Source organism: Rattus norvegicus, chromosome 17 (genome assembly GCF_021556685.1).
Source record: "Rattus norvegicus strain SHRSP/BbbUtx chromosome 17, alternate assembly SHRSP_T2T, whole genome shotgun sequence".
NCBI classification, from domain to species: Eukaryota; Metazoa; Chordata; class Mammalia; order Rodentia; family Muridae; genus Rattus; species Rattus norvegicus.
The window spans coordinates 74,937,012-75,081,190 of NC_141550.1; the positions used below are offsets into that span (position 1 = coordinate 74,937,012).

Sequence of the window (144,179 nt, forward strand, 5' to 3'; positions counted from 1 at the left end):
TAGCCCGCCGCTCGTGGTAGGCTCCTTTTCCCGCCCACTACGTGACACCCTCCCTCCGCCCCCCCCCCGCTCCGGCATAGGTAGACACCTCCCCCAGCGAGCACAGACCTCGCCACGCGGACCCCCTGGGGCGGGTTCTTTTCCCTCCCTTCCTTCAACTCCCTCCATAAGTGATCCGTAGAAAGTTCACACCGCGTGGGTAACCCGAGCCCCCATTTACCCCGACAACTGGGCTAACGCCCCAATTTCTCTACTGTTGTTTGTTTTCTGGGTTTGCAATCCCCCTGGTCTACCTAGTGTACAAACTTGCGCTTTACCGGGCCAAGAGCTTGTGAAGTGGGGAGAATGGGAGACCCCCCCCAAAACAAAATCGAAGGTCCCACCCGGTCTACCCCACCCTTATGCTTTAATTGTGCATGTCTACGAAGGTTCTCAAAATTCTCCTACCCTTGGGGGAGAGCAGAAGAGTTTTTCTTTGGCCCCGTACCACGCCCAAAAAGATGGGAGTTAAGTTTGGACTGATGGAGTTCTACCAGCAGCACTCTACAGGAATGCGAGTGACGAAGCTCGCCATGCTTCTCGTGGGACACCTGGCCAGGACAGGCTCCCGTAGGGTGGGGTTTCCCTGGCCCGGATCAAGAAAAACCAGGTCCTTCATGATCTATAGGAATGGAGCGGAAGATCCGCCCAGGATCTGCGGGGTCGGCCCGCACTTTTTCAGAGGCGTGGCGCGAGGGCTAAAGAGCTTCCCGGCCTTGGGCGTAATGGCTGGACGGAACACAAACGAAAAGTCCCCTATACAGAAAAGCTGGCGATGCCCAGGTAGACAAAACCCACAGTTTATGAAGCTCGGAAGCAGTGGGGAGGTGCGAGTATAGAAATGGTTCTACGGGCTAGGAGACAGAATAGACACCAACTGCTCAAGGTCTTTGCCTTTGCAACTCCAAGTTTAAAAAAAAAAAATCCTTCCGCTCCGTAGTCTTCTACTACCCGTCTCTATCCCTAACACCATTCTCCGAAAAACAACTACATCCCGGGATTTTTGGTCACTCTCCCTGATCCTAACATCCCAGCGATATTCTCACACGTGTTTCCCTAGGGAGTGGTGAGGGTTAGGCACCGCCAATAGAGCGAAGGGGCTAGAGGCTAACTTTGAGGGGGAGAGATCTACCAACTATGAGGCTTTAGGTCATCTGGAAGAATCTAGAAGGGATGCGCCCAGAAATGGCTCTCGCCATAATTGCGCCTCGGGCGTGGGGGGGGGAGGGCGGGAGGAAAGGGCGCGGAATGGTGGAAGAAGGTCCGAGATTCGGAACGCGTGGTGGAAATTACTGGGCCCTTCCTAGTCTGGGAATCTTCTATTTCCTTAACATTTTAGAGAACTCTTTAGATCTAAAGCGTCTCGCCTTGCCCCTACGCCTCCGTTTAGCACAAGAGGCATCTAAGACCCTGAAGGCCCCAGTCACTCGCTTATCAGTTCTCTCCGAGATTTACACTTTTATCGCCCGCCCGGGTTTGCCACTCCCGAAGCTTCCCCGTGTCCAACTCTTAGGAACACCAACGTAATTTTAAGCTCATGCTCCTTAAAGTCGGAGACGCCCTTGACGGCAGTGACTCCCCAAAATAACTGAATCCGGCCCCCCGAAAATTACCCATCCCACCTACACCCGCAACTGTCTCTTTTATCCACCCGAGGTGGTCCCAGGAGAAGAATCCGAGGATTCCAGGGTGTATTCCCTAGTTTAGGTCCCAAAATCCCGACTTACCTCTTCTCCCTCCTCAACGCGCTGTAGAGCCTTCAGGAAGAGGTGGGAAAGAGAGTCAAAGTCACCTTTAGAGACTTAGACCTGCTAGACCCAACCTGCGCTTCCGTCCAGGGGAGTGGTCAGGGTCCTGTCCATCCCCTTCCCTCCCTCCTCCCCCCCCCCCCCCCGATAACCTAGCGCGCAGCACTCTTACACCGGAATGGCTCGCCGCCTGCACAGGGTTGTCCAACCCAACTTTCCAAAGCCTCGGTTGTCGCTGCGCTGGGCGCCCAAGGCAGCCGGACTCTTTTGTGCGTTCTAGACCGCCCACCTAGCTCCCAACTTCCCCACAGGACTTCCGGGCAGCTCTCCTTTGGAAGGAAATCGAATTTTATCAGTCCACCAGCCACGAGGCTTGAGTTGTAACCAACCAACGCGGTAAGGGTTGCGGGTCTATTTCCTGGTTTTCAGTTACGGTTGCCCACCGAACGTTTTTCCATCCAAATTTTAAAACACACACCTGTTACGACAAGGTAATTGAGCAATCTCTTCATATGGTCGATATTCAGCCCCACATTATATAATTCTGCCCATGGATCAAAAATAAATGGCGCGGCGTTCCATTCATTCACTCCTCTGTTTATTTATCTATCTACCTGTTATGACTAAGAAGTAGAAACACTGCGCCGCCATAGCACACAGTGGCCGTAGTGTTTATACAAATAACTCCAATGATAATCTACAGCAAAGTGTCTCAAAAGTTTAATTTCCTTTACTTTGAATTCATCCTTTGCACATGACTTTTCTAAGGTCTTTTGGCTTTTCTTTGTTGTTGCTGTTGTAGTTGCTTTGGGGTTTTGTTTCCTCTTAAACCACCTCCCACTAGTCCCTTTTATCCCAGGGCACCCAAAAGGCAATGAAAAGTGGCTAGCAGGTTCCCTCCAGCAATTAAGGGACCCCTTCATCCCACTCCAATACCTTCTAATTTCCACTTTCATTTCACAACCAGACCCTTTAGGAATGTGGGAATCCAAAGGCGGGATCCACCCCAAATCAATAAAACAGTAACAATTGCCAAGAATAAAAAAGTAGGGAAAACAGGGACTGCTTTTCCAAAGTAAAGGCAAGTTGCACTCCAACTCAGAAGAAGTCATGTTAAGTCTCGTGATTAACACTACTAATTGATTTATTAATAAACAATTAACCCTTACTGAAAAGTCTCCCTTCAAACAAGTCTCTGACAGCACAGACTACAGATGCTTTTGTATTCCTAAGTTCTGGCTAAGCCATGCGTTTCATCGCCCTGTTAAAGTAATGAAATTAGCTTTAACTGTAAAATGCGTACCTGCTCTTCCATTTCTCTGATGACACGGGGGAAAAAATTAGAAAAGTTCACAGACGAAAAGTTTCTCCTTCGTGAATTCTGTGAATTCCTAAGAGTCGCATCATGAGAACTTGAGTGAAAAGGAAAACTGTGTTTGTGGTTATATTGGAGGCATGTGGTGGTTTGAATCTTTTTGCTCTATAAATAAATAAATAAATAAATAAATAAATGTTGCTTATTTCCTGAGCCACATGCAGTCTTTACATGATCATTCCCTTCAAAGGAAAAAAGAAATCCACTTACTAGAGACTGTATGTAAACATATTACATATGTATACATATATACATAAACATATATATATTAAGATGCAGGTCATAGAAGCTCACGCACAAGCAGGACAGAACTAACAACCAAAACTAATACTAATGTTCGACAAATGTGTGCAATCTTCTCTTTCCTAGAACCTTTACCCCAAAACTTATTTCCTCTTAGACCACATAAGAGAATCTCTCTCTCTCTCTCTCTCTCTCTCTCTCTCTCTCTCTCTCTCTCTCTCTCCCTCCCTCCCTCCCTCCATCTCCCTCTCCCCCTCTTCCCCTCTCTCTCTCCCTCTCTCCTTTTTAAATCCTTTATTAGCATTAAAGTACTTGGTTAAGGACCAGGAATCAAGTGACCTTGGTCCCTGCTTTATCATTAATTATCTGTGTTACCTCTTGGAGTCCAGCAGTTTCCCTCTCCTGCATTTCCCCCAGTAGTTAAAATAAACGCACTGGTTGGATGTTTCGTAAAAGCCTTTTATGACTCCAAAGATTATCTAGTGATCTGCTTTACCCCATAGGCACAAATTTCTTTCTGTAATATTCTGACACTATCTCCACCAGTTCCACACAGGGCAAACCATAAACTCCGGGGTCACGGAGAGAAGAGAAAAATCAAGTCCACAGATGCCTCTTCACCTGACTGTCCAGGGAAGGTATTCTTTGGCTCTCATTTCTTCCTTTCTGGACTTCCCTCCTATCATTACCATTACAGTGTGAGTTTTATCTTGCCTATAGCAATGTCCAAGGCTGAGGTGAGATTACCAGCCATGAAGGAGATTTTGAAAAAATACCTGGAGAAAGAGAGCATCCTCACATAGATAAAGAATTATTAATGTGTGCGTTATAGTGATGTCCACAGAATATAACTAACCTCTCATTGTATTTGTAGTGATTTTAGAGGTTCCTTATTCCTATGGCCACTTGTGTAATTTCAAGACATTTCTGTTTCCTTTGACAAAAGTCAAAGAAGAAGAAGAAGGAGAAGGAGAAGGAGAAGGAGAAGGAGAAGGAGAAGGAGAAGGAGAAGGAGAAGAAGAAGAAGAAGAAGAAGAAGAAGAAGAAGAAGAAGAAGAAGAAGAAGAAGAAGAAGAAGAAGAAGAAGAAGAAGAAGAAGAAGAAGAAGAAGAAGAAGAAAACAGAATGTTTTTAAAGTGCATGGTTCCTGGACAGTCATGGGACATTTGCTGAAAGAGCTAAGAGCTGGCTTACAGAGTGTCAGTCTGAATTAACAGCTGCTTTCTCCACTGAGGAAAATCCTTCAGACAAAGATCACTAAGAACTTTCACAGCTATTGGCTTGAACACCCAGGGAAGACAGTGACACATGCATTATACTTCACAATGCTTTCTTTTGGAAAACCTGGTTGCTGTCCCGAAGCCCCAGGTCCAGCCATTTTGAGAGCTGGAATCCAGAAAGGTTATTAAAATTACTTGGTAAATGCCATTAAGTGAGTGGAGTTGTAGAATAGACACTTGAATTCTCCGTCCGGCCCTTCGTATTCCTCTACACTCAGAAAAGAAAGGGGGGGTTGTATTGCTTTGTGATGGGATTTCTTGTAGCCCAGGCTAGCCTTAAATTCACATACACACTAGAGGATGATCAGTGCCAGCAAGCATCACCATATCTGCTTTCAATGAGGTCTTTGGGATCAAACCTAGGGCCTTCTGCATCTTAGGCAAGCGCACTACCAACTAAGCTACATCCCCAGTTCCAACCTAATTCACCTCGGACACTCTTCCAGGTATGTTTTTATATATGATAGCATTTAATAACTACTAGCCGATATCATGCACAACATCCCCTTTAAATGGTTTTAAGAAACATTGTTAACATATTCCTTGACACACAATCTGAATCCTACTCAGCGTCACTGTACCTGAAACACCGTGTGTGTGTGTGTGTGTGTGTGTGTGTGTGTGTGTGTGTGTGTGCGCGTAATTGAGACATGGCATTTTCTGGGACCACTAGAATTTTTTAACCCAACATTTTAATGGTCAAAAGTCTTGGGTACATGAACACCCACACCCACCCACACATCACCACACACACACACACACACACACACACACACACACACACACACACACACGTCAGGGATATGGCTTCTGACTCCAGAACAATCCTTCCCCTGCGTGTGTTAAATGGCCTGAATGAGGTCAAATTTGGCACCATGAAGATGTATACAGTCCCACTGAACATATAACATAAAATAAACTAAGCAAATTAAAATGGGCAGGCAAAACCCAGCATCAAAACGTGGTTCCATGCATATTCATGGTGGGTCACTTCAGCGACAGGAAGCACCTATATTAGCGAGTGCCCAGTTATAGTGTACACATGAGATGTCGGTGACAGAATACAGCACGAAGTCCCTTACATGTTTGCTGTCACTGTGTCAGTCTCTTGATGTGACCTCATAACAATAAATAATGATTTCCATGATCAAAGGGACGAGTTACTAGATCTACAAAGGCTTGCTCTGCGGTGCCATCTACTGGAAGCAGACACTGACTTGCCTTGGGAATTTCTAAAGGTAGTCTTTGTGTGTGTGTGTGTGTGTGTGTGTGTTTGTTTGTAATTTAAAGGACATTGGCAAATACAGGCATCAGTAGTAAGGGAAGACATGGGTCCTGACTAGGTTTAATGTAACACAGTGGGTCAACAGTTCTGTGTATACAGAAGCTGAAATAATCCTATCAAATCATGTATCCTTTTCAGTGTTAAGCGTTTAAAGGACTCGGATGTTCTTTGAAAATTAAAAATTGCTTCCAAATTTCACGATGAATCATTTAAACTAGTTCTTTGAGAGAGTACTATTTTATCATCCACTTAAGAGGTTTTTTTTTTTCTTTTCTTTCTTTTCTTTTTTTTTTTTTCTTTTTTGGAGCTGGGGACCGAACCCAGGGCCTTGTGCTTGCTAGGCAAGCGCTCTACCACTGAGCTAAATCCCCAACCCCGGTTTTTATTTTTTAATATTTATAAATGACCACGAATTGATTATCATGTTGAGTTCTTAGTGGTGCCAACCTTATTTTCATAAGGCAAAGGAACCTTATGTTGAGGGGAAAGAACTCTTCCAAAGTTTTCCTAAGCCAGTTTAATGAAGAGGTAAATGTTTACAGTGAGGTCTAGAAAACGCGAAGTAATGAAAACTAAAACCAAGGCTATGGTTGTGACTCTGCCATAGGATAGTCACCTAGCATCAACCAGGCCCAGGGGTCGGGTCCCAGTACCACAAACAGCCAGCAACAGCCCGCACTCACATCTACTCGGTCAACAGCATTTACTGAAGACCGCCAATGTCCTAGACATTGTTCCGTGTCTGCTTACATTCCATTAAGGAGAAATCAAAGGTAAGCAATCCCACAAGGTGCCACTTGGAGGTTCACAAAATGGAAAAGAGAAAAGCAAAGAAAGCGACAATGACAGAAAGGGACATGAGATTTCATATGGGAGAAGGTTCCGGAACTGAAATTTAGGACAAAGTGCGGTAGGAGCCGTGGCCAGAGATGCCCTGGGGCTGCCCTAACTGTTTTTGAAAGGAAGAATCATAAAAGTTGGATGGTGTTTGGCGGGCATGTGAGCATAAACTGTTAACTTTACCTGCTGAGTTAAATAATGTTGAGGTTTAGTCTATTACTATGTATTCTAATGCTAAAATTTTAATCGGGAAGGTTTGGCGCAACAAAGGACTTCTTGCGGTTAAAAGCTTTTGTTGTGCAAACCTTGTTCTTTGGTTTAAAGCTATTGGTTAAATAAAATTGGCTACGGCCAATCAGCCAATCACCGGAGGGATTAGAGGTAGGTGGGTTTGGAGTGACCTGATTGGAGGAGGAAAGATCGGGAGAGAAGGCGGGAGAACATGGGGAAGAGGAGGAGGAAGCCGCCATTAGGGAGAGGAACCATAAGCACATGGCCAGGAGAAACAGCAAGTATCTGGGGTATACCGCTGGGGAGGCAGCCAGGCCAGCAGTTAAAAAGAATAGATTAGAGGTGACCCCCCCAGTAGTTGTCAAAGCCAAATAAAGTAACTATAATCTGAATCTCATTTATTTGTAAGCTAGTCTGCGATAACCTTAGACTGTACTACCAAGCACCGTGTTCAGAATCCAGATGACAAAGCACATATTTTGCTCCTGTCTTCCTCCCTTCCTTCTCCTTCATCCCTTCCTCCCTCCATGTTTTGTTTGTTTGTTTGTTTGTTTGTTTGTTTGTTGTTATATTTGTTTTTGAGCCTGGGTCTTAACGCAGCCCAAGATGTGAACGTATTTTATAGCCAGAGACATCCTCGACCTCCCGAACCTTACAAATGCTAGGATTACAGATGTGGAACCTAAGATCACATTAGGCAAGCACTCTACCAACTGAAATGCTCTCCCTTAACTAAATTATCAAGAATCTCAGACGTGGAAGAGTCTCATTAAAAGCCCCCAAATTAAAATTTAATATTGAGTCCTATAAATGGGAGCAAACCACCTATTTTTCCCTTAGCTGGTCCTTGGGAGAAATGACACCAAGAGATAGATATCCCCACCCTTTCTTACCTCAGGAGCATTGTAAAGTTTGCTCTAACTTAAATGAGTTCTTTTCACACTATTCAAAGTATTTAATTTGACCCCACTTGTTTTCGTATTTCTACTCCTATTTCAAACTGCCTTGGGCTCTTAGAAGCGTACAAACGTTTTAGCATAAATGATACTTTTAATTTTTATTTTACATGTGCGTGTGCGTGTGTGTGTGTGTGTGTGTGTGTGTGTGTGTGTGTGAGAAAGAGAGGGGGGGAGGGAGGGAGGGGGAGGGAGAGACCGAGAAAGAGAGAGGAGAGAAAGGAGAGTGAGCTTTCTCCTTCCACTGTGAGAACTGAGCTTAGACAACAAGTTGTACAGCACTGTCACTGTTAGAGCCGACTCTCCAACCTATAGGTGACTTTTGCAGGCGTACCCTTCACTGGGATAGCAGGAGAAGAGGAAAACAAGAAGGAAAATTTGTAAAATCAAAAAGTTCTGTGTGACAGAAGTACCCCCTCCTCTTTTTATAACCAAGCTGTGTGACCCAGACTGTCCACATTTAAAACTCATCAGGTAGTTTCTATTCTTCCTGTCTAGTAATTGAGGAAAATCACTCAGCTTGTGGGCATGTGTGCATGTGTAGAGACCAGAAGCAGGCTTGAGCTTTTGCTCTCCCCTTATTCCCTTGAGTCAGAGTCTCTCACAGGGTAGGTTGTTAATAAGTAAACCCCGGAGAGAGATCATCCGGTCTCCTCCCCCCACTTCGCTCAGTGCTGGGATCACAGAGTCTTGAGGTGGGTGCTAGAGATTCGAACTCAGGTTGTCATGCTTGTCCCTGCTGAACCGCAGCCGCACTGCCCACCTAACATTTCCCGCGGTGAAAACCCACAAGTCTAATCCCAGCTTGACCCCGCTGTTTACCTGGGTAATTTGTACCTCAAAGAGACTCAGTAAGTGTAAGACTTTGAAGTGTAAAGTGAAGGCTTTGGCCTTGACCTGAGTGTGATCCAGAGACTGATCCCTCCTCCCGTCTGTAAACAAGGGTAGTGTTGTCACTGCCGAGGTGACTCTTCGGTCTGGAGACTGTTCCTTTTCTGTTGCTCCTTGGAAGAGGAGTACAGATCAGTTTGGCGATTCTGAAAGCAAAGTTTATTTACACAGCTTCCGACTGACGAGTGGGCCCTTTGAATGCAGGGTTTAGGCTTGGAGTGGCTTGCCTTAGTGTGGTGTCATTGAAGGAGGGTGGACCCTACCGGCGGGGAGGTGGCAGCTGTGGGGTGCTGGTGCCTTTCTTAAGAATGCTGATTTAGGGGCTGGAGAGATGGCTCAGTGGTTAAGGGCACCGACTGCTCTTCCCGAGGTCCTGAGTTCAAATCCCAGCAACCACATGGTGGCTCACAACCATCTGTAATGAGATCTGATGCCCTCTTCTGGTGTGTCTGAAGACAGCTACAGTGTACTCATATATATAATAAATAAATAAAATATTAAAAAAAAAAAAGAATGCTGATTTATCAGCCAGCAGCGAACATAGCAATCTGGGGAGTGCAGAGGCTTTGGTGAGACTGTTAGGATAGTACAAGGTGTGGAAGTAAAGGTCACAGGTCTTTCTCAGGGCGGCTTCCCTCTCAGCTACAAAGAGCAATACAGTTTGGCACCATTGTTGTTGTTGTCGTTGTTATATACATACTATTGCTATTCTGGAAATTGAATCTTTTGTAAGCTTTCTACCACCAAAGTATATCCCCTGGCCCCTTTATTTTACTTTTTACTGTTTTGTTTTCCTTGAGACAGGGTCTCTTTGTGCAGACCAGGCTAGCTTCAGACTCCAAGCTCTGCCTGGTTCTGTTTATCCTGGTGGTCGGGATAACCGTATGTGCCACCATATCTGGGTTCACATAGTGCCAGGGATGGAACCCAGGGCTTCCTGCATGGTAGGCAGGCATCTTATCCACTAAGCCTCGTACCTGAGCCTTACTTTTTTTAGTCTTGAGATCAGTCTCACTGAGTTGCTCAGAATGGCCTAGAACTTAGAATCACCCTGCCTCAGGCTCCTGCACAACTGGGATTAGCGGCCTGTGGTTCCTGCCCCACCATGAGCCACTCTGAACCGTATCCTTGTTAATTTTGTCTTCAGCCGTGGTCCTGGAAGCCTGTTGAAAGGACTCTGCTGCCTCAGCGGCAGTTCCATCTCAAAACAACCTTGACAGTGACATCGTAAGATGGCACGTCGTCGTCGGAAATCCAGTGGAGGGACCAGGCCCACTAAACAGAAAAACCATTCCAAGGTGGAGGCTCTCCTCCCCAAAACCAGGACCTTACTTGGTCCGTGAGTAGCATTTTTCACTCCCCATTTTCATAGCGTTTATTGGGGACTCTTTACTTTTGACCTGTCTCCTGCTCCCAGCATTTTCATGTAGAAAGTCATCCATTCAATGCCACAGTAAGAAGAGAGAACTTGTCGTTTCTCCCAGGAGACAGCCACCTGGGTATAGGTTCACGTCACTGACTTGGGGTGTGTCCTAATTTCATTTCAATTGCTGTGATAAAACCCCTGATAAAAAGCAACTTGCTGGAGAAAGGGCTCCTTTTAGCACCAAGTCATAGTGCCTTCCCGCAGAAGAATCACAAAGGCAGGGTTCTGTGACCGATCATCACATCACAACCACAAGGAAGGGCAGAGAAGGAACAAACGCATGCACACTTACTGTTCAGCTTTTTCTCTCACACAGTTCCGGCCCCAAACCCAGGGAATAGGGCTGCCTTTTCAGGCTGAGTCTTCTCACATAATTAAGCTAGTTAAGAGAATTCCTCATGCACACATCCACCAGCCAACCTGATCTAGACCATCTCTCTTCAGGAGAATCTAGGTTGCATCACGCAAACTGACCATGGCAGGATACACTCAGGGAGCAAATAACGAGCAACATTAACTGCCCTGTGTCTTTTGCCTTCTTCTGTCTTTGCAAACTCGTGAGAGCACACAGCCCTTAGGTGATGAGCATTCTCATGGTAACCTGTGTGTCAACTAGAGCACATCCCTGTCTCGGGGCCTCTGCATCTCCTGACTTCTCTCTCTGGAATACTGTCCTCAGAGAGATATCAGCACTTTTCTTCCCTTAGTTCTCCCCAGTGTCTTGCCCTTATATCACTCTGATGATAAAGCACTGTGTCTCCCAGAGCCCCCACAGGGCACCGCTTTCCCTCACAGTCCTCAGCCACCATTACTGTGGTATTTCTTGTGGGCTATTTCTCACGGGCTCTGCTCACACTGAGAGAGTAGAAAGTTTGTCATCATTATAGCTGTAGCCTCATCAACCAGAACACGATGGACGTGCGCAGTCCCTACCCTCACACACAGCCCTAGAACGTGGCTGGCAGGTGCTTAATAAATACTTAGCAAATGAAAGCGCCCCGAGCTCAGCCAAGGGGAACACATTTCCCATCATTTGTACAGACCGTGAGGATCCGCACCGTGCATAAAGCAGGATCAAATCTAAGCTCGACCACCCTCTGGGGTCCTGAACCCAGGTGCATAGGAAATGAACCATTGGGCTTATGAAGCAAAGAAAAAGCACTTAGGTTTGAGTTCTAGAGTTGAGACTAGAGTTTCAGACTGCTTTTTGTTGTTTCTGGAAGCTTCCATACTCCCAAAAAGTTCTTTAAAGTTCTTTGTGTTCATACATCTTTCCCTCCCTCCCTTTCTCCCTCCCTCCTCTCTCTCTCCCCTCTCTACCCCTCCCTCCCTCAGCCTCCCTCTCCCTCCCTTTTTCCCTCTCTCCTCCTCTCCTCTCCTCCCTCTCCTTTCCCCTCTCCTCTCTCTTCTCTTCCTCCTCCTCCTGTTCCTCTTCCTCCTCCTGTTCCTCCTCCTCCTCCTCCTCTCTCTCTCTCTCTCTCTCTCTCTCTCTCTCTGATTTCCAGTTATACTGTAGGTAGCCTTCAAGCTTGCATATCTATTACCTCCCATATTATAATGCTGCACTTAGTGGCTGTCACTTGTAGAGAGCAGATCTTTAAGAGGCTACTGGGCTCCATTAGGACTGCCAGAAGCAGCAGGGGCTTGGAGAAGAGCTGAGTGCCTGTGTGCTAACACAAATCTCCCATGGGCTCCGATGGCTGTGTTAGAGGACACACCACAGCAGGCATTCCTGCCACTTGCAGACCGAATGAGCCAGAAACCTGCCTCCCATTTGGTTCAGATGTAAATATCTCAGTGTACATCTCCTTGCCAAACGCCTAGCCAATGCTGTCCCAGCCAAACTCTGCTCCTCTTGTTTTGTAGGGGAGCCTAAGCAGAGGAAAAATGGGAGCGATGACTTCCAGTGACTGTCTGAACCCCTAAATACATGAGTTAAGAAGTCGCGGAGCAAAACCTCTGCCAGCTAGCTCCCAGCCTTTAGAAATTCCTCCCCATCAGACACCTGGGCCTTCGTGATGCAAATAACCCCAGACCACAGTTTAGCCCCGAGTCCACAATATGCTTCCATCCTGGACAGACGATTTGCCGCTTTCAGTCTGAATATCCCCCAGTTGATGTATTATTTATGTATGTGAGTACACTGTAGCTGTCAGACACCAGAAGAGGGCATCAGATCCCATTACAGATGGTTGTGAGCCACCGTGTGGTTGGGGGGAATTGAACTCAGGACCTCTGGAAGAGCAGTCGAACCTCTTAACCCCTGAGCCATCTCTTCAGTCCTATCTTCCAGTTGAAAAGGGGAAAAAGACCAAACTTGCCCTCAGGTCTTGTCTACACTTAACCTACCCATTTCTCTCCCCTGCTTGGCTTGGTGCTTGTTGTCTAGACTGAGAGATTGTAAGGGCTGTTCTGATCCCTGCAAATTCTCCCTCTTGTCCTTAAGTCCACAGTAACTACTATCCCAGGAATTCCTCACGAAACCGTAAGCAAAGATAGCTCCAAACTGCTTCAAAGATTAAACGTTGGATTTCCTTATGGAAAGCAGGAGAACAGAAAGCAAAATCCAACCAAGATTGTCCAATATCCAGTGTTGCCCCTAGCATTTTCCTGCCTGGCATGCAGGCACACTCTGTCCAACCATGGGAGGAAGAACAGGTCGATTCCCTCTGCTCCTGTCCTTGAGCCACAATGCGTCTCTTCCATTTTGGAAGAAAAAGAACTGCAGGAGAGCTAAATTCAGCCAATTCTTTACCCTGCTATCAGTTTAAATCTCAACCTTAAGCAGAGTGGTGGTGGCGCACACCTTTAATTCCAGCGCTGGGGAGGCAGAGGCTTGTGATCTGATTCTGAGGCCACCCTGGTCTACAGAGTTCCTTGACAGCGAGGACTGTTACACGAAGAAACAAGAAACTCTGTGTGTGTCTCAAAGGAAAAAAAAAATAAAAAAAAACTCAACTTTAAAAAAAAAGCAGTTTAATTGAATTTATTAATTTAGTGTATATGCAGGCATGTATGTGTGGGCATGCACGAGCCAAGACGTGCTTGTGAAGGTCAGAGAACAGCTCACAGGAGTTTATTCTCGCCTGCCATCCTGTGACCCCTCACCCTCTTCCACACAGGAGTCAGGGATTGAACTAACGCAGGTTGTCAGGCTTAGCGGCAGTCACGTGCTTTTACCTGCTATTTGGGCTCAAAAAAGGCTCAACCTCACACTTGTAACTGCCTATCTGTCCGGCTCCTAGGAAGCTAGTCTAAGAAGGCAGGCCAAGCACGCATGTATTGATCACATAGCTCCTGAAAATACTCAAGACGGACCGAATCAACTGAAGTCCAGGCAAAACAGACTTTAACAACTGTGTTCTCAATTTATATAGTTTGACATGAAAAAATATTTAAATAGCATGTGTACTATGTTCTCAGTTTTTAAAAATTACACTTCTGCCTGCAGTTGAAGATGATTCTCCCAGAAATTGGAAATATGCGACAATACTAATTGAACGATAGTACAATGAATAATCACACTCTCTGTCCTTTACATGTTCTAATTCTCTACTCTGCAGTGTATATTACAAGACACCCCTCGTCTGTAGAGTACGCAATTCGGTAAATAATACTTGCACTCATTCAAAGTGTAAAGGAGACAAGAGAATAAAGTCAACAGCGAAGGGGCCCTCCTTCCACAGTCTATTCTAGAAGGTGATTGGCTCCCTCCCGAATGACAGACCTGTGTGCCCTGATCTCCCTGAGGAGAGATCTGCCTCTCCACACTACTGTTGCAATCAGAAAAACAATAACACTAGGCTACTTTGAAAAGAACGACTTTGGTGAGATTAAAATTCAGTCTCCAGGAGTTAAAGAAAAGGAATGAACAAAAGCAGTAATTCCCCGACTTGGATTTGCGTTTTAGCCTACAGTAGGGGAAAGTATATGATATTAATTCTATGATGATTATTAGCCTCTAATTATTAAATTCTTCCCGCTCATCACATGTTCGTTTGTTTGTTTCGAAAATAGCCCTACCTAGGTATCCTAGCCTGAACCGCAACTTGGTATGTAGCCCAGGGTAGCCTCGAACTCATGATGCTTCAGTCTACGCCTCCCGAGTGCTGGGAGCATGAGCCATGAAGGAAAGCACACACTTATATAAAAACAAATCCTTTCTCCCCTCTGCCTGGCCTGCCTCAGCCTGGCCTGCCTCAGCCTGGCCTGCCTCAGCCTGGCCTGCCTCAGCCTGGCCTGCCTCAGCCTGGCCTGCCTCAGCCTGGCTTTGCACTTCCTCCTGATTGTCCTGACTAATTTCCAAGGGCTGGAATTACAGGCATGTGCTACTATGCCAAAGTGTCCTCCTCCTCCAACTCCTCCTCCCCTCTCTCTCTCCTCCACCCTTTCAAAGCCGGGGATGAAACTTAGGGCCTTGAATATCCTGAGAAGACCCTACCACAGAGCTCTAGCTCAGCCTTAGACAATATATTTTTGATGACACAATAGATTCAACACAATCTTGTGTTCTCCATAGTGGCTTCAGGCTTTACAATTAAAAAAAATTAATATGTGTAAGTTACCAAGATTTTATAAAAAATAAGTTTTTATTGATGTTAGGGGTTATGACTCAAAATACACTTTCTATACAGCAAGCAGGGAGTATGTGTACGTTTCATAGACAAACAAATGCAGACACAATCTGAGACGAGATCTAGAAGCCGTCGCTTTAACAGCGATGCAAGCGGGTCCTCACATGCTACTCACTCCCCATGCACCAGGTGTCTCAGCCGTTGACTGGAACGAGGCCACTTAATCTCCTTGACGGGCAGGGAAACCAGAGCACAGACAGGACAAGTAACTTGAAGACCAAGGGGTTGCCTGGTCTTTGAACTTAAGTATTTTGGGGTGGATGAGTGAGAACAAACGTAGCACTTTACTCTTTCTCTGAGGCCGTACCTCAGTTATCTCAACATCTCCCGATGAGCTAACAGTGCCAGATCTCCGCCTTTTCTCTGACCATCTAGCAGTCCAGGAGGCTGGAAGGAAATACAGTGAATATTCTCATTAATGGAGTGTTAACAAAATATTTAAGACAATTAAAAAGCAGGGAGACTGAAGAGGTACCTCAGTCAGTAAAGTACTTGCCTTGCAAGCATAAGGTCCTGAGTATAATCCCTAGAATCTATGATTCCTATGATATATATACATACATGCAAATATGTATATTTGGGGGGAGGTGGTATTTGTTTAATGTAATTCCAACCAGATAGCCTGCTCCTTTGAATCTCGGGAAAGAGACACATTCGGTCTCTAAAAAAATGTAATGAATTTGCAAGTTTTTTTTAAAAGGGTTTGGAAGAATTATATCTAAAGTTGTCCTTTGGCATTCCCACAAACACACATAGAGAAAGACGACAGACAGACAGAATGCATCACAGAACCGTGGCTGGAGAGAAATCCAGGAAAAAAAGGCCTGAGAATATCACTTATTTATTCGTTATCTGTTTGTTCCTTCATCCCTTTCTTTTATTTTTCACTCCCTATTCCTGTGCGCATGCACATGATGCATTGGAGGGCAGGCTAGGGAATATCATACACGTGGAGGTCAGAAGATAACTTCTTGGAGTCACCCCTCTTCCTTCTGCCTTTATGTGAATTCCAGGGATCAAACTCAGGCCTGTATGACAAATTTCGTTACCCACTGACCTATCTCACTCCTTTTCCAAGCCTGTAGCTTTTCTCGAAACTTGATGGTGCCGTCTGTTAGCCGGAACTTCACTATAGAGAAGCTTTTAAAAACAAAACCTAAGCCGGACTCTTTCCGGGGAGAGGAGAAGAGGCATGATGGGGAGTAACACCTCAGCTCCTGGAACAACTCAAGCAATGCAGTATGGGAACAGGAATCCCTGGGTCATCCGAAGATGTTTCTTAGAGAGATTAAAGGAAATATACAACCAGCCATTGCCCCAAACGCCTCACTTCAGCACCCCAAGCATCACTTTAGAAAGTGGGAAAACTGACCTCACAGACACCCCGAACTCTGACTTGCAGCTAAACAAGATCCCAGGGCAGCACATATGCAAGCTACAGCTTAGGAAACCCGTGTTCCACTTCAGTCCCTCTGTTTTATAGGTGGGAATAAAACCTAGTGTTTTTGAAAGAACCAAACATACAGGTTTGTTAAAATTTGTAAAAAGCACAAAGGTGGGGTCTGTTTGTTTGTTTGTTTGTTTGTTTTTTAATTACAGACAGTAATACAAAGTCTGAGCAGAAGGCTAGGAATGGACCAATGTGACAATGTTTCAGACTATGAGCATTGACTATGGGACACTGGCAGCTGAACATGCTTGCTCTGTGGTTGTTAGTAAAAGCTAAGGCTGCTGCTGAAATGAAGTTAGTTCGATTTCCATGTAAGCGGCTCCTATGTCCTGACCCCTAAAAACACTTAGCCTCTCTTGGGCAGCATGTAAAGTCCCTCACTGGGGATAATTCTCCCAGCATCAGGGTTCCCCTCCCCTGAAGTCCTCAGGTGCAACCTCGATTAAAAAAATATATAGGCTGTCTCCTCTATGATACGATAATTATTGCCATATTTAAAATGCAATCCTCTTCTAAAAATATGAATGTTAATGTAACATCTTAACTCCACAGTGTGATTATCCGTCATTTTAATTCCTCAATTGATTTTGCCAAACACTTCAAATCAGCCAGATATTTATTAGGGATTCTTTTTGCTTTTGGCGGGATAAAGCATTTGTGTTTGAATCTGGAGGGGGGGGTGCTTAGCAACCACGGATTCTATAAACTTTTCTGACCTCAATTGTAAGGTCTTGGGAGGGGCTAATGATTAATTAGTATTTAGATTAACAGATTAAAGATGGAAATCATTTCTTGAATAGCAAAAGGCAGTTCAAGCACACAATAGCTGAACTAACTAAAAACTGGGGCATTTATTCATTTAAGCGAAGGAAGAGTTTGAAGACAACACCTAATTCCAATAGCCTGAATTTATAGGAGGATTTCGATGGAGAGTCTTAGCTTTCCCACTGAGTACGACAACAAGTATGAGTCTCTTTCTTAACATAGTCCTGTGCAAAAGATATAACTAGTGCTCTTGGAGCGCTTCTCCTCACACTCTCTCACCAACTCCTCTGTCCCTGTTTACCTGCCGAATTGACTGCGAGTTTTAAATTTCTAATGCAATGATTTAAAAACAACCTGGGGCAGGGGTTGGGGGTGGGGAGGCTGGAAAGTTAGCTCAGCAGTTAAGAGCACTTGCGGCTCTGGTTCGGTTCCCAGCAGCCACACACTGTAACTGAGGTTCCGGGAATCTGACACCTTCTTCGAGGTATTCGTGATGCCCATACAGTCATTCAGGCAAAACACTCATAGATATAAAAAAGATGATTGTTTTTTAAAAATTAAAACAGAGTCAGAAAAAGCTCGAGGACAGTTTTATTAGGGCTGGCGAGAAAAACACACGGCATGAAAGCATAACCTCAAAAAAGCTGTCTGGAGGAGGAGGATGGAGGGAAAACCTTGCTGGTCCAGGTAGGCTGGCATATTTCTCAATGGAGAGCAGCAAGCAGTCACATGATAAAAGTGGAGTAGCTTTAAAAAGAGAACGAGAAAGCCCGAAGCGCCAGAGAAAACACACTGGAGCTTTGAGAAGTAAGTAGCCAAAAGAAAAAGACGGAAAAGGTGCAAAAGGAAAATGGCGCTTCTATAAGTCAGGACCCAGAGAGGTGGCATCAGTTCATAATCCACAGCACCAAGTGAAGGATTGCCTAGAAGGAAAAGCATTATGTAATTAAGGGCATAATTATTCCTCCCCTCTCTTTAGTGTGGCGTGAGGTGATGAATCAGTTTTCCAGGGGATGGTCAAGTGATTGACAGACCCAGAGAAAGTAACCCTTAAGAGAGAGGACAGTGGAGTGATATGTTCCAATCTTTAGGGCAGATCAGAATCTCCTAGCTCTTTTGACACCAAGCCTTTTCCGTCAGACATTTTATCACAGAGATGAGGAACAGACCGAGTCAGCCGCTTGCTTTGGTGATTTGTTCTTGTGTAGCGTGGAGCACAATATTGCCCAATACCTTCAGGGAGCTAGGTGCTTTCTTCACTAAGTGGGTTGTAAAAAAAAAATGTGGTTTTCTAAAAATGCCATGTCATTTCGTGAGCAAGACTTAACCAAACACAACTGATGTCAAGGAACTGAGGTTCCGTGGAAATCGAAGTTTCTCTGTAAGTGAAGCAGGTGGAGTAGCTCTCTGCTAACCAAAGATAGGGGGGGTCATGGAGAAAGGACTTCACAGACCTTACTCAACTGCCCGGCTGCTCAGTCCTATAAGGGAGGCCAGAACAGGGTACTCTGAATTGAGAATCAAGTAAGCATCAGAAACGAGATGTAGACGTGGCATCAGAGGCAAGGAGACAGTGTGAGTTTCCCCAAAAGTCGTAGTGATTGCCGGGGTCCTCACAATGTAGGCGACAACTTACCGGGGGCTACTCTTAATTGGTTTTCAGGATCTTACATGGCTTGGAGTTTGTATGGGGCTTTGCTGATGACCTAGGCCCCATCCTAGTTCGCTTCCCATTGCTGTGCTAAATACTATGAACAAAAGCAACTAGGGAAGGAGAAGGTTTATTTGGCTCACCCTTCCAGGTCACAGTCCATCACTGAGGGAACTCAGAACATGAACAAAAGCAGAAGCTTGAAGCAGAACCTGTGGAGGAGTGTTGCTGTTGGTTTGCTCTCTGGCTGACTTATAGGCTGATGCTTACCGTCTCTGACACAACCCAGGACCCCCGCCTAGGGATGGTACTGCCCACAGTAGGCCAGGACCTCTGGTCTAGGGATGGTACTGCCCACAGTAGGCTAGGACCCCCGCCTAGGGATGGTACTGCCCACAGTAGGCCAGGACCTCTGGCCTAGGGATGGTACTGCCCACAGTAGGCTAGGACCCCCGCCTAGGGATGGTACTGCCCACAGTAGGCTAGGACCTCCCGCCTAGGGATGGTACTGCCCACAGTAGGCTAGTACTCCCCGCCTAGGAATGGTACTGCCCACAGTGTGCTAGGACCTCCCCACCTAAGGATGGTACTGCCCACAGTAGGTTAGGACCCCCCCCCCGCCTAGGGATGGTACTGCCCACAGTAAGCTAGGACCCCCTGCCTAAGGATGGCACTGCCCACAGTAGGCTAGACCCTCTGACTTGAATGAATAATCAAGACAGTCTGCCACAGACATGCCCAAGGTCCGACACTTTCTAGGCAATTTCTCCATTAAGGCTCCTCTTCTCAACTGAACAATCAAAGCCAATGAAGCAGCCCTTAAGCCGCTACAGCTTCTCCCGGTGTCTTTTTACTACGTTTGCAAAGTTACTGCATTACAGTCTATCTGGTGATATGTGTCTCTCTGGAGATGTTTATAGCCCTTTGCTTTCTTTTTCTTTTTTTTTTTTTTTAAATTTTCAGTACCTTCTGTAGTATTTGAAATCTACAGTCTGCCCTTCCACCTACAAGGTATATATATCATTGCCTTTCACGAAGAGCTCTTTTAGTAGGAGATCTTAAAGTTCCTTCCAGATGTTAATTCTCTTCATGTTTCAGTTTGGGAAAACAACGCATCAGGCTCTGTGGCTGTGACAGTCACGCCAAAAAAACTTGGCGCCAGAAGTTGGATAATTGCACATTGCGTAAATTCTCAGTGTTCCACGTTCAAAAAGAAAGTGAAATAAGTGGTGTAATTTAAAAAAAAAAAATCTCAAATCGGGGCCAATGAGATGGCTCAACCAGAAAGGACACTTTGCTGACGAATTTGCTGAGCGTGGCAGAAACTGAACCGGCTCTACTTAGTTCTCTGACTTCCGCACATGTGCACATACTCATGCACATACATGAGCGCACACACAATAAATAAATGTCATTTTTAACATGGGTAGGGAGATAGGCATGGTACCATTTCCCTGTTATACCTACCTAAAGAACAAGTCCTTAATGACGATTTAACCACTAAGACACAATAAAATTCATACGGTCAAGGTTTTATTACTGCACACATAAATAGCACGCGGCAGACTCTTTTAGGATCCCCTACAAAGTGTTATTTGAATCATTAAAACTAAATGGCACCTGTCAAAATAAATCAGCCCGATACACTTCATGATTCAGAGCTCAATGTTTTATTGTTTGGACAAATTTGTTAGTTATGACATTTTTTTCCCTACAAAATGAGTGTATTAAGAGGAATTTGGATATTTAACATGCGCCTCTGCCTTTGGACGCGTCTGGAGTAAGCTTTGTCATTCAGTGAGAGTTTCCCAGACCCTAAACGGCTTGTCCCTCTTATAAAATGTTTTTGCAGCTTTATGCTGTAAAAGTCAATCCAGCTGACAGATCTCGGCTGTTGCTTGTGCGTACGTCTGTTTGAGTGAACATGTTTCTGATTAACAATGGAGTTTCCTGATGCTGTCAAAATAACCAAGGTATTAAATGCCTTTCTAGAAATGACTGTTTTTAAAAGAGAGATTAAGTAAACAAGCCGTTCCCCACCAGTGAAAATAATTGATTATGTTGTTGACTAGTTAAGGTTATGTTTAGTGGCTCTCCCAGGGGACAGGTTATTACATTAGCATAAACAAAGAGAAATCAGTGCACTCGGTGAGAGAAGCACGAGGGGGGATGCGTGCTGCGAGGAGACAGAAATGTGTGTTTGAGGAGAGGACAAATGCTTTCCCCGTTGAAAGTATCCAGCAGCCGGCATGGAAACCCCAGGGCCAAATGGAGTGTTGCAAGCTTAGTCTTGCTATGGTAGAAACAGGTCCCAAGTGTTTCACAAATAACTCTTCTCGTTCAAAAGTGAAACAAGCAATTCCTAAAATATTTTGGTTCCTGAATTTGAACACTCTAAATACAGCGGCTTTGTGATCTGGTTGTTTTTAGTTTCTTTTGATTTCCTATCCATTCTGTTTTGTTCCCACACCCCCGGCAATGCTCAAGTTAAAAAAAAAAAAAAAGCCAGTCTTCTCTTTTCCACGAGACCGCTTGGTTAGGACATCACAAAGAAAAACGGTTCATCTCCAAAGTTCCCTATTGAGTGAGCTAGTGTACTTACTGGCTGTGGATGGCTACACTTTGGTCTACAGGATGTTTTGGGACACCTCCAAAGATTGTATGGCATGTGTTTACATGCGGGGTCTAGTAAACATTTGTCTCTCTTCTGTTGGATTTCAAAAGAAGGAAGCCAAGCATGCTGAAAACCTACTACATTGTTCTTGTCTCTTCGTGGAGGCTACAGGGGCAACAACCATCCTAACTTTCTCCTCCAAAGCAGGAGAGATAGACGTTATCTGCATTTATATGGTTCTAGAAACACAGTGAGTGGGGGTTAACCATTTATCCAAAGCAGCACACCTCATCAAAGACTTATCTTCTTTTTTTTTTTTTCAGAGCTGGGGACCAAACCCAGGACCTTGCACTTCCTAGGCAAGCGCTCTACCACTGAGCCAAATCCCCAACCCCAAATACTCATCTTCTTGATGACCAAGGTCATGATATCTTCAAGTCCAACCATGAAGGGAGGGTGCACCATACATGGCCACCTATTCCCTTTCTCCAGCTATCGAAGTGGAGATGCTAACATCAAAGAAGCAAAGGGAGAAGCCGAGATATCCAGCAGTGACACGACATTAACCAGCTCAAGAACACGCACAAGCGCACGCATGCGCACGCGCGCGCACACACACACACACACACACACACACACACACACACACACACAATTTCAGTTTCTCAATGTTCTCCTAAGACTGTCATCTAGGGGCTGGAGAGATGGCTCAGCGGTTAAGAGCACTGACTGCTCTTCCAGAGGACCTGAGTTCAATTCCCAGCAACCACATGGTGGCTCACAACCATCTGTAATGAGATCTGATGCCCTCTTCTGGTGTGGCTGAAGACAGCTGCAGTGTACTCATATAAATAAAGTAAATAAGTATATATTTTAAAAAAAGACTGTCATCTAATATTTATTGGTCAGGCTAGTACCATCCTAATCCCTCCCATTTTCTCAGGAAGATAAGCTGGCTAAATAGAAGTGACAAGAAAATGACCTCCCTCAATTAAAGGATGACATTTGTTAACTTGGAAGCAAGTTCTTGAAGGTCAGATTCCTTTTTTCCAATTCTTGATTATTGGTATGTTTTGGGTTTATTATATATTTGTTCACAGAAGCATTTTCCCCCTAACTACAAGTCATAGCAACAGCAGTATAACCGCATCCCACACCCATGAGCTAGGTCGCTGGCATCGTCAAAACCCGACACACAGAGAGTTGATGAGGCGGGCACTTTGAGCAAAGGTCTAACCAGTATGTGTTTCTGTGCTGCGTGGAGTCTGGCTTTAAGACTCTGAATTTTTGATTTGGAAAGATTCTTGTGCATAGGTGTGCATCAAGCCGCTAACTAACAGAATACAAGAGTTTAAGAGTCAAATTCTAGCTCCTCACAAGGAAAAATGGAGTCATGTCATTTGTGTGGATTCAACTGGAGATAATCATATTAGGCAAACGAATGCAGTCTCAGTAAGAGAAATAACATGGCTTCTCTCCTTTGTGCACCCCAGGTTTTCTATGGAAACCTACAATAGTGGAAGTGAATGGAGTGGAAATGAATGGATGGCCTGAATGTTGAAGTGAAAGCGAGGGGCTGGCCGTGTAGAGAGAAGTAACATAGTAAGTTGGAAGGAGACAGCATAATATATACTTGAATGAAAATTAAACCAAATAACCTAGAAGTTAGAAAATTCTGGTCCCCAACTAGCTATGTAGTCTTGAGCAGCACTTAACAACTCCTCTGGGCTAGTTTGTCCTCACTAGGCTGAGCAGTTGCTACCCCAATCCTGTTCAAGATAAGAACAAGCAGGCCAAACTAGACCCTGCAGGTTCCCGTTAGGAGCAGACTGACTGGAATGCAGGCTAACTCGTGAGACTGAGGGATGGAACAGTAGAAGTTTGTTATCGTCTGGTTGGGCTGACCAGACAGTCATGGGGCAGGCAGGTTTCAAAAGACGGGTGGAGCAGAGAAACAAGAAGAGCGTGTAGTATTGCTAGGGTCCCGGGTGGCCTAGAGGGGCGTGAGCAGATTAGGTGGTCAGGAGAATGAATGAAGGCAGTGGGAGGAGTCTCACCTAGAGCACATGACCAACTTTCCCAACAATCACTCCTATCCCTTCTTCTTCCCTTTTCTGCTTTCCACAACAGTTGCTCTCAGGGCTGTTAAAACATCCACCAGACCCAACTGAATTGCTTTCAAAGTTGGCGATGTTTCTATAGGATGCTCAAAATCCTCACGCTCCCCGACGTCTATGCTGAGCCACTCGATGCTCATCTGTCCTCCTTTCTAGAAGCAGTTTCTTCCATGTCAATATATCCGAGGGTGAAAATCGGAGCTAGGGTAACTTTTTGACCCAGGAAACCAACTTTCGGAGGAAGTGGTGCCTCAATCATTTTAAATCCTGACCACATTTTTCTAAAGCTCAGCTCTCCTCACAAAACAAAATAAAACAAATTCATTTGAAAGACTGAGGTGAGGTGGACCCCAGAGATATTTCTTGTTCCATTTTTTTCTCAATTACATGTGATCATTTACAGAAATGCCATAGGAAGGGTTTTTTGATATTAATCTACCCCTTGACTACCTCTAGTATTAATAAATCACCCCGAATGGGACAGTGTTTCTCTTAGAACCAAACATTAAGTTTCTTATTCATTCAACCACCAACGATGGATGGGCTTTTTCCATAACACCCGGCAACAAAAAAGACAAAAGGGGGGGGGGTGCTGGAGAGATGGCTCAGTGGTTAAGAGCACTGGCTGCTCTTCCAGAGGTCCTGAGTTCAATTCCCAGCGTGGCTCACAACCATCTGTAACGGGATCCAATGCCCTCTTCTAGTGTGTCTGAAAATAGCTACAGTCTACTCATATAAATAAAATAAATCTTTAAAACGAAAAAGTAAGAATGAAAAAGTGCACATCATATGACAGTGAGTAGAGTCATAGAATCTGATCTGTATGAGTATCTAGTAGAGTCCTTTGGTGAGCTAGAAGCACACTCATTTATCCCACAGGGAAGTGGTGCCGCAAAGAACTTCCATGAGTTACTCAGGGATGGGGAGTTGTAGACGGGGGATTCCCCTTGTGCTTGGGCTAGGAGCATTACCAGCCGATGGGGACTGTGCAATTTATAAATAGCTTTCTGTTTCAGAGAGAAAACCCTGTGCTTCTTATAAATAAAATTTTAAATTCTTTGCTTATGAAGGGACATGAACTTAAACCATCAAGGCAGTGTTCTTTATTTCCTAAGACAACTTCTCTGGAATTCAAGGATGTTAGCTGTCATGTGCTACATCGAGGGATCAAGATATAATATTATAATGAGGGGGCTGCAATTTACCTGGAGGGAGTAATCTGTTGAAAGGCCACAATTCATGCAATAAATAGACATGGTTTGGAGCTGTCACCCACGTTTCTTTGGATTAGATTGTAACGTAACTATTGACAGCCGTCGAAAAACAATAGCGCCTGAACATAGCATCTGAAGGGAATCTCTAAGGGAGGTTTTTAGTGACTGTCCAGTGTTTCTAGCAATATTTTTTTCTTCTTTTTCTTTTTTCCTTTTTCTTTTTTTCCAGAGCTGGGGACCGAACCCAGGGCCTTGCGCTTGCTAGGCAAGCGCTCTACCACTGAGCTAAATCCCCAACCCCAGTTTCTAGCAATATTATACTTAGGTCCATAAACTCTCCCTTCCTCCTTAGCCACCCCCTATCCCCACACTTCCCAGTGTGTAGGGAAAAGTATTTAAAAGCTCGCTGAATAGGGCATTACAGAATGGGAGGGAGATGCTATGTGGAAGAGAAGAGAGGAAGTCCCCATTTTACAGGAGGAAATAAAATGGAGTTAGTGAGCAAGACTCAGCCCAGGTTAAGGGTCAGGGAAAAGCATTTCCAGGTCTGCATGCTTTAGAGTATTAAACATCATCATCAATTGCACTCAGTGAGGTTCTGGCTACTGGGGCCCAATGTCCACTGTCGGCAGTACCAAGAGCTAGAGCAAGTGGATGATAACAAGAGAAAAATGAGTAATGAACCCATTTTATTATATGCTGTAAAAGGCCTTCATCAAAACAGACTGTATTTAGCCTGGTAATAAAACTGAGTGAGGAAGGCAGGCGTTTAACATGGCAACTGGTTCAAGTAAAGAACGTATTTTCTCTTTAAGAAAAAAAAATCCCTGACAAATGGCATGGCTTATGGGGAAATTTCCTGCTTGGAAACTTTCTATGATTACTGTACAGTTTTTATAGAGCTTGGCAGGTGTGTATAATGTTCTGCCCTGCCCTGCTGCCCACCCCTCTCTCTCCCGTCCCCTCCTCCTCTTCCCCTTTTTCTTCTTCCTCTGCCCTTTATCCTCTCCTCCTCTTCCTCCTCCTCCTCCTTTAACTTGAAATACTGGCAAGAAGGAAGGAAGAGTTTATTTGTTAATTCACCTCTCTCTCTGCTGTGCTCACAGGAGAGCGGAGAAGGAAGATGTTCAGACAGGCCCATGCTTCCTGGGCTCCAAGAACCTTGCAGATGGACAGATCTGTTCTTCAAATCTTGCCATTGCAGCCCAGAGGAAGAGCCCGCACACTGGAGCAGCGCATGTTGTGAGAAGTTAATTTGGGTTTTTGGTTTTTGTTTTGGTTTTTTTGTTTTCGAGACAAAAGACTCTGTGTAGCTCTGGCTGTCCTGGAACCTGTAGACCAGGCTGGCCTCAAATTCATTGCCTCCCAGCCACACAGGACATTCTTAACAGTATTGTGATTCTAAGTCTGTTTACCTCTCATTTTCAAGTCAGCAACCAAAACTCTGAGACTCAGAAAAACCTCATGATTTGCCTGGACTGACAGCTCAATCCAGTGAATTCTGGAGGAATACTTGGCGGTCACCTAACCGGGAAAGGCTAAACAGCAATAACAACAAAGACAGGAGGATATAGAGCTAGGAGCTGGCTCCACAGGTAAAGTGTGAGAACCGAAGTTTAAATCCCCAGAGTCTGTGTAAAAGCCAAGTGCAGTAACCTAAGTCTCTCTAATCAGGTGCTCCTACAAGAACATGGGAGATGGAGATAGGAAAATTCTCAAAAGTTGGGGACCAGACACCCCAGTGTATAGCAGAAAGAGGTCTTTTAAACATGGAAGATGAAGACTAAGAGACCAAAGGCTATCCCTCTGACCTCCACACCCTTGTTGAGGTATGTGCATACCACATGCATGCACGTGCGCGTGCGCTCGCGCACACACACACATACAGACACATAGGTATACAGAGAGCTCATATGTACAGATATTCACCCAAAACTCTCCTCCTCTTCCTCTTTCTCCTTTTCTCCTCCTCTCTTTCCTTCTCCTCTTCTCCTTTCTCCCCCTCTTCTTCCTCTTCCTCTTCCTCCCCCTCTTCTCCTCCTCCTCCCCCTTTTCCTCCTCCTCCTCTTCCTCCTCCTCTCCCTCCTCCTCCTCCTTTTCCTCCTTCTTCCTTTAAAGAAATAAGTTATAAAACCCCCTAGGCAAACTTTCTGCAGTGAACTTAGAGACAGCTTACACAACCCTGGATCTGTCTTCACCCTGGAACAACTCTCAGACCTCTGTTACCCTCTAAAGATATTTTCTGCCCTGCTTTTTGGAAAAGCACTCCCTCCAAGTATAGAAAAACTTGGAGGTAGGAAGTGATGGGAGTGTTGTAAAATGAGGCAAACATAAAAATAGAATAGAATAGAATAGAATAGAATAGAATAGAATAGAATAGAATAGAATAGAATAGAATAGAATAGACTTGGGGTGCTCCCTCCACTGGCCCCTGATTCCGAGGTAATCCATCAGGTTTTACCAGTGCAGTTTACTGTCTCTGCCCTTAGCAGCATCCCCAGAAAGTGAAAGGACTGGCAGGAGAGGAAAAAAGGACAGCAAAAGCAATCCACATTATCCTTTTTTTGATTCCCACGGCTCACCCCCACATCTTGGAACACTTACACAAAATATGAGATCCACGGACAATGGTCTGTCCAAGGTCAACACCATTTGGGGAGGGAGAAGATAGAGTCTGGTTTAAATGGGTAACTTAAAAGTGAAATCCGGGGCTGGAACGTGGCTCAGCTAGTAAAGTGAGGAGGAGGAGGAGGAGTTGAGTTCAGATTCCCAGCATGCACATAAAAATTCAGGTGGCATGGTGTGCATCCGTAATCCCAGCACCAAGGAAGCAGAGACAGATGGCCCTGGGGCTCCTTTGGATAGCCAGCCTACAGTGAGCTCCAGATCCAGTGAGAGATCCTGTTTCCACAAATGAGATGGAGAGAGATTAGGGAAGATACCTGTTGCCAACCTTTGGCCTCCACATGCACACAGATATACCAACACTGAAGCACAAGCATATACAACACACATAGGCATATAAAACACACACACACACACACATGTATTTTCACCTCAAAGCAAATTCAAAGTCACAAAAATATTCTCTCCTCCAGGTGTCTGCATTTAATATTTTTTGACCCAGAATCTACAAAATACCCATCAAAACTCTCTTCAGATGTGTTAAATATTAATATGTCATAAACTGGGAATGAAATATGACTTCAACTGGGTACAATCCTTATCAGTCCCCTGTGTATAAATGATAGTCCCGCCAGCAGATCCATGGAGAAGGATTACAGTAAAAACGTAAGACATGGCCTGTAAGCTTAAATGGTTGATCTGGTCCCTGTCTGGTTAAGGGTCAAATGGCAGTCAACCCCTCTTTCTACTCTGTGGTATAGTAGGTGTGGTCTGGAGAAGAGCCAGGTGTCATGATCCCCAGGAGGACGAAATGGGAATGATCCCCGTGTGTCCCACCCCCGTGTGTGTTTATGTATGTGGGTGTACGCAGACGCCAGTCAACTTCCGGTCTTGTTCCTCGGGAGTTATCTATTTTTTTTTTTTTTGAGCTGAGGACCGAACCCTGCTAAGCAAGTGCTCTACCACTGAGCTAAATCCCCAACCCCCATCTATGTTATTTTTAAGACTGGTTCTTTCATTGCAGCCTAGGAGCTTGAAGACTGAAAGGCTGGCTAACCAATGAGTCCCAAGGATCCGCCAATCTCCATCCCCAATGCTAGAATTACACTTGGGCACCACCCTCTCTATTTCATTAAAACTCAGGGCCTTATGCTTGCACGGCAAACACCTAAGTCATGTCCCCAGCCCGCATGCGTCAACACTGGAAGCTTCGGAGAAATAGACTGTGCTGCTGAAACCAGGAGTCTACTAGGCGCATGCGCACAATGTAGGTCCTGTGGCTTCCATGTCGTCGATTCTTTGTTTTCTTCCACAGCCTGAGGGAAAATTCAGAAGACAAATACTCTCTTCAACAAACAAGTCAGGTGAGTTGTAAATGAGATGAATGCAAGGCTAACCTGGATCCAGGGGCTGGACAAACTCTTCACAAACCAAGCAACTGTGGACTCAACCCTCCAAGCGCTTCTCCCGTCATGTCGCAAGAATCAGAATTGTCAGTTTCAGGACCTTTCCATACTAAGGAGTAAGTAACATTTTTAAAACAATCTGTTTTTAATAGAAAGAAAACAAATTTATTTATCACGTTGCAAAGAGAACGGTGTCCACGACAGAAGCAGAAAAGTAATTTACAAATAATCAGCCCATTCAGTTACCTGGAATAGAAGGTAAGTTACCTTAAATCCTATGCTTACTTTAAATTTTATAGTGGCGATTTGTTTTAAATCTTTCTACTCTTCTACATTTCATGCTTCTGTACTTTTTAAAAAAAATGCCTTTTACTTAGTGTGTGTGTGTGTGTACACGGAAACCCATGCAAGGGGAAAGGTATGCATGCACAAAAGCAGAGTGTGGAGTTCAGAGGACAACTTGCAAGAGTCTGAGCTCTGCTTCCAACCACAAGGGTCCTAAGAACCGAGCTGAGGACCTCAGGGTTGGCAGTGCTTTACCCACTGACCCATCTCACCAGCTCTAAACTCTTACTTGGTTGTATCTACTTGTTGAGCTTTCCTGTGGAAACACTTCAGGGCATTTAACCAATCTATTGAGACACTTCATCAGAGTATCTGGGTTTCCTTGCCTCTCCACATCTCCCGATAAAATGAGAGCGCGGAAGAACCCACGATTTGGACACTAAAGTGGCGCGTTTCAGGGTTTTATATTGCATCATTGCTGAAGATATCATTGTGTGCATATTTCTCTACCTGTGGACTAGAACCACACGCTTTTGAACTGGCACATGATTAAATTATAAATGTTCCGAGAAAAGGGAGATGATGAAGAAACAGAGTAAGGTCAACTTGCTCAGAAACCACACACCCTGCTCTTTCATGGAATCAACAATCCCCTGATTAAAATACATGGATCCAGCACAGAGGAGAGGCGACTTCATAAAAACAGTGCTCAGGTCTCAAAGGGCAGCTCCCTCCTCACATACGTTGCCAGAGGAGCACACAACCCAATCAAGCAAACAGAACCAGAACCCCCACCCCAGCGAGCCTCATTTTCTCTGTCCCAAACATAATTCACCCTGCCGTGTAGCTGATAGATCCTCACCTACAGCGGAGGGATCTGTCCTGGCTAACTGGTTCTGTCCCTCCCTGTGTATCTGCAGGACAGGACTGGGGACAGCCAGGTGGAGTCTGAAGTGGCTTAGCCTTGTATATGTGTTTCTAAGGAGACGGTGCAGGACATTTTCACATCCTCTTCCTTCGTTTGTCTTGGCCCAGTTGAAGTCCTGTTGGCCCTGTGCCAGGGCAGCTGGGCTTCACCTGGTAACGAATGGTCTCTCTCCGCCCACTTCTCAGGCGACACTAACCCTTGGATGGGCCACTTGCTCTCCTAAACAGTGTTCCCAGCTCAGAGCTCTATGCTGCAAATAATTGATGTCTACCAAAACAAGTTAGTCATATCCAGGAGGTAAAAAAAACAGGAGCATCAGAGACACCAATATGCCGTGCCTTTTCTGACAAGGACACGGCCTCTCCCCACACTTACTTGTGAATGCTGTTGGAGATTTTAATAAGAATAGTCAGGCCATAGTGTAGCTTCTTGCTGAAGTTCAGTTTAAAGTTGGATATTTCTGGCGTCCCTGGGGTGACCATTGCTTTCTCCGTCTAAATGAATAAGATGAAATTTGTCATAAAATGAACACATACCTATTGTCTATCTAGAGATAGCGTGGTGAGCCAAAAACATATTGGATGCATTACTCGTGCATGTGTGTCTATGTGTGCAAGTATGTGCATGTGTGTGTATATATATGCACACGCTCACACATGTGAACATGTGGGCATGCCTGTGTGTGGCTACAAATAAACGTCATGGGTCTTCCTTAGTCCCATTCTATCTTGATTTTGAGGCAGGGGTTTTGCACTAACCTGGAGGTTCACCCATTAGGCTGGGATAGCTAGCCAGTAAGTCCTGGGGACTCAACCGCCTTATTCTTCCCCATGAGTGTATTCTAAGCGTGCACCACTGTGCCTGGTTTTTACAGTAGGTTCTGGGGCTTGAACTCAGGTCTGTCTGGTTGTGCCACAAGCCCTTTACCAGCTGAGCAATCTCTTTCCCCACACCTAGCAGGTGTTTCTGAACTCGTATAACACTGGTAACGGAAGAAGTCAAAGTTCAGAAAGCGAAGAATTTCCCAGATGATCAAAATCCAAGCCCAGAGAAGCCAAAGTCGCAGCCACTGCTGGCCAGGGCCTCTCTTGGCAGGTCACCCTTCACTGGAATAATTACTCAGAAGCAGATGTTAATGCATTTTTTTGATGTGGAAAGCTGTGCTCATTCTGTTTTCTTTTGCAGTTTCCTTTCTTCTAACTGCATGATTCTAAAAAGATTAAGTAGTCATCAGCCAGTATTTTACAGAGGAGGTCTAGAAAGAAAACGAAATAGATGTCTCCATGCTAAGCAGTAATAAGGCCAGAGCAACACTATCAGTTCCCAGAACAAAGTTCCTTCATTTCCCAAATGTCACAACTCATGCAAAACAAGACACCCATTTCCTCTGAAATATCTGCTCAGCTCTCCCCAAAGCAGAAGTCCACCCTCAAATCCGAAAAATCAGTTATTGTGTGGTCAGTGCTAGGAGCAGGGCTCGCTACGCTGACTAGCACTCGGATGTTATCAGAAAATTCTTCTACGTTGTATATCTCACCGAAGTGGCCAATAAGTTCACACTTTTAATTCTGTGAATTCATCCCCACATTGCTTTTTTCCATGTCGAGTTTTCTGACAGGCTCAAGGCTGTTCAACAAGAAGCATGCATTTCCCCCCCACCCCCCATAACCCTTATCAGGTCCTTTCTATAACGATTCTGATTACAGTGCTTAGAAAAATAAGTTGGTCTTTAATTTGAAAAAATATCAATAATGATATGATTTAAAAACAACAACAATAACAGCATCCCCTTCCCAGGCCAGACTCATAGTGGCATGCACCAGCAGTTTCTTGCATGCCTTCTAACTAGCGTCAGCCCTATGAATCCACCTACATGTTTTCATACAAGTGGACAGGTACGAATTATGTCATTCTGTGACCTGATTCTCCTAACTGGCAATAGTGCTCGGTAATGTTTCTTTTTCGTGAGTCTCTGTGTGCGTGAATACACATAATGGGGACCTTTGCCTATGCTGGTACTTACGGAGGTTAGAGGTCAACCTTGGGGAACTTCCTCCCATCACTGCCTGCCTTGTCTTTGAAATATGGTATTATCATGTGTGTGTGTGTGTGTGTGTGTGTGTGTGTGTGTGTGTGTGTGTGTGCTGGAGTGTGATTGTTGCGTGTGCCATGGCATGGATGTGGAGGTCAAAGGTCAGCTGTCAGGAATCGGTTCTCCTCTACTGTGTGTTCCCTGATTGAACTTGGGTGGTCAGGTTTGTGCATCAAGAACCTTTGCCCGGAGGGTTGGGAATTTAGCTCAGTGGTAGAGCACTTGCCTAACATGCGCAAGGCCCTGGGTTCGGTCCCCAGCTCCGGAAAAAAAGAAAAAGAAAAAAAAAAAAAGAACCTTTGCCCGATATGGGTGAGCCATGACATTTTATTTATTGGCTTGCTTGTTTTAGAGAAGGCCTGTTCCTGACCCGGGAGCTTGTCATTCTGCCTAGACTGTCCAGCCCATGAGCCTCCTGTATCCATCTGTGTCCATCTCCCTGGTGCTAGGGTCATAGACTTGGGGGTCATACCCGGCTTTGATGGGGGTTTCTGAGGATCAAACCCTAATCCTTCTGCTAACAAAACCAACACTTTCCCTCCTGAGGGATCTCACCAGCCCCCATCTTCCTATGTCTGCATGTATAGTCCCCCATTTTCTTCTGTAGCGTATCCACCAAGGAAATACCTTACACATCCTTAATCTAGCTGGCACTATGGCCGTTGGGATTATTTTCAGTTTTTGCCCTGGGAAATGATCGTTACGTGGTTGTGTGAATCTTTACACGCATTTCCAGTGCGCTCGTGGTACAAGTTTACAAAACAAAGCGTGCTCGGTAAAGCGTGCACTAACGGAGAGTTCTGACTGACATCACCTGTCAGTCAGCACTCTGAGGTGGCGTACCTGTCAGCACCGTGCAGGTGTGCACGTGACCTATGACCCGTGTGAGGGTGCTCCCCTCACAGCATCTCCCTTGCCTAGGGCATCAAATCTCCATAGGATTAGGCACATCCTCTCAGAGGCCAGACAAGGTGGTCTTCTGCTACATCTGTGCTGGGGGCCTTGGACACACCCACGCATGCTCTGGTTGGTGGCTTAGTTTCTAGGGGCTCCCAGGGGTCCTGGTTAGTTGACACTGTTCGTCTCCCTATGGGGTTGCCATCCCATTCAGCTCCTTCAGTCCTCCCCTTAACCTTCCACAGGGGCCCTGACCTGTGAATATCTGCATGTGTCTGTCAGCTGCTTGATGGTGGAGCCTCTCAGAGGACAGCCATGCTAGGCTCCTGTCTGCAAGCACAACATAGCATCAGTAATAGTGTCAGGGTTTGCACCCCTCCGCCCCCCCCGAGGGGTAGATCTCAAGTTGGGCCAGTCACTGGGTGAACTTTCCTTCAGTCTCTTCTCCATTTTTGTCCCTGCATTTCTTTTAGACAGGAACAATTCTGGCTCAAAAATGTGGGACCACCATTGACTTTAGCCTTCCCTGAGGGCCTTGTCTGTCTACGTGAGGCGGTTTCTTCAGGATTCACCCCCCTACTGTTGGGCATTCCAGCTACAGTCACCTCCCATTGACTTCTGGGAGCCTCTCACATCCCAGGTCTCTGGGACCTTCTAGAAGTTCCCCCCACCTCCCACCCCTGGCAGCTGCATATTTTCATTCATTCTCTTGTCAGGTCTCTCCCCTGTCTTCCCTTATACCTGATTTTGCTCCTCTTTTTCTCCTTCCCCTCCCCTCTTCCACCCAGGCCCAACCTTATTTCTGCCTCCCATGATTATTTTGTTCCCCTTCTAAGTGGGATTAAAGCGTCCTCACATGGGCCTTCCTTCTTGTTAAATGTCTTATGGCCTGTGGGTTGTATCCTGGGTATTCTGAGCTTTTAGGCTAATATCCACTTATCAGTGAGAACACACCATCCATGTTCTTTTGTGACTGGGTTACCTCACTCAGGATGACATTTTCTAGTTCCATCCATTTGCCTAAGAATTTCATGAAGTCATTGTTTTTAATAGCTGAATAGATTTCCACTGTGTAAATAAACCACATTTTCTGTGTCCATTTTTCAGTTGAGGGACATCTGAGTTGATTTGAGTTTCTGGATATTATGAAGAAGGCTGCTATGAACACAGTGGAGCACCAATGGACACATAATCTTTGACATAGAAGCCAAAATCATACAGTGGAAAAAAAGCATCTCCATCAAATCGTGCTGGTCTCACTGGTGCAAGTATAGAAGAATGCAAATTGATCCATATTTATCACCTTGCACAAAGCTCCAGTCCAAGCGGATCAAGGACCTCTGTATAAAACCAAATAGAAGAGAAAGTGGGAAATAACCTCCCTGCATTGGCAGAAAGGGAAATTTCCTGAATAGAACACCAGGTTCTAAAATCAACAACTGATAAATGGGACCTCCTGAAACTAAAAAGCTTCTTTAAGGCAAAGGATACTGTCAGTGTGATAACTATGATGCCCACCAGAAGAGGGCATCGGATCCCAATAAGTATGGTTTGTGGGCCACCATGTGGTTGTCAATCCTACAGATTTGGAAAAGATCTTCACTAACTCCACATCCAATAGGAGGATAATATTCAAAATGTATAAAGAACTCAAGAAGTTAGACTCCAAAAACCAAATAATTCAATTTTGAAAAGGGATACAGAGCTAAACAGAGAACCTCGACAGAGGAATCTCAAATGACTGAGAAGCACTTAAAGAAATGTATCCTTGGGGGCTGGGGATTTAGCTCAGTGGTAGAGCGCTTACCTAGGAAGCGCAAGGCCCTGGGTTCGGTCCCCAGCTCCGAAAAAAAGAACCCCCCCCCAAAAAAAAGAAATGTATCCTTGGTCATTAGGGAAACGCAAATCAAAACGACCCTGAGATTCCACCTTGCACCATTCAGAATGGCTAATATCAAAACCTCAGGTGATAGCAGATGCTGGCAAGAATGTGGAGAAAGGGGAACTTTCCTCCAGTGAAACTCTGTTTATAGTGGGTTTTGTTTTTGTTAACTGCCCAATTTTTGTTTTATTTCTTATAATATGTAGAATATCCCCATCCTTTTGATCTTCATACTAAATGTTAACAACCCCCCCCCCACTGTTTTTAAAGCTTTATTTTATATATGTAAGTACACTGTAGCTGTCTTCAGACACAGCAGAAGAGGGCATCGAATCCCATTAAGTATGGTTGGGATCCACCATATGGTTGCTGGGATTTGAACCCCAGACCTCTGGAAGAGCACTCAGTGCTCTTAACCTCTGAGCCATCTCTCCAGCAAAATCCCCCACTCTTATGCAATACAAGTATTTTCTTTGTTATTTGGTATAGTTCACAGTATTAATTTATGTATAGAAAATCTATAGAGACAAAAGGAGAAGGGAAACCAAAACATTTCCCAATAGTTTTTGAAGATCTAAGGTTGAGTCTTGTGTTGAAAAGAGTTCCTCTGATTCAAGATTTTGTAACAAATTCCCCATTACTTCTCCTAGTGACATTTTGAATTTTGAAAATTTAAATGATTGGCTCAAAACAGCACAAAAGGGTTTTGTTTCCCTTGAAAACACCAAAATATCAAGCAAACAGCATTTTCACAAACCGCAAACAAAGACAAAGAAATAGATGAAGACCCACTGAGTTGCATTTCATTAAAATGAGCCTTCTGTCGGGTGAAGGGACAATGGGGACAGATATTCTTTCCTGAGAAGAATTTCTGATCTAGGTATTGCGGGACTGTCCTCAACAGAACAATAATAGAAATCTTTTTTTTTTCTTTTTTTCGGCGGAGCTGGGGACCGAACCCAGGGCCTTGCGCCTCCTAGGCAAGCGCTCTACCACTGAGCTAAATCCCCAGCCCCAATAATAGAAATCTTAAGTCAATAGAAACAGACATCGTTAGGTCCAGTTATTAGAATCAGCGGCACTAATTTTAGAACAATTATAATGACAATTTCAAAGAATGCAAGGGAATTTTAGACATAATGGGAAGACAGAAGTATTTCAGAAGACAGAAGAAAGATTTCCGGACCTAAAATACAATATTTAAAGCATGCCGGATGCCATTAATTAACAGTCCCTTGAGTTTTAGATGAAAACATTTGTAAACTTGAACACAGGTTGACATGCCCAACTGGGACGGAGTGCAGGAAAAGATTTAACAATCCCAGGAGTCACGGGGTCAGCAATCAGAATGATAACGGACTCCTCCATTGATGCCAGCCAGAAGACCACAAAGTGGTAACTTCCAGTGGGGAAAGGAAAAAAAAATCACTCTCAACCCAGAATTCTACGACAGTAAAACCACCTCTCAGAGACACAGATGGACGGGGCAGATGCAAAAGGAACAGTTACAAGTAAGGAGTGGCAGATGTCCGACTCTGAAGGCACAAAAAGACTCTGGTCCCCAGAGCTCCTGTTGGGTGATGAAAATCAGTGCTGTGTCCCCCCTGATAAGAAGCCATTGTTCTTTTGTGTTCTCCAGCACTGGCTGTCCAGTCGCTGATACAGTTTCCCAAATCCTCTACTTTTCACTTTTCACTTTGCAACAACAAAACACCACAAGAAATTAGGGGGAAACCTCTGGGCTTTGCAACCAGAAAGAGAGCCACGGGTATAATTCCTCTAAGACAGAGGTTTTTCACTCACGTTATTTCCAGCATTGTATCTGTGACTACCGAAGGTCTAGATGCATTTTCTAAATGTTAGCTTGCGTTTTCATTGCTCACGTATGTACTGAAACCCAGAGAAGCTGACAAAAAGGACACCATGTCTCTTCCTAAGATTGCGGACATCTAGGTAAACCATTTCCTTCTTGCACATAGACTGACCTTCAGTTAAACTTTCGCACACGCCCTTCTGAAAGAATGACGTACTACCCCCTGGTTCATAAGCAATTCGAGAGGGCCGATGTTGCCTTTGACGAGATCATACCAATCTGTAATACAGACAGATGTAATGGAGGAGACAGGCCTATAACAAAGAGGAACGAGAAAGAATTGCTCGCCGCCTTGTGCATTCTAAGCCAAATGGGACTCTCTTCTAAATGGCTACAACTTTAATTAACTATCCACTGGGCAGTTAGCATTCATCTGTACATTCTTTCAACTGTAGGAGGTGTCACCTGCCCGCCACCCTGCAGTGGTGGCATGTCCCCACTTGTTGTGAAGGCGGTGTTTTTGCTTTTGCACCCCCCCCCACTTAAAAACATTAAGCTCAGCACTCTTTATTCACACACACAGTAGTTTAATGCACAATTATGATTGCTCTTCTCCGTTTCTCTTGACTCTTCCTCTGTTCTTCATCAGCTCTGTCCTCCAGGTGACTGACTGAAGGGAGATGACGCAGTCAAACATAATTTAAAAATAGGAAAGGCGGGTTGGGGATTTAGCTCAGTGGTAGAGCGCTTGCCTAGCAAGCGCAAGGCCCTGGGTTCGATCCCCAGCTCCGGAAAAAGAAATAGGAAAGGCAAGAGGGGGTGGGGAGAGGAGGATTCACATGGGAGGACCAGCGCTGGGGCACCAGCACACTGCGTCTGAAATACTATTACAGAGCCATAGTGACAAATACAGCCCTGACAGAAACATAAAAATAAAAATGTGCACCAATGGTGGAGAACGTTCCAGAAACAGAGCCACCCAGCTACTTCTGCCTAATTTTTGACAAAAATGAAAATAAAATAGAAAAAAGACAACTTCTTCAATAAATGATGCTTGGGGAATGTAGAGATTCCCATTGAGAAGAATGAAATTATGATGATGTCTTTTACCCCAGACAGAAGTAAGTTCAGAGTGGGTCAATGATATTAACATAAGGCATGAATCTTAGGGGGGAAAAGACAAGGGGCAAATATGTCAAGATCTAAGCACAGGCAAAGACAGCATAAGAAATAACCCTAAGAATCGGCACATGGGATTACCCAAAATCAAACAGCTCGCGCACAGGGGAAATCGATCACCAGCACGAAGAGGCAGCCTACATTAGGGTGTCACTTGCACTCGTGCATCCGGGAGGGATGGATATCTAGATGTTTAAAGAATGGTGAAAACTAAACACCAAAGCCAAAATCTTCCAACAAACAGAGGTGTCTAAGGAAGTAAAGAGACAGTTCTCAAAAGAAACACAAGAGACCAGTAATATCTGGGAAAACATTCATGTCCTTAGCGCCCCTGCGAAACACAAATTAAAACTACTCCGAGAGTGTTAAGAACAAAATCTTCTTTTTTCTTTTATTTTTCTTTTTTAAAAATTTATTTTATTTATATGAGTATACTGTGGCTGTCTTCAGACACACCAGAGGAGGGCATTGGATCCCATTATAGATAGTTATGAGCACCATGTGGTTGCTGGGAATTGAACTCAGAGCCTCTGTAAGAGCAGTCAGTGCTCTTTAACCCCTGAGCCGTCTATTCAGCCTGTGCTGTTGTTATTGATACTGGGTAGGTTTGTGTGCCCCTGTGTGGTTATGACTACATGAACAGGTTAGGAGCCCTCAGAGGCTGGAGAGATCAGATCTCACTTTCAGCTGAGTTCCAGGTAGTTGTTAGCTGTGGGAGCTGGGACTCGAACTCTGGTCTTCTGTAAGAGCAGTGGCAGCTGTTCTCCACTGACCTCCCTTTCCCTCGAGCTCCTATCCTTCTTATCTTGGCCAAAATGGCTGACATGAAGAAAACAAAGGACAACACGTGTTGATGAGGACGTGAGGAAAAGGAAACCTTTATGCGCTGCTGACTAGAATAAAGTTGATAGAGTCGCTATGGGCTCTTATTAATTTTTCCTACAAAGCTAAAAGTATAATTACCAGATGACCCAGCGCTAGCATCCTCAGGTGTTAACCCGGGGGGCTTTAAATCCTATCACAGAACCACTTACCCACCGGTGTTTATTGCTGCACTAGTCATACAGCTAAGACGTGAGCTAGCCTAGGTGTCCATCCGCAGATGAATGGGACACACACACACACGACAGAATTTCATTCGGTGCTAAGAAATGTTAGGCTTGACTTTTGCAGGAAAATGCGTGGTACTGGAAGTCTTCATGCTAAACGAAATAGATGAGACCCTGAAAAACAAACAGCACAGGTTTCCTCTCATAAACTGGGAGGGGGGAGGGGAATTTTGCGCGCATGCGCAGATGCACACATGGCTCGTAAAACCCTTCCAGGCACCATAACCGGAAAGATGAGGTCTTAAAGGAGTGGGAGCCAAGACAGAAGGTGATGTTATTCTGGTGCTATGACAGGCGCAGGGAGGCAGGAATGGAGCCATCATGAAGAGGGCAGTCAGGAGGAGGGAATGGAGTGGGGATGGGGGTGGGCTGGGGGTGGGGGATTAAACACACACACACACACACACACACACACACAAACTGTCATAATAAAATCCCTTTGTCTTATTGCTAACTCAAACTAATCTAAAATAAATTATTCCTTTAATTCAAATGTATCTTTGCAAGAATCAAGTTTAATTTAAGAGACTTCTTAGAGAAGTGTTTACAAATGTTTGCAAGACTAGGAACTAGGGGTTGGGGATTTAGCTCAGTGGTAGAGTGCTTGCCTAGGAAGCGCAAGGCCCTGGGTTCAGTCCCCAGCTCCGGAAAAAAAGAAAAAGGAAAAAAAAAAAGACTAGGAACTAAACACAGCATTGGCCAGGTTGCGGCGACACAGGGCTAAGAGCTACTCTCCTGTACATTAAATTAAAATGTTGGCATCGAGATACAGACTCTTCGGAGTTCAGGCCTCACTCTCTCACTGAGGTAACCCCAACTGATCCCTACTGCAGCTAGTTCCCTGCTCCAGTCCATCCACACACTCACTGCTCCCGAGGGATTTTCAGAGGCACGAATCTGATCACGTTACCTCCCTAGGAGTCTTGTGTGCACCTGTGTCCTGGCCTCCTCCGCCTGGACCCTTAGCCTCAGCTCTCATTCCAAGCCCCATTCTATTCTTCCTGGTCTTCAGCCTTTGTACACACTGCTCCCTCTTCTGGAATGTTCTCTTCCCCCTTAGCCTTCTATTAAAATCCCATTTAGCCTTCAAAATTCCAGCCAAATGCTTTATCCTTTGAAAAAGTCCATTGTCAACGAGGAGATGTTAGTTGACTGTATTTGAGGCAATATTAATAGTATTTATCATTGGGAGGATCTGAACCAAATTCCCATCTCAAGTTTTGATGGCACTGGACGACACATCACTCTAAGGTCCAAGGTAGAGGCAGCGAACTTCCTTATTTATGACAAGGACAGAATATACATCTCTCTCTCTCTCTTTCTCTCTCTCTCTCTCTCTCTCTCTCTCTCTCTCTCTCTCTCTCTCTGTGTGTGTGTGTGTGTGTGTGTGTGTGTGTGTGTGTGTGTGTGTGTGTGTGTGTTTAGAAGTTGCAGGAATGGGGCTGGGGATTTAGCTCAGTGGTAGAGCGCTTACCTAGGAAGCGCAAGGCCCTGGGTTCGGTCCCCAGCTCCGGAAAAAAAAGAACCAAAAAAAAAAAAAAAGAAGTTGCAGGAATTTATTCTTTCCTCCCACCATGTGGCACTTGGGGATGGAACCCGTGTTGTTAGGCTCGCTGGCTTCCCCCTGACCCTGCTGAGCCATCTCCCACACTCCTCCCTCTCACTCCCGTCCATAATCTTTTGGTGGAAAAAAAATCCATTTAGGTAAACCCCTTTTCTAACAGGATAACAATCCTGCTACCAACACAAGGAGATTCTGTGGTCCCTCCAGTCAGCATAAAGCCTCGTTTCTTCCTTTTAGACTGAGGTCTCACTCTGTAGCTCTGGCTGATCTAAAACTCTCCATGTAGACCAGTTGTCCTCAAACTCAGAGAGTCGCCTGCCTCTGTCTCCTCAGTGCAGCGATCTACACCAAGCTAAAGTCATCCTTCTCATTGGCTTCTACTCCTGTAAAACCGGAGGATGAAGGTGTGTCTACTTTATCGTCCTTTGGGGAGGGCTCAGTTGCTCGGGAGGGCACTGGGCCCACGCTGTAGATGTGCTAGCTACTTTTTCTTCCTCAGACCTCATGCCCTCTCAGCCAGCTAAAGGAAACAACTCTTAAGAACACTGCAGTTATTTAGCGCCGAAGGGAAAAGATAGGAGCCTATTTACCTCTACTACTGCTCTAATTCCAAAAGCAACGTGTCCTGGAACAAGCGTCCAGTGGTTCGATCCTCCAGCTGTGGCACAGGAAACAATCGGGTCAACACCAGTTCTGTCGAAGTTCGATGTGGAATGAGCCCCACGGGCCCGAGAGTTTGAGCATGTGGTCACCAGTTGGTGACAGGCCTCGAGGCAGAGCCTCAGTGGAGGAAGTTGGGTCACTAGGACTTGGGGTTCCCTTCCCCACCTCCACTTCCAATCAGTTCTCCACGTCCTGACTGTGGATATGATGTGACAAGCCACCCCATACACCCACGCACCCGCCTCCATGTTTTCCCCTTTCCGAAAGGCAGTAGCCACTCACGGTGTATGCTATAGCACACCTTCCCTCTTCAAATCGGATTTCAGTTCTTCCCAGGTGTTTATCACCCATAAGGAAAGTGTCTGGCACACTATGCTCGTGGGGTGCTCACATTTAACGAATCTTTGTCTACACGTCACCTAAGAGGAGATCTCAGTCTATAACAGGCACTTGATAAATCCCTGAAGAATTAAAAATAAATGAATGGTGAAATTTTCACTAAAACCATTTAGTACTCATGCTGGTTTGTGCACTTCATAGGAACTCATCACAATTCTATATAATATTCCTTTTATTTCTGTATAATTCTTTGAGCTGATTTTTACTGAACCTGTGGCCAGGGTTAACCTCAGGTGTCTTCCTTATTCTCTAGTTTCCTTGTTTTTAGGGATGGTCTCTCACTTGCTGATTGGATTGCCTGTGTGTCTAGCAAGCCCCAGGAATGTGCCTGTCTCCATCTTCCCAGAGAAGACATTACAAGGGTATACCCCTGCACCACACCCCTTTCTCTGGGTTCTAGGGATTGCCCTCAAGTTTAATCTGCCAACCACGTTCTAGTTCCAAGGCTCTGGACCAAGTTGTTTGACTATTTAAAAAAAAACTTACTGGAAAAAAAGGCTTCCCTATCCTTTACCCCCATGCCCTGTTTTGTGAGCTAGAAAACGGAGTCTTTAAATGGCATGTGCTTAACTGCCCTCTGGTGTGTAATAAATACCCAAAGCGTCTCTCGGCCCCAGAAACATTAGAATTGAGAAGTGCTCACGAGATTGACTACAGGGCTAGGCTTTCTCTGGATTTGGCAACAAGACCTGTGTTGTTTCTTCTCTGAGCCTACCTAGAATAGGGATTTAATTGAGGTGGCTTACGGCAATTGCTCAATTCTGGTGACATATGCCTGCCTGGCCAGCCAGTGAGACACAGCTTTTTTGTGCTTCTTTGAGGCACTACAAGATAAGAAGGTTGATAGATGGGGTGGTTTAACTAGAGAGCACTTATTAGTGGGAATTCCATGCAAATGGCCGTGTTATATGTGTAGAGCTTTTTACATACATATGTGTCTATAGACTATAATGACAGTATACAAAATATTCATAAAATATACAAAGAACAGTATGATCATACACACACACACACACACACACACACACACAAATACAGTAATTCTTTCTGCCTGTGGATTCAACCAACACAGCTTCCAAAGTATTAGGATGGAGACAGGAGGACAAGGTCACCCTGGGACACAGGAGACTGTCTCAAAAAAAAAAAAAAAAAGAAGTCAAGAGACAATTTTCTATAAAGTTCCTATAAGAACATTTTTGATTTGCCATGTGCTAAGTTCCACACTAGGTGAACCCGAGTAAAGATACTCACATTATGTTCGAGACTATAAGTAATCTGACTATTTGAAGTATACAGGAGGATGTGCTAAGAAGTCACCCACAGATACATCTGTAGGACTGGAGGAACTCTATGTTGATGTCTGGGTGGGAGGAAAGGATTCTCTAGAGTCAGAGTCAGATTTACATGGAGACGGAAAGATGAGTGTGTATTCTCCATTCAGCCAGATACTTAGCTTTGAACAATTGTAGAATAACATCAACTAAATGAAAATCTTTTCTTCCCCAGCTCCAGATGTTGCTACACCCAAAGTTACATCCAGCACTGGCTTTTAGCGCTCCATCGAAAGCACACTGAGGATTGTGGACATAATCATTTTATCTGCAAGTACCAGTAAATAATCATGAGAAATTATTTGCAAGTGTTGAATGCTGTTTTAAAAAATCCAAGCTGTCTATGTGTCTGTTTATATGTCTGTGTAAAGTTTTTAAAAATAAATCCCATTTGTATGTATGTGTCTATGTGTGTGCAAGTTACATGAGTGAGGATAACCAAGGAGAGCAGAAGAGGACATCAGAGTCCCCAGAGCTGACTGTACAGGAGACCAAGCTGTCCAGCATGGGTGTGTGGAGCAAAGCTTGGGTCCTCTGAGAGAGCAGTAAGCACTGGTAATGGCTGGGCCATCTCTCCGACCTGTGTGTATACAGTTTTAAAAGAATGTTTTCTGATTCCAAAACCACACTCAATATATAAAACTTGGACACCTCAGGAAATCCCAAGGAAGATGATGATACTCGGTGACTTTTCAATTTTAGCTTTACAGGTCTTCCTGGAGCATGCATGTGCATGTGTATGTGTGTGCGTACACCCGTGTGCACATTTATGTATACATATATATAGTTTTCTTAAATATTATTTAGGTTGGACCACTCTAATTCAGAGGTCTAAGTGCTAAGGCTACAGAATTACAGGGAGAGTTATAATTCTCAGTCTTTTTTTTTAAGATTTATTTATTTTATGTGTATGAGTACACTGTAACTGTCTTCAGACACACCAGAAGAGGGCGTCAGATCCCATTACAGATGGTTGTGAGGCACCATGTGGTTGATGGGAATTGAAATCAGGACCTCCAGAGGAGCAGTCAGTGCGCTTAACCACTGAGCTATCTCTCCAGCCCTATAATTCACAGTCTTAAAGGTGTTATCACACACACACACACACACACACACACACACACACACACACACTGTTTTGAGAAAGTAAGATTATATTATATAAATAACACTGTAACTCAGTTTCTCGTTCATCAAGAAATATAAGTATTGGGCTGGAGAGATGGCTCAACAGTTAAGGGCACTGACTATTCTTCCAGAGGTCCTAAGTTCAATTCATGTGGTGGCTCACAGCCATCTGTAATGAGATCTGATGCCCTCTTCGGGTGTGTCTGAAGACAACTACAGTGTACTCATATAATAAATAAATAAATATTTTAAGAAAAGAAATACATGTATTGTCTTGGTGGCACATCCTTGTAATCACAATATTCAAGAGGGACAGGCAGTGGGGGAGGTCTTGAGTTTAAGACCAGTAACTACATAGTAAGTTCTAGGCCAGTAACCATGTCCCAGTTAGCTTCAACTGTCAACTTAACACAACCTATAGTCACTTGAGAAGGCAGTCTCAGTTGAGGAATTTCCTAGATTAGTTTGGCTGTGAGCAAGACACTCTCTAGGGAGTGTCTTGATGTAAGAGGATGCAGCCTACTGTGGGGGACACCTAGGTAAAGAAAAGCATTTGAGCAAGCCAGCAAGCAGTGCTCCTCCATGGTTCTCTTGCAAGTTCCTGCTTGAGTTCTTGCCCCAATCTCCCTCACTGATGGACTTACTATAATTTGTAAGGTAAAATAAGCCCATTCCTCCCTTAAGTTATTATTTCTCAGAGCGTTCTAACATAGCTACAGAATAAAGGAAGAAACATGGGGCCTCCAAAAATTCTACAGACATTTTGTACTGAGTCTATACAGTCCCATCCATCTGTGCCATATAAATACTGGATCTATTCGTTCCCAGGCTCGCTTGATGTATTCATAGAAAAGTACTCCAAAGTCAGAAAGAATTCATGAACAATGCCTGACAAAATAAGCCTTCGATAAATATTTACTGGATAAATGCAGGGATAATCAAAGCATCTAACACTTTCTTCCTACCACTCAGCTTAAATCCAACATGCAGTACTAAGAAACCAGCGTGGAGGGCTTGGGGACAGAGTTCAGTCAGTGAAGTTCTTGTTGCAAAAGTGTGAGGAGCTGAGTTCATCCACAGTACCCATGAAAGGGCAGACTTCTGTGGTGTGCAACTGTGGGGAGTGGACGGTGTATCCCTGGAGCTCACAGGCCGGCCAGCCTAGCTGAACCAGTAAGCTCCAGGCTCAGTGAGAAACCTTGTCTCAAAGAATAAGGGGGAGAGCGGCTGAGGAAGACACCCAGTATTGACCTCTGCCCTCTGCGTGCATGTACACAGAACCTGCAACACAGATGGCCCCACACCCATACAAAACACACACACACACACACACACACACACACACACACACACACACACACACATCAATGCCGAGTGAGGACTTCTACGAGCAGCAGGTTTCTAAGGTATCGCTGGTTTCATTTTATCTACTTCCTTTTTTCATCCTCACATAAGACCCTCCTTACGCCCACAGCTACCACATCTACATCCTAGCCTGATGCCCCCAAACACCCAGCTTTCTATCAAAGCAGTGAGCTCTCTATTGCGACTCCTTTGTTCTTACGAATCATTCACACCAACGCACGTTTATCAACACGAATGAGTGCAAGTCACAATGCTAGAGCCTAGAATTATTCATGGAGACTTGTGGCCAATTCCAGTCTCCAAGCCACCATCCTGCCACTCAGCAGAGGCATGGTGAAGGGCTCGTGGCTCACGGTGTCACCAACCTTCCACATCTTTCCCTGCTCTGCTCCAGACTTTAAAAAAATGTTAAGGTCAGGCGTGGTGGTACACGTCTTTAATCCCAGCATTTGGGGAAGCAAAGGCAAGTGGGTTTCTGTGAGTCCATAGCCAACCTGGTCTACAAAGAGAGTTCCAGAACAGAGAACCCCTATCTCAAAGAGAGAGAGAGAGAAAGAGAGAGACAGAGAGAGAGAGAGAGAGAGAGAGAGAGAGAATGAATACTCATAACTGTTCCACATGAAGTACCATATAGAATATAAGTGAAGGGTCCACAATCTTATTCATGATAAATGTCAAAACTTGTGATTTTATTCACATATTTGCTTCAGAACGAAGGCAAGCGATTCTTAAAACTGTTTTTTCCTTGAGAATTTAATGAGTGCATGCAACATATATCAATTAGATTCTAACTCCTCCTATACATTCCTTTATATTCCCCTTCCAACTTAATATCATATATGTGTGTGTCTCTAGCTATACATGTATATCTGTCTGTATATCTGTCTGTCTGTCTGCTATTATTAGTACAATCATTGCTGTCCAGATAATAGTGTGGGGCCACCCCTGGAGCATGGTCAATCTACAAGGGACCCTTAAGAAAACCAACCCTCGGGCTGGAGAGATGGCTCAGTGGTTAAGAGCACTGACTGCTCTTCCAGAGGTCCTGAGTTCAATTCTCAGCAACCACATGGTGGCTCATGACCATCTGTATTGGGGTCTGATGCCCTCTTCTGGTGTGTCTGAAGACAGCTACAGTATATTCATAAATAAAATAAAATCTTTTTTAAAAAAAGAAAAGAAAAAAGAAAACCAACCCTCCCTTAACAGCCATCAACTTTCACTAGGTCCTCAGCTAGGAGTAGCGTCAAAGCTACTCATCCATAAGCAGCTTTCTCATCCATGACCCAACAAAAACCTTGTGATTTGTTTCTCTAACAGTTCCTGCCTTTTGAGGGCCAGCCCTTAGAACTTTGAGAAGCTAAGAGTCCCAAATCCATGGTCCCTTAGCAGCATTGTCACCATCTGGTGATGTCAGATGCCACCTGGCTGAACTGGCCCCACAGGGAAAATTTGACTCTGAAAGCTACTTTTAAGAGTTATATTTTAACTGGAGGATAAGTAGGGGAATGTATCTCTGGTAAACTTGTTTTCACAAGTGATGGCTACACACCTGGAGTACAGAACAAATGTTCCCCATGTCTTAGGGCTGTGTGGGCTCAGCTCCCAGGCAGGCCCACAATGTCCTGCCATGTCATTGGGTGTTATCTGCCATTTCCTTTCGAAACTAAAATTCAATGGTGTTTATGATGGGGAAAGACAAAGGGAGCCCCTGTGGAAAGAAACTAATCAGTTCCTTTGTCAACACCAGAATCCCCATGACGTGCATCTTTGAAGCTGTAAGGTCTATCCCGGGGCTCTGGAGAGGTGGCCCAGGAACCAAGAGTTCAGTGTTCTAGAATGCCTGAGTTCAATTCCCAGTACCATATCAGATGGCTCACAGCTGCCTGTAAATTCAGCATCAGGTGATCCAGTGTCCTCTTTCAGTTTGCAGGCACTTGCATAAACGTGTACAAACACATACACACAGACATAAACCTAAAGAAAAGTCATTTAAAGAAAGAAGCTGGGGTTGGGGATTTAGCTCAGTGGTAGAGCACTTGCCTAGCAAGTGCAACGCCCTGGGTTCGGTCCCCAGCTCCGGAAAAAAAAATGCAAGAAAGAAGCTGTGAGAGGGCTGTAGATGTAGTGGGCAGTCCCTCCAAGTGAACCCACACTGAACAAGAAAGAATGAGCCATAGATGGATGAACCTTCTCAGTTGGCTTTAATTTGGGGAAAATAAGTGTTCAAATCCAACACGACAACACTGAAGAAACAAGGGAGCAGCAATTACCTTGTTAAAATTATATGTGCTCCTAGGAGTAACAGGACCTCAGCCATGAGTTAGACATGATATTCCACGTGATCATAAGAAGACACGGCAACAGACCGTGGTGGCAAAGACTGAACAGGACACAGGTCACAGGTTTGTGGTTCCCCAGCCCTGAGGTTTCCAGGCCCTCCGTTTCTTCATACAGTAACATTAGATAGTTACAGGGGAAAATGTCTGGTTCAAATAATAGGAACCAAAGCAAAAGAATACACAAAACAGAGATGTCGGAAGACTAGAAAGGATCGAGAAGCCCGTTTAGTTGTTGGGAGAATCTTTTTGTGATGTGTTTCTCTGTCCTTCCTCACCTGCCTAAGACATTCTCTGATTGGTTTAATAAAGAGCGGAACAGCCAATAGCTGGGCAGGAAGTGGAAGGTGGGACTTCCTGGTAGAGAGAAAGAGACGATAGGGTGGGGAGATGAGAAGAGGGGATTCAGTGATTGGTTCCAGTTATGGAAGATGGTTGTGAACACGAGCTGACCTGGTTGTAGCAGGATGTAAGCAGAATTAGCGGTGTTAGAGGAGCTGGGAGGTAGCCCAAAATGAAAGGCCCAAGCCTTTAAAATATACAAGTCCTTATTTATACATATCCTTATTTATATAGCCGGCAGGTCTATAGAAGTTAGCAACATTTAGTAATCAATACATTCCACCAAAAATACTTTTCCCTTTACATCACGATTTGGATGAAATTGCTCACACGGATGGCATGCCAGGCAAGAACAACTTATTTCTACAGAGTCACAGAAAGAGGTTTTGTTCAACTGTCCAAGCTCTGGTGTGAGTGACCCTCCGTGTCAGCATGCAGCACGTGGACACCACACAGCTCGCCACTCCATGGGAAGAACGTGTCTGACATCCTTCTAATTCACCACCTAATCTGCTGCCAGCATCACCACGAGCTTTCCTCCTAGTCAAGGCCAAGACTAGGGCTTAAAAACCAACCCTCCAGCTCTCGGCTCCAAAAGACCAAGGAAAAATGAAGAAGCCTTTTCAAAGTGCACTCTTAACCCTTGCAAGTTCCTGGCAGACCGGAAGGGAGACGGACAGCAGGACACCTTCATCTGATCTGTCCATCAACGTATTCAGCATCTGTTGGCGCAGAGCAAAATGAGAAGACCCTGCCACACGAAACAAGGGAAGGAAGGAGCCTGTCTGCACGGAGTTCACAGCTCAGGGAATCACAGCTTGTGATGATTAATCTTCAATGCCAACTTGCCTGGATTTAGAATAACCACAGAAGCACATCTCTGGGTACGCCCATAAGGATACTCCCAGGAAGGTCTAACCAAAAGGGAAGACTCACCCGAAGAATATCTCAGTGGGCTACAGTCCCAGACTGAAGAAAAAGGAGGAGGCCATTCCTGGCTACAGATGCAATGGGACCGACAGACTCATGCTGGAAGTTACCCTAGCCCACGTGATCTCTAGTGCACCAGCATCAAGAAGGTCAGTGTCCCAGTGGATACTCCAGCAGGCACCTTCCTTCCTCGCCTTTTCTGTCTCTCTCTCTCCTTTCTTTCTCCATGTATATCACCTGCACATTTCTCACTATATGTTACCCGTGCACAGTAAGGGCATTGGAAGTTTCATTTGTGAGCTTCCATGCATATAAAGAATGGGCTTTGATCGCAGTCGCCCCTTGGGATGGCTAAACAACAACTATAGCCTCTATTAAGTTGTCAACGTCACAGACCTGGAAAGTTTTCTTTTCACATATTTTGGTTATTTGTCTCATTGGCTTTTATATGAAATTTAGGACCAACTTACTGACAGATGAAATTTTGATTGAGATTATGTTGCTACAGAACTACAATAATCAAGGCACCCTATAAAGGAAAAATCAGTTAAACTGAATTAAAAGTTAAAAACCAAATTCCTATGCTTATGGTCAGTTTAAGGTCAGCCAATTTGTTTTCCACAGGTGTGCCTATGCAATTCAGTGGGGGGAAGAATGATGTTTTCAACAAATGATTCTAACACGGATACCCCAATGCAGATTTATAAATACATAATAAAATGTGAACCCACACTTTGTACCCTTTAGAAAAATCAGCCCAGAGAGTGATATATAGATAGGTAGATAGATATAGATATCATATAGATATCTTATATATCTATATGAGATATATATATATATAAAGCTGTTTGGCCTGAGGGTTTTTTCTCCTCTGCAGCCAAACACTGTTAAGGTCCTTAAAAGATCTGCTTCAGTTCGCAAGCTATGCTTTGCAGCTTTACATTACTCTCCCTATGGGTGGTGTTCTAAAGGTCATCTCTGTGATGCAGGTGGTATACGGGTGCCTGGTTGGATGCTGTTTTACATGTACACACACACACACACACACACACACACACACACACACACACACATGATGGACACTCACAAAGCTTAACTCAATCTCATCCAGGATTACTAACAATACCCATCTCTCCCAGTAACTCCCAGTAACTCAACATGTAACAGTTTTACATATAACTGGAAGCATTTTAAACAGAAATGAAACCGAGTTTAACGAACTGTGAAAACCTCATGGTATACATGTTCTGATGGTCTCTTTGGAGACTGAAAGAAGAAAGAGAGAATCCTTCCCAAGAGAGCCTGTGCAGCTGCAGGACAACCGGGGAAGCCCGGGGGCTTTCCATGTGTGCTGTAGCCTACTCCAGCTATGTGGCAGACACTGGAGGACCAGTGCTTCAACTCACTCTCTGGGTATAATAGCAGTGAAGGGGGCCAGGCAACATCTCAGCATAACATCATCAACCCACTTCTCCGTCCTCCTCGACTGTTTGCTGAAATACTCATACACATATAAGAATGAACTACGATTATTGAGTACTTACTGAGCCTGGTGTAGCCCTGTTAGCTGTATGAACTCATATTTAATACTTAGACAATTTATGCTACATTGTGTAACATTTTCCTTCCTGCAGGAAGCTCTGGAAGCAGGAAATCAAACTCAATATAGCTTCAGGAAGTCCCTGAAACTGACCAGATTCACTAGGTCCCTCCCTTCCAGAGTAAGCAATAAAAGCTGAGTGTCCACGTCAAACAAGTTTGGGTGCTACCACAGCAGCTGACTGGCAGAATCAGAAGCCAGAGGAGCTGCCTAGAAGAAGTTTAGACAGACTGAGGCACCTGAAAAGCACACTCTACAACCTTTTGATCTGCCTGATGGCTGTGTGGTGTGCTCCAGTGTCCCCAGCTTTGTGAGGTGTCACCCATGCTAGGGTAGGCTTGGTGATGCAACTGTCTGAGTCGTTTCTCCTCCTATATATAACTCCTCACCCATGTTTCTGTAAGTAACCCCAAACAAACTCATTGAATCACCAAGGTTAACTTTGGTAGTATCCATACTTTGGTCTGTCTAGGGATCCCTGTTTGGTGTGAGAAGGTAAGTATGTTGTGTCTCCTCAGGGAAAGTTTTTGTTATGCAACAGCTACCAAAATGAAACTGATTAAAAACACAATAAACTAGGAGTACTGATAAACGAGGAGTTTGAAACTGGGAAAGAGAGGCCACAAAAGCAGAAAGGAAAAAAAAAAGATGGGATGTTAGAGCCCCCCCATCCCCCCTCACCCCCCCCCCAGGCCTGGCAAATTGCATGGAGGTTGGGCTCAGGTGACCGGAGCACTTCCCAGACCTCCTGATTGCTATTCACCGGCTGGAGGGATGCTGCAGTCCATACACACACTCCCCTTGAATCGGTTACTCTTCTGTTGCTTCAGTGAAATGCCATGGCCGAAAACAATTGCAGAAGAAAGGGTTTACTTGGGGTCATGGTCCCAGAGTGACAGAGTTTACAGTGGTAGACTCTTCTGCTGTGCCTCTTCATCCTCTCAGTTTCCTTCCTTTATGAAATGCTCTGAGCATCTCCTCTGCCCCCCCATCCCCATGCCCATCCCCCGCCCCTCATTTCCCTCACAGACAGTCATGCCCTGCTCTCTGAGTTTTTATCAGAAGTGTTCTCTCGTTAATAAATAGACTTTGCTCTTTTTTTTAAAAAGCCGAATTAGGTAGAAATACTTGAGGCTAGATACATGTCCCCACCTCCTTCTGTAGTCATTATCTACCATATACTTGGTAATGAAATACAAAGCAATCCACAGATTAAAACAGAAGAGCTGCGTTTTGTTGGTTTCTTCTGGTTTTGTTTTTGAGACACATTTTCTCTGTGTATCCCCGGCCGTCCAGGAACTCTCTCTGTAGACCAGGCTGGCCTCAAACTTACAGATAACTGTGGTTCCCAAGCACTGTGACCAAATGTTGTTGCTCCAATGAAATGCCATAACCAAGAACAACCACACATTTGATTCGCTGGCTCATGTCCTTTAAAGACTGTAGATTTGGGCTGGAGAGATGGCTCAGCGGTTAAGAGCACTGACTGCTCTTCCAGAGGTCCTGAGTTCAAATCCCAGCAACCACATGGTGGCTCACAACCATCTGTAATGAAATCTGATGCCCTCTTCTGGTGTGTTTGAAGACAACTACAGTGTACTCATAAGTGAATAAATCTTTAAAAAAAAAAAAAAAAAGACTGTAGATTTAAGCAAAGCAGCAAGTACCAAAGCCTAGCATCCCATGTCCGAGATGCAGCAAAGTCAGAGCAGTGTTTTCTAGAGCTGTGCGTTCATGAGGCAGCATTAGCAGGCTTTCCTCTGAGCCTTCTCAGTCAGAACTCAGCTGGGACTGAAGGCGCCGTGGCAAACGACTGTACCATCTATCTACACAGCGGTAGTTTAACATGGCTGATTTATGACTCTTGGCAGAAACGACTGGCCTCAGGCCAGGAGATACCACACTAGCCTGCCAAAGTCACCACTGACATCCTCAACCACATCTCCCCTGTTCCCTGCACTCTGAGGGCAGTGCTCCGGGTACCCTGGCTGCTTGGCTTTGCGAGGTAGTCAGAAACTACAGAATGTTCAGGTGAAGATTAGGGTCAGCTTTGGGAACAGCCAGAGCCAGCCAAAACTAAACCAACACTCCAACAGTTTGCTTCCAAACCTTCCCCCCCCCCCCCCGTCTCCTCCCCAGCTATTCCTGCCCAAGTTATCTGGTTCTTCCTGCTGACCCCAGCTGTGGGTTCTCCCCACCCCCAATGAGGCTTGGCAACCATTCAACTCTCAAGTTTCTTTTTTTAAAAGTGTATTTAGAGACCATTACTTAGAGAATGAGGATAGATCCCTAGGAACTGAAGTTACACACTGTTGTGAGCTACGGCCCCATACAAGTGCTGGGAATTGAACCTGGGTCATCCGGAAGAGCAGAGGTCTTTAACCACTGAGCAACTTCTCTAGCCTGAAATGTCTCATTTTAAATTCTGGCTTCTGGACGCTGCCTTCATGTGGAGAAATGAATCTCAAGTAGGGTATTTATTTTCTAGGAAGAATAGAGCAGAAGTGGAAGGTTTGGGTATCTCTTAAAATTTCTTTTCTGAAGTCGACTTTCTCATAAAGTCAGTCCATCCTTGCAAACTAAAAATGTGTGGTGGGAAAATGCTGACCTGCTTCCAATGGTCAGAATGGGGTAGATATTCACAGGCTCGAGAGCAAATGGGAAGGGAAAGGTTGAAGACCAAAACTCCTTAAATGATCGCAGAGAGACAGTCCCCAACCCAGAGACCTCACCCTCCAATCAGATTCCCTTTCCAGTACTTTTCAGTTGAGCTCTTGCTATTGACCTAGTGCTGAACCTTCCTATGTGAGATTACTATCCTTATAAGAAGAAGCAGGACAAACTGGAGGGGTGGCTCAGTAAAGTGTTTGGTTCACTAACATGAGCACCTGAATTTGATTTATGACCTGTGTTAGGGAAAAACAAACAAAACCAGACACAATGGTACTGACTTTTACCCTAGTAGTGGTGAGGCAGACACATGTGGTTTCCTGGTGTTTTAGTCACTTTTCCATTGCTGTGAGGAGACACAACGACCATGGCAACTCTTATAAGAGAAAGAATTTTGGCTAAGATCAAAAACTCAGGTGACAGCACATGTTGGCGAGAATGTGGAGAAAGAGGAACACTCCCACATTGCTGGTGGGATTGCAGACTGGTACGACCTCTATGGACATCAATCTGGAGGTTCCTCAGAAAACTGGAAATAGATCTACCAGAGGACCCACCTATATCACTTAAGCACATACCCAAAAGGTGCCTCGCCACGCCATAGGAGCGTTTGCTATGTTCATAGTGGCCTTATTTGTGACGCCAGTAGCTGGAAACAACTCAGACGTTCAACAACAGAAGAACGGGTACAGAAAATGTGGTCCATTTACACAGTGGAATACTATTCAGCTATTAAGAATGAGGACTTCATGAGTTTTGCAGGCAAATAAGTGGACTTAGAAAATATCATCCTCAGTGAGGTAACTCAGACCCAAAAGGACATGCATGATACGTACTCACTAATAAGCAAATATTAGCCAAAAAAAACCCAAAAAGTACAGAATACCCAGGATACAATCCACAGAACTCAAGAAAGTTAACAAGCCGAAGGGCCCAAGTGAGGATGCTCCTTACTTGGGAGGGAAAAGAAAGCAATCACGGGGTGGGAGTCTGGGGGGGTGTGGAGGAGTGGGGCAGAAGGAGAGAGGGATCTGGGTGGGAGAGAGGAGGGGGAAGGGAAAGGAGGAACACATCAAGTATTGGGGGACCAGGACTGAAGACCCGGAGAGCCAGCAAAAAGAATGTAAACAGGCGACTTTGGGGAGGTGTGGGGATCCTCTGGAATGTACCAGAGACCTGGGAGGTGAGAAGCTCTCAGGAATCAAAAGGAGAGACCTTAGATGAAATGCCCTACAGTGGGAAGAGGGAACTGGTAGAGTTTACCTCCAGGAAAAAGACAGGGCACCAACTAGAGGGATGTGATTGTTATCCCACAGTCAAAAACTCTGAGCCAGAATTATTCCTGTCTGAAAAACTGCAGGGACAAAAATGGAGACGAGACTGAGGAAAAGGAGTTCCAGTGACAGGCCCAACTTGGGATCCAGCTCAAGGGGAGGCTCCAAGGCTTGACATTATTACTGATGCTATGCTGTGTGCTCAACAAGCAGCTGACCAAGACAGACATAGATACTCACACCCAACCAATGGACTGAAGTTGGGGACCCCTGTGGATGAATTAGGGAAAGGTTGGAAGAACCTGAGGAGGAGAGCAACCCCACAGGAAGACCAGCAGTCTCAACTAGCCCTGACCCCTAAGATCTCTCAGACACTGAGCCACCAACCAGGCAGCATTCATTAGCTGAGGTCCCGGACATACACACCAGGGCTGCCTGGTCTAGCCTCAGTGAGAGAAGATGCACCCAAACCTTGAGAGACTGGAGGTCCCAGGGAGTGAGAAGATCTGGTGGGGTGGGGTGGGGGTGGGGGACATCCTCTTGGAGACATGGGAGGAGGAATGGAATGAGGAACTGTTGGAGGCCAAACCAGGAGGGGGATAATGGCTGGACTGTAAAAAAAAATTAAAGGTAATTTAAAAGAGAGAGAGAAAGATAGAATGTATTGGGGTTGACTTACAGTTTCAGAGGTTAGCCCATTATCATCGTGGTGGGAACCATGGCAGCATGCAGACAGACACAGTGCTGGAGAGGCAGGTGAGAGTTATCCATGCAGTTTTGTAGGCCACAGGAAGAGAGCAACACTGGAAACCTCGAAAGCCCACCCACAGTGACGTACTTCCTCCAACAAGGCCACACCTAATCCTTCTCAAGCTAGTGCCCTTCCTCTGTGACTAAGCATTAAAATATAAGAGCCAATGGGGGCCATTCTTATTCAGACTACCACACCTAGGGGAAAGCTGGCCAGCCAGCCTCGCCTACTTGATGAACTCCAGGCCACTGAGAAAGCCTCTCTGTCAGACAAAGATAGATCCCATCTGAGAACTAACACCAGAAGGAGTCTTTTGACTTCTACACATATACACACTTATGCACATGCACCCCACACACATAATATACTGGGAACACACACAGAGAGAGGGAGAGAAAAAGTGAGGGAGACAGACAACAGACATGCAGGCAGGCAGGCAAGGCAGGCAGGCAAGATAGGCAGGCAGGCAGGCAGGCAAGACAGGCAGGCAGAATGAGAAGAGTTTTCATTTTCCTAACAAGTGGGGGAATATAGCCAGAAGGTGATTGTCTTAGGGTTTTACTGTTGTGAACAGACACCATGACCAAGGCAAGTCTTATAAGGACAACATTTCATTGGGGCTGGCTTACAGGTGCAGAGGTTCAGTCCATTATGATCAAGGCGGGAACATGGCAGCATCCAGGCAGGCATGGTGCAGGAGGAGCTGAGAGTTCTACATCTTCATCTGAAGGCTGCTAGGAGAATATTGGCTTCCAGGCAGCTAGGGTGAGGGGTCTTAAGGCCACGCCCACAGTGACACGCCCACTCTACCAAGGCCACACCTCCTAATAGTGCCACTCCCTGGGCCAAGCATATACAAACCATCACAGTGATTATCTACAAATGAGGAAGGAGGCCCTCACCAGACGTTAAACACCTTGACTGTAGATATCCCAGCCTCCAGAACTAAGAGCAAGAAATTTCTGTCGCGTATGACCTAGTTTATGGTATTTTTCTCATAACAATCAAGGCCAACTGACAGCCAGACTGAGTCACCACAGCAGAGGCCTCCACACTGAAAAGTCATGTAGAGTGTGGACTAAGACTGTTAATAATCTGAAGAACATGTCGTCTGTAAATGGAACGTGAGAGGGTAGAGAGCCGTCATCTGTAGACCCAACAAGCTGATCTAAAACCGAAAGGAAAGTGTTGGAGCAGACTTAAGGGGAAGAGTTATGGCCTGGATCGGAGACAACACTCCAGACTATGCTGTTCATTGTTCTCAGGGTCCCTACTGAGCAAAATTCCTGAAGACGATAAGTTAATTGTTGGAGGCACACGAAGGTAGGCAGCCACTGATCACAGAATCATCTGTCATCCTGCTTCTCTGTTTGGAGGCTGCTTGAGGAACAGGGCTGAAGTGCAGGTTCCCTGAAGGCTCAGAAGTGAGGGAGCAGGGATGGGAGCCTGTGAAGGGAGTGGGAAATGCCAGTGAGAGGCCAGCAGTGCTACGCCAATACTGTGGACTAGTGTTGACCACAAGGTGTTTCCCGTGGTTTTAGATGAGGAAACAGAAGCTCAGGAGGCCCAGCCCCTTCTTATGACCATGGAGCTGGGTAGCACTTAGTATCTGAAATACATAATGTTCTCTCTTAGTTACTTTTTCATTGCTGTGATAAAAAAACACCATGACCAAGGCAACTTATAAAATAAAGTGAGTAATTTGACTTACAGTTTCGAAAGTTTAGAGTCCATGGTAGCAGCATGAATAGCTGAGAGCTCAGGAATCACATGAGTCTCAAAACCTCAAAGCCAACTGCTAGTGACCTCCTCTAATAAGGACATATCTCCTTATCCTTTCCAAACATTTCTCATTGTAACACACACAGCCAGAAATAACAAAAATCAGTGAAGGTGCCAAAAAGGGTCAAAATCCACCATGAACTAGACGCTAGGGATGGCTAACTGATTAACAACTGGTGTTATCTCCCCAGTCCTGATGGACAGTGTTCAGATCGTCAAGACTTTCTACTGGAGTGGAAAAATTCAAGCGCTATAGTTACAGTCCTAGGAGACAACAGGATGTAAGCATCAGCCGTTTACTTTAGTTAGAAGTGGTTGTTAATCTGTTTAGTATGAATTTCCACAAATATGTTGAAATGTTATAAGTGATTGTTGTACAAGACTTGTGCCCAGTTGAGATCTTTCCTTACTGAAGATGGAGAAATACTAGCTTTTTCAGTAAATTATGTCTGTAAGGGGTTATCCTCTCCCCTCTCCCCTCTCCCCTCTCCCCTCTCCCCTCTCCCCTCCCCCCTCCCCCCTCTCCCCTCTCCCCTCCCCCCTCCCCCCTCTCCCCTCTCCCCTCTCCCCTCTCCCCTCTCCCCTCTCCCCTCTCCCCTCTCCCCTCTCCCCTCTCCCCTCTCCCCTCTCCCCTCTCCCCTCTCCCCTCTCCCCTCTCCCCTCTCCCCTCGTAGAGCCTGGCAAATGCTCCCTGCAGACTCAGCTTATTGGCTTATTTCTATCTTACTAAATGTCTGCTTTGCTTTTCTAGAAGCACCCTGAGTGTCCCTTTGGTATGTGTGTATGCGTGTCTATGTGGTCATGCGTATGAATGAATATGTAGATGGAGGTGTACGTGTATACACATGGGGGACAGAGGTCACCCCTTGGGAGCTGTCTACCTTGTTGCTTTGTGGTTTTGTTAGTGGGTCTTTGAGATGAGAAGGGTTTACTCACCCATATGAGGGGTTCTCCAGTCAGGCTAGGCCAGCTAGCCATCAAGTCCCAGAAGTCCTCTTATTTCCAACATCCCAGTACTGGGATTATAAGCATTGCATGACCCTTTTTTTTTAAGTTCTCAAGGTCAAACACATAGCTTCACACGTGCATGGCAAGCACCTAATCAACTGAAGTGTCCCCCTCAGGCACACACACTCCTTCTTCGTGGGCTTTTTCCCTGTAGACTGAACATTGCTAGTGGATCAAGAGCATGTAGGTTTTCAGAATAAACTGTGATCCCTTGGATCCCTTGGATATGACATCTCCGTCAGGATCAAATGACGCCCTGAATTCTCAGCTTCCCATGTCTGCACTGCTTGTGGGCTCTGACCAAAGCAGCCCAGGCCATCGTCCACCCAGAGGAGGGGAAAACAGGTCCTTCTTTTTATAAAGTAGTGTAACTTCCTGTTTGATTTGTACTAATTAGTGGCCAAAATAGGATTGTGTGCTACTACGTGAGATCATTTTCACTGCTAAAGTAATTCTGTTTGGGCTGTTGCAGGCAGAACGTTTTTTGCTTGAATAAAACCTTCACAGGAAAGAGGGCATACAGCGACCTTCTCTCCGGTTATCTGAAGCTAGAATCTGTGTGGTATGTGTCCCCTCCCTCCACAGACAGCCTCAGAAGGCAGACCCACTTCAGTATTGTGGACTTACTTCACGCGGGCTAATGTGCACATACTCATATGCATTTCCTGCTCGGGTGCATATGAGTATCTGACCCTGTACATTGGGTAAAGAATTTGAATCATTGCGGAATACAGAGGGGAGTGGGAACAGAACAAATCCCCAAGCCTTAAACATTGGCATCCTGTCAGGTTTGCTCTTTTCTTCCAGTGTTCACCATAGCTAGTTGCCTGGCCACTCTTGAGTGAAGCGAAGGGGATGGAAAGGATGAGAAGGAAGAGGAAGGAGAGGGAGGAAGTGAAGAGGGATGGAGGAGAGACAGCAGGGAGCTCCCTCACACAGCCCTTGAGCTGGCTCGGTTCAGCTCTTTGCTTCCTCTGGGCTTGAAGCCACTCTCTTGCCCTGTGGCTGGCTGCTTTCCTCTTTTCCTGAAGCCTTGGAGCACCCCTGTCCCCGCTAAAAAGGTGTGCAGGTGAGAAGTCAGGTTCGGATCTGGAGAGTGGCTGGCTCTGTGGGTAAAAGGCTTTCTGTGCAAGCACCAGGACCCGAGCTTAGATCCCCAGCACGAACACAAAAGTGGAGCTTGTGCTTGTCACTTGTCACTGCAGCACTGGCATGAAGGCAAGGCGGGGAGGGGAGGCGCAGGAGGATTCCAGGGGCTGGCTGAGCAGTTGGTCTAGCTGAAACCACAAGGTCCAGACTCAGGGGCATACTGCGAAATATCAGTGGAGTAAGTAGAGATTGCTTAAGGAATACACTTGACCTTGACTTCTGACCTCCTCGTGTGTGTCTACACCCTACCCAAACTCACATACAAAACGGGTTATTTTCATTTATTTAATTTATTAAACACAGGGGACACCATGGTAAGGCAGAATGGCTGATCTTCCCCTTTCCCCTCTCCCTCTCCCTCTCCCTCTCCCTCCCTTTCCCTCCCCCTTGCTCCCCCTTCCACCCCATCCCCTCCCCCACGAGCACTCACAGTGAAAAAACAATGCCGGTCAGAGCAGGAAGGCCAGTCTTTGGACTCACTCAGCCTAGTGTCCCCTGTCTGTCACCACCGTGCTCACCCTTGTCTCTGCAACATCACCTGGCTTTAGTGACACCAGTCACACCATGCGGGGAGCATTCTTTTCATTTCTGAACGCATCGACACAGCTACCCACGAGACACAATGTCAAGGAAGTCTTGGTTGTCAGCACTCAGAGGAAGGTATGTGACTGACGTTCAGTGGCCAGAGGCCCAGCACAGTGCTCAACACCCTCCCAGGCCACAGGACAGCCCCCTCAGTAGAGATGGACCCGGGGGAGATACACCTCCACCCACACTGTTAGGCAGCCCAGGGCTACTGTGCTAAACCCAGAGCCAGCTGCGCTCCTGCGATCTGGTTTTGCCAGTTTTGCACATTGGAAAGACCACTCTAAGAGCCCGCCCCATGGCCAGTGGAGAGGGGCTACAAATATCTGGGCTGCAGTTCAGGCTCTAACGTCTGTCCAGTTGGGAAGCCACTGTCCGTCTCAGTTCCTAGATACCCCTGGAGGACATCACTGTCCACAGAAATAGCTTTGACTGTAGAAAACTGATGTGTCACTAGGATGTGCTTTCCAAATGCCTGAGTGGGGAGAGCTAGGTGAAAGCGTCTGGAGTGGGTGACTACCCCGCTCTTTAAGTCACCGACCCAGCCCAGAACACACACCCTGGAGGCAAGGACACCCTGACGCATTAGCATCTCTTCCCCTCCCCCTCATCACACTTTCCCAGATGGGGGGATGTAGTTCCCCACACCCCTATAGTCATATATATATTTTTCCCACAATGCTTATTTCTGGTTTTTTTCACATAATCTCTTTCTTTTCTTTTCTTTTTTATTTATTCCCTTACATCTCACTGTCATAAAAACCTTAGAGTTAGTGAGGAAAGCCTTTCCAGTCACCAAGCTTCTTTTTAAGAGAGAGATTTGCTTTTATTGATGTGTGTGTACATATATCTCTACGCCCTCGGAGGCAGAAGGAATATCAGATCCCTGAATCTGGAGTTGCTGTGAGCCACCAGATGTTGGTGCTGGGGACCTAACTGAGGTCTGATGGCAAGGGCAATAAGAGCTCTTAGCCGCCAAGCCATCTCTCAGGCTCTAAGGACTGTGCTTTTAAAGATTACTAGTCTCTACTCTGTGCTGTCCCTGGCTCTGGCCAGACCCCTGAGGACACTTGAGCTCATCCAGCGCCCACGCCCTTCCTTCTCCGCACACCCTCTGGCTAACAGAACTCTCTTTGCAGGATCCTCAAGAGTCTTTGAAAGAGCGGTTTCTAAAGTACTATACATGAGTGGCCGAGATACCTCACCCGCTTAACCGATGTTAGGGAACCCAGTGTGCTAACCAGCCTGGACTCCTGTGTCAGAGAAGCCTATAGCCCCTGCTCTAACCGGCTTACCTTCCACTCAGGCAGCAGCTTTCAGTTTCTTTTGTGAAGGCTGTCCCCTCCCCCTCCCCCTCCTCCCTCCGAGGAACTGTTAGTTTCTGACTGACACCAATCTGATTTGTCCATGTCATTCTGTCATTTTTCAAATGTCACCAAAGCCTTTAGGTTTGTTTTTTTTTTTCTCCCTCCTTTGCTGTTATTTATCCCTTTGGCACACACAGTTAAAAATGAAGCAAGAAGACATGTATCTCTCCTTTTGTGTAAGTTAAAATATACAAACAAGGCCAGGGAGTCACTAGTCTTTTGAACTCAGGGGGGAATGGGTGTCAGCGAACTGCTGGAAGTGTGCCACTAGGACTGAATGTGATAACATATGAAACCACACTTCTCTATCGGGCCTGTCCTGTCAGTAGGCAAATCTCCCTGAACAGAAATCACAGCATGCCAGGTCACAAGTGGCATGGGAGCACGGGGGACAGAAGGGGACTGGATCTATGTCATTTAGAAGTCACATCTCTGCTTTTTGATGATACTTGGATTTATCAGTCCTCAGTAGCAGTCACATTATCCTTCACTGGGGAGGGTGCATTTTGATTTTGCAGATCTTCTTTATTTATGGGCCTCGCTGTTTTTACACAGCACGCCTACTTCATGCCACAGGTGGGTATCTTTTACAATTTAAAAGGAGAGATCAGAACATTTAAAACGAGTCAGAATAATACAAACATGCATGCATTATACTTACATACATACATACATACATACATATGTACATATGTACATACATACTCAGGAAAGTATGTCCCTCAGCATAATTTCTTTCTAAGGCTACACATTGATGGAAGAATTGATTCTTCTAATCCTAGAAAGTAGGAAAGACTATGTTTTGGATTTCTTGGTAATCACCATTATCCCTATGAGGACAGAGACTGCCTTTTACCAAATGCCCAGTACTGACAGAAAGCCACATCATCATGGCTTCATATCGTTTCCTTGAGGCACAATTTAAACCAGGAATCTGTAGTCAGGACTGACAAGAAGGACCCCCTCGGGGAACAGCTGAAAAGCAAGGGGTTTTTGTATTCCGCACAATGAAATTAACAGAACACGGTCACTGATTATTCAACACTTGGCATTAAATGGCTCCGGGTATTTTGCTCATTAAAAACACGATTCCTGGCTGAGTTATTTTTGTAGGATTTATTCTGTCAGGTGCTGGGAGGAGGAACCAATAATGAGGAGGATGTCGGAGCATCCAGGTGGCAAAAGTCCTGAGGAAGCTAAAAAGACGAACCCAGGAAACCTTTGTCAGCAAGATCGCCTACAATGCTCTGGGTGTGCGGTATATGTGCGTGCCTCATGCCTGTGCACATGCTTTTGGGTGCACGTTAGCATATGTGAAAGCCAGAAGTCACTCCTGGGTACCTTCCTCCATGGCTCTCCACCTCGATTTCTAAGACAAGGTCTCTCACTAGCGGGGAGCTCACCACTTGGCTCATGAGCAACTCTCTGGCCAGTGAACCCCAGGGTTCCTCCTGATTTTACCTCTGCCATGCTGAGACTACAGATGTGAATCACTGCACCTGGCTCTGCGTGTGCGCGCGCGTGCGTGCGCATGCGTGTTTCGGTGCATGCATGCGTGTGCGTGCGTCTGTATACGTAAGTGCCTTGATAGAAACCTAACCTAAATGTAAGTCCCCACATTTACCCCACCAACTGAGCCCCAACCCTGCAGTGCTTGGTTTTTGTCCTTGCTTCTGGGTCCCACTGGTGAACAGAGGCCCATCGATTGTGGTGGGAAGTGGTAGCATTCACTCAATGTGGTAAGCGGGATTACAAAGTCTGCTGGAATTCTTGCGTGTGGAAAGAGCCACAAACAAAACTCCCCCCTCGGCCTCCTATTAATTTTCCGCAGAAATAACATTAACCAAGACTCATATGTGTTTTTTTTTTCTATTTCCAAAGTGAATTGTCAATTATTTCCTGCATCACCTTTTTTGTGTCTTTTAAAAGGGAGTCTGAACACCCTTGCATGGCATTTAATTTTAAATGCTCTTGCATGGTATTTAAAATAAATGCACATTCTTTAGTGTTCACAGAACACTTAGTGAGACCCAGAGGTGTGAGCACAGGCAATATCTTTATTTACCAAATGTGTTTTCTTTCTATTTCCATGGTTTTTATTCTCCCCCCACACACACTTCGCTTGGAATAACATCATCTCTTATCTATCTGGGGATAAAAGATGATTACCTTTTTGTTCAGAACCCACTAAACTAATACAGTTTTTCAGTTTGTTGCTAAGCAACTGAGCTGGGTTACCTAGAAGCAGCGGATTCCACTCGGTTCCTTGTTCCCTTTTTGATAATTGACCACAGTGAGTTTCCCTGGTATGGAGGAAGAGCTATAATCAAGAGACTTGCAGAACAACAACAACGAAAATTAACTGTCTTGGGTTGTTAAAAAAAATACTTTTATATTAAATTCTAATATATTCGTAGAGTGGGACCCAGAAGCAAGGACAAAAGCCAGGCACGGCAGAGTGCAGCCAGAAACAGACCAGGCATGGTGGCGGTGGCTTCTTTCTGTAAGTTCATCTCTCAGGAGGCTGAGGCAGGAGGACTGCCATGAGTCGGAGGCAAGTGTGGACCCAGACGTGAGTTTTAGGCCATACATGACTTCAGAGTGAGACACCAGGAGTTAAACAGTACAGATTATGTGTGTGCTGGTTACATTTCTGTTGCTGTGACCAAAATACCAAAATCAAAAGCAATTTACAGAAGAAGAAATTTACTTGGGCTTACAGTCCCAGAGAAACAAAAGCCAATCATGGCGGGGAGGCGTGGTAAGCTAGTGACAGGAACTGTGGCCCAAGCAATATGTTGAGAGACTCCATCTTCAGTTACAAAGCAGCCAGGGCAACTGAACGTGGACTGAGGCTATAGACTTTCAAACCTCACCCACCCAATGACACACTTCCTCCGGCGAGGCTCCGCCTCCAAAAGGTTCTGTACTGCCACCCCTCCCCCACCCCCACAGCACCAACTGGGAACCAAGTGTTCAAATACCTCAATTTTGGAGGACTTTGCTCAGTCCAAACCTCCTCAATCTGTTTCATTTTGTTATAAAACTCCAGAAGAGATAAGTCTAGGAGTAGAGGGGTGGCTCAGTAGTTAAGAGCTCCGGCTGCTCTTGCAGAAAGCCAGAGTTTGGGTCCCAGCATTTACATGGTTGCTTACAGCCCTCTGTAACTCCAGTGCCAAGGTATGTGATGGCCATTTTTGGTCTCCAAAGGCACAAAGTATGCACATGGTGCACATCCATGCGTGCAGCAAAACACCCATACACATGATATAAAAATAATAGTTTTAAATTTTTTAAGATTTATTTATTATAAGTACACTGCAGCTGTCTTTAGACACACCAGAAGAGGGCATCGGATCCCATTACAGATGGTTGTGAGCCACCATGTGGTTGCTGGGAATTGAACTCAGGACCTCTGAAAGAGCAATCAATGCTCTTAACCTCTAAGCCATATCTGCAGCCCTAAAAATTTTAAAGTATAACTAAAGTGACTCAGGACCTCTGAAAGAGCAATCAATGCTCTTAACCTCTAAGCCATATCTGCAGCCCTAAAAATTTTAAAGTATAACTAAAGTGACTCAGGACCTCTGGAAGAGCAATCAATGCTCTTAACCTCTAAGCCATATCTGCAGCCCTAAAAATTTTAAAGTATAACTAAAGTGAGGAAACAACAGACAGAGAGCTGTCTGGGAGTGCAGGTAGGAATAGTCTGAGAAGAGATGGATGATGGGAACTCCGTTGTTTATATCTCCACAGAGTTAAAGTTACATACAAAATGCCCTTTCAGGGGTCCTTTTAATTATAAGCAAATTACATTTCAATCAAGAAACTAAGACCCTTAGTGTCTATCATATTCTAACAAATTTTGTCTGAGTAATGTTATTTTCAGGGCTAGGAATACCATTATTTCTATTGAAACTATCTTTTAAAACAGCAGCAAGAAATTCATGTCACATAAGTGAGTTGTGATTACTCCTTTCTTTCTTTCTTTCTTTCTTTCTTTCTTTCTTTCTTTCTTTCTTTCTTTCTTTCTTTCTTTCTTTCTTTCTTTCTGTTTTGTTTTTGAGACAGGGTTGCTCTGTGTAGCCTTGGCTGTCCTGGAACTCATTCACTCTGTAGACCAGACTGGCCTTGCATTCACAGAATTTCCCCGTTCCCCACCTCCTGGTGCTGGGACTAAAGGTATGCATCATCACCGCCCTGTCTGTGATTTCTTTCTTAAAGAGAATTTGGTTTATTTTTTAAAGGATACTTTAACTTGAGAAGTCTCACAATTAATATTTCTTTGCCCTGCCACTTTAATTTTTATTAAAATTACGCATGTAAACAATTCAAAGAGTGCCCTACCATTTAGGATGAGAATTTTCAACCTTTTCAGATGTTTCGTTTGTTTTGTTTTTGCAGTGTTTTCCAATCCCCAGAGAGAGTAATCTGGCTGTGTCTTGACGTTTCAGACCTTTCTTTAACTGACTTCTTATTTTGGAATATACTCTCACCTCCCTCCCTCCCCCTCCCTCTGCCCTCCCTCCCCCTCCCTCCTCCACCCCTCCTCCCTCCTCCCTCCTTCCTCCCTCCTCCCTTCCTCCTCCCTCCCTCCTCTTTCCCTCCCCTTCCATTTTCCATCCCTTCTCCCTCCTCCATCCCTCCTCCCTCCTCCTTCCTCCCTCCTCCATCCCTCCTCCCTCCTCCTTCCTCCCTCCTCCATCCCTCCTCCCTCCCTCTCCCTCCCTCCCTCCTCCTCCCTTCCTCCCTCTCTGCTGCTCTTCTTAGTGTAGTCAGATAGAATCTTTGTTTATGCTTAGCTACACTCACAGCCATGGCATTTCTCCCTGAGAAAATAGTAAACTATACTCTCTCTTCCCTGCAGGATTTATGGGTTTTTCTGGAGTTATTAGGTGCTGGGGGATTGTTCTGTGTTTCAAACTTATTTCCCAGCAGTTTATTCCAGCCTGGTTTTGTGCTCACCATAACTAGCAAGTCTGGGTTCCTTTCATCCAGAGGCATTAATGTGCCTGGTTCCAGGGCCACATGATTTCTTTGGTTCCTGAAAGAAGAAATGGCAGGTTTGAGTGAGAGCAGAGGGGTGTGGATGTGAAGGCGAGAGTCAATGATCAGAAATATCGAACAATAGAGGGCGATGTTAAAAATCGGGGTTCTGAAGAGATGGCTTCATGGATAAGATTGCTGAACTTACAGACGGCCAGACAGAGTCAGTTCCCCATGCCATCGGTAATCCCAGCTCCTGGAGATCCAGTGCTCCCGACTTCGATGGGTGCCTGCACCTCCCTCTCTCTCTCTCTCTCTCTCTCTCTCTCTCTCTCTAATATATGTGTGTGTGTGTATAAATTTTTTCTTTCTCACACAGAAGGACAGAGGGAGAAATAAAATCAGATATATTTTCAAAAAGCTCTTTTTTTCTGCTTCAGACACATCACCTCTAAACACAGCCAAATTTCAAAGTTACTTCCTGCCACACCATTTTAACAATGAGGAAACTGAGGCTGACGTTTAAGAGCCACAGGACTAGTGATGTGGAGCAGCAGTGTGCACAAGGCCCTAGGTTAGGCGCCCAGCACAATAGAAAAGCATTAATTCTGAGACCAACAAGTATTACCTTGGACCACGCTACAAGAGACGCAAGACATAGGCATCCCTTGCAGATATCTCTCCCAGGATGATGTGTTTTTATACCTTGAGATGATTTACCTTCAGCATATACATTTTCATCGCTAGCTTCCTGAGAAGCCAGGCAGCTGGCATTTCGTAGTTTCAATAGGCAAAGCGAGTGGATGATTAGGGAGCCAAGGCGCCAAGGCACCGTCTGCATTTCCAGGAGCAGTGATTTAAAAGGCGATATTGGGCAAATGGCCAATATTGTCCCCAACCTAAGAGCAGGAAAAGGTGTGGCCTTGACCTATGAAACACTGAAAAGCACCTTCTCAGTAGAAGTATTTTGAAACTGAAGGGGAACAGGAAAATTTAAACCAAACCCGGGAGGATTTTCAAGATACCAAAGAAAACTGAGGGGGCTGGGGATTTAGCTCAGTGGTAGAGCGCTTACCTAGGAAGCGCAGGGCCCTGGGTTCGGTCCCCAGCTCCGAAAAAAAGAACCAAAAAAAAAAAAAAAAAAAAAGAAAACTGAACAACCCCCCCCCGACCCCCCACCTCCACCAAGCCTGATTTTCCCATTAAAAACACCCCCAACCCACCTTCAAGCCAGATTTTCCCACTGAAAACAGTCACCCCCCATTAAAAACACCCCCAGTGCCCCCTCCCCCAACCCCACCCCTCCTTCAAGCCATTAAAAACACAGTTTGTATCAACTTGTAACACTGTAAGAATGTTTTAAATTCTTGTTTCTTAAGTCCTACTCAGAGGAAGAGCTTAACCATCAAAGGTTTGCTGTGCAATGGGGCTACTCAGAAAGCTAAAGGAAAATCAGAGAAAACAAGGACGCGCTGGGGATCACAAGACCCCAGCACCGTTTCTGAAGCAATTCGGCTTCCACGTGGTGTGATAAGCCCCCAACCATTGGAGCACTGGTTTGAAGGGGCAGCCCCGCTCCGAGAAAGCCTAAATGTGTTGGCCTGACAGCAAGAGATTTGAAGCATGCTACATTTCCTCATGTGGAAGGCTCAGGCTGATGTGCAGACTATTTATTTATTTATTTATTTATTTATTTATTTATTTATTTATTTATTTATTTATTTATTTATTTATTTATAATAAAAACGCCTGAGCTGATGAACTCAGAACCCCACAACAGGTCATTCTGTTCGTGCCTTCTGTATTGTTCCGTTCTGTATTCTTTTTCTTACTTAGGTGTAGTCTATTACTGCTTGGAATGGCAAGGGCCCGCCAAACAATTATTTCCAACTATTCTCACGGGGGACTTAAAACTGAATAGAAGGATCCAAATAATTCACCCGGTGCAGAGAGATGTAACTCGGGAAGCTAGAGGTGGGGGAAGTGTCGGCCACTCTATTTCACCTGAAGCTGGGATTTTATATTTTGTTTATTTACTTTTAGAATAGCCGTTGTGCACATACATTGTTCGCAGCGCTGTGCTTCCTAAGTACATTTTCAGGACACGTGGCTTTGGTGTATGTATTGGACGCCCTCTTCCCATCTGCTGACTTCCTTCTGAGACTTATCCCACTGCTCTCCTGTCCCAGGTCTCCAGAACTTGGTGGAACTGTGCCACCCAGCAGGTTTCCTGGTCTGCAGATTACAGGTGGAAGACTGAGGGGCTCCCCAGACTCCGTGATAGGAAGACAAGGGAGAGGGGCTGGAGAGATGGCTCAGTGGTTAAGAGCACTGACTGCTCTTCCAGAGGTCCTGAGTTCAATTCCTAGCACCCACGTGGCAGCTCCTGGTTGTAACTCCAATTCCAGGATATCTGTTGTCCTCACAAAGACGCACATGCAGACAAAACACCAGTGCACATAAAATAAAAATAAATCATTAAATTTAAATAAAAATAAATAAATAGAAAGAAAGAAAGAGAGAGAGAGAGAAAGAAAGAAAGAAAGAAAGAAAGAAAGAAGGAAGGAAAGAAAGAAGGAAAGGAAGGAAGGAAGGCAGGGGAGACCAGTTAGCCAACATCGGCCCATCCTTGTGTGTGTAGGTGTGAAGTTGGGTGCATGTGTGTATGTCTGCATGTGAGTGTGTTTTGTTTGTGTGTGCTCGTGTGTGCTCATGTGAGTGGAGGCAGAGGTGAAGGTTGGGTGTCTTCCTCTATTGCTCCTTCCTTTCTTCCCCCATTTCATGTGATATCTCTTATCGACTACGATAACCTCAAATATCACTGTAGTCAAAGATGGGGGAGACAGCTGGTACTCCTGCCACTATCCCTCAGCCGCTGGGATAACAGGTTCTGTGTGGCACTGTGAATGGAGTCAAGGGTCTTTTGCAAGCTGGTGTTTACCCTGCTGAGATAAAGACATCTCCAACCCATCCCTTCCTCCTTAAATCCTGTCTGTTTATCTGAACGCTGCAGAATGCATTTGCTGGTTTCTCTAGCAGCCACGGACTAAGCTGTGGTCAGTAAGATATAAATGAATGTGCTGAATAGGACTTCCAAGATGTTTTTCTTGAAGAGTAGGTGACAGGTAAGAGGCCTTCTTTTGTGGTTTTGGTTTTCTGTTTTGTTTCGTTTCCTTTACTTTCTTTAAGATGTGATGGCTGGAGCCCCAGCAGTTGTTTTGGACCATGAGGTAACCTTGGAAACAAAATCCACACATGCATTGACAATGTCAGTCTGCAAGCATCACCTTCCTGCTACCCAGCAGCAAAGGATGGCAACAGGGAAGCAAACCTTGCTTACGCAGCTGTCACTTTGTAGTTTTCTGCTGGCCTGTGACCAAGCTCAATTTCGACTACCCAAAAGATCTACTCCCTGTTGCCCTCTAACCCAAGGTGAATGTCAGTGATTTACTGTTTGCAATGGATTTGTACGTCACAAGATGAGAAAGGACAACTTTTTTAAAGGTTCATTTATTTATTTCATGTGTATGGATACATTGTAGCTGTTCTCAGACACCCCAAAAGAGGGCATCAGATCCCATTACAGATGGTTGTGAGCCACCATGTGGTTGCTGGAATTTGAACTCAGGACCTCTGGAAGAGCAGTCAGTGCTCTTAACCACTGAGCCATCTCTCCAGCCGGAGAAAGATGACTCTGAATTTTTCTCCCACTAGCTCCTGTGGTCCTTGTGAGGAAGGCCACATGCATCCTCTGACATTCTCTCTTGCCTGATGCTTTTTGAGGCCTTCTAGAAGGAATTACTTTTGCCTAGGGTGCTGGTGAGACTCAGCTATTTTCTTGTGCTCCAGTTGGTTCTAAACACAAGCTTCCCATTGGCCCCATTACCATGTCCCCTTTGCTCACAACGGAAGTTGCATGCTATCAATTCTTTAGGGACTTTTTAAAAACTTTAATGGCGGTTAGGACCAGGGTACTCTATCTCCCCACATATCCTGGAAGTTTGGCTGCCTTAAGGTCTTACCACCTCTGCTAAGGATCTATTGGCAGGTGGTAGCTGCTGGGGCAGAGAGAATGAGTCTTCTTTGGGTGGGGCAGGGTTGGGAGTTCTCCACTGACAGGTTTGCTCATGTTCTAGTAGATGGCGTTTGTGTGCGTGCGTGCATGCGTGTGTGTGTGTGTGTGTGTGTGTGTGTGTGTGTGTGTGTGTACGCGTGCGCACGCACACGCTTATATATGCACACATAAGCAGCACTGGTTTGAATTAGTGGTTCTTTTCAATTTTAATTTTAGTTCAATTTCGTTGTATGTGTATGAGTATTTTGTCTGAGTGCATGTCTGTGAACCCCGGTGACCTCAGGGGCCAGAGGGAATGTCAGATTCCTTGAAATTAGAGTTACAGATGCTTGTGAGTCACCATGTGTATGATGGGAACTGAACCCTGAGCCTCAGAAAGAGCTGCCAGAGCTCTTAACGATATTCTGAAGCCATTCCAGCATGCAGCTTTTCTTCCTTCCTTCCTTCCTTCCTTCCTTCCTTCCTTCCTTCCTCTCTCTCTCTCTCTCTCTCTCTCTCTCTCTCTCTTTCTTTCTTTCTAAAAAAGAGTACACTGTGGCTGTCTTCAGACACAGCAGAAGAGGGCATCAGATCTCATCACAGATGGCTGTGAGCCACCATGTGGTTGCTGGGAATTGAACTCAGGACCTCTGGAAGAGCAGTCAGTGCTCTTAACCACTGAGCCATCCCTCCAGCCCCCAAGCATGTAGGTTTTTGTTTGTTTGTTTGTTTGTTTGTTTTTTAAAGGAATGGGTGAGATGACTCAGTGTTTACTTAGAGCACTGGCTGCCCTTGCAAAAATCCTAGATTCAGTGTTCAGTAGAGACACAGCAGCTCACAACCATCTGCTACTCCCCATCGAGGGGCCTCCATGCCTGATTCTGGCCTCTACACTGCAGTGCACGACCGACCGGACTGACTCAGCGAGGTAAAGAGGCCTGTGGCCACACCCGGCCACAGCAGGACTGCAGGGGAGGAGAGAATGACTCCCTCAGTTTGCCCTCCAGCCTCCAAATGCAAACTACAGGCAGGAATATGCACACACCCAAAATAAGGAAATAATATAATAGGAAAACAGACCGGATAGGTCAGGTAGAGTACTTAGCTAGCACTAGGGAAGCACTAGGTTCAATCCCCAGTTCTTCAACACCACGCAAGCAGGTAGAAGTGCTGGATAAATGTTTGTGACCCACGCCAAATGCACAGTCTGACCTTTAAACAACACTCATTGATACCAGTATTAGTGCCCTTTGCACAAAAAAAAAAATGAAACGTGGGTTCAGCAAAGATTAATACCACGGAGAAGAGTCGCCAACCAGAAGCAATGGCGCTAGAATTATAACTGGATTTTCTGGTTCATTTCACGGTATTCTTTAAGGTGAGTTTGGAAACTTATTTTTCGCTGCTTAATTATGTAAGAGCCACCGGACCAGAAGCGCAGGCTGTTTGCACCTCGGTAACATTAAAATGTAAACAATCTATATCACAAACAGGAAGCCGCCACGCCACCACTGTGTGTGCTTTAGAAGTTACACAAAATTCCTCGGCCTACAGTCACACCAATGACTCAAACCCACACGTCATATGATAGAGGGTAGGTAATTCAAGCCAGTAAACATCTATCCTTTGATGTCTGGCTAGACTGCAGTATAACCCTTGAGGGAAAAACAATAATTTACAATATGCAGAGGTATTTTTTTTATAATGGAAAGTACATTTTTACAAATTAAAGTTCTGGATGAAATAATTAATGACGATATAATCAGAATGAGCTTAAATACAGTTTTCCAATTATAATTATAACTCATCACAGAAAATTCGGAATATAACTGCCTCCCTTATGGGTGCCAAAAACCACAGCTGACGGGATATTGGGAGGTTTGTCCTTGTTTGTTTGTTTCTTTTGCTAACGATGTTGTCAGATTTGTGCCGTTGTATTTTAGACTTTGGTTACCCCCCCCCCCCATGTCATATTTCAGTTTCCTTTGTGAAAAACATTTTACAGCTTCTCATGTGCCACGTTTGCTGTAATTTACTCTGGTACTTGGCCTGTGAGTGGAGCATTTCCTATATTTCCTTGATTTGAAAGAACACCGGAAGTTAGATGCCTGGTCTCGCTGAGCACACATCACCAACACGGAATGCCTAGCTTAGACATCAGAAAACAGGTTTAAGATTTGTAACTCAGCAGACAGTAATATCCCTTATCACAGAGTCCCAGAGCTGTCCGGAGTTTAGAATTTGCCCAAGCAGCCTTCTCTGGGGTTCCATGGCCCCATGGGATAAACGCTGTCTCTAGGACCCACCTTCCAGACACCCTCAAGTGAGAGCTTGTTACTTAGCTCAGAATGCGAGCAAGCTAGCAACGGACACCTTTTCAAATCTGTGTCCTAGCTCTCTGAGAACAGGTCCGCATGCTCCCGAGACCCGGAAAACATCCCAGTCTACACATCTGGGGCCCCAAGCAGAGAAGCAAAAACTCTTATGACCCCACCCTAAGCCTGCAACCAGAGGACTCAGTCAGACTGCCTCGAGGCTACTCAGGAACTTCTGTTTCTAGAACAGCAATCTATAAACTGAGAACTTCTATTGGCTGTCCTTTCCTGGAGGGGGCACCTTGTTACTTGTTAGAGTCAGGTTGAGAAAGGCTGCTTGGTAACGCAGCCCCAAACTTTTAAGTTTGGTTCTGAGTTTTTTAAAGATTCGGGTCCGGGCAGGGGTGAGGGTGGGGGTCCAGCATGGGTGTGTGCCGTGTGTGTGTGTGTGTGTGTGTGTGTGTGTGTGTGTGTGTGTGTGTGTGTTGGGAGTTAGAAATCGACTGGTGGCATTGTTCCCAAGGGAGGCAGTGATGAGGGCTGGACAGGGTGGGGGATAGTCAGGGACTTGATTACCCAAGGGATCCGGCAGAGAAAAGGGCCGTTTGGAAGCTGACTTGTCAAGGATCTTGATTTCACCAGCTGGTTTGGGATCTGAACGGAGAAGTGGACATTACCACGAAGTTTTTCTACACAGGACTTGGGGAGAGGGGAATCCTTGGTCATTCCCAGACTAGGGAGGTGACTTCTTTTTGGGATGAGAGCCCTTAGTTAGACTGAGATGAACAGACCTGATTGTCTCTGTTGTCTGGAGCATTTGTTTTTAGTCTTGGACTTTTTCTAGGTTTGTAATAGTGTTTCCCGAGTTGTGAAGCAAACCTGGCATTTTAAAAATAGGACTGGAAGCCACAGGCTTCGTCAGTGCTGTACTCCTCATGACGACTGAGTTTATCTGTGCTGACTCTTGGAAGGAGGCATCAAGAAGTAACTTTAGTTATCGTCCTGAGGAAGGTCTGATGGAACCCCCCAGATAATTTCAAGTTTGTCCCAACAGCTCAAAAGGACGGCGCTGATTCAACGGTTAGAAATCAACACACTCCTGTTGATTCTTCAGAAAAGAAGAAGTAAAGATGGATTCGTAGCAGACTAGAAGCCCAGACAAGTCAGCAATGAAAGACAAGGCCGGAAACTGGGCATGGTAGTACCGGCCGGGAGTCCCTGATACTCAGGAGGCTGTTGTAGTCGGAGGATTGGGAGTTTAGAAGGCCCGACTGAGCAACCCCATCTCAAAATATAATTTAAAAACAGGGATTGGGACAGTGTGGTTGGGAATAAGAGAGTGGGTTGCCTCATAGAAGCTTTGTGTTGAGAACCACCTTGAACTGTCACATGCTCCGCGCTTGCGCAGCACGGTCCCAAAGAACAACAGAGCAGCTCTCAACCTTCCACTCAGTAAAGGAGCGTGGGCTGAGCCGGAGCCCAGGCCGTGAAACGCTTGCATTGCGGCGAACCTAAGGATCTGATCGGATGTTTGGACGTTGCAAATCATAGCTCGAATGTTCTCTTGAAAGTAAATGCCTTGCGGAGTGGGCTCTCACTCCGCCGGGTCCTGGCGCTTCCCAATCTAATTCAAAGGGCTGAGGGTCTGTGTTTCTCTGGGATCTGTGTTTACCTGGCCATTCCCATAGCAAATTCAGTGGCGACGATGGCGACGAGGGGACGTTTAGGACCACAAAGAGGAGGAAACACAAAGTCCAGGCAGTTAACCAATTAGAGAAAATGGTTTGCCTTCTAAAAGGTGTACAAACACAGGTTTATTTTCAACTTTAAGTGTGTGTGTGTGTGTGTGTGTGTGTGTTTTCACATGTGTGTGTGTGTGTCCATGAGTACATCTGGAGGCAAAAAAAAAAAGGGGGGTGGCAGATCCCCTGTCTGGAGTTACAGGAGATTCTGAACCACTTTAAGATGGGACTAAGAGCTAAATTCTGGTCCTCAAGAGCTGTATGAACTTTCACCACTGAGGCAACCCTGTACTGTTCAGTGTTCGCAAAGCTGCCCTGAGGCAGATCACCTTAGACTGTCTTTAAACGTGCACCATCCATGTGTTTTGGACATCTAGATCTTCACAGGGTGCGCTGTTGCCAACAGAGTGAGATCTGCCCTGGCTTTGCCTCCTGAGATACCTTTCACAACTCATCATAAAGCTTCCCCGGGAAGTGTCAGCCTCCTGAGAACTCTTTTCCAGCTCTTGGTAAAAGTTCCTTATTGGCAGCACTGACCCATAACCTACCCTTGACACTTCCGCTCAGGCCTCTGCTGGGCCCTGCATTTCCACAAGCCCAGCACCACTCTCTGTTCTCTGACTCCAGGGCAGTATGATTTAGGAAAACAGAGGCTTTAAGGGTAGTCTATAGAAGAGATAGGGGTGGGAAGTCCTTCGAAATTGTCCTTTGCTCATCCTGTGGGGGCAGGAGGTCCAGCAATTTTCCAGCCAGACTCTGAGTGCTGGTCTGGTCAGCTTTTGTCACTGGGTTACCTCTCCTCAATTTTATCTCAGCAAGTCTTACAGGCAGTCCATTGCATCATAATGAAGCCAGATTGTCCCCTGAAGCAAAACCAATGTCCCCAGAGCCAGCAGAACCCCCATAGAACCAGACCTGAGACAAGGATTGAACAGAAAACAGATGGTCTGACCAAGACTTATATATATTCCATATATATTCCTGCTCCCTGCTCCTCACCCCCCCTTCAGCAGCCAGAGCAATTATCAAAAACCGAAGGAAAAGACCACCCCCCTTCTAGAAGGGTCAGCTGAGTCATTCCTTTCTCTCACACTTCTTCTCCACCCGCCCTCCCCACACACCTCACTCTGACCAAATAAGGTCATCAACTTCAGCAGTACCTCAGAGCCAAGACTCCTGCCTAGGAACCAGCAAAACAAGAATGCGGAAAAAGGAATGTCCAAGTTAGCTTTCTCTGGACACAGCCATCCTTACGCAGAAGAAATAAATAACCCAGGAAAATGGCAAGTTAATGGCAAGACATTTTATTCTGCAGTTAAAAGGAAGACAGTAAAAAGAAAGAAAGAAAGAAAGAAAGAAGAAAGAAAGAAAGAAAGAAAGAAAGAAGAAAGAAAGAAAGGTCTAAGAAAATTCAAGTGAGAATTAGTCACAGGAAATTCAACGCGGTTTAATAGATATATTGATTCCTGGTTTTACAATTCAATATTTTCATGTTCATAATGCCCGTTAATCTTGATCGACAACTTATTGGGATTTAGAGTCGCGTAGACACAGTCTTACGGGCTCGCTGGGAGGAATTTTCTAGACTAGGGTGACTGACGTGAAGAAGACACGCCCTAACGTTGCGTAAGCTGGGCTGTTGAAAGACCGCTGAGCTGCTGTGTCTCTCCGACCCACTACTCCAGACACCACGTGACCAGCCGCCCTGTGTTCCTGTCGCCATAACCTCCCAGGGACTGTGCCCTGGAGCTGTGAGCTGAGAGAAGCCTTTTCTTCTGTCACTAGAGCCTTGTGACCAGCTGCCCTGTGCTCCTGTCGCCATAATCTCTCAGGGAAGGCGGCGCCCTGGAGTTGTGAGCTTGGAGAAGTCTGTCCTCCCTCCCTCCCTCTCCTCCTCCCTCCCTCCCTTCCTTCCTTCCCTAGATTTTGTCAAAGCAGCAAGAAAAGCGACCAGTGAAGAACTCAAAGCTGGAGCTCCTATTGTTTTAAAACGGAACTGTGAAGAAATTAGTAATAATGCCACTGAACTAAAACTAAAATCATATTTTTTTTCCTCTTCTCACTTCTCATTTTACAAATTGGATCGCAGAATATTAGGTGGAATAGGAAATCTTTTAATTCCATTATTCCATTAAACAGAAGGAAGCCAAATTAAAGTGGATAATTTAATTTTCGTTTGTTTTCATCTAATCCTGATCAGACACATGAAATCTTTTATGGTCATAATCTAGATCAGAGTTTTGAGTTGCTTTTGCTTGTGCTTCACTTGGGAGAACTAGCCGTGAGGGGGTAGCTCACCCGCGTTGCTGGGCAGTCACATGCGCTGCCTTGGCCCTGTCACTACGTGAAGAGAGACCGAGATCCTGACGAGCAGTGGTTTCTACAACGGACTGAAGAGATCTTCCCTAATTCTTCTGTTCTCTTTCGTGCCATGATCTAACACAGTTCCTGGCCGACAGGAAGAACAGATATAAACACTTGTTGACAATACACGAGTCTATCCGTTCGTTCCATTCACTAACCAAGTGCCTCCCAGATCACACCTCCCAAACCAGCTAAGAATCCTGCTAACTAGGGGCTGGAGAGATGGCTCTGAGGTTAAGAGCACTGACCGCTGCTCTTCCTGAGGTCCTGAGTTCAATCCCCAGCAACCACATGGTGGCTCACAACCATCTGTAGTGGGATCTGACAACCCTCTGCCCCCTTCTGGCGTGTCTGAAGATAGCGACCAGGGCCGGTGTACTCATCTAAATAAAATAAATAATTAACTGAGCCACACCTCTAGCCTGACACTTTCCTCCTACACCCTAGTGATTTATCAAACTGCAGGATAACCAGTTATCCATCAACACCAGAATGCTATCCTAACAGAATGCATTCGTCGGCTGACCAGTATTTCATGGGCTTCATGCGGAAGACTAGCCTGGACTGTATTCTTGGTATCTATTTAAAGACGCTTCTGTTATAAAGATGTATCAGAACTCGTACAAGGTCAAACAGCAAAAGCGTCGACTGTATCCATTCAGAAGGCCTGCTCGATAATTTCCTAAGCGTGCTTTGACTATGCCTGTGTTGTTACCCAGCTCAGCATTGTCTGTTGGGTGTTAAGCACATCACTACGCTATTCAACAGGGGCCCGGCTCTGTGTAATGGCTTGTTTCCCGAGCGCCGATAAATGTATTGCTTTCTAACAACACATTGTCGTGGCCTTAGAGAGTTCCAGCTTCAACAATGTACGTTGTGTTTGGTTTCCCCCTCATGTAGACGGGATCAATAAGGTAAAGGCATAATGACTTTGCCTGCTTTATTTCAGTAGGTTATCTGATACTGTTTGCTGTTTTAGCCTTAGTCAATATTGGTATCTCCCGGGAGGTGGTGGGGACAGTGACTCCCCCCTCAACTCATTTCCTTCCAGTGTTAAGCATAAAGCCAGTCAAGACTAAGGGCCCGAGGTGCTAGGGGATTTAAAAGCAGCCCTTGAACCAATGACCGCTCACCCTAGTTTCTTTGCCCAGTGATGCTTGTTGCTTTCCCGGGAGCTTGGCCCTGCTTGACTCCGTACTGCAAGCACGAGACCCCGAGGATGAGGACAGCGGGGTCAGTTTCTACAGAGGACAACATGGCCACATCCAGTAGCCTTGCAGCGTCTCACTGACAGCCCAGGAACAGGTTTGAAAGGTCAGCACAGTGAAGTCTGCTGCAGGAGCAAACATGGGAAGCAAAGGGAATTCTTGGACTCGAGCCCGGATCTCTCGGGCTGTAGTAAGGACACTGGGTCGAGCCTGGATTTCTCATGTTGTAGTAAGGACACTGGATTGAGTCTGGATCTCCTGTGTGTAGTAAGGACACTGGGTTGTGCAGGATGCTGTGCGTTCCCCCTCCTCATCTCTAAAATCTTGCACCCCTCCTTCCCCTTCAAGGTTGACTCCCACGAATGTTGGCTCTCCACCTGATATGGAAAGATGGAGATTCCATATAGAATAGTGTTGCTTTTCCATCGTGTTTCCTGGGGCTTCTGAGCTTATATTTTATTTTAGATATTTTTTAATTTACATTTCAAATGTTATCCCCTTTCCTGGTTTCCCATCCATAAATCCCCTATCCCATCCCTCCTCCCCGTTCTTCTATGAGGGTGTTTCTCCACACACCCACACCTTCCTGCCTCCCCACCCTGACATTCCCCTAGACTGGGGGTGGGGGGTTCCAGCCTTGGCAGGACCAAAGGCTTCTCCTCCCACTGGTGCCCAACAAGGCCATCCTCTGCTACATATGCAGCTGGAGCCATAGGTCCCTCCATGTGTACTCTTTGGATGTTGGTTTAGTCCCTGGGAGCTCTGGTTGGTTGATATTGTTGTTCTTATGGGGTTGCAAGCCCCTTCAGCTCCTTCAATGCTTTCCCTAACTCCTCCATTGGGGTCCCTGGTCTCAGTTCAATGTTGGCTGCGAGCATTCACCTCTGTATTCATCAGGCTCTGGCAGAGACTCTCAGGAGACAGCTACCTCAGGCTCCTGTCAGCATGCACTTCTTGGTATTCCCAATAGTGACTGCGTTTGGTGGCTGTATGAATATGGGCTGGATCCCCACATGGGACAGTCCCTGGATATGGCCTTTCCTTCAGTCTCTGCTCCAAACTTTGTGTGTGTGTGTGTGTGTGTGTGTGTGTGTGTGTATCTTAGTAAGTCAGACTGCCACCATTATAAGGACATTGGTGTCCAAGAAAGCCAGCCGAGTGACCTCAGTAATTAGAACTGCAGCTGTACCCCAGGAATCAACAGCAGCATGTTTGCTGTGATCCCCATTATTGTCTGGATCCCAACTGTGTCTGCAGCACAGATAAATAGACATTTGATAGCTGTAAATCGAGGGCTTGTTTCATCTGATGGGATACATTTGATAGTATGACGCGTGGATACATACAACATAGAGACACATATGACAGCATTAGAGGTTGGTGCCAGATCTTCTACCATGGCTCTGAACCTGGTCCAGTGTGTAATGAAATAGTATAAAAATTTGGGTCACCTCCTAGTTGGAAGTCTAGTTTAAATATTAAGTAAACAGGCCTTGAGAAGGCAATTCCATATCACTCTCATTGTTAGAATGTCAAAATTGGAGTAAAATATGTAGGGGTTTGGGGATGGTGTGTTTTCTTCTGTTACTGAAAAAAATAGCACATGTTTAAAGCCATTTATAGTTTGTGACATATATTTATAATGATGCAAAATACACCCCCCACACACACCACCAAACGCATGTGTTGTGTTAGTATGTTATTGCTGTGACAACACTTGAAAAAAGGAACCCGAGGAGACAGGGATTTATCTTGGCCCTGGTTTTAGGGCATCAGTCATTCACGATAAGGAAGCTTTGGAAGCAGGACCGGCTCATGCCTGTGGAGGCAGGAGTGTGAGATTGCTTCCTTACATCTCTCTCAGCAGTCCAGGAAGCAGACCGAGAACTGGGGCTGAACCAGCGCGAGGCGATAACCCAACCCACCGCCCGGATCCCTGTGAGCCACTTCCCAGCAAGCCACGCCTGCCCCCATCCCCAGCAAGCTTCCCTGTCATGAAGGGCTCATCCTTAAAGATTCCACAGGCTCTGAAGTAGACGTCACAGGCTGAGGACCGATTATTCAAACACTGGAGCTCGCGGAGAACATTTCCAGTTCAAACTATACAGTTGTACACACACGGTTTGAAATGGAGAGCTGGATGCTTGCTGAGTGGCCATAGGAGAGCTGCCTGGGGCTGAGTAGTAAACACAGCTCTAGGGTTGTTTGACTTGGCACTCTGTGGGATCCTTCAGCGTGAGCCGTACCCTTCCTTGCTTGTTTCCCAGATGTGAAGTCAAGACGACGATCCATTTTGAAAAAAGTGTTTCCAGGTTTCGAAGCTTTTCCCAAACTAAAGGTGACTTGGTAAGCGCGGGCCAGCCATCTTCTCCCTGTATGACACAGACATCCCATGCATCGAGTCTTCACAACTGAAAATGATTTTCATTCACTCAAAGATGAGAAAATTCAGCACCCAGATCCCGGGACAAAGAAATTTAATTTCATTTGCTTCTATCAAAATTGTTCCTTGCCTTATTTGTGTTAGATTGCTGGGGTGAATTTTAAGCAGAGTAAATTATAGATTCCTTTACGGACCTCCGTCTGTGGGTGCTTCTAGAAGGACGATGCTTAACCGGATGTTTATAGGCTCCATCAAGAGAGCATAAAACAGATTTTGAGTTCTCTGAATACAACAATTCCAAATAATTGTAAACAATTGTAAACATGTGTATCAGTATATGTAATATTTTTACCTGAGCAGAAACGTCAGGGTTCCCCCCCCCCAGAAATATAGAGACCTTTTTTTTAAAGATTTATTTATTTCATGTATGTGAGTACACTTTCGCTGTCTTCAGACACACCAGAAGAGGGCATCAGATCTCATTACAAATGGGTATGAGCCACCATGTGGTTGCTGAGAATTGAACTCAGGACCTCTGGAAGAGCAGTCAGTGCTCTTACCAACTCTCCAGGCCTCTTTCCTGCTCTTTATAGAGATTTCCACACTCTTGGTTTTTTTTCTCCCTTCTCCCCTGCGGTCTAAGGCTGAAATGTCTCCAGGGTCTCTGGTTTCTCTCATTTCATCCTCAGTTTGCGGTGTTGTGGGTAGGAGGTGTTATAGACCCCAGCTGGTGGGTCCCTAGAGGAGATGGTGGCCTGCCTGTGGTTGCAGCCACACTCTGCTTCTCAGCCACCATTTTGTGAACAACTCCCAGTTTCCCTGCCACTGCGGGGAGCTGCTCTCTCCTGCCTTCCTCTTAGAGCCCTCAAACCTCAGGCCACAATAAACACGCCCTCCAGTGTTGCATTTTGTCAGTTCAGGCAGGAGATATAGGCCTAACTAATGAACCTTTTTCTGCTCCCACACACATATGGTGCTGCCTCCTAAAGGAAATGTTGGCAGAAACTGAGAAAATTCAAAGGCTGGTCCTGAAATATTGTAACCTACGGAGAATAAACCTGTAAGCCCCCCTCTGTGCACTGCCCATAAAATCAGCTACGCTTAATTGAACCGCCATTATTCCATAACTTCCTCTGAACGTTTTAAATTATTGGGTTACTATACAAAGTGAGCTTCATCTGATATAATACATGTGTAATAACTTGTTCTCATTTATCTTCCCCACCCCAACTGCCTTACCTCTCCCCACTGGCAGAAATTCCTTTTATGCTTGTAGTTTGACCAACTTTTGCTTCCCAATTCTACATATCCCACGACACCATTTCCCATTTCACTTACCACTCTTCCTTCCTCCGTTATCATGATCCCCTTTCTACATTGAACCCCAAAACACATGTATAAGCAAAACACACACACACACACACACACACACACACACACACACACACACACACATACTTTTAAGTAGAGCCAAAGTGAATCCTAGACTATGAGATAAGGATGCACACATTTTAAAAACCACCAAGGTCATCTGTTTGAACTCTCCTGGTGGACGCGTAGGTGAGACTTCCTTCCGACACTAACTGGTAACCTCTGATGAATGGATCGCGAGCTGCCTGGTCTGACCAGGGCTTCACAGCGCCATTCCAAGTTGGCATTTTGGCTCGACGGAGAGCATTTTAGAGGGTAGATTCCTCAGGTGATAATGACAACTGTAATGCTGGTCTCACTCTTTGGCAGTCTACTCCTACCAAATGAGATGACTCCTCCACGTAAGTGAACGTCTGCGTTTGTCTTCTATAATTTCATCAGGAGGTACGAGAGGTAGCACAACTGGGGTGTCCATCAACAGAGAGGAGGCGGGACAGCCTTGGTGTTTTTTCAGGTGGATCTCCTACCTTTGGTCTCAGTATACATCATTTAATTATCACTGCTTACGTAATACATTTCACTTAGGTGCACCCCAGTGTGTCTGCTTGGTCTAGGAGCTGGAGAGATGGTCCCACAGGCAAAGAGCTTGCTACCCACGCCTTCGGAACTGAGTTTGGAGCTTACTACCTAACAGCCTGGTGTGGCAGTGTGTGCCAACTTGTAATCCCACTGTAGGGGAGGCAGAGACAAGAGGATCCCTGGGATGGCTCAGTGGTTAAGAGCACTGACTGCTCTTCCTGAGTTCAATTCCCAGTAACCACATGGTGGCTCACAGCCATCTGTATTGGGATCTGGTGCCCTCTTCTGGTGTGTCTGAAGACAATGACAGTGTGCTCATATATGTAAAAGTAAATAAATTAATGGGGCTGCAGAGATGGCTCAGTGGTTAGAGCACTGACTGCTCTTCCAGAGGTCCTGAGTTCAATTCCCAGCAATCACATGGTGGCTCACAACCATCTGTAATGGGATCTGGTGCCCTTTTCTGGTGTGTCTGAAGACAGCGAAAGTGTACTTACATAAGTGGAAAATAATTAAAAAAAAAAAGGTGGTCATTGGCTTTCACAAACATGTGGGTATTCATACACACACACACACACATACACACACACACACACACACACACACACACACACACACACACACACACACACTGGCTTGGTCCAAAATGACTAATATTTAAGAGGACCTACCCAGCTAGAAGTTAAAAGCTCTCAGGACCCAGACTCAAGCGTAACTTCTGGACCCCGCATCTCAGCGGATGCTCAATTAAGCAGTTAATTATTTCTCTTTGATACTAGTATACTAGCGCTTTTTAAAAAACCTTTTTAATACAGCAGTTTTACTGTCTCAGATAATTATCCTGTCTCAGATAACTCTTTTAAATCTAATGAGGCGTGGCAAGCTCAGCTTAACAAGGCAGCACATCATTAACTTCTTGTTTCATTGTTTGTCATCTCCCCACACTCAATTACTATATCACCCGCCTAGGTCTCGGTCGGAGAGCAGCCTGTTGTTTGCCAGGGCCAGAGCACTGAGAGCTGACCCACCATCGGGTCAGAAAGCAGTGATACTTAACAAACTTCCAGGGGCCATCCACAGCCCTGGAATTTACCCCAGTCAGGTAGAGATGAGGCCTTGCTCAGTTTCCCCCTACTACAAATTAGATCCGTAGGCAGTGACCTTTGCTTTCTTATTACCTGTGGATCTGACTTTTTCTTTTCAACAGATGGCAATTTTATTTGTTTATTTTTTGTCTTGAGAACATGTGGGAAGAAACGTTATCAGGACTTGAGTAAAAGGCTCGGTCCAGGTCAGCCTCGAAAGCGCGCCATTCCTAGGGGTTGGGGCAAACTGCACAAACTCTCTAAAAGGATTTCTTTATGCAAAACAGCGCATCAGCAATGCGCTTCTGAGGTTGCCTTGGAGGTTAACACAGGTCGTTCTTGCTATTATGCAGACGGGTTACTGTGTGAACAAATATGGTTAAGACGCTATAAAAGCTCAGTCGCTCGGCACTGGGGATACAGCTCGGCACTGGGGATAGAGCGCTTGTCTGGCCAGCTTGAAACCCTGAGTGAGATTCCTAGTACCACATAAACTGAGTGTGGTGACGTAGCTCTGCGCTCTCAACACTTGGGAAGCGAAGGCAGGAGTAGATGTTCAAGGTCATCTTTATCTCCAGGGTGAGTTCGAGGCCGGCTCATGATGCATGAGACCCTGCCTCAGAAAGAGAAATAAATAAAGTCATTACATTATTCCAAATTTTCCAACCCTACTATAACTTTTTATCATTCCCAGAGATTTGAGGGCATCTTTGAAATTTAGTTTTAGCATCTACTATGTTCTATGCAGTGTTCAGGCAACACCATGACTTCACACACAGAGAAAAAATAATGAAAAGGTGGAATGTTGTTGTTGTTGTTGGTGGTGGTGGTGTTCTCATAAAACAGTGCCCAGCACATCCTAGTAGACCTAGTTCAAAGTTCTGACCATGCCCCTGGTGGCCTTATGGCGAGTGAGTGAAACAAGGCAAGAGGAGTTGCAGACGGAGGTCTAATGTGAGAAATTGAGTCGAGGTGGCCCAAAGACTGGAGTCCAATTCTAGTTCCCTCCACCTCAGATCTCTTTCCTCTGCCAGCGAGTAGAGAGAGGGAAGACGTCTAAAACGATGGTGCTCACGCAAGATCTGTGCACATAAAAAATAACTATCTGGTCAGGCATGATGGCGCACGCCTTTAATCCTAGCACTGGGGGATTGGGGGGGCAGGTGGATCTCTATGAGTTAGAGGCCAGACTGGTCTACAGAGAGAGTTCTACCCTGTCTCAAGAAAAAGTTATTTGGACACTGTAAACTAAGTCATTGTTGGGAATACTATAAATGATCGGGTCAATTTCATGACCTATGGAGTTCATCGTGGGAGTTTGATAGAAAAGGGTGGTTTTTTTAAACATATATTTATTGATTTATTGAGTGGAATATGGGGGATTTATGCACGTCTCAGACACAGCTCTCAGCAGTATGTCCTCTCTTTATACTATGTGGGTTCCGAGGAGGATTAGGCTCCATGTCCAGCACCCATAGTCACTGCACTGTCTTGGTGGCCCAAATGAGGCTTCTCCCTGAACAAGCAGGAGAGCTGCAGTTCCCCACAGAGGACCACCCCTTCCTCTGCTGCTTTGACATACATTCCTGCTTGGCTGCCGAGCTTGTAGCGAGGTAAGGCTATCCCGGGAGATGGACTTCAGAAGAAAGATCGCAAGGAAAGAAGGAAGTCCTGTTGGGTTTAATCTCAGGCACAGATCTTCAGCGGACAGATCTCTGGCGGAAGGATGGGTTTTAATCTGAGCACGAAGATCTCTTCTTGCAAAACACAAGGTTGAGTCATTTTTCCAGGTTGTCATCGGAAGAGTTCCATCAGTTTGCAACAAACACCAGTAAAGTACATTCCGAGATCTCTCACACAATCCAGGAAGATCTTTGGATAGTCACTGTCAGACTCACGTCCTTAGCTTGGAGGGAGGACCAGGGCCCAAAGGGAAATGTGCGTGTGTCCTTCATAAATGATCAAAAGCAATGGCAGACACTGGTGGGCCTTCCTGGAAAACAGCTCTGTGGTACTGACAGCCGCATAAAACAGCGTGTGCTGTTTTGACTCCGTCCTTTCTTGTCTCTTCCCTATGACCTATCTTCCCTTTCCTCATAAAGGAATAACATGGGAGGTGAGAGGCTCTAGCCTCTAGGAGCTGTGTGGCCTGCTGTTGAGAAAAAAGGCTTTAGTGGTATGTGTTCACACCTCGATGAAACTACAGGGCTACAGTTTGATAGGCAGATCCATTCTTTGACAACCTTGTCCCTAGCTCATTCATCCCAAGGGAGTTTGGCCAGGATCCTCATTGAGCATATTGTTGGGAGAAGATGCCAAGAGGTCAGGTGACCTTCTAGGCTTAAGGGCAGCAGACACCTCTGTTCTCTTCTCTCCAACATCTACACACTCAGTGCCCTGTGTCGCCTGGTGTCTCTGGAGAGGGTGAAGGATGCCCAACAGCAGTCTCCCGAGGGCACCATTCCACCCAACGCTGTGAACTCTGACCTTCCTCTCTATCGGGAAGACCCTGCCTTCAGAACAGTTTGCAGAGACCGGAGTAACGAGTAATGAAGTCACTTCTGTTGAGTAGGGCTTCCAGCACTGGCTTACACAGCACCCTCGACACATCCAATGAATGGTCCTTCTCAACAGATCCCTGTGTTCATTCATGAACTGCTCTTCTTTCAATGGAACTCACCAAGTACCTGATGCTGGCCGGCGCCATTCTGCTTTTTGAAGCTGCAGCCCGTGTTTCCATGACCCAGCAGTCAGAGTCCTCCCCACAGCGGTGGCTCTGTTAGATTGTGAATGAGGCTGCGGGCCAGTGGGTTTGCTCATCCTCGCTGGCCATCCAGTGCAGTGAGATGTTTTAGCTCACGGTTCTAGAGTCTGAAAAGCCACATCTGGTGAGGGTCTTCGGGCTGTTTCGTCTGTGGCAGAGGTGGCAAATCCATTTAAAGGACAAGTCACACAGAGGCAGACAGGCTCTATAATGCCACACTCTCAGACACAACGGGACGGACCCATTTGTGGCTTCTGAACTTTGGGTGCTGTTCTGTGTTTGCATGTCAGAAGAAATTCAAGAAGCCAGGACTTGCATTCTAGGCAAACATTCAACAGACCATAAATCATTTCTTTAAGGCTTTCGGCTCCCCATACTACTTCAGCGGCAATTAAACCCCAACCCTGGTTTCAGAGAACACAAACATTCAAGCGATATCAGTCCCCTTCCAGGGGACTTCACCCATTTTCATGATGGGAAATGCATTTCATCTGTTACTTAACTCAGCAAAGAAAGGTAGCTAATGCCGTGTGCTCCGTGGTTAAGAAAAGCTGACCCAGACCAGTGGCAGGCAGGATAATGTCTTTCCAAGGCCAAGCTTATGTGCACTTGATGCAACCTGACAGTCCCCTGTAGTGACTGTCCATTTGAGTCCCCACTGCCCCAGTAGATTCTGAGGTAGGTTTGATTAACTTCGATCAGTGTCAGGGTTGTGGACCCTTCCTGTGATCTCTGGCCCCCTATGTTACCTGTGGCAATTACCAGAAGACCATTTTAACTTCCACAGCAAACAGACAACATTTAAAAATCGGTTGGTGATAGATCACTGAATCTAAACAAGCCACAACAGGCTGTATGGAGCCCTCCTCTTTCCTGGGGAGAAGCTGTGGACTCCTTTGATGCTAATGGAGGTTGCTTTGTTACAGATGAATGGAAAAGCCCACAGGTAGAAAAGAGTAAGTCCAAACCTGGCTGTACACTACTTCACAGAACAAGCACTACCAGAAGCAAAGCGCAGGTTAATGTCGAGAGCTGATGGCTTTAATACCCCGTTCTCGCCAATAGACGGGTCATTCAGCCAAAAATAGAGAGGCGTTGGAGGTAAGTGACATCAGGCATCATAAATCAGATGTCTCTACAGAGCATTACACCAAACACTACAAAAGCACACATTCTTCCCGGCAGCCCATACAACGCTCTCCCAAATCGAACATGTATTAGGACACAAAGCAAGACCTGAAAAATACTGGAAAATCAAAGTAACCAACTCTAGTCTATCTGAGTACAGTAGAATAAAGGTAGTATCAACCACAAGGGAGAGCACAGAGAGAGCACAAACTCAGAGAGATTAAAAACATTATGGAATGATGTAGAGGTCACTTAAGAAGTCTTTAAGAAAGCAAGCAAACAGACAAAACTTCCACACAAGCAAACAAACAAACAAAAACCCGAAAAACCAAACAAAACAAAAAAAGACCCCCAAAAAACCAAAACCCAAAAAACAAAAAACAAACACAAGCAAACAAGCAAACAGGATCAAATGAAAGCAAAGACACAAACACCCAAAGCTACAAAACAGTCTAGGCAGGAAAGTCTGTGGCCCTAAACGCCTTTTAAGAGGTGTGGCCCTAAAGACATGGCTTAGTGGTTAAGAGCACTGGCTGCTCTCCCAGAAGATGGGGGTCCAACTACCAGCACCCACTTGGTGACTCACAACTGTCTGTAACTACACCCCCAAGAGGCCCAATAGCCTCATGGTATTCAAGGGCACTTGTTACACACATGTTAAACAGGCGTACATGGAGGAAAAACACCCCAACACATAAGAAATGGAGAACAAGAAAGAAAAGAAAATTCGAGAGACCTTGAATAAATTAGTGTCCCGTGTTGAGGCTTTAGAGAAACAAGAACATATTAAACCCCAAAGAAATAGATGGGAAGAAATAATAACACGAAGAAATCAGGCGAAGGAAAAAAAACTCCACCTAATCGTTCAAAGAATGAGTTCTGGGACTAAGTTAGTTCCCACGAACCCACGAATTAGTTCGAACACGAACCCACTTGGAAACAAAACGGTGTCGTATGAAAAGCGTCCACTAGATGGCAGAGCGCATCCATTTATCTGCCGCTGACTCGGCTTTTCCACCGGGTTAAATTCACTTTTGACACTTGAAAGCTAGAGGGCGAGGTTTCCTTACAAATAAGTTACCCATTAAAGACCACTAATAACTCCCAGTAGTTCGAAGCACGCAGGGGGCGGGAGGGGGTAGAGACCGTTCCTGGAGGTCTCAGGTGCCAAGTTGTAAAGTTCAGCTTTCGGGGAGGAAGAAATGAACGTGTGATTTTTTTGTGTGTGTGTGACTTAACTGCGTAGGGATTTTTTTTTTTTTTTTTTGGAGTGACAAATATCATTTGTCTTCCTAGGGAACATCCTTTCCCCATATCTGTCATTGAGTCGGTGCCACCTAGACTCTAGTCCTTAGAGCTATACGCTCTCTCACATCCATCACCTTGCATGAGGGGAGGGCTCGCCCGTCTCTAGTCCCCCCACCCCAGCCCCCAGTGGGTGAGAGCAAGAATTAGGTACTCGTCCCTCTGGAAGACTGCCTTCTGAAGTCAGAAAAGCCAATCTCAGAAATGTGTGCTGTCCCCTTTGTGACCAGCAGTGACGTTTCATGGCCTCTCTTTGGGGCTCTGCTCCCAGGATTTTGGCTGTTACAGGACTCATGTGTTGCATAGGTTTGTGTCCCAGCAGCTCTGGTGAGAAAGGACGGCTTAGATCTTCAATTCCCCCTCCTGCTCACCTTGGAGTCATCGCCCTGCCATCCCTGTTCTGGACTCTGCCTTTGTCCCTTCCCACACAGCAGGAGCTAGCCTTCCCGGGTTTGCGGGTTTGCGGGTTTGCAACCTCTGACCTCTGATCTGAACAGCCTTCGCTTCCTCTCCGCCTCTTTATACTCCCTCATGTCATCTCATAACTTTCAGCGCCGCCTTTAAGATTTAAACGAGTTATTAAATGCAAATGCAGCACACATGGAGAGATGTAGAAGATGGTTATTTCAGACTCCTGGGGAGCAGAGCCCATTTCCTGGTGACCCAAAGCCCGCCAGGGCCTTTATTACCCGTGACCAGCTCTTAACCTGGAAGCGGGGTTAGGGCAGGCCAAAGACTCCAAGAGAGGAGTCCCTCATGCTGCAGCACCAGGCTGATGAGATGCAGGCGACAGCTCTCCCGGACCACCCCGATGCTAGTCTGCTCTCATTAGCATCAGTTCTATGACTCCTCTCTGGTCCTCCAGAGAAGGGGACTCTGATGCACTGAAGAGAAGAATTCATGCAAACGCACCCTTCCCATCTCTATGTGGCTCTCCCGCAGGGGAGGAGCATCCCTTGTTTCAGATTCTCCCCTGCTGCCCTGCTTTCATCTATTTGGGGCACCTTTGTGCATGTGCTGTTTTCATTCTGCCCGGGCTCTCTAAGAGCACCTTTTAAATTTCGCTCTCAAACTCTCCTTTTTCAGTTGTTCCCTTACTCTTTACTTATATATAAAAAAGGTTTAGTGTGTGTGTGTTGTGTGTGTGTGTGTGTCTGTCTGTCTGTCTGTCTGTGGGTGTGTTTGCGCCCATGAGCTTGGAAGTTTACACACACGCGTCAGGTACACTAGAGATGGAGTTACAGGCAGTTGTGAACTGGCCATGTGGTGCTAGCAACCAAATTCCTGCCTTTTGCAAGAGCCTTAACTGCTGGGCCGTCTCTTCAGAGCCTCTAAAGCATTGTTTAAAGATAAAGAAAAGAGAAGGGATTGGGAATCTAGGAAGGACAGCCAGCAGCTCTGACGTAAGGAAGATGACATTTCCCAGCATAAGAAGTCACTGGAGACACAACTGAGAGCCATTTGAGAGAGAGAGAGAGAGAGAGAGAGAGAGAGAGAGAGAGAGAGAGAGAGGAGAGAAACAGAGAAAGAAAGAGGAAAAAGACAGATGACAGGTAGAAAGTAGGTAGGTAGACATAGACTGACAGATAGTAAAGAACAGATTGGTAGTTGATACTAGATACACATATAGAGAGATAATAGACTGATATATTGCAGATCGATGGGTGGGTAGATAATAGATTGATAGGATGTAGAGAGACAGCAGGTAGATAAACAAATGATAGATGACAGACAGATGATAGGCAGATAGGGTAGACAGACAGACTGACAGATGGTGATAGATAGTAGATAATAGATTGATAAGAGGTACATAGACAATTGGTAGGTGCATAGATGGACAGAAAGAAAGACAGACATAGATAGATGATAGAGATTGACAGACAGACAGTTGGACAGACAGACAAAAAGAAAGAAAGAAAGAAAGAAAGAAAGAAAGAAAGAAAGAAAGAAAGAGAGAGAGAGAAAGAAAGAAAACAAGCTGTGGTGGAAACGGATCGTTGCAGGAAGACAAGTTATTCTGATCAAGGGTTTAACTACTAGAAATTAAAACACTCAGCCAGAGATCACAGTAGAAAATGCCTCAGCCAATTTTCCTTCAGGTCTTAGTGACACCCATGGTTTACATAGTCCACAGTCTCCATATTCGCCCCAAATAAGCCACTTCAAAACTAAATCCTGATGAACTAAGACTGGCTCCCTCTCGGTTGCACTGCTCCTTGGAAGGGACCCCCAGACAACAGTTTTGTTGTCTTTCAGACTGGTGTGAACACAATGAGCTCGCTTAACCACAATGCCACACGCATGCTTTAAATATCTTTACTGAGACCGATCAGGCCACAGGGAGAGAAAGCAGCAGTAACCAGGGAAAGGCAGGGGTGGGGGTGGGGGGATGGGGAGTCCCTGGGGAGAAAGGAGAGATTGCTTCAAAGGCTTCCCTCACAGAGGTTATGGTTAAGAAGAAGCAGGAGGAAGGAAAAAGGCTTTATAGAGGAACAGGGTAGGGGTTTTGATCCACCCTTCACACTCAGGTCTGATGTTTCCGTGTCAATAAATCTGAGGACATAATGGTCAGGCCCTGACTTTTCTCTTACTTCCTCTTCAAGTAAAATGTGTGAAGGAAGGAAAGGCAAAAGCTGTCCTGGGAGAGTCAGGTTGATCATTTCTTTTTTCTTTTCTCTCCCCCTCCCCCCCCCCCCAGCTGGGGACCGAACCCAGGGCTTTGCACTTGCTAGGCAAGCGCTCTACCACTGAGCTAAATCCCCAACCCCCAGGTTGATCATTTTTAATTGGATATTTTCTTTATCTACATTTCAAATGTTATCCCCTTCCAGGTTTCCCCTCCAGAAACCCCCTACCCCATCCCCTCACCCCTTGCCTCCATGAGGATTGCTCCCCCACCCACCCACCCACTCCCACCTCACTGCCCTGGCATCCCCTACACTGGGGCTTCGAGCCTTCACAGGACCAAGGGCTTCTCCTCACATTGATGCCCAACAATGCCATCCTCTACTACACATGCAGCTGGAGCCATGGCACTCCATGTGTACTCTTTGGATGGTGGTTTAGGCCCTGACAGCTGTGGGGGGGTTGGTTGGTTGATATTGTTGTTCTTCCTATGGGGTTGCAAAACCCCAGGTTGGTCATTTTCAATGCATGGAGAAGAAGACCTAGAGACTGCTAGCTTTCAGGCCTTCTCCCTCTGTGACATTCTTGTTTAGATGTTGGTTAGTCTGAAAAGTCAAGTTTGATGGGGAGGAGGTGTTCTCTCTTGTTAGTTGTCTGATTTTGTTACACAGCAAACATGAAAGTCAACCGAGACAAACACAGTGTTTACAAGAGCACAAAACTATTACTGACTTTCTTTTCCTTCTGCTTATTATTTAGTTTTATACTTTTTATCTATTTTTCTTTTGAGGAGTTTCTCTGTACAGCTCAGGTTGGCTTTGAACTCCACATCCCTTTAGCCGCAGTCTCTCAGGGCTGAGATCCCAGTAGTGTTCTACGGCACCAGAACAGCCTGCCTACTTTGAAAGATGTCATTGGCTCATGTCGATGGATGTAATCAGACGTCTGATTGGTGATCAGACTTTCCCACCTCGGTCTCCTTACTTTTGTGGGCGGGAAATGGTGTTATCACACACAGCCATGGTTATTATGAAGATAAATGAAATACATGTCTTTCCATTTAGATTCTCCAGTGGAATCACTGTAACGGACAAAAACCTTTCCCCAGAGATCAGGAGTATATAACTAAAATTAGTCGAATTTTCCATACACATGCATATGCATAAGTAATTTTCACTCGTCACAACAGTAGGAAATGGCTGAAGTAGCAATCAGCAGTCAAGTTTATCTATAATTGACACATTCTTTGATACAATGTTGCTTTTCAAGCAGCCTGGATTCCACACAATCATGATAAGGCTTTTCTTTCTTCAAGTCGTTTCAACTCATATTGGCGAAATAGTGGTCAAGAAAACCGCTCAGTGGATTCAGACTGGAATAGCTCAGTTGTGTTTTACCTTTGCTCTGGGCTGAGGATTGCTCTGTGAAGGTTTTGTTTGTTTCTAAGCTACCTGCCACAGTGAAGTTATTAGAAACGAGACAGAATTTCACAGTGGCATTCAATTGCAAGAACCTGGGTCAGTTCCTACCATTTCATTCCTGAGGTTATACTAGGTTTGAAACATAGAAATTAGTTTGTGTCCTCTGCTTCTGGCTTTGTGCAAACCTCCCCTCTCTTGTCAGATGCTAAGCAGAAACCCTTTCCTGTATGTCCCTAAGACAATCAAATCCTTCGTACTCCTCTTCTTGAAAAATCCATTCAGCCATTCGCTTCTGCACCAAATCTGTATTTGTTGTTTATTTTTGATTAGGCACCTGCTCTGGATTTCAATAATAAAGCAAAGATTAAAAAACATACCTGGTTCATGTTCCTGGGGTTTATTCACCAGAGGAGAGAAAAGACGTTAATCAAAGCATCATCTGGACCAAATGCAAAGTGGGCACACGTGTGTACGATGGGAAGGGGACGCAGGTGGGTATAAGGTATCATAGATCACAGGACTGGGAAGAGCAGTGCTAACTGCAATTCAGATCCCAAGGTGGAGGAACTATGGCTGCATAGAGGGCAGGAGAGGGGTCCCTTCCCCACCAGCTGGGAGTCAGAAATTGAGACTCAGTGCAGAGAGACAGCAACCAAGCCAGACATCATTAAAGACAACAGAAGAGGAGAAAGAGGAAGAGGAATCTAATCTAGGCAGGCCTGGAATTGCACTGGATGGAGTGGCTATGTGTTAGGATTCCACATGGTCTTTCTGGCTACAGTGACGTTAACACAGCTTTCCTGGAGAGACACAGCCAAAGGCATGGGAGCAGTCGCCTCTCTGGGAACTCATTGAAGACCCTTCCCAGAATTCATGGGGAAAGTCATTGGGAACACGGAGAACTGTTCTTTTGCAACACAGGGAAGTGCCTCCCAGGTGCAAAAGGAGGAGGACACCTGTGCAAGGGACTAAGGAGTGTCCTTTGGTGGCTTAGAAAAGTGCCCTGCAGTGCGTAATCACCTTTCTTTCTACCGGGACAGCTCTGAGTTATTGCTGAGCTGGTCTTCATAATACATTGTACAGAGTAGGTGGAAGCCTCCGGAAGAAGCTTGGCCTCCAGTGACAACAAAAAGACAACAGGAATCCCGTGCGTTATCTTTCTGCAGTGAGCTATGAAAACTCTGCCTGGGGGTGGGGAGGATGGTGGAACAAATTATATTGTAGGCGCCTAAAATTCTTTTCCCTTTCCAGACTGTTCTCTCCCCTGTCTTCTCTGTGTTTGGAAATATTGCCACTTCTCTTCTCTATCCAAAGACAGAAAGATTGGCTCATTTAAATGACATGAGATGGCTGCTAGTGGTCCTGCTTCACACATCAAGCCTTGAGTGTTTTAAATAGCTTTATGAATATGAAGCTACATATCCCGCTAGAAAATATATTTACAACTCTTCCTGTGTGTGTATGTATGTGTCTGTGTGTGTGCTTATGTGTGTGTGTCTGTGTGTTTGTGTGTGTATATCTGTGTGTGCATGTGTGTGTCTCTGTGTGTCTGTGCATGTGTTTGTGTGTGTCTGTGTGTCTGTGAATGTGTTTGTGTGTCTGTGTGTCTCTGTGTGTGTGTCTGTGCATGTGTGTGTGTCTGTGTGTATGTGTGTGTCTCTCTGTGTGTGTCTGTGTGTATCTGTGTATGTGTGTGGCCAATGTCTGTGAGCATTTTGTATCAATTCAGGTTCCCCCTGTTCTTCAGCTATTTGATTAATTTTCTTCTTGGACGTCAGTGTGAGAATTCTCCACCTCTTGTCTGGAGCGAGTTACTGTCAGGATGGCAGAACAGTGGCATTATCCCTTATTGGCACAGAGAGGATGGTACATATGAAGGAAATCCAGATGGATGCATTTAGACTGTGTCACCAAAGGAGAAAGAGGTGCGGTGTTTCTGTTTGCCTAGAGTTTCGGCTGGCTGTCACACAGGGTGGGCCACCATAGAAGATTCTTGGTTGGTTCAATGCTCTTCCTGTGCTCAGCTAACAACAGAAGTTTCATGGGCTTTAGTGACCACTCAACTGTGTGGTCAGGGTTTGCTTGAAAAATGGAGAGCGCTCAGTTAGTTGAGAGACGATTCATTACAAGGCATTAGCTGACTCACAGAATCCCTGCTTGGGAGAGGAGGCTGAAGAACCAAGCCTGGGTCTTCAGTAACTGAGCCTAAGGCTGCATTGCCAAAAAAAAAAAAAAGGGCCACCAAGAAACTACAGTTTCATCACCCTCAGGAAATGCCTTGTTGTGGCAGATGCCTTCCAGATGTCCTCTGTTTCTGTCATGTCTGTGCCAACATAATGGACCCTGCCTAGCCCTCTAGGTCAGTCTTGGAAGCTGCTTCTGGCTGGTAGAACCTAGGTGACACTGAGGATTTGATAGACAATAGTCAAGGGTCCCCAGAGAAGCAAAGCCAATGGAATGGTACTGGCTCACACATTAATGGAAGGTTTGCCTGTCTTGTCTCTAGAGTTTCTTATCAGGGTGGAAACCCAGACTGGATTTCCCCACATCGGAGCACACACATGCACATCCACTCATGTACACACACACACACACACACACACACACACACACGGAGGGGGGGCTCCATTGTATGTTTTCTCTTAGTATTTCTTCTTTCTCTTCTTTCCCTACTTCTCCTCCTTCTTCTTGACTTTTTTAAAAAAAAAAATGATGTCTTGTTGTGCAGCCCAGGCTGGCCTTGAATTTGAAATTCTCCTGTCTCAACCTCTCAAATATATGAGATTACAGGTATGCACGCAACACTATGCTTGCTCTGACTGCGCAGTCTTAGCAGAGGGCGTGCTATTTAAGTTATATCCTAGATGAAGGATATGTCTTTACATAAACAAGACTGTTTCAGGTTATAAAAGCAAAACCAGGGTCACAGGCCAAGACCAAGTAAGAAAAATACTGAAGAAAACATTTTTGCGGTCATGCCCACCTCAGCTCACAGAGGTTTCCTGAAACGTGACTTTATGTTCTTCCCCATTACTCTTAACTCACCACTCCACCATTTATGTTCAACCCTCAAAATTAATGTGTCAAGTCACCATTTTCCAAGACTTTTAGTGTCTCCCAAGAACTCAACCAAATTTCTTCTCCTTCAGCAAGAACCTCGAGTCTTCCGAGAGTTGACCAGCCCAGCTCTCAAAACCACTGTCCTCCCCTTTGCACAGCTCCAGGGTCCTTCGGTGCTAACGACACGAGTTAGACTCCTTCCCACCCAGCTGACGCTTTGTCTTTCCAAATAGTTTGTGTCCACTGTCTTCTCTGGCTTTCAGGCACGGTGGTCCCTGAAGCAATATTTTTCCTTTCTAATTTCGCCACAGATGAAGAGAATGGAACCCCAGGTACCACAGAACCTCATGTTCTCTCGGTAGTGTGGTTTTTGGGACTGATGGTGGCAGTACACCATCCATCTCTATTCTAAGTCCCTTCACTCCTTAGCTCAAAATCCCTAGGCTCCATCACAGCACAACTCACTTAACTCTAGGTTCCAAGGCTCTCAAGCCCCCGACTCTAACGTGGTTGTTACCTCTAGTGCACGAATAACAGGCAGGGAAACTTACTGGAAGTTCATTTGAATTTACTTCTATTCAAATATATTTGAAATTCAAGAGAGACCTTTCTCTGTCCTAGCGTTCCTCAAAGCTCTCCACAAGGGGGCGCCGGAGTTCTCAGAAGGGCTAAAAAAAAGTGGAGCAGGCGAGACGTTCTTTATTTCTAACCAAACCAGAAAAATTCGCTTTATCATAAAAATACAAGAGTGTCTGCTACAGATATGTCCATTAAAATTCCATTTTAACCCACTTGTGTATACTGCTCTCGTATTGGGAATATATATTAAATACTAAGTTTTACACGTTTACCAAACCCCTTCTCTTCAGTGCCAACTTTCTTTTAAAAAACATTTATTTCGATTATCTCTAATTGTGTGTGTGCGAGTGTGTGTGTGAATATGTGTGCATGAGTACAGGTACCATTGGAAGCTCTGGTCCCTGATCCCCACAGATGTGGAGTTACAGGCAGCTGTGAGCCAAATATGGTTGCTGGGAAATGAAACTGAGGTCCTCTGAGCCATTCCTCCATGCCCCAATGGCAGCCTTCCTTCTGTCTTTCCCATGAAGAGCTGCCTTCTGTCAGTGAGTGTTCTCTTCAGGGTGTTCAGTCCTTCAGTCTCTCTTGCTTGCTTCTACTGCAATCTTCCAAGGCTCACCCCACCCCCTCATGCCTTTTTTCCCTGCCCATGCTACTTGACAATATTCTTTCCCTTCTCTGAACTTGCACTCTTTAGATTACTGACTGAGCCATTCAGAAGTTTTCTTCTATTACACGCTTAATTGTGTGTGTGTGTGTGTGTGTGTGTGTGTGTGTGTGTGTGTGTGTGTGTGTAGATAATAAGACCCGGGCACCTCTCCCAGTATCTTGCACAGACTGGCCATTCAATACACGGTTCTTGATTAGATTACACATTCATGACATCACTGTAGAGTTTATCCCCTGGGGGTCACATACCAATATGGAGGAAAGACGCAAGCCTAGGTCCCATCATAAACTTGCTGCATCTCATTCGGATGTTCAGGAAAATAAATGTCAGATTTGGCCCATCTGTCTGTTCTTTGTACAACTGTGGCTTCAGACCCCTGGGGATAGAACTGGTTCATTTGCTAACCACTACGTCTGGAAACACCGTGGGTGAGAAGGGATGTCTCTGGGAAGGTCACGGTGAGGATGAGTGGACTAGGGTTGGATGGTGCTCATTTTTCCTTTGTGTGGGAGCCATGCAGAGGGTGGGCGGGCAGAGGAAATGGCTATTTCAGGTTGCTCCACCATTCGGGTGGGTGTGGGGATAAAGGCCGGTCCCTGCTGGTTGTGGTTATGAACGTGAATGAGGGTGAATCTCTGCAGTCCTTCCAACAAACACCCCAGCATTGCCTCCTGTAATATTCCAGCACGGGCAAATAGTCATGGACTTACTGAGGCTGTTTTCTCCACGGACCGAGGGCTGCGGCTCCTCCTGGATCCAAACAGCTCCATGTGAACAGAGTGTGTCTGTTCTCCTATGTACTTGTCTCGGGACCCTGCTCCTGCCTGGCTCCAGGATTTCCCTTTGCAGAAGGAATTGTAGAAGCCCCCTCTCCCCAACTCAAAGGGGCTGAAGGACTTCTCCCAGTCAGGACAGCAGAAAGGACCATGGGATATGTTCCGTATCCCTGGGCTCCTGGAGGAAAACAGAGAAGGGTTGGTTGGTGGCCAAGACAACTTGGAAAACCCCCTGAACTGTAGGGAAGTGGAGAAAAGCCCAACACTTACACAAGAAGTGAAAATCGGAGTTCAGTTCTTTGGGGTTTACTGTGCCACCTGCTGCTGTCATGGCAACTTCCCTTGCTCAAAATGTGCTTATTTTGTGCTACACTTTCCTTGTATTTCCTAAAGCATATTGTTATCAATGACGTATATCTATCCTGGGTGTATGCCAATGAGGAGAGATGCCAGTGTTTGCTGCTACGGATTTGCTCCTGGATAGTACATGCATAGACAGCAGCATTCTTCCTCCTTACACCCTCCTCCCTTCCTCCTTACTCCCTCCTCCCTCCCTCCTTAAACCCTCCTCCCTTCCTCCTTACTCCCTCCTCCCTTCCTCCTTACACCCTCCTCCCTTCATCCTTACACCCTCCTCCCTCCCTCCTTAAACCCTCCTCCCTTCCTCCTACTCCCTCCTCCCTTCCTCCTTATACCCTCCTCCCTTCCTCCTTATACCCTCCTCCCTTCATCCTTACTCCCTCCTCCCTTCCTCCTTACTCCCTCCTCCCTTCCTCCTTACTCCCTCCTCCCTTCCTCCTTACTCCCTCCTCCCTTCCTCCTTACTCCCTCCTCCCTTCCTCATTCACTCCTCCCTCCCTTCATCCTTACTCCCTCCTCCCTTCATCCTTATTCCCTCCTCCCTTCATCCTTACTCATTCCTCCCTTCATCCTTACTCCCTCCTCCCTTCCTCCTTACTCCCTCCTCCCTTCCTCATTCACTCCTCCCTCCCTCCTTACTCCCTCCTCCCTTCCTCCTTACTCCCTCCTCCCTCCCTCCTTACTCCCTCCTCCCTCCCTCCTTATTCCCTCTTCCCTTCCTCCTTACTCCCTCCTCCCTTCATCCTTACTCTTCCCTTCTTCCCTCCTTTCCTTTTGTGCTGCTTGCATGGTCATTAGTTGGTAAGTATCAGCTGCAAGAATCCAGTGGTCAGAACCCTGTACTCCAGCTCCACAGGCCACTTCACTCCCTATTTTGTTTTCTTTTGCACATTTAACTGTCCGAGTGTTTATCCATGTGTTTATTTATGTATTTAGGGGATGGGACACATGTGGGGGCCAAAAGGACATCTTGTGAGCGTCATTTCTCTCCTTCTACCCTGAGGTCACTTCATTGATCTTCTACCATCCTGGGCATAGGATGCAGGCTTTCAGGCTTAGTGGCAAAGATGGTTATGTGACAAAATAAGTCGCTGTGCTTTTGTTCATGTTGGAAAGATTTTATTTCAATTAAGCGTACATGTGTATGTATGTACACACGAGGGCAGGGGCCTATGGAGGCCAATAGAAGGTGTCAGATGCCCTGGGATTAGAGCCATGGGCATTTGTGAGCCTCTAGACATTAAGTGCAGGGAACCAAGCTCATATCCTCTGGAAGGACCAAATGCCCTGGTAACTACTGAACCAGCCCACCTCCACATTAAAAAAAATTGCGGTTGGGGATTTAGCTCAGTGGTAGAGTGCTTTCCTAGCAAGCGCCAGGCCCTGGGTTCGATCCTCAGCTCTGGGAAAAAAAAAATCATTGATGCTTAAGAAGAGGCCTTATTGAACATTTTGCACTTTAAGTTCTTTTTTAAACAGTTATTTAGCTATACATTCATTTTTGGGAGGAGCTGTGGGTGTCATGGCCCATATGTGAACATCAGGGGACAATTTAAAGGCGTTGTCTCTCTCCTCCACTATTTGGGTCTTGGGGACGGGAGCTCAGGTCAGCAGGTCAAGCCATCTCGCCAGCACGATATTTTGCACGTTCAAAGACAGATGATTTAAAGGCAGAAGCAGTCGGCACACGGGTGGTAAGAGCTCGCCCGTGCCCTGCTCAGAGAGTAAGCAGGGCTCAGCACAGGTTCCAAGAAACCAAACTCTATTTGTATAGCTAACGACAGAACTGAGGTTGCTTAGTTTCCCCTATCACGACGACATGCTCAGGTGTGTCCCTCGGGGACCTGAGAATCAGCCAGGGTGCAGAGAGTGTGAGGGAATCCCAGCATGCCTAAGGCTTGTTCTCTCTGTTCAGTCAGGTCCTGTGAGCACGGTTCCGCCAGCTGCAGAGACAGAGGTTCTGTCAGTGTGTTGCCATGGCACCAGGATATGTTTCCACAACACAGCCTTCCCACATGCTCAGAGCCAGTTTGGAAGGTTTGCGCTGCCTGACGTTCATGAGGCTGAAGTGAACAGGGGCCTTTGGGAATGGCACTCTGGTCTGTGCGTGTGAAAGTTGAACTCTGGCTTAAGCCGGACATGTACACAGTAGAGGCTCACATCTAAAAGGGGAAGAACTATGCATGTTCCGTCTCTCTAAGAGGCTTTTCTTGTTAAACGACCCCTGCACTCCGGCTGCAGGATGTGTCCGTGAGATCGGACTAGTGTAGGGGGAGCATTGGAAGGCACAGAGCAGCGAACCCATCACTGATGGCCAGGCAAGTGCTAACTTTCATGGTCCAAGATTTTAGAAAATAAATTTTCCCAACTTCCCTATCACAAAGGAATTCAGGAACTCAGCATGAATTTGAGCTGAAGATCGTTTGTGTCTTGGCCTGAGCCAGCCACCCACCATCTGGTCTTTCTTGTGCTGTTGCAAAGAGAGTCCACCCTTTACAGAGCGCTCTGCTTTGCCCAGCATTCCTGTAGGAGCCAAGAGTGCTGCTTTGCCTCCCTCAGAGCCAGAGGAAAGCCTTGGCCAGGGTGGGAAGAACCAAGAGTCACCTGCAGCTGAGGCAGAGCATTCCCAGAACGGGGCCAGGATACTGTGGGGTCCCCATGGCTGCCAATGCCATTACCCTCCCGGTGACACTATCCATTCTCAGGGTGAGAGGATGACCTCTTCTCCATGATGACTTCCTTTTATCTTCATTGATTCTATAGTCTGTTCTAGTTGCTAACATGAAACAGATAGCTAATGTTTTTTGGGATGGGTGTCTTGTGTGTGATTTGTTCTGTTTCAATATTATGCTCAAGCTGGCTCAGAAAAACTTACTGAATAGTTCAAATGGGGGCCTCCCTCCATCCTCCCCTCCCTCCCTCTTTCCCTCCCTCTCTTTCTTCCCTTCTCTCTGTCTGTTTCTTATCTCTCTGCCTCTCTCTGTCTCTCTCTGTATATCTCTCTCCCTCCCTCTCCTTCCCTCCCTCCCTCTCTGTTTCTATCTCTCTGTCTCTGCCTCTCTCTGTTTCTCTCTGTATATCTTTCTCCCTCCCTCTCCTTCCATCCCCCCTCTCTGTTTCTATCTCTCTGTCTCTGCCTCTCTCTGTGTGTCTTTGTCTCTGTCTCTCCCTGTCCCTTCCTCCATCCTTCCCTCCCTCCCTCCCTTCCTCCCACCACATCCTGCCCCTCTCTCTGGTGAGACGAAGTCTTATGTATGCCATGATGGCCCAACTCATTGCATAACCAAGGGTGTCTCTGGGCTTCTGATCTTTCTGTCTTCACTTCCTCAGGAAGTCTTTGGGAAAGAAAGATTCCTAACAGTGAGTGTACACATGTGTGTTGTGTAAGTGCCCAGATGGTGCATGTATACATGTGTGCTCATGTGTATGGAGAGCAGGTCAACCTTGGCTATTTTAGTTACTCAGGAGCCACTGACTTTGTTTTTTGAGTTAGAGTCTCCTAACTGGAACTGGGGTTCACTGGTTTGCCTAAACTTGACAAGAAAGCATCAGGGATCCTCCTGTTTCCGCATTGCAAGCACCGAGCTTGTCTACAAGCATGTATTACCCTGCCTGCCTAAAATTTTATGTAGGTACAGGGATTAAAATCAGGACCTTCTGCTTATATCGTTAGCACTTTACCAATTGAGATGTCTTCCCAGTCCCAGAAAGATGGATTCTTAGGAAAAAAAATTCAAGCTTGGTCCTTTTTGGTGCTTTTAGAGTTCTATACAGTCTTGATCTCCAGGGGATTGTAAAACATATAAGGCAGAGCTGATAAAGGGCGAAGAGGCTTAGACATGTATTATTAAAAATGTAATTCAAAGATATTAGCAGAGAAGAGTTGACAACTTCTTGGAACCAGGTACTCTCAGATCTGTCTATCCTTTATGGGTGGTTAGAATACAAATGGCCTCCACAGGCTCACATGTTTGGAATGTTCAGTCATCAAGGAGTGGCACTACTTGAGAAGGATTAGAAGATGTGGCCTTGGAGTACAGGTGGCCTTGTTGGGGGTAGTATGTTATTGGAGGGTGGGCTTTGAGGTTTAAAAAGCCCAAGCCAGGCCAGTATCCCTTTCTCTTCCCGTTGCCGGTGGTTCTGGATGTAGAACCTTCAGATACTTTTCCAGCACCTTGTCTGCACCTGTGCTGCCATGTTCCCTGCCATGATAATAATGGGCGAAAACTCTGAAAACCCAAAGAAGTGCTTTCCTTTTAAGAGCTGCTATGGTTATGATGTCTATTCAAAGCATTAGAACACCGACTGAGACAGGAGTTGGGTGTTGGGAGCGGGGTATTGCTGTGGTGATCTTGACCATGCTGTTTGTTGGGGGAATATGGAAGATTTTGGGACTAAAAGTTGGTTGGACACTTTAGGCAGAGCTTACTGGGTCATCCTAATAAAAGCATGGAAGACAGTAATGTGGTGGGTTCTGTGGGATGTGAAGGCCTGACTCAACAGGTTTCAGAGGAGAAGAATTTTAGTCAGTGGCCTAAAGACCATTCTTATGATATTTTGACAAAGATCGTGGCTGCTTTCTGCCTTTGTCAAAAAATCTGCCTGGGGTTAAATTGAAGAATTTTAGTCTAATGGTGTTGGCAGAGGAGATTTCATGACAGCCTAACATTGACTTTGTCATGGGGTTACTACTGGGCAGTCTCACGCAGATCTATGAGGAAAAGGAGCAAGGTGAGCAAGGAAAAATGTAAAAGGTACAGTTTGATGAGAAAAAGATCATCAAAAAGTATAATCAATCTCAGAACAGTGCTCGAGGAGATGAAAAGTTTGAAGAAAAGCTTGATGCTAAATGTAATAAAGGAAGTGTTGGCATAACGGCAAGACCCCACACAGCTAAGCTCCCCACTTGTGGAAAGGGGCTAAGGAACAGCTTAAGACATGAAGGAAACCAGCAGCAGGAAGCTGATGCAGATGTCATTGGAAGACAGGGCCAAGTTCTATGTCCAGCAAACATCAGGACTTAGCAGCTTTGGCCACTTGGATCTACTCTTAGAATCAAAGGTACAAGGGAAGGGTTGTTGAATCTCCCTCTGTAGCTAAGAAAAGCCACTGATTCCAGATGTACGTCAGGAGTGTCCCTGCATGGAACCCCAGAGGGGCCATTGCATGAAGCTGTGAACATGAAGCCAGGATTGCCTTGGACACCCTAAGATGTTGGAGACGCCAGAGCTGTGGGTCACCTGGCAAGGAAAGTTTCAGACTGGGTGTGGAACCAGCCCAAGAGAGAGAAGTGTGTTGCAGTCAACAAAACTGAAAGGAGTTGGAGATCCGAAGAGTACTTTGACATCAGACATGGAGATGCAGAATTTAGTTTTCCCAGCGGATTTTCAGTCTTGCTTTTGGTCCAGCATTTCCACACTACTCTCTCTTTCCTTCCTTTTGGGATGGCAATGTATATTCTGTGCTACTGCATGCTGGTAGTATGTAATCTGTTGTTTGAAATTTTTTTTATTTTACAGTTAAGAGATTGCCTTGAGACTCAGAAGAGACTTTTAATTTTGAACTTTTCAACAGTGGGACTGTGATCGATGATGGGGACTTTCAGAGTTGGGCTGAATGCATTTTGCACTATGGTAGTTTGGCTATAAGCCTATGAGGGTCAGGAAGTAGAATGTGGTGGTTTGAATAAGAATGGCCTCTATAGGTTCATGTATTTGAATCATAAGTCATCCGGGAATGGCACTACTTGACAAGTATTAGGAGATACGGTCTTGTTGAAGTAGACCTCATTGGAGAATGTTTGTCACTAGGAGTTTGTGGTTTCAAACGCCCAAGTCAGCCCTGCAGAACTGCATGTAGAACTCTCAGCCACTTCTTCAGAACCATGTCTGCTTATTTGACACCACGTTCCCAGCCACTATGATAATAGACTAAACCTCTGAAACAATACGCCAGCCCCCAATTAAATGCTTTTATCATAAGAGTTGCCATTGTCGCGGTGCATCCTCACAGCAATAGAACATCGACTAAGACACCTTTCCAACCCCAAACTACAACCTGCACTTTACCACATTCTCCACGTGATTGTAGGCACCTTAGCATTTGAGAGAACCCCAAGCAGCAGTCCTCAGAGGTGGTTACTTGAACAAATCAGAGGCAGACACTTGGCACAGCCCTGCAGAAGAGAGAAAATTCCAGAAGGATTTAGCAATAATTATGTAGTTCTGATACAAAGCATCATTGTAGAAGCTACTGGCTCCCTCACTTGCTAATTCTGGGCAAATCAACAGCCTGATTAGGCCCTGACAAGTCTGCCAACTCTGGGCAATGTGTGGAAGGGCGGCTGAGGAAAAGAAAAGGGAGAGACTGTAATGTTTTCTTATTCGTTCTAAAGCAACTCATATGCATTGTAGAATTTCTAGGCCTTAAGCATCTGTGAAGTATGGAGCTTGACAGCAGAAGTGCTTCCTCCAAGACTGAACTAAGCACACAGAAGCAGGTCAGGCTGCAACCTGGAACCAAACTGGGCCATGGAATCCAGCACTCACTTTCTGTGCAATCTCAAGAAGATTATTTAATTCCACTCTGCCTCGGTTCTCTGAGCTGTGAAGAAGAGGTAACAGCTGAATTGTTACGATGATTCAAGTTGGAATGTGTAAAGTTCTTTTAAACCCTGGTCATGGGTTGACCGTTTTTCTAGTTATTGAATAATTTTTCACATTGAAATCATTGATCTATGTGGTATTTCCAAGCAAGAATGGCAGTGAGGGATTAAGAACTCATTCATCCTTTAGTTCAATGATTAATCAGCTCTACCAGCATCATTTTTGGCTAATCTTTCCACATGTCTAGTAGATTGAATTATGTCACCCCCAAACTATGCTGATCCCTGTTCTGGGGATTTCTGTTGCTCTGACAAAATATCTTGACAAAAAAAAAAAACTTAGGGAAGGAAGAGTTTACTTTGGCTCACAATTCTGTTAGAGTCTATCATCACAGGGAAGTCAAGGCAGCAAGCCTAGACTTAAAACGGCTGGTCACATGACATCCACATCAAGAGCAGAAAAGGAATTTGTGCCCACTGGTTCTCAGCTCACTATTTATACTCTTACACAGTTCAGAACTAAACCTAGGGAATGATGCCTCCTACAGTGGACTAGGTCTTCCTACATGGAGTCATGTAATCAAGACAATCCCCAGAAGATATACCCACAGGCCAATCTCATCTAGACATTCCTGATTGGGAATCTATGATTCTACACTGTGCCAAGTTAACAAGTTGAAAGGAACCATTCTAAAGTCCCAACTTCCAGTATTTTGGATTGTGGCCTTGCTCATAGATTGAGCTAAGCTGAGGTCATACAAGGTTAGAATTTGGCCCTGATCCTGGTCTCTTAAATAAAGGAAAATACAGAGACACAGGGAAGACAGTAGAGGCAGAGACAGAGGCAGGCCAGAGACAGAGGAGTGATTCTGCCACAAGCTACTAAGAACCCGGAACCCCCAGAAACAATCTCTCCTCAATTGATGGAAGCTTGTAAAAACTGACAAGATGCTGTTGATAGTTTATAGATTCCAACCACTGGCAAAACTGAAGGCCGTGTTGCTGGAAAATGAGTCCTCAGTACTCTGGTTTAGGACTTTATAATGACTGTTGGTGAGGGTGACTAGGGAGAGTCAATGCCAAGTTCTATTTCACTGTAATAAACAAACCAGAGTGAAATAACGAATGACAATCCAGGAAGTAGAAGGCCTGGGAGCAGGGCAACGGCAGCACTTTGGGGCTTAGCATGTGACCTCCTCTGTGGGATAAACAGGGATGCACCTCACAGTGGCTAAGCACCAGGAAATATGTTTTTAATTATCACTTAAGACGTAACCTGTCAGAGGTGTTCCTCTCACTTATATGTAATGAGAATTGATTTTGGATTCTATTACCTAGAAAGCTGAGGATAATGGGAAGTTCTGGGTCTTTTCTGAACTCTTTACTCATGACATACCTCCATGCTGACAGTGGGCCACCTCAATAGTCACCAGACATCTGGTCTACCCACATGCAACTTAGGCAGAGGCCCGCTCAACCTGAAAGTAACTTGGTATGAATGAGAGTCCACAAAGCCTCTCATTGCAAAGTGAGGAACCCCCAGGGAAACCTCCTGAGGTGTTGAATTCCCACTGAGGTCCACAAGCTGCTCTTGTCAATCCAGGGGCAAAGTGTCAAAGTGAGGTGTTAGGGGAAGTGTCCAAACAATCAATGCCAAACTAAACTTCTGGTGTGTGTGTGTGTGTGTGTGTGTGTGTGTGTGTGTGTGCGCGCGCGCGCATTCTTATTTGTTTTTGAAGTGCTGGGAAGTAGACATGGGGCTTGAGCACTCTAGGGTAGCCTATCTTTGACCTCTAGTCTGAACTCTTTCAGTTGTATGCTACTGTCTTGTTAAATTGTTGACCTTAAACCTCAGGTCCTCCTGCTTTAGCTTCCTAAGTAGCTAGGATTACAAGTCTGTATTCCTCGACTTGTCTGACATGGTAGGCAGTTCCTGAAGAGGGCAGATGCCATAGGGAAGGGAAACAAGTCTGATGATTCAAGCATGTTCCAAATTCGTGACGACTGCATTATATGAAGATTAGGAGCCAAAAGCTCTGAGTTCAAGTCCTTTGCCAACAAGTTACGTGGTAAGCTTCAGCTTGCTAACTTTTGGGAGTTTCATGTCTTTTTCCAAATGCACATGGGGGGTATTGTACATATGTGTATATGTGTTTTCATGTATGTAGCTATACATGTGTGTGGGTATAAGCATGTGTGTGTCTGAAAGTGTGTGTTTGTGTGTGCTTGGGTGTGTGTGTGTGTGTGTGTGTGTGTGTGTGTGTACTCTAGAGGCTGATTTCAGGTGTCTCCCTCAGTTGTTTATTTTTTAGTTATTATTTTATGTGTATGGGCATTTTGCCTGCATGTTGTGTACATGCATGTGTACATGCATGTGTTGCACACCAAATGTTCAGAGGTCAGATCTCCCACAACTGGAGTTACAAGTGGTTATAAACCACCATCTTCTCTACTTTTTTATAGCATTTAATTTGTTTTTATCGTGTATGTGCATTGAGGTGTGGGATGGTGGCCAGAACAGGATCCCAAACCTCCAAGTTCTTAGTTGGGTGCCTTCTGTGTATGACTGGTCATGTAGAAAGCTCTGGATTGACTGCTTTACGAATTTTAAAGGTCCAGAAAAGAGACCGAGCCACAACAGGCAAGAATAGTCAATCAGGAGCTCTTAACTTCACCCAGGAGAAACAGGGTTTCCTAGATGCATCATTTGCCAGGACAAGGCTGAGACCAATGCAATAGGTAAGAAGGAGCCCCAGGTTAGGCACAAGAAAAGGGGGGTACAGTTCTCCTGGTTATGCTTTTGCTCCTGTCCCCCTCCCTCCCTCTCCAGCTAGAGTGTATCCCATGCTCCTCTTTCTTCTCAACTGATCAGTAGACAAAGGGTCTGCTCAGGCCATTGTCACTGGACTCGAGTTTCTGCTGGTGGTAAGCAGTATCCCTTGGGACAACGTGGGGGAATACAGTATTTACTGTGGAACTGTGTGACAGAGACATATTCATTCCCATCCCCTCAGGGGCACATCTGAACTCTTTCTGGCATATGGCTCAGGTAGTCACACTCTTCACATTCTGCGGAGTAGAAAGATAAGAACGCAGTGAGTTGCCGTCCCGCCCCCACCCCGTGTACTCACAGTGCACACTGTGGGGGCCTCCCACGCCTCAACTTCCCAAGGAGCAAGATCGTGATAATAGAGGCCAAGTTAGCAACAATAACAACTGCCATAATGGTAATGAAGGCCACCCAGGAATGAGTTGATCACTTCTGGGTTATAGCCAAGTCTTTCGGAAACGTACATAGACTATGACCAGAACTCGGATGACCCGCAAACCTTGGATGATGATACATTGTTGTGTTGTACATTTGGCTGCCCTGAATGGAAATTATGTAGGCTGAACACGTACTGACTGGTGGCATCGTTTTTTCCCCTTCAGTACTTGATAGGTATCAGGCTCCCTCCTTTCAGTAGCTTGTTGGATATAATCCACAACCGAGGCACAGTTATCAACATGTCGGCTTTACACCTGAAGATGCTTTCAATGCCTTAGATGACTTGCTCTGGTAGGGATAGGAAGCAGGTTGTTTATTTCTCACTGAAACATTGTTTCCTTCTCTTTTTCTGTGGGTCTCGAGGGACAGGCTCCAGGTTACTTCGATAAAGAGAAAAATCCAGTAATGTTGGTCTATTATGACGCAAATCTCTGTCTCACTTAATTTAGGCTAAGTGTCCTGGGTCTCACCTCCTTTTATGCACTTATTGGACATCAGGAACAGAACCCAGAGACCTGCAAGGCAAGCCACTGCTTTATAATTCCAGGCTGGTCTCTCGCTTCCAAATAATTTGTAGCTGCTTATTGAGTGGATGTATTCCCACTGTCAGGGAAGGTGTTTTGTTTCTTCTAGACTATCAGGAAACAGATCTCTACTGAAAGCTTCCCCCCTCCACTCCCCACGAAAGTACCCAAAAGAGATAAAAATAAATCCCCCCAAAAAGAAATAATCATCCGTATTTTCAAGGCATTTTTTTATAACAATGAATATGTATTGTTTAGCCGTCAGATACAAAGCCCGCTTTGTCGGTAACTGAAAGCAGAAGACTATCAGCCCGATGGCAGCAAAGCAGCATCTCGGAGCACAGTCTCCGATTCCGTTTCTCAGGTTCCCATTTCGGCTGGCACTCTGAGGACGCCAGCACCACTGCTGTGTCTTCCAAACAGGTACAAAGCCCCGTCTCACACACATTATCACTCACTGGTTACACATGGGAACAGAGCCTGGCTGAGTTAGGGCTGGGAATATTAGAATAGAAAGTAGGAGAGATCTGTCCTCTGGCCTTGGGAGTAGCTTTGAAGGTCAAAGTAGCTATGGGTTTCCCTTCCCTACCCACATGGACTTGGAAATCTCCTGGCTTTCAGAGAAGGGAAGAGGGGAGAGGGGGAGGGGAGGGAAGGGAAGAGAACAAAAGGTGAAGGATTAGGAAAACGAAGAGAACGGGAGATAAGCTACAAAATTGGTTGAAACACATATGAATACTACTCCAGGGTGACGATTTTGAATTGTAAGGTGTTTTCTATCCACGGTCAGACATCACTACTTGTGAAGTCAGTCACAGGGTTCTGAGGTTTCTGATGGTCTAAAACGATGGTCCCAGAGACACAGTGTCTTGTTCACCTCGACAACACAGACTAGTGAGAAGTTTTGCCTTCATGAGGTGAGCCAGCCCAGTGGTGATGCCTTCAGACTGTAGCAGGTTAGTGGAAATTTGAGATATAATGGGGGACCTTGACAGCATTCTCACCATGTCAGGAAGCCTGGGGGCAGATGAACCGTGCAGGCAGCCGAGGCACAGTTATCAACATGTTGGCTTTACACCTGAAGATGCTTTCAATGTGTATAAGAGCACATCATTAGGGGAGACAAGCTGCCCTCAGAGGGGCTAGACATTTCTCTTTAGGATCCAAAAGGTTCTGTTAGGATCCTGGTTCTGTAAGTCATTTGGGCATTTCCATTCGGCTCTATCTTTCAAGGAACTTTGTCACATCTTCCTAGAGACTTGAAGAGTCCAGGGGCCTTCTCCCACAGACATCCTGGACAGCTCTTCACCACTGCCAGACCAGGTTAAAAACCTGAGTCACCAACATCCCAGGAATGGACGCAGTTCTTGGTCACATCCTGTCCTCTGATAGGAGGAAAGAGGGTCTGGGTGCTTCTAGCAATGTCTGGTTAGGATTCCTCTGGCTTCAGAAACAGTCCACCTTGCCTAGATGTCTTATCTATCTTTATTCCTGGTCTTGCTTAGCCCCTGGGGTTTTTGATCAGGAAGTGAAAGATTCATAGGATTTTTAACTCATGGTCAAATATACACAGCATAAAGTTTAGCACTTTAACTGTTTTTCTATGCAAATATTGTTTTCTTGTAGTTAAATTCAACCAATAATTAATTTAACATTTGCATGGCTGTTTATAAGTAAGTTCTGTCCACACTTTTTACTGTGGTGCCATCTCTCTTCCGTTCACAAGCTTCTCCTTTTTGTTTCTTTTTCTATATTTTTTTTAAACTGTGGTATTGTGATGGTTAGTCTAACAGCCAACTTAATACAACATAGAGTCACCTGGGAAGAGGGCACCAAAGACTTGTCTAAATTGGGTTGGTGTGTGGATGCGTCTTTAGGGGACTTTCTTAAGTAAGTTGATTGATGTGGAAAGATCCAGCCACCACGGGTCTCAAGGCAAGGGGTCCTATGATGGACAGCAGTGAAGACATTTACCTTATTTATCGTAGCACAAACAGGCAGGTGACCAACGTGCATGAGTTGATTTCTTTCTGCTTTTGACTGAGGATGTACTGGGACCAGCTCTTTGAAGTTCCTGCCTTGATTTCCCCACAATGACAGACCATAACCTAGACTTGGGAACTGAAGTCAAAGCATTCTTTTTTCTGCCCTAAGTAGCTTTTTGTCAGGATATTTTGTCACTGCAACAAAAATATAACCAGAGTAGTTACAAACCACGCAATTTAAAATCGACCATTTTGACCATTTTTAAGTGAGCTTTAGAAGCAGCAAGTGTAATCAACATTGTCATCGAGTGAATTTCTAGAGTGTCTTCGTTATGCAATCCTGATGCTCCATTCATTAAACAACTCCCTGTCCCCTCCCACAAATCCCCAGCAGGCACTGCTTCCGTGGCTCCGTCTCTGTTACTACCCAGAGAACGTTTTCTGTGAATGAAGTCAAGGCAGTATTTGTCTTTCTTCGGCTGGTTCCTTTCAGTTAGCACAATGTCTTTGAGGTTTACCCATGGCGTAGTTCATCAGAACATCCTTCCTTTCTAATGCCCTGCGTATACACCACGCTAACACGTCTATCCATCTGTCAATCTCCCAACTCCTAGTTATTGGAATGGTTCCGCTACGGATGGACAGGCACAGACATGTGGTAGCCGTCGCTCCACACGGAGGCACATTCACAGCAACAAGAATGCAGCGGACTGAGATTAATCACGTGAGTCTGAATTCCATCGTCAGAGATGGCTGCTACAGTGGCATCCAGGCCATGCCAGAGGAAAGTAGGGCACTCACTAGGGTGACTGGCGTCTCACAGGGTTCTTTCTGGTTAGTCTAGGCGAGTTAGGCCGGCAGAACCATCCGTGGAGGGGTTATAATCACAGCCACAAATGACAAAGTCTGCCGTTTTACACGGAGGTCTTACCTCCAGGCTCATGTTTCCCATGCAGGTCCAATTATGCTACTGGAGCCTGGTGAGGTGGGGCCAGCGAAGTGGTCTTCTGGCAAACGTTCCCCCACCAACCTTGATTCCCCTCACTACTCCTGAAATGCCCCCCTCTTTTCTCCGGGGTGCTAAAGTTTCCGGCTGTATTGGTGGTGGGGGGAGTAAAATGCTTCTGGGTTTATCGGAGTTCATCAGACTGTCGAACAGCAGGCGCCGGGCTGCCAGCATCCCCTCGACTTGAATTTCATCCCGTTTTCTCTGATTAACACCTCCCAGACCTCCCTTTCTGCCTCCGCATAATAAACTCCATTCTTCACCAGCAGGCTGGGTGAGTACAGCAGCCTGGGATTGCTACCTTGTGGGGATAGGAATTGGCTCGACTTAACCTGCCGAGTTTTTTCTTGCCTCCCCTCCCCACCCCCAGGTCATTTAGCTGTAATCCTAGTAGACCCCAGCCAAAGAGGGGCACCGCGGCGCTTGCCTCTGGGAAGAATTAACCTCCCAGGGCCAGGCGCTGTTAGCTCAGCTCTGCTTTGCACTGGCTGTGTGGCCAGCGGTGGCTCACTAGGTGCAGCCTGCAGCTTGACCTAGAAATAGTAGACTTGCCTCCCCTGACCTCACAAGAAGCTCTTTGGAGCCGAGGTGGCCTGAATGCTAAAGTGCAGTGGAGGAAGGGCGATGTGTAGGTTAAAAGAAAAAACAATAACCCAAAACAATCATAGGCTTTATGCTAGAGGAGGTGTTCCCTGAGAGGAATGGGTAGTTAGGAGTACGGAGAGGTAGGGAGGGTCATCTGAGGACCTACGCCAGATAGATTAGGCTTCAGACAGGACAGGGATACAAGTCTGAGATGGCGTCTGGTTGTCCCCAGAATGTAGCAGCTAAGAGCCGCGTGCTGTGGGGAGCTTCATTAGGATGCCCAATGCTAAGACATCCTGCACCCGGAGGCCAACTTACTATTGTCTGTATTTCAAGTCCCTTGACTTCAAGCCTCCCGTTGTGTGAGGTGCATGAATAGGCAGGGCGCACAGTGTGTGTGCTTGTCTGTGTGCTTGTGTGAGGACAAGCACGTGTCTTTCTTAAGCGCCCTCCACTGCGTAGATTAGGTCAGTGTCTCACTAATTCAGCTAACCTAGCTGGCTAGCTCACCCTTGTGTCACCTCCACGGTGCTGGACTGACAGTCATACCTGCCTGGTATTTACGTTGTATCTGGGACCCTAAACTGATCCTCATTCTGGAGAGCCCCATGCTTTATCGGCTGAGCTCTCTGACTATCTCTCCAGCCCTGAGCCACACACTTTCTTTTTATTTTATTTTATTTTATTTTATTTTATTTTATTTTATTTTATTTTGAGACAGGGTCTCTCTATGTTGTCCTGGCTGTCCGGACTATATAGAGTAGTATATGCAACAGTTTGGCCTTAGACCTCACAAAGATCCTCCTGCCTTCTTAGACCTTTCAACAGCCTTTCTCATTCCTTCCCCTCCAGCTATTGGGGACGTGACTCATTTGCATAGGACCCCACCCCACACCTATATGCAACTCCTTCCTTTCACACTGCAAAACCTCCTGGAGACTTCCTTACCTCTCCTGCAAAAACTAGGGCATGGCTCATCCCGAGACACAGCTGCAGAGGGGCTGACAGCAAGAAAGGAAGCTGTCCCTGCTTCTTCTTCTCAGCCTGATGCCCTCTCTGCCAGGCGCTGCCCAGGATTCTCATTAATCATGTCAATAGCTGCATTGTCTATGCTCCCCACAGGAAGACAAGTGACATTTCCAAAGCCACTCAATATGCATATGAATCTGTCTCCCTATTTCTGCCCAGCTAGCTCTCCCTTCACTCTCTGCTCTCCGCTCTCCGCAATGGCCCCCTTCCCAGATCCTGGGGGTGTTTCCATGTCCCTCCTTCTCACAATGATTTACTCCCAAAATCTGCAGTGAAAGGCAGCGTCTTAGGATGGTGTGCCTGAGGAAAAGCGAGAACGATGAACTTCCCGCAGTTCTGAGGGAGCTGGTATCCGGATCTCCTGGGGCCTAAGGAATTAAGTTGAGAAAATGTCGCTCAGCCACGGGTCCAGCAGAAAAGCCAGGTTGAGGCTTTGCTCTCTCCCTGGGCTCCACATTGCTGGCCCTTTCTAGACACTCCTTTTTCATCCATAGCAAACACTTGGAGGATGATGGTCACCCCAATGACTCCTTGTGCTGTTTACCCATCAGACCTCACGGCATGCTACACCAGACCGCTGGCAAAACCAAAGGCAACAAGGGATTGGCGACTGGCTCTGAGCACATGAACACCTACCTCCTGCCACCTTCCGTATTCTTCCAGCCTTGTTATGTGTCCGAAATGGACAGGCAGCAGCTCGGTGCCCTAGGTCTGAAGACCTGGGAAGGCCACAGGTGAAGTCCTCCATTCTTCTTAATTTGCCCTGAAAAAGAGAGGCACACAGCAGTTCAGGCCAAGAAACGGCCTGAAACAAGGGCAGGTTTTCATTCTCTCTGCAATTTCTCTTCTTCCAAGCAATTTATTCCCCCCTTTTTATGGTGTTTCATGAAGAATCTGTAAATTCCTGGGTGTTGCCCATCCCCCTAAACCAGTTCAGTAAGATCTAGATCAGCAGTTGTCAACTTCTGGGTGGAGACCCCTTTGGTAACCTCTACCTCCAAAAATATTCATATTACTCTTCATAATAGTAGCAAAATCACACTTAGGAAGTAGCAATGATTCCAATTTTATGGTTAGGGGTCAGTACAACTTAGGAAATTCTATTAAATGGTCGCAGCATTAGGAAGGTTCTAGATGAAATAGCACTTTTTCTTTGCCTCCCTTCCTTAACCTCTTATTTGACCCCCTATTTCTTTGAAGCTATGTAAATCCGACTGCTGTCTGTTACCCTAACTAATTAAGTTTATCTCTGGGCTGCACAGAAAGACCAGCTTACACTCGCCTTTTACTCTGTACTCCTGCCATTCCTTTTGAATGTGTGATGAGGAAACATGTCTGTTTTGATGAAATTGCTGGGCTGGGCTAAGTTGCTTGAACAGGCTAGAAGGCTAATGTCATTGGACAATGTACATGCTTTTGGGTTATGTTTCCTTCAACAGCATAGCTTTCATTGAGCCATACCATGGTGTCCCAGTTAGGCAGACGAAGACTCCAAAGAAGTAATGGCTTACAGATTCTAGAGCATTCAGCTTCTAGAATATATCACTTGTGTGTATGTGTGTGTGTATGTGTGGGTGTGTGTATGCATACATGTGTAGAGGTTAGAGGTCAATCTTGGATGCCCTCTCGTCACTCTCCCACCCCTTGATCTTGGGAGACAAGGTCTCGCTTTCACCTGCAGCTTGCTCCCTGTGCTCATCTTTTTAAAGTCGACTCTGGGGATTGAACTCAGGTCTTCATACTTGCTTGCCAAACACCAACTAAGCCACCTCCCTGACCTGACCTCTCACTTTTGAGCTGAGTCTTGAGCTGGTTTTGGACAGGTTCATTTTTCCTGTAGCTTTCTTTTTTTTTTTCTGGAGCTGGGGACCGAACCCAGGGCCTTGTGTTTGCTAGGCAAGCGCTCTACCACTGAGCTAAATCCCCAACCCCTATATTTAATCCTCCTGTAGCTTTCTATATGAACCTACAGACTATTTTTGAGCATTCATTCATTCATTCATTCATTGGCATTTTCAGAGCTCATCTTAGCTTAATGCCTGAGATCTCACAGGAACGAGGGCAGACTTCCAGTTAGAAACCTTCACAGGATGAACAGGTAGAAGTCTGCCATTCCGCCCTTCAATTACACTAAACTATTTTGAATACTGTTGAGTTTGGAAGCCTGAAATAAAATTTACTTTAAAAGTCAAATCGAAATGTATTTACGATGAATTTTACACTCACAGCTTGATGAAGTTACTCTTGTGGTCACGTCAATGAGTTTATCGAGTATGGTGTTCAACTTATATAATCAGAAATTCCCAGGAAGTTGTTGGACACTGGGTCTCAGGCAAACACAGCTGTCGTTTGGGGGAAACACGATGATCGGGGAGAGGAGCTGGAGGAGGGAGAGCCAGCCAAAACTAGCGCTGTGGGAAAAGCCTCAAGGAAATCTGATATCTGGTAAACAAATTGAAAGATAAACTTTTCAAAAATTAAAAAAATAATAAGATAATACCATAAGTTGAGAACTCAGCTCCCTATGAGATGTACCCAGCTCATGAATATGCATGTCTACCTTTATTGCAACACGAAAAACAGCAAAGGACAAACGCTGGGGTATTTCCTTCCTCTTGGTTCAGGTTCCTAGGTCCAAGGTCCCATGCAATTACAGACACTTTGAAGAAGGAAAGTTCGCTTTACTTCCTGAGTTTGAGATGAAGTCAGGATAACCTCTGGGAAGTGATGTCTGAAGTCCACCCTGCAGAGGCGAATTCCGTAGCCATCTATGCAGAGACTAAGAGTGGACACTGAGGGGAGCGGGTATGTGGCTAGGAGGAGCCCCAGGGCAAGTGAGGAGCCAGTAGAAAGAAAGAAATCCATCAGAGGAGACTAGGAAAGATTTAAGAAATACTGGTATAAAATAAGGGACCCTGTATCACTGAGAAAAACGAGAGGTCCTAAATCCTGCTGAGAAGCCAGGCGAGCTACACCACAGCTGGAGTTGGATACGGGAACGAACTGTGGTCTCAGAGACTTGGATCTATTGAGTGTCTCAAACAACGTGCTGGGAGGTGGGGAAGGAGGATTCAAGTGCAGCCCCCAGAGCCATTCTGATGCTGAGGTAAAAGGAAGGAGACAAGTATCAGGGACCAGAGTCTCTGGTGAGCATAAGATTTCATGGTAGGTATGTGGATCTTCGATTGCAAAATCTGAAACCTCAGAGCACCAGTACGGAAGATCCAGCAAATGTTTTAGACTCTGAAAAAGCTCTGAAATCTGAGCCGTGTACGAGAGGTGATCCACCTGTGTTGGAATCAAGGGACAGCGCTTGGTACGGTGCACCAGTCTAGAGGGAGAAACTGAGTCAATCCCTCAAAGGAAGTGAGGGAGGGACCTGAGAGAAAGGCAGACAGTCACACTTGGAAGCGGGAGGGTTGAGGCCAAATACAGGAAACTCAAACAAGGGGAGCTTCTTCTTCAGTTTCCTCAGAGAAACCAACGTAGTGTTGTAGAGTGACAACCCTACAGCCATCAGCAACCTTTAAGACTGATATACTAAAGGAAATTGGACAGGAGCCTCATTGTCAGAATAAAGTTGTCAATGTCAGAATAGATTATCGTAGACGATTGTGACATCTCAGTGTTCTCTGAATCCCAGGAACAGCAGACGGTGTGATGTGGGCACGAATTGTGATCTGTCCCGCACAGGGTCAGAGAACCCAGGACTCCACTAACTGGTCTCCATCACGTGGCTTCCCAGAAGCCACCAGATAAATCGCCCGGCTGCAAACGGAGTGCAGTAAGATTGTTGCGTCTGGATTATGCCCTGATAGTCTAACACCATGGAAAGCATACCTTGCCTGGCGTCAGTATATGCCACTCTTCCTTGAAACGCAACTGTCTGCTCCTTGGGCCAGTTTCCTGACAGGCCCCTTGTCCTTCTCTTCTAGTCGCCCCTCCTCTGTGCTCAGACAGCAGCCTCCAGCAAAGTTTTCAACTGTTATGGCTCCTCTGTTGTCCTTCCTCCTGTGCACTCTGCTAATGTCCTGTTCTCTTAGCTGTGAGCCCTGCTGAGCTAGGGACATGGTTCTCTGGTGATTCCTCAAGCCTGGCACAGGGGAGCTCTAAATGTGTCGGGGATGGTAAAAGAGACTCTCCTATTCACCCCTGAGCGGCTCGGGAAGACTCTTCACCTGAAGGCAGAAGATGGCGTCAGTGGTAGAATGTTTGCCCAGCTCCATGCAGCACCCTGAGATGGAGACTAAGCATTGAGAAAAGCCAGGGGAAAGAAACCTACAGTAAAAGACAAAGATGGGGGCCAGGGCGATGACTAGGATGGGATTTGATCCCCAGAAATCCATGTGACGTAGTCAATGGGGCGGCACATGCTGGTAACCCCGGTGCTCCTACTGTGAGACAGGAAACGGAGACAGGAGATTCTGCCTGAAGCTTTCCATCCGGCTAGCCTCGAGTACAACAGAGATGCTATCTCAGAAACGAAGTGGAAGGACAGAGTTGACCAAGAAAGTGCTCCTCTCACTTTCCTGCGAACAACTTGTTTGGTTTTTTTTTTTTGTTTGTTTTGTTTTGTTTGGTTTGGGTTTTTTCAGTTTTTGTTTTGTTTTCGGTCTTGTTTGTTTGATTCTTTGGCAGCTATGACACAAAGCAGAGACATCTGGGAAGAAAGACCGTCAGTTTTAAAAACTGCCTCCACCAGATGAGCCTGTAAGCAAGTCTGGGGGGATGGGTTTTTTCCACTAATGACAGTGTAGAAAGGCCTGGCCCACTGTAGGTGGCTCATCCACTGGGCAAGGCGGTCATGAGTTTTGATAAATCTCAAGGTGGGCAAGCGTTGGCAAGCAAGCCAGTGAGCCAACTTTCTTCTCTGTGGCTTTGACCTCAGTTCTCGCCTCCTGGTTCCTGCTTGAGTTTCTGCACCGGTGTTCATGGTTTACTGCCATGTGTGAGAGGAGCTGGACCCTCTCCTGTGAACCCTTTCTTCCCCAAGTTGTTTTACCTCATGCTGTTCACCTCAGTAGTAGGAAGCAAGCTAGGACATCATGGTACACATGCACTATACATACGTGCCTGCGTGTATGTGCATGGACACACAGATGAGAGTATATATGCGCATGTACACACACACACACACACACCCCACAGGTTTTGTTTTTTAAGATAAAGAACTGAGGATCCCTGATGTTATCTAACCCAGTCCCTTTATTCTATAGCCACAAAAGTTGAAGCCTGGAGAAGCCAACTTGATATGGGTTAGTTGTTTTCTACTTGCCACAGCAGGTAGGTGATGGTGTGTTGGTTTTCATCCTAAGGAGGTGCTGCCTTATTTAGAATTTTACATAGTGCATTGAGGTCTAAACCAGAGTGGACCGGACCACCGAGAATTGGAGGCAAAAGAGCCAGAGCCAGAAGCCAGAAGTACCCTGAGCAAAACAACTTGGGAGAAAAATTATTTTGGCTTGCAGTTCCAGAAGGGAGAGAGAGTCTGTCATTTTGGGGAAAACTATGAGACCAGGCCAAGGAAGGCACGGCAGCAGGAGCAGACTGGCTGATCAACCCGAATCTCACTCAGAAACAGAGAGAAACAGCAAGAGGGGCTGAGCTATAAAACCTCAAAGCCTGCCTCCATAAGTGTAATTCCAGTGACCTCTACCTCCTAAAGATTGTATAATGTCCCCAAATGGGAGCACCATCTGGGGACCACGTGTGCGTATTCAAACCACAACAGTGTCCACGGAAAGAAAATGACTTGCTTAGAAGAAACGCCAGATGACAGGCAGTGTGTGGACAACTGCCTGATCTGCTAAGGAGGCGATGAAAGTCAGGATATCAGAGTTCCCACAAGCTAAGGGACCCTCTCCTGTATTTGACAGATGTAGACAGACACACGGAGGATTGGAGAAGTGACTCAGCAGTTAAGAGCACTTCTGGAGGACTCAGATTCAGTTCCCAGCCCCCAAATTGGTCTGCCCGCAACTTTCTAGAGTCCAATTCCACAAGACCCAATACTGTCTTTGGCCTCTGTTAGCATCTGTACATAACTTGTGAGCATGTGCACAGAGACACACATGCTCATGAATAAAAATATGACGAGAGCACAGGGAGATCACCCGTAAGTTTTCTGTTCTCCACGTTGTCCTTCCAAAGTGTCTCCAGTCTGCTGACTTACTGTATACAATTGTATACCCCTCACTGAGGAGATGCATTCTGAGAAAGGTGCTGGAAGGGGACCTCTCTTGTGCCAACATCACAGAATATACAGACGCAAATCTAGACGGTATCGTTTATTATACACCGATTCTACACGGCATGTCCTATTGCTTCTGGAATATAAACATATGTAGTGTGACTATGGATCCTTTAAGCAGCTATAACACAATGGTGAATATTTGTGCACGTGAACAGATCTAGACATTAAAAATAGAGTAACAGTAATGGGCAACTGGATCGTCAGTTCTCTTATAACCATACAGGACCACTGTCATATCCGTCAGTGTCGGACATCACTGAGACAAGAATACTTACATTCAGGACTGAAATGCAGAATTCTCTACAAGCAAGCGTTGCGGTTAGAATGGTCAAGTTTTATTCCAGTAGCCCTGATTTCAGTTTCCTCTAAAAAATAAACAGACTGTGCTGTTTGTTTTTAGACATTATTTTTTTTTTTTACAAACGTTTAAGAAACAAACGTCTCTTGGGATGCGAACAATCTGTACCCATTTATTTGAAAAGGGCTAAAATAAATATTTAATGTTGCATCTCTAAGTATTTGGTTAGCTGTGTTATTGTACTTGCTGTTTATTTTAGCTGGACCATGTCCTTCGGCTTGCAGGACTCTTGCAGATTCTAACAACAGCATTGCTTCTGTATATTCTGGGTCGCCTGAAGGCGAAAACTTATGCTGTGGAGTCTTTCTTTTCCTCAGTGAGCCTGGGTTGCTATACAAAGAATACTTTAAGCCGGGCAGTTTAAACAAAATGCGTTTACTGCTAACAGGTCTGGAGACTGAGAAGATCCGGATCAAGGCACAGACCTGAAGTGTGTGTGTGTGTGTGTGTGTGTGTGTGTGTGTGTGTGTGTTTTCATACATGTAGCTACACATATATGTCCAAGTGTTCATGCACACTTCACGGAGGGCAGAGGATCACCTTGGTTTCCATTCTTCAGATGACATCCCCTTTCTCTGAGCAGACTCTCTCACTGCCCTGAGATTCACTAAATACAGTAAACTGACTGGCCAACAAGCCCCAGGATCCTGCCTGCCTCAGCCTCCCCAGTAGTGGGATTAGAGACGTGCGTCCCCAATGCCTGACTTTTTTGAGTTCTGGTGACTGAGCTCAGTTCCTTGTGCTTGCAAGGGAATGCTTTACCAACCAGATCCCCTGTTTATTATGAACTAAACACTTTTTGAAGTTTTCATACACGAGTTCGCTATTTGCAGTATTTCTACCCTCTCTCTCCCATCAGATATCCCTGTGTAAGTTTCTGCTCACGAACACTATAAACCAGTCCCCAAGACCTCCGTTCTCAGGACGTGACCCTTTCTGAAATATTCCATTTGGAGGGACCATTACAGAGGAGATTTAGACTTAAGCATGTGTGTTTTGAAAGGATGCTTTTAGTCTACGGCATTTATTTACCCAAAGAACCCTCTTCTTAATCTATCCGTGAGAACATACAGTTCAGGTTTTAAAACACACACACACACACACACACACACACACACACACACACACACACACACACACACACACACTGGTTTTTCTGACGGTCTCAACATAGCACCCTCTACATAGCCCTGGCTGTCCTGGAACTCATTATGTAGACCAGACTGGCCTCAGTATCAAAGATCTGCCTGCCTCTGCCTCCTGAACGTCAGGTAAATATTGACTGTCTCTCCTGATAAAAACCATGAGCTGCTGTCTCTGCATCCTCAGGGTGACTTCTGGGGCCCAAAGGGATATCCCTCTGCCTCACCTCAACACACATCCATGAAGGGGTAGATCATGGAAAGGTTGAATGGAAGAAGATACAACACATGTATGAATGGCTAGGAGGTAGGTCATTTTCTTTGAAACTTGAATGAGAAGTCTCTTTAAAATGAAGCCAGAGCCACAATATTGCTCAACAATTCCGTTCACCAACTCATCATAATTAACTGCTGTAATAACATCTCGATTTATCCCATTTAACTTCTGCATTTTTCTCCAGCCCGGCCAATTGTTTATCTGGTAAACTCCCACCCCATCTTTTTACAAAACGCTCGAGGAAAAGAAATGCTTGACCAGGCGGCAAAAGAGTGTCAGACCTCACATGTGAATCCTTCGGGTTCAGCTGTAGCCCTACTCTACGTCTTATATGTGACTTGGGGAGAGTGGCTCAGCTGCCTCTGTTTCCCCATTTGAAAGTACAGTCCTCTCCATGACAGTTCTTTGAGTGTTCGATCTACAATGCACGTGCCCAGTTAAATGAAATGTTTTCTGTTGGTGTATGGTTAGCTATAGCAGATAATTTAGATTGCTAAATAGTAAATAGCAGAAGGAGGGAAGGAGGGAGGGAGGGAGGGAGGGAGGGAGGGAGAGAGAGAGAGAGAGAGAGAGAGAGAGAGAGAGAGAGAGAGAGCTACATTTGTAGAATGTCTGTCTAAAGATAAAAGGGATTTCTAAGTAAAACCTCTCTGAAACTTTTAAGCTGACTTGGTTGCTAGACAGGACAGCGAGTGTTGGGCATCTTGCCGGGATCACCCATGTGCTTCTGACCCCAGACAACAGCATGTGGAAGCTGTTCTTGCCTAATGATATCCCCCATTGATGGTGAAGAAGGTTATCAAGAACAACGCACACGTATTGTTGCTCCGAGTGTCTCTCCAGTTGGGAATTATGTAATAGCAACAGCCTGGGACCAGCACTGGCTAGGCCTGTCTGAGATCCCCCTTTCCCTAAGCCTGAAAAGATGGTAACATCTGGCAGCCATACGGGTTACTCATCTTTGCACTCCTGGCCTGAAAACGAGTAGATGAATCTGGGAGCACGGGAAGTCAGATAAAGAGCACAGCTGGCCAGCTGTGGCCTGGTAGGTTCACGGAACAGAGAGAAAGGGACTCACTTGGCCCTAACTGGCTTTTTAGGCTGCCCGGGTCAGACAGGAACATGTGGATGTCATTGTGCTGCTCAAATGCTTCCCGCAGGAGGGAAAACAGTTTTCTTGATGCTGATCTCTCTCCAAGTGCTAAGCAGCCTTCCTGTTTCACTGTGGAGGAGGGTACCTCAAGGTGCTGAGGGAAGAAACCTTACGTGGGGACGCCTTCACTCTGGTGGTCTACGTCAAAACTCTCCTGCTTCCCCCTAGCACATTTTTCTCTTTCTCTGCTGTTCAATTCCATCAGTCCCTGTTCACCCGTCCCAGGCAGCTCACCAGCCCTGACAAAGCCAAACACAGCCAGGAAGAGCCAAGTGTAAGAATGGAGCTCCATGTTCTCCTGATTCCCCATTGCTCTTGAATGGGCTGGATAGGCTGGATGGAGGAGAGTTACAGTAAGGTTACGTTTAACCTTTAGAAGCCCCCTCCCTGATTGCAACCCTCTCCTGAGCAGATTCGCCTCTAAGTTCTGGAACTAGAACTCATGCCTTACTCATCCTTACTCATCTCCTCTGAGATGTGGGAATCTCTTCTTTGATTTTCTGTCCTCTGGCTTATTCGCTCACAAACCCATGCATATGTCGTATGCATTGGATCACACATCCCCAATTCCCACAGTCTTCCCTTATGGTTATCTTTGTCCTCAGAAGTCCCCCACCCCCCAACACACCATGCCTTATCTCTGTGTCTCTTTATGAATATGTGATTCACCGTATTCAACTAGGGTTGCTTGCTAAAAATTGGGGATTATTTCCTTGAGCAAGGGCAACCTAGCAGTGGCTTTGGGACTAAGGGCTATATATGACCACCCCCTTCTCCAGCAACTGTTAACTGCCCATAGCCTTTTAGGCAGGAGTAGGGCCTCATGATGCCTTCCCCCATCCTGGATGGAGTATTGATGGGTCCTATCTTCTGTAGATACCCGCTGCTACTGCTGCTGCTGCTGCTGCTGCTGCTGCTGCTGCTGCTGCTGCTGCTGCTGCTAGCTTATGTGCGGCAGTCACGGGTGCAGGCCTGTGTCCACTTCCCTCTGAGAATGCAGACGTTGATTCCTCCCACAGGTATGCTGAGCCGCTCATTCTAGGCTGCATCTGTGTGTGTGTCACGCTCTGTTCTCGTCTGATTTATTATTTCCCGGACATCCGAAGGCAAGAGCAAACTCTGAGTACAAGGTTTATTTTTCAATTCACTGGCTCTCCGGCACCAAGGCAAGCCAGCAAAAGACGTCCATGGGCAGTTTTCCTATTTATTGAAACTACTTGGTTTATTGGAATCAATTGGAAACCACCCGCCAGCAAGGCCAAGTGACCTGCAGAGCCAATCAGGACGAGATCAGTATCTGGGACATCGACTGGGCAGGATGCCACAGTGGGGGCGGGGGGAGTCTTCTGCTAAGAAAAGACCTAGTTGTTTAGAGATCCAATGTACAAACTATTTGTGTGCCTGGACTCTATGTAAATTACCTCAGAAGGAGAGCCTGGGAGCACCATCTGGAGAAGGCAACTGGAAAGAGATCTTCCAAAGCATTAATAGAGGGTACAAGGCAGAGTGGACACCATTTACAGAGAAAACAAATGACAAGGCAACCCCGCTTCCTCAGAAAGCATTACGTCACGGTAGAATATGATGGGTAAGCCAGGTGCTCCGATTTTACTTAATTACTCCTACCATTCTTATCTAGTATAGATGGGACAAGGAAGGCAGGAAGGGAAGTAGAATGTGATATTTTCATTCCAGCTTCCTGCCTTGACTCATTGCTCTAGGAGACATTGGACCTCCCCTCCACCATGGGGCAGGCTACCGCAGTACCACTCATAGCAAGAGCCGAGGTGGTCGCATGGAACAAAAAGAATTGCATCCAGAGTAGACCCAATGTCACTTCCCTTTTAGGCACTCTCCTCATGCAGGCTGTCAGGCTCAGCTTTCCTGGACATGCTCGGGCCCCGGGCACTCTCTGTGTCAAATGGATGCAATGCCAGGTAGTCCTTATAGACACCGTCAATCAGCTTGGCGGCATTGTTTTTGTCAAACCAGCAGTCAACCTGCTCCAGCCCGTTGTAAATCTTCCTTTGTTTCCAGACCACTGGAACTCTGCGCCCCTTCACCTTCAAGATAGCCTCGGGCATCCCTTCTGCCCGAGGAGATGGCTGATGATTACTAAGATTCTTGCCGTATTCCTCAGGAGCTCCCACGAGTTTGGCATCCTGGTTCAGGAACTGACCTGAGAGGGGAGACAGCTGATATAAGTTGAATGCAGACATCAGCTTCAATCTAATGTTGGTGGGGTCAGGGGCAAGGGGGGGGGTTGCCATGGACCACTGGTCCTAGGCTGGACCCTCCCTGGAGGCATTAATTCATTTGTTGCCCAGTCCATGCACCAGACTATGTGGGGAGGCAAGAGATGAGATTCTTCTTATCATCGGCTGCCTCTTCTGGAAGCTGCCCGGTTGCTAATGCTGAGACAGCAAATGGAGTTAGCATAAGGTCCTGCTCAGTTGGGAGCACATGAATAAGACATAGAGCCATGCCTCGATTCTGCTCTCCTAGGTAAGACATCTTTCCTCATCCCACCCACCATGTGTTGTGTAGGACTAGGGAAGTGGAAGCGGTCAGCTCAGCTCACCCCTGACACTCAGCCTCCAATCCCCCAGAGGAAGGGAGGGCATTGCTCAGGCCAAGGGGGCATGTGTTTTTGTCTGCAGGATGGAGTGCTTGGCGTCCAGACACAAGGAAACACGGCAAGCTTAAGGGCCAGGAAATCCTGCCTCCTAAATGGAGCTCAGAAAGTGACTCAGTCCCTATTTTTGGGCGAAGGGCCCACATGAGATTGCACATCACAGAAGGCCAGCCAGCATGGCCGGCCTGCTTCTCACAGCAACTCAGATGACTTCCTGTCAAAGGCATCCACCTCTCATGCTCAATGCTGGACTGCTCTGGATCTGTTTCTTCTTGCAGAATGGCAAGAACCCAGCCCTTTGGATGACTTCTACTCATCTCTTTGAATTCTCAGAGGTCTAGTGAGAACTAGGGTTTGAGACCTACTCCTGAAACAAGAATACCATTTTCAGGGCTGGGGAGAGGCCTCAAAAATCAAGGAAAGCATTTAAGGACAGCCATTAGACTTGTTCTCTGACCCCCACCACCTCAGCCCCATGCACATGAACGCCACACATATATGAACACATGTAGACATACAAAAAGTAATCTAGGGGCTGGGGATTTAGCTCAGTGGTAGAGCGCTTACCTAGGAAGCGCAAGGCCCTGGGTTCGGTCCCCAGCTCCGAAAAAAAGAACCAAAAAAAAAAAAGTAATCTAATTACTACTGGTACCCAAGGCTGAGTGTCAGGACTGAGCTGAGCTGACTGCTTCTGCTGCCTCACTCCTACTTAACAATGAGAAGGTCGGAGGAGGAAGGATCTGTTACCAAGGAGAGCAGAGGTGAGGCATGGCTCTATGTCCTACCTACCTACTACTCTTTTGTCTTCCCAACCTAGCAGGACATTGTGCTAACTAACTCCATTTGCTGTCTCAGCCTTGCAACAGGGTCTTGTCTTCCAGAAGTGACAGACCACAATGAGGAGAATCTCATCTCCTCCCCCACTTAGTCCTGTGCATGGACCAACTCCATCACAAACTGGGCAACGTGTGAACGAATGTCCCCAGGGAAGGTCCAGCTTAGGTCCAGTGGTCCATAAAAATGTCCTCACATATGAAGTCAGGCTTTCTGCATGTGAAGATCCGGGATCCATGTCAACTGTGGATTGACATGTACTGGTACTGAACACACAGACCTCCTTCTTGTCATCCATCACTCCATAATCAGCCACCCACCTAACAGCCCGTGGCAGTTGTGAGAAAGGCCTTTGCTGTTGGCGATGTAGAAGCCCAGGTGGTTTCTCTGGAAGGGTGCTGGCTTTTTGTAGAGGTGGATAAGGATGACAAAAGCAATTGTGCCCTGGATGGTGACGGTGACGTTGGCGTTGGCAGACACAGACACCTCCAGTCCTCGACTCCCTACCACCATGCTCTGGTTGCAGGGGAGGACCAGCCTGTCCCCACCATCCAGGATGACCCTGTTCGGTGTGATCTCAAGGTAAGATCTCTCTGGCTGGTTGATGAGGATGGTGATGGTGCGGAAGTATGTGCGATGTTTCTTGTGCCCATTTGGAGGTGCGGGGGCCCCAATAAGCTCTCCGTTCACGGTCACACCTCAGAGGTCGAGAAGAGAACAGTGGTTAGAAAAGCCATGTCTAATTTCTGCCTAAAGGCATCTGGTTTGGGCGTGAACTGCCCAAAAAGGCAGATGAAAACCACTCATCTCTCAGGTGGTGGTTCTATTTTAGGAGGTTTTGGAAATTAGGAGGTAGAGCCCAGCTTGGTGGAGCAGGTCTCTTGGAAGATGAACACTTGGGATATCTTGTGGCAGCCATACTGTTTCTCTGATACTGATGTTTGGTTTCAGACCCAGGGACAAGGGACTGAGGTGCACATTTTACACACCAAAGCACACCTGGCCTCCAGGTTCTCCCAGCATCCCTCAGTCCCTACCTAGCATACCCTGTCCTCGACCCTGAACTTTCCAGCCCAGGGGCTGGGCTACTCTTTCCCCAGAGGCTCCTTCCTATATAATCCAGATATTTTGGTTGCTGTCTCTCTCTTCCTCTCTTCTTTCTACATACCCTTTCTCTCTTTCTCTCTCCCTCTCCTCCCCTTCCTCTCCCTATGGCGACATCCTGGGTCTTGATTCTTGGGGCCAGTGAACTCGCTCACCCGAGAGCAACTTCCCAAGAAACCTGCCTTTAATATAGTCTAATCTGGCTTAAATTGGCTCATTTCACCGGTGTCAGAGAGATAACCTATCACCCATGAGGTGATTCCTCTCTGTCCCATACACCACCACATGATTCTTTGCCTCACCCTGGGTCCAGAACTGATGGAAACAAGGATTATGAACTCTGAAACCGGGAGCCAAAATAAAATTTTCTCCCTTAAGTTTTTGATGTCACACATTTTATAACTTTTACAGAAAGCCATAGATAGTGTCTAATGAATTTCCTTCCATCTTTCTGATCTTTGTCTCTACCACCAAGACTGTTGTCTGGACCGTGCCTATGGGCCGCTGAGTGTTTGCTGACTGAGCAAGTGAATGCTGGAGCCATGAATGGGCATCCCTCCATGTTCAAATGTAGGAATAAGGACTAGGTGTGGGACAAACTGCCATAGAAAGTGGTTAATCCCTTCATGTCCTTTCATTCCTGTGTCACTTGGGCACCTGCTGCTGTGGCATTGTGTCTACATGATAGGTACATTATGCATTGTATCTACAAGGTGCCAATAATCAGACTTTAGAGATCCTTTGATGTCATCGATCCAGATCTCAAATGGTTTTTTAATTTGGGAGGCTGATTACTTCTACCTAACATGTGTTTACCCTTGGATAAATCAGTTAAGATACTAATCTGAAGTTCCTTGTCTTATAAAAGTAGGAGTATGGAACCTAAGGGTATTTGGGGGTTCATCACAGAAAGAGGCTTAGCTGAATGCAACTGCTTCTCCGATTACTTTCTTATAAGCACAGCTGCAACTTTCCAGACATCTGTCTCAATTAAATGTTGTCATTTATGAGTTGCCTTGGTCATGGTGTCTGTTCACAGCAGTAAAACTCTAACAAAGACAGCTTCTCAAATTATAAATTTATTTATTTGAGATTTAACTCTGAGGTTAGATAGGCCTGTGTGGTGGTGAGCCTTGTCATCTTGACACAACCTAGAATCATCTGAGAAAAGAGTCTCAAGAACAGATTGTCTACTTTGGGTTGGCCTGGGGGCATGACTACAGGATGGTGTCTTAAGTTGATGTGGGAAGACCTAGCCTACTGTGGGCAGCACCATTCCCTATGCAATGTGTGTATATGTGTGTGTGTGTGGCGGGGGGGGGGTGTCCTGGACTGTATAAGGGTAGAGAAATGTCTTTCTGTTCTTGACTGTGAATATATGACTAGTTTCTTTAAGTTCCCGCCCCTTTTACTTCCTCACAGTAATGGACTGTAACCTGGAATTATGGGATAAAATAAGCCCTTTCTCCCCCAAGTTGCTTTTGGTCAAGGCATTTCACATAGCAACTGTGATGATTTGCATATGCTTGACCCAGGGAGTGGCACTATTAGAAGGTGTGGCCTTGTTGGAGGAAGTGCGTCACTGTGGGGGTGGGCTTGGAGACCCTCCTCCTAGCTGCCTGAGGATGGTCAGTCTGTTCCTGGCTTCCTTCAGGTGAAGATGTAGAACTCAGCTCCTCCTGCACCATGCCTGCCTGGATGCTGCCATGCTCCCGCCTTGATGACAATGGACTGAACCTCTGAACCTGTAAGCCAGCCCCAATTAAATGTCCTTTATAAAACTTATATTGGTCATGGTGTCTGTTCACAGCAATAAGACCCTAACTAAGACAGCAACCAAAATGAAGTGAGGGCAGCTTGCAAGAAAACAATCTGGTAAAGGTAAAGTAGACCAGGGACTAAACCTCATGTGGTCACATCACAAATGCCAGCTGTGGGAGTTGGCTATAACTTTTCTTTTCTTTTCTTTTCTTTTCTTTTTTTTTTTTTTTTTGGTTCTTTTTTTCGGAGCTGGGGACCAAACCCAGGGCCTTGCGCTTCCTAGGTAAGCGCTCTACCACTGAGCTAAATCCCCAGCCCGGCTATAACTTTTCTTGCCAAGACACTTACTGCTTAGTACCTGGCAATATTAGTGCATGCTAAAGCTGGTCCTCACAGTGCTAGGCTATGTGGCTGCCCCCAAGCAACGTTACCTGCATTGTACACCAAAAGCATTTTCTATGCTAATTTCTTTCGCTCCGTTCCTCTTTGTACCCAGGGTGGGGGGCAAAGCCCCTTTTAAGTACATTTCTGATCTGTGTGTTTACTGTCTGAACTATAGGTCTCCAAGGACCATGACCTACCTACCACCACAGCGTCTGAGTGGGAAGACATAATGATAATAAGATGTGCTGCATTGCTATAGCACTTGAGTGTTTCTACCCACGATTCAGTTGACTCTATTATGTAACAGCTTGTGAGACAAGCACAGCATCACTACTACCAGTTCACAGGATGGACACTACAGCTGCTGTGGTGTATGTTCAAGACTATACTAGGGGTGTACGGTAAAGGGCTTGAATATGTGTCCGGAAACGTTGTACAGTTCCTTTACTAATCATCGGTGTCTGCTGAGCATCTAGAATGTCTGCCTTCTATGACTGGTCATTTATAGAATGTCTCTTTTCTGTAATTGGTCATTTATAGAACGTCTCTCTTCTGTAACTGGCTGTTCATCTTCAGCACAGGGTGTGAAATGGCCACTCTCTTTCTCTAGGGACCACGAGAGAAAATAGAACTTACCAGAGCCCAGGTGATCAGAGACCAGCCGTAGGATGTCCCCAGGCTCTCCGTCAATGTTAAAGCAGACAGTGAGTTTGCTTATGGGGAAATCCACAACAAAATGAGGATCTCCATCCACTACAGGAGCAAGAGAAGAAGAAAAGGAAAAGTGCTTATTGGCTAAATACTTCTTTATGTTATCAGACACATCATTTGCTTAACTATAATCATAATGCTATAAGAACAGTGCCCTTGAATCCAAACAAGGAAAGTGAATTTAGTCATGATGGTGTTTCCATCACCCTTTGGACAACTAGGCTCTGAGAGGTAAGAAGATATAAAAAGAGAAGGGAGGATTTCTGTGACTTTCCAATGACTCCCGAGTTTGACTTCCCCTGTGGGCACTCCCATCAATTGCTTTGTCCCTTAGCTGTCTAATCAAGGAGCAGAGACACAGAGCTGGAAGGATGGCTCAGTGGCTAAGAGCACTGGCTTTCCTCCCACCCCAAAGAACCCAACTTCAGTTTCTAGTACCTACATGGAGGCTTACAACCATCCATAACTCCTGTTCCAGGGAATCAGACGCCCTCCTCTGGTCTCTTGGGGCACTGCGTGTAAGTGTTTCACAGTTGTACATACAGGCAAAACACTCAAGCTAATAAAATAAGAATGAATAAATCTTAAAAAAATAAGAGATCTTTTCTTTTCTATGGTAAGAATTTCATGGGAAGTACTCTTTCTCCAACACAGTCTGGTGTGTCCAACCCTCATCTTGAGGATACAGCTATGAATCAGCTCGACACAAGATATTTTTTAAAAGATTTATTTATTATATGTAGGTACACTGTAACTGTCTTCACCAGAAGAGGACATCTGATCCCATTTCAGTTGATTGTGAGCCACCATGTGGGTGCTGGGAATTGAACTCAGGACCTCTGCAGGAGCAGTCAGTGCTCTTAACCGCTGAGCCATCTCTCCAGCCCTCAACAAAAGATTTAAACTTACTCAAATCATTATGGAATTTTTTTGAGTGAGCATATGTATATGTAGGTGTGGGAGTGTGTATTTTCACATGTGGCACAAGCGTTTGTGTCTGTGCACATGCCAAAGGAAGGCATGAGGTAGCCCTCTCTATCACTCTCTGCCTTATTCACTGATTCTAGAACGAGGCATCCCAGCAATCCCCATGGCACTGACTTAAAGGCATGCATGTGGCATCTCGCTGCTGGGATTCGAACTCAGGTTCCCATGCTTGTGCATCAAGTGCTCTGACTAAGCCGTCTCCCCGACCCTGTTATAAAATTGCCTTTTCCCTTTTGAAACCCACTTGTAGGTTCTAGAACATAAATTTTGTAGACTGCAACGTCATGCCGAAACGTCATGCCACAACGACAACAGGTTGGACGCTCCTACTACACAACTTCGTAGGCAATTACAGTGCGAGCTGACTGTAACCCTTGGCACTAGTGACCAGCCCACATTCAGTCAGTGACAGGTAAAGCAGAAAAGTCACTAGAAGGCTGAGTGTTGTAGTCAGTGACAACAGTGGCAGTGTCCCTTTTGGGTCACACAGATGAGACTATAAGCCTCATTCCTATTCTTTGCCTTTTCGTCCCGTCTTCACCTCTGCTAAAGGTAGGCAGTATTGCCTCTTCCTCTGCAGACTCTCTGGGAATCAATACCCATAGTCTTCTCTTAATACACGGGAGATTCTATTTCTTCCTGACTTACACAGAGAACGTGACTGGGAATACCTTTCTGCTCTGTGTGAATATGTAGATGGGAAGTGTGAGTGTGTGAGTGTGTGTGTGTTTGTGTGTGTGTGTGTGTGTGTGTGTGTGTTGGAACTGTAAGTCTGGAGGAGTTCAGTCTTTTCAAGCAGCAAGGAATTCCATGTCTTCCCTGTGACTCCCGAACTATCTCTCCGAAAAGAGCTTGAGTGAACTCAGCAGCTCTCACCCTGAGGTGCCTCAAGGCCCCTGTGAATGGCAACATAAAGAAATGCAAGGTGAGGACTGCAGAGATGACTCGATTTATAAAGGCCCTAGGTCCCACGTAGAGGGACCTGCATTCAATCCCTAAAATGCATGTGAAAAGTCAAGTCTGGTAGCCTGCGCTTTCTAATCTCCGTGATGGCCAGTCAAGTGAATCTCTATAAGCTTGGTGTCAGCAACTCTCCCCTGCTTGGTGAAATCTCAAGCCAAGGGGAGATCACGTCTTATGTATAATGTGTAAGGGCTCTAAGAAATGAAAATGGAGGTTGTCCTCTGACAACCACCCACATGGGCACCCACCCACATACAAATGTAGCAAGAGGGGCAGGAGACATGACACCACAAGGAATCTATCTTTTTTTTTTAGAAATAATTTTTTAAAAGATTTATTTATTATTTAATGTATATGCGTACAATGTAGCTATCTTCAGACACACCAGAAGAGGGCATCAGTTCCACTATAGATGATTGTGAGCCACCATGTGGTTGCTGGGACTTGAACTCAAGTCCTATGGAAGAGCATTCAGTGCTCTTAACCTCTGAGCCATCTCCAGCCCCAGGAATCTGTCTTGATGAAAGAAAGAATGCCCATCTTTGGCACCGTGTGATAGATTGCCTAACTGTTGTTGTCTGAAGTTTCTGCTGCGTTGAAAACATACCCCCCCTCCCTGCCTCATACACAGGAAATCATTCACTTGTTCCAAGAATGTGTGGAGGAGCCCAGCAGTCATCACCACAGGCAACGTCCAAGAGAAAGGTTTGTTCACATTCCACAACTCACAAACACCATAAGAAAGCTCATCCCTTCAGTGGGACACTCGGTGCTTCTTTCCTCACATCGATCCCTTGGGGGTGTCCCTGGCTTTGTAAACACGCTTGTCTGGCTGATCAGCAGAAAGAGAAGAACCAAAACTTACAGGGGAAGATGCAGACGTTGGGAGACTAAACCCAGACGTTCTTCCAACCGGATTCTTAGTATATTACATTCTTAGAAGACGCTGCCAAAAGGGAATTTTACTACATCTTCAGCCTGTGCTTCCCTTCAAAGCCAAGGGTTCAAAAACAAAAACAAACAAGCAAACAAGAACAAAAATTCCAAAAACCCAAACCGAAACAAAGAAGTTCTGCCTACAGCCGACATCTTTATTTTTGTAACACTGTTTTTAACTTTGGGAGCGTAGATGCTGGAAGCACGCTTCAGCTCTATAAACCCAGTGTCCTTTAAACAGAGTAACAAGCAGAGTGAGTCTCCTCTCTCCGCCTCCTCTCCTGGCACTCCTGCCAGGCTGGGTCATCTCCTTGGTGTTTATACAACGGCTTGTGTTGGTTCTCTTCCACACGCTCCTGCTGCTGAACAACCCAGGAGCGGGAGGGCGTGCTCTGCGAGCTCCCGTTTTTAACTGGCTTCAGAGAACCCACAAAAACTTCTTACTCTAAATTACACATTCACTTACCCGATGTCTTAGAGATTTTAATTCTTGGGCCGTATGGTTTCTTGGGAGCAGGCTCTGAAAAGGACACAGAAAAGAATGGCTGAAAGATGCTGGGTTTAAAGATGTGCGGAGAGGCACAGAGAGCAGTGGGTGGGGACGAGAAATACACCACAGCTTCCAGATATATTTATAATAACTGTGAGAATTAAAAAGCCAAAGATTACAAATTCTATTCGGGCTGCAGAATGAGACCCTGTGACCAATAATAAGGTGAAACCAAATCTAAGAACTAAAAGGATCCTCCAAAAATGATTCAGCAAGATGACTCGGCAGGTAAAGTCACCCACCTTGCCACCGAGCCTGACAAACTGAGCTCAGTACCTAAGACCCACATGGTGGAGGGGAAAACAACCCCCTCGTATTGTTCTCTGACTTCTACTTGTATTCTGCACAGCACCCTGTCCCCCTTCCCACAGGCACATGCACACACAATAAATAAATTAAGTGTAATAACATTTCACATAAACAAGCCAGAATGGAGTCTCGCTAACTTTGCCAGCAGATGCTTCATTTATCTGAGATGGGAAACAGCTTGTGCTGAAAGGCCTGAAGCCCTCAATACGTTTTCAGGACTACACACCCCATGGGAGAGGTGTCTAGTATTAATAGAACACTTATTCCATGCCAAAGGACACTGGCTTCATATTCACTGCTGGCACTGGTCCTTCGTGGAGTGTCCTATTGTCCCCACTTGCAGGCAAGCAACTGTACCCTCAGGGAGGTCCCTAAGTCTGTCCCGGACTTCATAGCTGCTCCGGAAAGGTCTGTGGATCCGAACTCCATGCTCTCTCTGCCGGTGTACATGCTTGTCAGAGTTTAATGTGGGAAATAAATTAGCATTTATGTGATTCTAGGAGGGCCTGGTTAACGTTCTGCTCCTTTCTAGGGGATGGAAACTTGACAAGAACAATAAAAATGATACCCATTAAAAACCAGGCCACTTTCCATATGCTGGTAGTAACCAATTATGTGGCCTTTGTTTGTAGTTTAAACTTTTTCCTGTCACTAAGAGTTCTGTCAACTCTCATCAAAGTGAATGGTGTGTAAATCACGAATTTTCAAGAGTGCTCATGTTGGGTTTTTTTTTTTTCAATGTATATGTGCTCTTTGTCTCTGTTTTGTTGAGACACAATCTTATTGCATAGCCCAGGCTGAGCTTAGGCTCACTGTCTTTCTACCTCAGCCCCATGAGGTGACTTCAGTGAGCAACATTTCTCCTCCGCCTGCCATTAAAGAATGTGCTTGTGAGCTACAGTTTAGACCAAGCATAGCTACTTGAGGTAGCATCTGGCGACCGTGCCCTCCATGTAGGGTCATTGTTTACAACGCTTACGCTGTGATAAGGTTCTGAGGTTCCCTTGGTCTTACGAGGAGTTAGCTCTTACACACAGGCCACCCCCGAGCCCATGCTACCTGGCTGCATGCTGGCCTCTCGCAGGTTCTGCACCACTGTCGTGGGTCCTGTGGCTGCAGACATGCCGTGGGTGTCCTCCAGCTGGTTCGGGTGGAGCCCCGGCTTCTTCAGCTTCATGGAGGTGAAGGGGGTGAGGAAGTGGTAGTTCAAGGCTAAAGCCTGGGCCTTTTGCCTCAGCTGCTCTTTCTCTTGTTCACTGTTGCTCTGCACCCAGGAACTCAGCAGCTCCTTCACCGTGAGGTAGCTCCAAAGACGCTCGAGATGGTTGGGGTCCTTCCCGCCCCCGCTGACTGAGCCGGGCGTGACGGAGACGTCATTCCCCATCTTCCGGGACTCCACAGGGATGTCTCTCTTCAGGATGACAAATTTCTTACTGTTGCTGGCAGTGACCTCCACGTGCAGTTGATCAAACTTCTTGTCCGCCATCTTGCCTGCAATCACAATCTCGGAGCCATTGAAGTAGTTGGGGAACAGGGTTTTGGTGACGCGCTCTACCGCGTCAGGAGGGTAATCTATGCGGATGTCAGAAAGAAGCGGCGTCCGGATCTCATCGTAGAACCTGCAGAGGGAGGACAGAGAGGATCAGGGCCCGGCTGGGCTACAGGTGGTCAGTCCTGAGGTAAATCAGACTCTCAGAGGGTATGGGTCCAACTGTGCACGTGACTGCATCCTGCACTGCTCTGCTTGGTAGCAGCAGTGACCTAAATCCCTCTAGCGAGTGAACACTCACTATTTCACAGAGCTTCCAGGTCTGCAGAGGAAGGAGGACGGTAGCCTCCTTGGAATTGATCAAAATCCCCCACTGCCTAGCCGAACCTTACTTTCTTAAAACAGTCTTCCTGTGATACAATTCCAAAATTGCTCAAAGCACCTGGTAAATTTTCATTGGACACACCTAAGTTTCTCAGTGTTCTGCTTACGTTTGCTTTTTAAAATCAACTACACACTATGAAGGCACCTGGGGCCGTGCATGAAACTTAGCCCACCTGGACTTTAGATAGAGCTTCTGTGGGATGTAGCATTTGCTTCCAGTAGCGTTTCCTGTGGACCTGTTACATGGCTGCTTCTGGCTACTCAGCAATGCTATTACCATTTCCCTTCTAAGGATCTAGAAAGGGAGGGACATTGGGGCCTGTCTCCACTCTCTTGCTTTAAGACACGTGGCTCCATTTCCTCAAATGTCATCAATAGGCCTGAGACATTAGCAGCATCTTTCCAGAGTCACCAGCTCTCTTCCTATGTCTGTTCACTCCTTTTAGATGATAGTTTCCTAACTGGGCATGTGACCATCTGCCTACAAAAGAATTCATAGCCTCTGTTGCGGACAACTATGTCATGAGTCATGGTTTCACCCATGCAATGTAGCTAGGAGCCCTATGTACGCCTTCCAAGACATGTGCTTGTAGTAAAACAGCCTGTGTTCACTTCTGTTTCTTTTCTTCCTGCTGGGTCTAGAGATCAGAAATGACAGTGACTCAATTTCTATGCCGCGGATAAGAATAAGGCCTAAGGAAGTGGGGGCATGGAGTCCCATTTGGACTAACCTTTATCAACCATTAAGGACACTTAAATAAAACCACTTAGTAAGTCAGTACAGCTAGATATGTCTGTGAGGCATCTCAATGTCTACCCTTATCTACCACCTTCTAGCTATTCGTGAGGGTCACAGGAGATTATGAATACACAAAATGTGTGCTTGTTTTAAGTTCTCCAGAAACACAAGGTATAGAGAGCATCTCTGGGACAATGGCAGTTTTGACAATGGGTTTCAAGGCAATTGCTTCTCCTCATCACCTCCTGATTAAACGCTAGTTCTGGTACCAGAAGGTTTTCTCTCTTTGAATCTGGTTTTGGATAATTTTCTTTTACAAGGTAGGAAGGCGATCTATGTGCTCACAATCTTTGGAGAAAAATGTCAGCCAGTCCCATAGCGCCCACCTGTTTGGCTTGTGTATCTTAGAGACGGGCTTATCGTTCATAAATTTCTTTGGTTGTGGCAACTGAAATCTAGATCAAAGGCTTTTCCTTTGAAATAGATCCCATATTTGTATAATGCAGATTGGGGCACATTGTGCTGAATCTGGGGACAGTACTACTGTCAACAACTACCTGACCATGAATATGCAGTATTTATTAATCTTTACAAGTTTGTCCATTAAACTGTCATCGGTTATAATCCTCATTTTGCAAAAGAGGAAACCGAGGCAGAGACAGCCTTCAAAGCCTACCTAAAGGCACATATTAAACTCAAACCTGTTTTCCAAAAACCATTATGAGCCAGACATGGCGTTACACACAAGGATTTGTTACACCAAATACTTTAGGGTCGAAGGCAGCAGGATAACAAATTCAAGGCCATTTGGGAATTTAACAAGATCCACATATCAAACTAAAATCATAGAGGGGCTGGCTAGCTTGCTGGTGAATAAATCATTTGTTTAGTATACACAAGCCCTTGGGCTCAATTACCAGTGCTACAAAAAGAAATAATTAAAAATGATTTTAAATGGGGCTGGGGATTTAGCTCAGTGGTAGAGCGCTTACCTAGGAAGCGCAAGGCCCTGGGTTCGGTCCCCAGCTCCGAAAAAAAGAACCAAAAAAAAAATGATTTTAAATATAGGAATCAACCCCACGGTAACATCCCTCAACACAGTGAACGGTCTTTATTCCAGCGACTGAGAGAAAAAGGCAGCCCTTAGCTCTGGGTTTTTACCACATCTACCCTCAGCCCCTGGTTATGAGGAGACATAGAACCTACCCGATGAGCTGTGCTCCCGCCTTTTCCTCCTCGTGAACGCGCCTCGTGAGACCGCAGTTCTCCAGCGAAAGCTTCTCTAACAGTCTGAAGTCCACGTCATTGCCGATGCCAACAGTGAAGATGCAGATCTGGCCTCCAGTGGCTTCCTTGGTATTGCTGAGAATCCTGAGGGTATTGGTCTCTCCGAAGGTGGGTTTCCCATCCGTGAGGAAGATGATGAGGGACACGCTTCGATCTTCGATGTCATTCTGGGCCACGTAGTTGTTGAGCAGTTTAATGGCAGTTTGAAGGGCCCCATTGATGTCTGTGCCTGTAGGACATCAACACAGAACAGCTCATGGCTTCTACCTCTGCAGGCACGGTCACAGCGGCAGCCAGCCTTCTTCCATTCAGAGTCTGGGCAGGACTTTAGTGATGGTGACTTTGTGGTCTATCTAGAAATCTGACATGTGTTTGCTTACTATATGTAAGTGATTATCTTACCGTAAAAACGTCCTGCGAGTGAGGAGGTACACACACACACACACACTCTCACACACACACATACCACACACACACTCACACACACACTCTCACACACACACACACCACACACACACTCACACACACACACTCTCACACACACACCACACACATACTACACACACACTCACACACACACTACACACACATCACACACACACACTACACACACATCACACACACAGACTCACACACACACCACACACACACACACTCACACACACACACACCACACACACACTCACACACACACACACTCAAACTTAAAAATAAAAATCTTCTGAAGGTGTTCAGTGACGACTCAGCCTATAAAGTTCCCTTTGCCTTAATATCAATGGGCTCTCTAGTATTTTATGAAAATATCTTTGGAAAGAACCAGACGCTGTATGAAGGCAGAGACAGAGAAGGAGACAAGAGCCCAGAGTGAGGATGTGGGGGGCAAGGGAGAACTTCTCAGCTGCTTCACATGTTCCCCCGATGAGATCCAAATGACTTAAGAACCAATGAATGGCCTTCATTATCTCTGCGTCCTTGTCTTCGTCCCTCCAGGATCACCTCTGCTTGTGAAAATCCACGGGAGATAGCATTGCAATGCGAGCTCCTGGCCATGGTGGTGTGTGTGTGTGTGGGGGGGGGGGGGTGAAACAGTGGACCGCGTGCTGGGTATGCAATCCTAAGGACCACAATCTGCATCCCCAGAACCCACAGGAAAGCCAGGCGTGACCGTGTGCTTCTGTAACTCTAGCTGGAGGACCTCGGACACAGCCAGATATCAGAACACAGTAGTTCATTAGCCAACCATTCCAGTGCACCCGGGGTTCAGTGAAAGAAAGACCCTGTCTCGGGAAATAAGTTAGAGAGTGAGAAAGGAAGACATCTTGTAGTGACTTCTGGCTTCCATGTGTACACATGCATGCACGTGCTTGCAAGCGAGCGCACGTGTTCACCATCCCTGCCACACTCGCTGGCAAAGCTGGTTGTCATCAGCGTCTCTGATTAAAGTGTTCAGTGACAAAGCAGATGCTAAACAACTGTTTTCTTGGAGGGTGAAGGGACTGGCTGTTGATTGGCAGAGGCGTTGGGGGAGCCTGCTGTAGTAGTGCTCCTGGATTACCTAAAAGTTCCATTCAAATTCAACCTATCAGCCAGAGCCTCACCATGGGTAGGATGGTGATCTCACTGTAGTGTTGGACATCTGTTTCTTTTGATGATTCCCTCTAGAGTCTTGAGATAAAACGTGTACACCAAACCCCCTCATTTTAACTCATTGTTTTAATGTAGTTGGCTTGAGATAAAATATTTATGAAAAAAATTTTATTTTATTTTTTAAAATATTTACTTATTTATTTTAAATGTTTTCACATTCTAAACTCCATTTTTAGTAAGATGTATGCGTTGTGCTGGGATGGGAAAATGTACCATGTTTAAAAGAACCAAATTATTTCCCTCATTGCTTTCTGTCTTCAAAACAAAGACAAAACAAACAGATAGACAGACAGACTAGAAGCTGGACATAGTGGTGCATATGTACATTCCCAGCATTCAGGAAGCTGAGGCAGGAGGATTACTGAGAGTCTGAGGTCACTCTGAGCTATATACAGCGAGGCTGTCTCAAAAGAGAAAAACAATAAACAAAAGAAGAAAAGTAGGTAACCCGTGCTTGTGACAGATGCATCCGCACGCGTCACCGAAGTGCAGAGTCCAGACAGGCGCAGAAGATACAGCTATAACAGAACCTTGCATTTTCTTAAGCCTTAAGATCTTTTTATCGTGTGTAATTTCATCTCGGCTCTGCGTGTGTGGGCGTGAACATATAGCACGCATCTGTATTGTCTTTAATCAGCACTGACAGTGCCAAGACTCTTCCTCTCCTAAAGCCAAGGAGAGTCAGGGCATAAATGTGGCTCAGCTCTCATGCTTGCACATGTGCACTCAGAGCACATCAGGGCTCAGAATGAGCAGGGCATCTCCTACACGCTCGTTCACCAGCGCTGGGTTCCCTCCACAAGCAGAGTCCTTACACAACTGTCCAACCATTCCACGGAGAGCTCACAGGATGCCCCAGTACCAGAAAGAGAACTACTCTGTTGGATAAAAACAAGCAGCACATTTGATCTTAAGGAGAACAGAGCCCTTATCTGCTCTGGCCCTTCAACACACTTGAAATAGTTTAACTCTCTCACTCCGGTAGCTGGTAGCCGGACTACTGTCACCCTCTCGTTTTATGGACTAGGAAGGAAGTAAATGACTAACAAAGCGTGGAGCGAGATTCTAACCCAGGAATGCAAGCTCCAGAAGCTCTGCTCCAACCTTGAGAGAACATTTCAAAGAGGATGCAGAGCCCTGTGATGTTCTCCAGGGGAGGGCCAGGCAATGAAGGGGCAAGGAATGAAAAAGAGTGAGAGATAGTTTTGTGGTTCAGAGCTCTTACTGCTCTTGAAGAGGACATGCTTTAGTTTCCAGTACCCACATCAGGCAGCGCACAATTGTCCTGGGGCATAGTGCCCTCTTCTGGCTTACACAGGTACTTGCACACAGGTGGGAGGGAGGGAGAGAGACAGACAGATACAGAGAGAGAGAGAGAGAGAGAGAGAGAGAGAGAGAGAGAGAGAGAGAGAGAGACAGACAGACAGACACAGAGACAGAGACAGACAGACACAGAGACAGACACAGAGAGAGAGACAGAGAACACAGTGGGATTCTTAGGTTTGGGTTCTAAATATCAGCTTTCTTCTAAAGATGTTTATTGCTTCTGGGAGACGCACCATTCTAATAATAAGCAGTGTCACTAGTCTACGTTGAAACCAGCAGGTAATCACCTCGCCCGCATCATGCATTAAGCAACATGCCTGGACTTAGGGGCTACAGAGAGGAGCCACTTTTCTTTAATAGATAATAACTATAATATTAAAACTCATCTTTTTATTTTAAATGCCCAATGATAAAACAGTTCTGGCAACTGATAGAAAATGCCAGCATAAGTCAAGGTGCTGGCCATGCAACAAGTTAAACAGAGAGTTTAGGTGGGAAATCGGAGGAGGGGGCTCCGCCTTGGAGGGGGAATGATGAGTATGAGGATCCTCACTCGGGGAAAAGGCCGACCAGCGTGTTTGGCATAGTGTTTCCAGATAGTGACAGTGGAATTAGCAGACATGGGAACTCCACAAGATAGTGTAGCTGCACTTGGGAAAGGGTTGGAGAGCAGGGACTGGCACGAAGGCTCTTCAGGTCAAGGGCTTTGCTGTGCAAGTCTGACAACCTGAATTCAATGCAGAGCCTCTGAGGCTGATGCCCATTCACCATCGCTACAGCTCAGGCAAGACCATAGCTTGTTTTACAGGGCAGCTCCACTTGCCATTGCTTGAGCACATACTAAGTTCTGGATGGTGCACTTGGCTTCAGGTTTCCATCAAGGGAGAGATGGCTAAGCAGTCAAGATCACTTTCTGTTCCAAAAGAGCCAAGGCTCATGTCATGGCCTACAACTGCCTGCAACTCCAACTCCAGGGGATGCCACGCCCTCTTTTGTTTTCCATCGGCACCTTCACACAGGTGGGATTAATTTATAGAAATACACACGTATAAGAAAATAAAAATAAACCTCAAAATCTTCCCCAACCAAGAATGATTTACCAAAACCAGCTTCCTTGTTCAGGATCCACATTGTGGATGGATTTTCCAACTACTGCTTGTCACGACCAACTTATGGTCTAAGAAACGAGAACTTACGAACTCGAAGACGATATAGGGACCTGGGGAAATGCTCACTGATTCTTTTGCTGGTATCAGCTTCCACTCCCAAAGCCTTGTCTCTCCGCAGAGAATGAGTGTATGGTCATGCCAAAGCTGGGTAGAAGGGCCCGTCTGGAATCATTCTTATTTTTACCTCCAGTGGGCGACAGATGATACATGTAGATTTTGCCATTCCTAATGTTGTCAGGAGTCACGGGTAGCAAGTGGTCCTTCCACATTTTAATCCGGTTGGAGAACCCAATGATATTGAAGCGATCCTGGGGTCGGAGGTCGTTGAGAATTGTGACCAGGGCCTCCCGGGTCTAGAAAAAGACAAAGCACAAACCGGTTACCTCTGAGCCTGTTTGTCCGCAGGTTCCCTGACTTAGAAACTGATGACCAGGACCAGCTTCGGGTTCATAGTTAATGTGTGCCCTGTAAAGCGCTCATCCACCTGCTAGAACACGGTATGAGATGGCCGAATAGAGGACATGAGAGTTTCAGGAAACACTGGGTCACATGCTGCTACCAACCATAGTGTATCAGGTCGCTGCATCCTCACAACCGCTGTTCTCTTCTAAAACTCTTCAATTAAGGTTTGATTTTTGTATATGTGCATATGTGTGCATGGGTGTGAATGTGAACTCACAGTTGACAGGTCACATGAGCTGATGTCCGATGACATTTTGTGGACGGTTTTCTCTTTCCGCCATGAGCCTTGTGGATTGAACTCAAGTTACTGGGTTTGATAGCAAATAGTAATTTTTACCTTTTTCGAACCATCTCACAGACCCCAAGCACCATTCTCTTAAACTAGAATGTTTCTCCATGTTGCTTCGTCCATATCTTTTACCAAGAAGCCATTTGCCATCCCCAGAAAGATGGGCTAAGTTCCACTATGAAAGTTTTCTCACTGCTCCAAGGAGGCCCACCATTCCTCTCTCTAACCTGGCCCTGGACCTAACACATTCCTACCATCAAGCACTTTTCAGGCTAATGGTGGCTTATTTTATGTCTTTCCCCTTACCCAATGTTAAATTTTCTGTAGGTGGGGTTGAGTCCCAAACCTATTGCCCAGTAACATTCAGGAAGTGGCAGACATGGGTGTACTGGGGAATAAATGACTTAACATTTAACAAATTACAAAATGAAAGATAATAAAAAATATATTGATGGTAGTTTGAGTGAAAACGAACCCCATAGACTCACAGGGAGTGGCATCATTTGAAACGATCAGGGGGTGGAGTAGGCGTGGCCTTATTGGAGGAAGTGTGTCACTGGGCGTGGGCTTTGAGTTTCAAACGCTCAGGTTAGGCCCAGTGGCTCTCTTCCACATGCCTACAGATCGGGATGTAGATGATCAACTTCTCTCCAGAATCATGTCTCTTGCACACCACCATGCTTCCTGCCATGATGATGGTGGATTCCTCTGAACCCTGTAAGCCAGCCCCAGTTAAACATTTTCCCTCATATGAGTTGCTGTGGTTGTGGTGTCTCTTCACAGCCATAGACCTTTGACTAAGACAATATTTTTTCTTTTTTCTTTTCTTTTTTTTTTTTTTGGTTCTTTTTTTCGGAGCTGGGGACCGAACCCAGGGTCTTGCGCTTCCTAGGCAAGCGCTCTACCACTGAGCTAAATCCCCAACCCCGACAATATTTTTTTCAAAGATTTTTATTACATTTATTTGTCTGTGTGTGTGGATACGTTGTGCGTTCTTGTGCAGTGTCTTGTATGGGGGTCAAAGGACAATTTGTGAGGATAGTTCTCTCCTTCCAGTCCTGTGAGCCCCAGGGTGTGAAGTCACTTCATTGGGTTTGGTAGGAAGAATCCTCCTCTGAGTCATTTCTTGGGGTGCTGTTATAGTGTTTTAAAACATCACAATATCTGTAAGCCAGAGTGACATGGTGATATAAGAAAAGAATCTGAAGTTGGGCATGGTGTTACACACTAATCCCAGAACCCAGGGGTAGTGTCACGACTGGGTTAGCTAAGGCCATTGTCGCTACACAGTATGACTTTGTTTCTGAAAGTGGAGAGAGGGTTAGTGGGAAAGAGGGAACAAATAGGAAGAGAGGAGGGGAGGGGAAGGAGAGGAGGGGAGGGGAACAGGAGGGGAGGGGAGGAAAGGAGAGGAGAGGAAAGGAGGGAAACAGGAGGGGAGGGGAGGGAACAGGAGGGGAGGGGAAGGGAGGAAGGAGAGTGGGGTGGAAAGGGGAAAGGGAGGGGAATCCAGAACTTAAAGGAACAGAAAGGACTGACTGACTGTCATAGAGAATATAAAGCAGTAGTAAAAAAGCACACACCTTGGGTTGGGGATTTGGCTCAGTGGTAGAGCGCTTGCCTAGGAAGCACAAGGCCCTGGGTTCAGTCCCCAGCTCCGAAAAAAAAAAAAAAAAAGCACACACCTTGGGCAAAGTGAAGGCATACAGGTGACTTGGGGGGGGTGATAACTGGATAAAGGTGACTGTTTTACTTCTGACATGTCTTACAGAAAAGGAAACCATAAGACCATGAGAAGAGGGAAAAAGTCTACATCTGTAAAGCAGATACTGTGGCAAACGCTGCCGTGTTCGTGAGTACCGTCATGAGACGCTTGAGGAAACTCAAGGTGTATGAAGTTAAGGATCTGCGATGTGGTTGCCATAGCAAAGGCCCTGGGCACAATGTTTACCCTCGGCTCAGCCCTGGGCAGGAACCTACATGTTGTATATTGCTGCTCCTAAGTTATCCCATCAGTGGAACCAGGATGACA

The 144,179-nt window shown here is 45.9% G+C and overlaps 1 protein-coding gene and 2 long non-coding RNA genes across 5 annotated transcripts in view; all 3 read right to left on the reverse strand.

Moving 5' to 3' along the window:
• Positions 1-14,888: 14,888 nt before the first annotated feature.
• Positions 14,889-97,823, reverse strand: LOC148000277 (uncharacterized). Of its 2 annotated transcripts, none has more exons than XR_015642039.1 (6): positions 97,572-97,823; positions 66,188-66,266; positions 30,379-30,497; positions 28,782-28,929; positions 27,364-27,660; positions 14,889-15,335 (listed from the first exon to the last, which is right to left on the reverse strand). It is a non-coding gene; the product is annotated as an uncharacterized LOC148000277 (long non-coding RNA). The 2 variants fall into 2 exon arrangements; XR_015642040.1 differs by having other exon boundaries at positions 14,891-15,335; positions 28,782-28,899; positions 97,572-97,796.
• Positions 97,824-99,101: 1,278 nt separating this feature from the next.
• LOC134482737 (uncharacterized) lies at positions 99,102-116,769 on the reverse strand. The gene is made up of 5 exons (XR_015641830.1): positions 115,225-116,769; positions 113,635-113,761; positions 113,246-113,366; positions 104,092-104,172; positions 99,102-99,940 (listed from the first exon to the last, which is right to left on the reverse strand). It is a non-coding gene; the product is annotated as an uncharacterized LOC134482737 (long non-coding RNA).
• Positions 116,770-123,299: 6,530 nt separating this feature from the next.
• The window catches only part of Itih5 (inter-alpha-trypsin inhibitor heavy chain 5), a 102,502-nt gene continuing 81,622 nt past the window's right edge, over positions 123,300-144,179 (reverse strand). Inside the window, 7 exon segments of one of the 2 annotated variants that reach the window (NM_001432324.1) lie at positions 123,300-124,360; positions 125,971-126,348; positions 129,536-129,652; positions 132,963-133,016; positions 134,415-134,974; positions 137,174-137,483; positions 141,581-141,749. In NM_001432324.1, coding sequence (NP_001419253.1) covers positions 124,026-124,360; positions 125,971-126,348; positions 129,536-129,652; positions 132,963-133,016; positions 134,415-134,974; positions 137,174-137,483; positions 141,581-141,749 — 1,923 coding nt within the window. In that variant the 3' untranslated portion in view covers positions 123,300-124,025. 2 annotated transcript variants of the gene reach the window in all.